The following is a 144,179-nucleotide window of genomic DNA, read 5'->3' as shown; positions in this document are numbered from 1 at the left end:
ATGAACTCAAAGAGGTAGAGAGGGTCAGGACATGTGATGCCTGATAGGCCAAGGAAGGGATTTTGGAATTTCCTCTGAAAGGGTTAGAGGGTTTAACCGAAGGACTGACAAGTTCTGGCTCATGTTTTAGAAGGATCACTCTAGCTGCTGTGTTGACAGCAGCAGGGAAACCAGTCACGAGACTATCAGTACAGTTTAAGGCTAAGGTGGAAGTGGTAAAACTGGTAAGGAGTGACTGGATTTAGGATATATTTTGCAAGTAGAGTTGACATAATTTGCTGAAAAATTGCTATAAGAAATGACTTCATTAGATGTTCATGTGGTAAAATATATATAACTATATATAGTTCTTTAGGTTGAATCATTGAATCATTTCAAATTACCATCTTTATATATCAAAAAGAGGTCAAGTTTCAGAAATTTTATATGGTTCAACCAAAAAAATATATTCAGGAGTAATTACCATACAGCTGCTATTTAAAATGATAGGACTTAATGACATTGTATAGGAAGTAGAGAAAATAGAGAATAATTACAAGAACTGAGCTCCGGGATACTACAACATTTATAAGTCAGGAAGATGAGGAGGAAGCAACAAATGAATGAGTATCTAAGAATGTAGGAGGAAAATAGGAAGAAAATTATCTCTTGGAAATCAATTGAAGACAGCATTCCAAGAAGGAGGGGTTATTCAACTTTGTCAAATTCTTTAGGTAGGTTAAGTGACATGAAGACTCAGAAATGACAACACAAGTGAAACCAGTTATGTCTACAAAAGGCTATTTACCAATATTGTTGTAATATATTTCAAATTGAATGACAAGGAAAGAACTAAATGTCAAAATTTGAGACAAAGGTTAAACTGCACTTAGAAGAATATTTAGAGCTTTCAGTAAATCTATTTAAAATATGAAAGATATAAAAAAAACTGAAGTAATCATCCCACCATAAATTAGAAAGACGGCAACATAATAAACCAGAGGGAAATGAAGGAGAAAAACAAGGATAAGGCCAGAAATTAATTACATATAGCTTATTTATAATAAAGATGGTTAATAAAGCCGAAAAACAACTCCTTGAATAGATTAATAAAACAGAAAAGTCCCTGGAAATACTGCTTTTAAAAATGTAAAAAAAGATAGCCTCATTCGCCAAGGGCAGACAGCAGAAACAAGAAGAACTACAATCCTGCAGCCTGCAGAAAGAAAACCACATTCACAGATAGACAGACAAAATGAAAAGGCAGAGGGCTATGAACCAGATGAAGGAACAAGATAAAACCCTACAAAAACAATTAAATGAGGTGGAGATAGGCAGCCTTCCAGAAAAAGAATTCAGAAAATGATAGTGAAGATAATCCAGGACCTCAGAAAAAGAATGGAGACAAAGATGGAGGAGATGCAAGAAATATTTAACAAACACCTAGAAGAATTAAAGAACAAACACCTAGAAGACTTAAAGAACAAACAGAACAATATGACCCAGGAATCCCACTACTGGGCATATACCCTGAGAAAACCAAAATTCAAAAAGAGTCATGTACCAAAATGTTCATTGCAGCTCTATTTACAATAGCCCAGAGATGGAAACAACCTAAGTGCCCATCATCGGATGAATGGATAAAGAAGATGTGGCACGTATATACAATGGAATATTACTCAGCCATAAAAAGAAACCAAATTGAGCTATTTGTAATGAGGTGGATGGACCTAGAGTCTGTCATACAGAGTGAAGTATGTCAGAAAGAGAAAGACAAATACCATATGCTAACACATATACATGGAATTTAAGGAAAAAAACGTCATGAAGAACCTAGGGGTAACACAGGAATAAAGACACAGACCTACTAGAGAATGGACTTGAGGATATGGGGAGGGGGAAGGGTAAGCTGTGACAAAGCGAGAGAGAGGCACGGACATATATACACTACCAAACGTAAGGTCGATAGCTAGTGGGAAGCAGCCGCATAGCACAGGGAGATCAGCTCCATGCTTTGTGACCGCCTGGAGGGGTGGGATAGGGAGGGTGGGAGGGAGGGAGACGCAAGAGGGAAGAGATATGGGAACATATGTATATGTATAACTGATTTACTTTGTTATAAAGCAGAAACTAACACACCATTGTAAAGCAATTATACTGCAATAAAGATGTTAAAAAAAAAAAAAGAACAAACAGAGATGAACCATACAATAACTAAAATGAAAAATATACCAGAAGGAATCAATAGGAGAGTATCTGACGCAGAAGAACAGATAAGTGACCAGGAAGACAGAATGGTGGAATTCACTGCCACAGAACAGAATAAAGAGAAAACAATGAAAAGAAATGAAGAAAGCCTAAGGCACTTCTGGGACAACATTAAATACACGAACATTCTCATTATAGAGGTCCCAGAAGGAGAAGAGAGAGAAAGGACCCGAGAAAATATTTGAAGTGATTATAGTCGAAAAATTCCCTAACATGGGAAAGGAAATAGCCAACCAAGAGGCAGGATAAACCCGAGGAGAAACACGCCGAGACACATAGTAATCAAATTGACAAAAATCAAAGACAAAGAAAAATTATTAAAAGCAACAAGGAGGGCTTCCTTGGTGGCGCAGTGGTTGAGAGTCCGCCTGCTGATGCAGGGGACACGGGTTCGTGCGCCAGTCCAGGAAGATCCCACATGCCGCGGAGCGGCTGGGCCCGTGAGCCATGGCTGCTGAGCCTGCGCGTCCGGAGGCTGTGCTCCGCAACAGGAGAGGCCACACAACAGTGAGAGGCCCGTGTACCACACACACAAAAAAAAAAGCAACAAGGGAAAAACAAATAACATACAGGGTAACTCCAATAAGGTTGACGGCTGATTTCTCAGCAGAAACTCTACAAGCCAGAAGGGAGTGGCAAGATATATTTAAAGTGATGAAAGGGAAGAACCTACAATCAAGATTACTCTACCTGCAAGGATGTCATTCAGATTCAACGGAGAAATCAAACGCTTTAGAGATAAGCAAAAGCTAAGAGAATTCAGCACCACCAAACAGCTCTAAAACAAATGCTAAAGGAACTTCTCTAAGCAGGAAATACAGGAGAAGAAAGGGACCTACACAAACAAACCTAAAACAATTAAGAAAATGGTCATAGGAACATATATATCGATAATTACCTTAAATGTGAATGGATTAAATGCTCCAACCAAAAGACACAGGCTTGCTGAATGGATACAAAAACAAGACCCATATATATGCTGTCTACAAGAAACTCACTTCAGACCTAGGGACACATACACACTGAAAGTGAGGGGATGGAAAAGCATATTCCATGCAAATGGAAATCAAATGAGCTGGAATAGCAATACTCATATCAGATAAAATCGACTTTAAAATAAAGACTATTATAAGAGACAAGGAAGGTCACTACATAATGATTAAGGGATCAACCCAAGAGGAAGATATAACAATTATAAATATATATGCACCCAACATAGGAGCACCTCAATACATAAGGCAAATTCTAACAGCTATAAAAGACGAAATCAACAGTAACACAATAATTGTGGGGGACTTTAAAACCTTACTTACCCCAATGGACAGATCATCCAGACAGAAAATTAATAAGGAAACACAAGCTTTAAATGACACAATAGACCAGATAGATTTAATTGATATTTATAGGACATTCCATCCAAAAACAGCAGATTACACATTCTTCTCAAGTGCACATGGAACATTCTCCAGCATAGATTACACCTTGGGTCATAAATCAAGCCTCGGTAAATTTAAGAAAATTGAAATCATTCCGAGCATCTTTTCTGACCACATGCTATGAGATTAGAAATAAATTACCGGGGAAAAAACGTAAAACACACAGACATATGGAGGCTAAACAATACGTTACTAGATAACCAAGAGATCACTGAAGAAATCAAAGAGGAAATCAAAAAATACCTAGAGACAAATGACATTGAAACACGACGATCCAAAACCTATGGGACACAGCAAAAGTAGTTCTAAGATGGAAGTTTATAGCAATACAATCCTACCTCAAGAAACAAGAAAAATCTCAAATAAACAATCTAACCTTACACCTAAAGGAACTAGAGAATGAAGAACAAACAAAACCCAAAGTTAGCAGAAGGAAAGAAATCATAAAGATCAGAGTAGAAATAAATGAAATAGAAACAAAGAAAACAATAGCAAAGATCAATAAAACTAAATGCTCGTGCTTTGAGAAGATAAACAAACTTGATAAACCTTTAGTCAGACTCATCAAGAAAAAGAGGGAGAGGACTCAAATCAATAAAATTAGAAATGAAAAAGAAGTTACAATGGACACTACAGAAATACAAAGCATCATAAGAGACTACTACAAGCAACTCTATGCCAATAAAATGGACAATTTGGAGGAAATGGACAAATTCTTAGAAAAGTATAACCTTCCAAGACTGAACCAGGAAGACATAGAAAATATGAACAGACCAATCGCAAGTAATGAAATTGAAACTGTGATTAAAAATTTCCAACAAACTAAAGTCTAGGACCAGATGGCTTCACAGTTGAATTCTATCAAACATTCAGAGAAGAGCTAACATGCATCCTTCTCAAACTCTTCCAAAAAATTTCACAGGAAAGAACACTCCCAAACTCATTCTACAAAGCCACCATCACCCTGATAGCAAAACCAGACGAGATACTACAGAAAAAGAAAATTACAGACCAATATCACTGATGAATATAGATGCAAAAGTCCTCAACAAAATACTAGCAAACAGAATCCAACAACCCATTAAAAGCATCATACACCATGATCAAGTAGGATTTATCTCAAGGATGCAAGGATTCTTCAATATATGCAAATCAATCGATGTGATACACTATATAAACAAACTGAAGAATAAAAACTATATGATGATCTCAGTAGATGCAGAAAATGCTTTTGACAAAATTCAACACCCAATTATGATAAAAATTTTCCAGAAAGTGGGCATAGAGGGAACCTGCCTCAACATAATAAAGGCCATATACAACAAACCCACAGCAAACATCATTCTCACTGGTGAAAAACTGAAAGCATTTCCTCTAAGATCAGGAACAAGACAAGGATGTCCACTCTCGCCACTATTATTCAACATAGTGTGGAAGTCCTAGCCACGGCAATCAGAGAAGAAAAAGAAATAAAAGGAATACAAATTGGAAAAGAAGAAGTAAAACTGTCACTGTTTGCAGATACATGATACTATACATAGATAACCGTAAAGATGCCACCAGAAAACCTCTTGAGCTAATCAATGAATTTGTAAAGTTGCAGGATACAAAATTAATGCACAGAAATCTCTTGTATTCCTATACACTAACAACAAAAGATCAGAAAGAGAAATTAAGGATTCAATCCCATTCACCATTGCAACAAAAAGAATAGAATATTTAGGAATAAATGTACCTAAGGAGACAAAAGACCTGTATGCAGAAAACTATAAGACACTGATGAAAGAAATCAAAGATGACACAAACAGATGGAGAGACATACCATGTTCTTGGATTGGAAGAATCAATATTGTGAAAATGACTATACTACCCAAAACAATCTACAGATTCAATGCAATCCCTATCAAACTACCAATGGCATTTTTTACAGAACTAGAACAAAGAATCTAAAAATTTGTATGGAGACACAAAAGACCCCGAATAGCCAAAGCCATCTTGAGAAAATAAAAAGGAGCTGGAGGCATCAGATTCCCTGACTTCAGACTGTACTACAAAGCTATGGTAATCAAGACAATATGGTACTGGCACAAAAGCAGAAATATAGGTCAGTGGAACAGGAGAGAAAGCCCAGAGATAAACCCACACACCTATGGTCAAATAATCTATCACAAAGGAGGCAAGGATATACAATAGATATACAATACAAGGATGTACAATAGATATACACCACCTTCAATAAGTGGTGCTGGGACAACTGGACAGCTACATGTAAAAGAATGAAATTAGAACACTCCCAACACCATACACAAAAATATGTTCAAAATGGATTAAAGACCTAAATGTAAGACCTGACACTATAAAACTCTTACAGGAAAACATAGGAAGAACACTCTTTGACATAAATCACAGCAAGATCTTTTTTGATCCACCTCCTAGAGTAATGGAAATAAAAACAAAAATAAACAAATGGGACCTAATTAAACTTAAAAACTTTTGCAGAGCACAGGAAACTATAAACAACACAAAAAGACAACACTCAGAATGGGATAAAATATTTGCCAATGAATCAATGGACAAAGGATTAATCTCCAAAATATGTAAACAGCTCATGCAGCTCAATATTAAAAAAACAAACAACCCAATCCAAAAATGGGCAGAAGATCTAAATAGACATTTCTCCAAAGAAGACATACCAATTGCCAACAAACAGATGAAAGGATGCTCAACATCACTAATCATTAGAGAAATGCAGATCAAAACTACAATGAGGTAGCACTTTACACCACTTAGAATGGGTATCATCAGAAAATCTACAGACATCAAATGCTGGAGAGGGTGTGGAGAAAAGGGAACCCTCTTGCACTGTTGGTGGAAATGTAAATTGATACAGCCACTATGGAGAATAGCATGGAGGTTCCTAAAAAAACTGAAAATAGAATTACCATATGACCCAGTAATCCCACTACTGGGCATATACCCTGAGAAAACCATAATTCAAAAAGACATATGCACCCCAATGTTTACTGCAGCACTATTTACAATAGCCAGGTCATGGAAGCAACCTAAATGCCCATCGACAGATGAATGGATAAAGAAGATGTGGTACATATATACAATGGAATATTACTCAACCATAAAAAGGAACGAAATTGGGTCATTTGTAGAGGCGTGGATGGACTTAGAGATTGTCATACAAAGTGAAGTAAGTCAGAAAGAGAGAAACAAATATCGTATTAACACACATATGTGGAATCTAGGAAAATGGAACAGATGAACCACTTTGCAGGGCAGAAATTGAGACACAGATGTAGAGAACAAATGTATGGACAGCAAGGGGGGAAAGCAGGGGTGGTGGTGGTGGTGGTGGTGGTGGGATGAACTGGGAGATTGGGATTGACATATATACAGTAATATGTATAAAATAGATAACTAATAAGCACCTGCTGTATAAAAGTAAATAAATAAAAATAAAATTCAAAATAATCCCCCCCCAAAAAAACTAGTAATAAGCTATAGATGTAACAGAGACTTTTTAAATAATAGACTATTAACAACTATATGCCAAGACATTTGAAAACCTAGCTTAAATGGATACATTTCTGGAAAAATGTAAGATTCCAAGATAAACCCAAGAAGAAATATAATACTTGAACAGATGAATCACCATTGAAGACTGGATATCAGAATCAAGAACACCACCCTCCAAAAATGACCAAACTTTGGTCCTACATGGTTTTTGCAGTTGAGTGCTACCAAGCATTCAAGAACAGATCATCCCTTTCTCAAACAAGTTGTTTCAGAAAAACAGAAGAAAGGAGAAAGCTGCCCAATTCATTTTATGAATCTAATGTAACCTTGAGTTTAAAAATGGATGAACAGGGAATTCCCTGGCAGTCCAGTGGTTATGACTCCACACTTTCACTGCCAAGGGGTCTGGGTTTGATCCCTTGCTGGGGAACTAAAACCCCACAAGCTGTGTTAAAAAAAACACAAAAAAACAAAGATGAACAAAGCATGGAAAAACAGAGACAACAAAAACAAAATGATATTGTTTTCATACCCATGAGAGTAATTGATGGGGGCATCCACCTCTCCCATAGATTTTGGATCTGACCTCTAAGATCAGTTTCAAGTTATGTGACATTACACTCCCAGTGGTTGTGCAAGAGAAGACAGGAATAGAAAAGTACTGAAAGAAATAATGGCTGAAAACTTTTCAAGTTTAGCAGAAGACAAAAACTGACAGATTCAAGAGGCTACGTGAACACCAAACAAAGAAATCCACACCAAGATTCATCATAGTCAAACTATGAAAGTGAAACTTAAAAGCAGAGAGAGGGAGAGAGGAATAATGAATAGGGAAAAAATTCAAATAGCAGACTTCTCATCAGAAAATATGGAGGCCAGAGGAAGTGGAACAATATTTTTCAAGTGCTGAAAGAACTGTCAATCCAGAATCCTACACCCAGTGAAAATATCTTTCAGGAATGAAGGGAAATCAGACATTCTCAGATGAAAGAAATCTAAGACAATTGGTTACTGGAAGGCTTACCCTAAAAGAATAGCTAAAAATAGTACTCTAAACAGAAAGAAAAAGGGTTTGTTTTTTTTTAGTCAAGAAGGAAGAAAGAATATGGTAAGCAAAAATATGGGTAAATACAATAGGTCTTCCTTCTCCTCTTGAGTTTTCTGAATTGTCTTTGAGAGTTGAAGCAAAAATAACACTGTCTGACGTAGTTCTAAATGTATGTAGAGGAAACATTTAAGATAATGGAGGAGAGTAAAGGGACACAAAGGGAAGGAACGTTTTTATACTTCATTCTCACAGGTCAAACGATGACATCAGTAGACTGTTAAGTTAGGTAAATGTAATACCTACAAACCCACTAAGAAATGTTATACAAAGACATATTCAAAAACACAAGAGATGCATCAAATGGAATCCTAAAAAACACTCAATCCTCAAGTACCCACAGAAGGTAGGAAAAGAGAAACACAGAGATAAAAACAGAGACAACAAAAACAAAATGATATTGTTTTCATACCCATGAGAGTAATTGATGGGGGCATCCACCTCTCCCATAGATTTTGGATCTGACCTCTAAGATCAGTTTCAAGTTATGTGACATTACACTCCCAGTGGTTATGCACTATAACATCAGACTGCTACATAAAGGCAGGGATTTGGGCCAGCTTCTGGGCATTAAACACAACTCACTAAGGCCAGCTTCGTTCATCCTGGACTCCCTCCTGCACATTTAGCACGGGAAGACGAAACTGCGCTGAACCAAGGTTCCTCTGCCCTCAAACAATTGATTATCCCTTGGACACATCCTGGAAGGTACTTTGTCCTGGATTTATTTCACAGTCTGGGGAGGGTCTGAAAAGTATCTCTTTTTCTCAAACTGTATAGCTGTGACGGAGTAGACATACACTGATTACAGATAAGATACTAAGTCCATGCTGTGAAATACCTAAAATAATAAGAAATCAGATCAACCATGTAGGAAAACCCAGAGTTTTAAGTATGGTGTTTCTAGAATCCGAATTCTCAAAATGGTTCAATATTTTCATTAAAAAAAATTAAATAAAAATGCTTTTAGAATTTTGATACTGCAAAATTGATCTTGTTGACAGAAAACATGAGTGAAATAACCCCTAGTGACATTCGTGCTGTTCCCTAGGATTTGCAGTGATGACAGGCACAAATGCTTGGTTTTGTTGAGGAAGTTGGTAGATGGGATTTGGCAGGTTTACAGAGCACTTAACTATATAGATAATAGCCCAGGGCCCCTCTAAATTATAAAAACATGTTCAGAATCATAATCTCAGTTTGGGTGGTCTAGTAAGATTATCACATCATTATTTCTTAAGATCCCTTAAAACCAGTGGCTACTTACTCCCTTGGTCACCTATGATTTTGAGTATCTTGATAACTGGTTATTTATATCACTTATAGGTTATTAACATCACTATGATGGAACTTGAATTCTGTTCTTCAAAGATGTCATACTGACTTTAAGCAGATATTTGCAATGTCAGACTGAAATTCACATACTTTGCCTCTACAGTCCAAAGATATTGACAGGAGATTTGAAGTTAGGTTAAGAACACTTTAAACTGACTTTTTATAATCAGGCACACCAATTGTAAAATTTGATCCCAATTTTTTAAAATCTAAAGTTTTCTGTTTTTTTCTACAGTCCTATTGAAACTAATTACAACTAAGCAGTATGGAAATATTAAAAATAAAAACGTGAGGTGAGTGGAGCTTGGGAACAGACATTTCCTTCCATCTAGTTGAGTTCCCAGACTCTTAATTCTCAGTATGATTTTTCAGGTAGGACATAGAGGTCAGAAGCTAGACCTAAGATCTCAAAATGGGCTGTGATGCAGGACTAAATATTTCTAGTGTTTTACAGAAAGAAAACTTTTAAAAAATGAAAGAACCCTGTTTCCCAAATGGCAAGTCAAAAATATTTGGGTTTCTTCTAAGGAATTTTAGGTGTTTCCATGCCCTACTTTTACTCCCTCTTCTTTGCCTCCCTTTTCTTTCACTTTTATCTAGGAAGGGGGTGGCAGAAGTGTTAATTCTTTGGTAGACTGAGGAGAGTAGAATTCATGGACATGCATACGCCCACATAACCAACATATACAGATCCAGAGCTCCCACCCCTTGCACACCTGCTTTGTCTACTTATTTCCTTCTCTCCCTACTCCTCCAATACCATCCAAGGAAAAAGTGATGTGACTGGATTGTTGAGAAAAGCATTCATTATGGAAGAAATGTTCCACTCCTCACGGCTACTGGTCATGACAGAGAAGACATAATCTGTTAGGACATAATCTGCATGACTTCACATTGTCCAGGACAGAATGGCATGGATAACAGCTGTTTGTTACAGATGAAGACAAGGCTCCCAGGATTTGAGGGATAACAGATACTAGAGAGGATACAATGTTTTAATATAACTGTGGTAGTTTATCTTCTTAGACTCCCATAAATTTTTGTGAGAGATGCAAGGAAAGATTGAATTTCCTGTCTATACTCTGTTTATTGAAACTCCAACCTTGCCCTTGGGGTGGAGGGAAAGGTTATATATAAGATACTGAGTGAAAGCCAATGGAGGTAACTGTGAAAGAGATGAGGAAATGCCAAAGCTTCAGAGAGTTTTGTTATGTCAGAGAGACATTTAAAATATATAATTTAATATAATGTAAACAAAATTAAACTTTTTAGATGTTTTTATTCACTGAAACTTTATCCATCTCTATGCTGGAATCTTGAATCCTCATGAGTACCTAGTTTATTCCAATTGATTGAGAGCTAGAGAAGAATTTATGGATTTCTAGGTACTTTTCTTATTCTTAGACTCTGTGTCATTAGAGAGGACCTTATTGCTTCTTTCCAGAATTCATATTCAGGAAGCAACCTGACATTTAGCTAATATGCCTCAAGAGTTTCCATGGAGGTATGGCTCAATACTCTGTGTCAAAATTCCCTTTTTCAGCACTCTTTCTCATCTGCTTCCAATAGTATACAGTGTTTTCAGATGGCAAGCTCTACTCTGATGTGGCATCAGGCAGTCCATCACTTCTTTCTTTACATTCTTCCTGTAATGTAATAGTTAACAATTCTTGGTAAAGCAAATTTGTTTCTCCTATCAGGTACTGAATACAGGAAATGGGAAAACTCAAATTAAAAATGAACATCCTGAATCAGTAAGAGAGTTCAAGAAATTTAGTTTTAGATTCATATTAGGAAGAGAGTCAGCACCCACCTGATACCAGTGACTAGAAATATTAGATTGTACTATAGGTTTCTTTAAAAAAAAAAAGGAAACAATTCATCCAGAGGTTATTTTTTAATGTATGGTTTAAAGTAAGAACTTAATTTTATTTTTCTGCTTCAGAGTCAATGTAGCTGAGACAGCTGTGTAGTATAGTGGCTAAGATCATAGACACTGAATCCAAACTGCCTGGGTTGGAATCTCTGTTTGGGAATTGTCAAGTTATCTAATCTCTCTGTGCTTGTGCCTCAATTTTCTCATCTGTAAAGCAAAACTATTGCCTACTTCATATGGTTATGAGATTGAGTGTGTATGCCAACATTTGAAGCAGGGCTGGAACATAGTATGTGTCTAATAAATATTGATTGTTGTTGTTCTTATTATTATATGTCAATGTTACTTTTTAAATAATCCATTATTTCATAATTGATTTAAGTAGCTAATCTATCCTTATCAGTTTCCCTGTGTACATAGGAATGGTTTTGGAATCTCTATTCTATTATAACAGTTTATTTGTCTGTTCCTGGGCCAGTGCTAGAGTAATTTAATTATTACATATTTGTAATAAACCTTTATAACTTATGGGTAAGTCTCTCATCTTCGCTTTACTTTTCCAAAAACATAATGCTGAATGAAAAGAGTAACAATGTATCAAATAAGACCATTTCTGTAAATTAAAAGCACATACGTAATACTTAATATTGCCTATGGACACATATTTGCAAATATATATATATGATGGCTTGGAAGAACTCACATTAAATACATTAAGAATAGGGACTTCCCTGATGGTCCAGTGGTTAAGACTCTATGCTCCCAATGCAGGGGGACTGGGTTTGATCCCTTGTCAAGGAACTAGATACCTCATGCGGCAACTAAGAGCCCACATGCCACAACTAAAGATCCCACATGTCACAACTAAAGATGCTGCACGTGGCAATGAAGATCCCATGTACTGCAACTAAGACCTGGCACAGCCAAATAAATAAATAAAATAAAATATATATTTTTCTAAAATAAATTTTAAAATACATAAGAATTGGTGTCTACAGGAGGGAAAATGGATTTGGAAATGGGCAATACAGCGAATAATAAAATTAGATGAAGAAATTAAATATAAAAGGGAAGTTGAGCATGGATCAATGATGACACTTGACTATATACTGAGAATCATGACAAAACAATTCTATGAATGTAAGATCAAAAAACTTGAAAGGGAACAAGCGAGAAAGGAAGGAAAAATAAGTGAAAAAAGAAATGAATAGCTATATTGAAGGCTCTGAATAATGCCAAGAAGCCAAAAAAAAAAAAAAAAAAAAAGAAAGAAAGAAAGAAAAGAAAACATGAGCTTCAGCTCTCAACCAGAGAGTGGGTTCTGTTAAGTAAACTTAAAGGATCTAATAGAACTGTCCACAGAAGATCTAAAGAACTGTTGGAAACTTAGGCACATACATCTCCTACTCCCTACTATAGCTAGCTTGCCAACTCTGAAAATATGGAGGTCTTCTGCCTAAGGAAAACTTTTGAGACTCTTTCAACTGTTTTTTTAATGGATAAATAATACATGTAGTACTGTACTTCAGACAATGATTCAAGTTTGCTGAATCACAGTGATTTTCTAATTTCAGTCATCAGTAGCATTGTTTAGTGGAATATGCACTAATGTGACTGATGTTTTCCCAGGAGGATGTTGTCCAACCCTATGGAAGCTCCCCTGAATCCTTCCTACTCTTGAAAAGAAAATCTGGTTGACTAAATTATCTTATTTCCCTACAGTCAGCTTTAGGCTCATAACAGGAAAAATATTTATGCAACTGTGGTTAAGCTTTTGGAAAACACACATATGTGCAGAGAAAAAAAAAAAGGGCTGGGTGAAAGTACCCTTGGCTAGAGAGATAGGAAGAAGTTATGCTGGCTTTGTTAGGAGTCATGAAGAGACAAAATGCAGAGACTGGTAATGGCTTAATTTGATGCAGTCCTGAGAAATTAAAAGTTTTCAAGCCAGTAAGAGTGGCAGTCTCCCAAATGAGGAGCATTCATGTGATCTTGTTTGGCCTTTGTGAGACCTACAATGATTATCTCTAAATGAGCAAGACTGAATAAAAGCCACAAAATGTTCTTGCCTGTCCTGACCCATGTCATGTCCATACAGTAGGAACTCACAAGGATGAAGAACCTGTATCGTCTCTTTTGATACGACACAATGCATAGTAAACCTTTCATTCACCAACATTTACTTCAAGGTCCAGTTCCAAAGCCAGGGCCTTGACTTATAGACTCTGTATCCTCCTCCCCTTCACTCCGCATGCACACAAACACTCAAATGGAAAAAATTAAGGTTATATGAGGCAGTGTGTGCCCTAGATCTCAAGTGTCAGGTGTCCTATGGCTTTTAAAGGAACTGATAAGGACTGGGAAAGAAAGGACCTAAAATTTTTTGAGAGAGCCTCTCAACTTTGCCATTTCCCAAGCTCCACATTATCTCAGTGGATCCTTACAACCACAACAACTCTGTATACTATGTGTCATCATTATCACCCCATCGTAGCATATGAGGAACCAAAGCTCAGAGAGGAAATGCTCACAATCAGAAAGCAAGTAGCCAGGCCCAGCACTTCCACCCTCTTTCTGGTTTCACATGCTGTGCTATTTCTGCTGTAAAATGCAAAAAAAGTTTCAATGGAGCAGCAGACACAAAAGTAAAATCCCTTCTCCAGAAGAAGTAAATTGAAATTATAGATTGCAAGTTAACAATCTCTGGCTATTCCTTTTTTGATGGGTCACCAAATGACACAAGTGTTCCTTGGGCAGTAGTGATCCTGAATTGGTATTTTGTTCACCAATAAAATGAGAAGTTTTTGCAGAAAATGTTTAAAGTTTTTCTAGATCTAACCCAATTTGTTGTGTTTCCTTCCCAAAGGACACCCTCTTTCCCATTCTCAATTAAGACTCATGCATTGTGGCTGCTGAATAATGGCCTTTACAGGGTGGCTTATTAAACAACAGACTTTGCCTTGTTTCAGGACCAAATAAAACAGCTGTCCACTGCCTTTATTCCCCAGGAAATCTTCCCCAAATTGCCTGGTTTAATTTAATTCATAGTTTCTGAAATGTCTCCAACTATTGATTCTTTGGGGGTAATCAGACTCTTCTTAAAATGCCAACATTCTAGAAGTAATAAGAAGTTATCAATTATTCATACTTAAATGTGAATTAGTTCAGCCAGCAGGCTGTTCTCTTAAAATTCACTTGAAATTTCTCTGAGAGGAAAGTAGGGGAGGCATGACTGGAGGGGAAGAGATACTATTTGGGAATAGTAGAAGGCAGAAATCATCATAACTAGGGTTTTAAGTATCTGGAGAGCAATAAGAGGTATTACCCCTCTAGAACTATAGTGGAAAGTATGCCAGTAGGTAGCAAAATAGAATGATAAACAGGTAGATGAAGAGATGAAAAAGACAGAGGGTAGTTTTTGCCTCCATGCCAGCTCTGCCTATTGAAGTGAACAACCCAGATCTTGAGATTTTCCATGAAGGCCATGAAATCCATTCCCTACTTCTCAGGAGCTACTCCTTTGCAGAGGCACAGACTACAAACCAGGACACCATTCCTAGCCTGTTCCTGTCCAGCTGACCAGGGAGGGAATCTTCTGTACTCAAGTTGCAAAGTAATTGTTCCAAAGGACTGTGGCTCCTATTCTTCCTATCTAATGATAAAACAAAAGACACTGGAATCAAACTGCAGCACATCTGAAATTGGTTAATGTAGGAATGAATTATTGATGACTAGACGTTCACCTTTATAGCTCCATATCTCTAGTTTGAGTGGAGAGGTTTCTGCTTTGTGTCTTACAGGAAGCATATTATGGGAGGGGATGTTTTCCATGATTGTGGATTTAGGGTTGAGCTTTTATCACTGTTAATTGCAATAGAGAGAAGAGGAGGGGAGGGGAGGGGAAGGGAGATCAAAATGTTTTTGATATGTCCTCACACAATATTTCTGTTCTAATAAATGAAAATGGGAAAAAGAGGTGAGTGTTCCCCCACCCTATTGAAGTCTTTGCAAATCCTTTCAGAGTCTTAGCAAGTGGGTAACAGCTTAATTCTTTCCTTTTACCCTCCCTTTGGTTACCAAGAATAACAGGCAATGGAAACGTATTAGAGTGTTTGTGGAAACACTGTGCAGGGTGTGTTCATTAGCATTCTCCTATAAGCTTCTAATAAATGTGTGTGGTTACAGAGAGATGATATAATCAGTTTGTGGGGAGTGCTGCTCTGAATGCATCACAGCTGGATCACGCCCAGCAGTGCGTTATGCTACCTCTAAGAAGTATGAGACTCCAAATAGCCTGAGGATTATTAACGATAGTGAGTTTGTTGGCACAAAGGAAAAATGCAGAATTTTGTCTCAGAATAAGATGGTTTTTTGTAATGCTCATTCCCTAGACAGAGATCAAACAAGTGCCTTGAACATAGATGATACTGGTAAAAATGATACTCTACAGGGTCTTATCAGAATTAAATAAATGAGATCATTTTAGAGGGGTAGGAAGTATAGTTGCAATTTTGGGGAAGAAAATCCTACAAAATTCAGACCTTGACTCTTGTCACAGCAAACCCAGCTATAATTTTTCTTTCATATTCAAAGCAGGCTGAACAGTCTGCCTCTTACTTGCCTAGACCAAACAACAGTGGGGATCTTTAGAGAAGATAAGGTCCAAAACAGCTGTTCACATGTATGTGACAGGAGTTTTGGAAATATTCCTACGCCAGGTCCTCTTTAGAATCCGACGCTTCATGGGTTTGTGGAAATGTAAAAGCTTTGTCATTGGTCCTACTTTGCTTTCTTCTTCTGCCTACTTTTTCAGTCATCTACACAGGGCAGTGTTTGTTTGCAGGATCTGGAAATGAGAGAACTAGTAGGGAGCAGATAATCTGTGGGATGGGTGACAGGAACAACCCATGGGATGATATCCAAACAGAATCTTCCAGCCTTTGCTTCCTTCAATGATCCATTTGTGTAGGGGCATTATAGTTTGTGCAGGGCCAAACCCTTAGGAGGGACTCTTCCAGGAAATCTGGGTTTCACGCATAAGAATAAAACCTCAGGACACTCTATCTTCATTGCTAAAGATCTCCTTTTGGGTAAATTTTTCTTTTTTCACCAGCGTGGTCTTCTTGGCCTCATTCATGCCTGTTTCTTATCCCATCTTGAGGAAGCAGTTCTCGTCATCCAATTATTACATTCACTGAATTGTAGATTGTTATGAGATGAAAACTCTTCCAACTTGTACTGAGTTCCAATGAGTTAAACAATAGTTTGTGATTCTTATAAGAGAATACAGAAGAAGGAGGCAGATAATTAAGTAATTATGGAAACAGAGCCCAGAGAACCTCTCAAGGTCCTCCAATTGACACTGAATATCTTTTTAGTAAACACAAACTAAGCCCTCTATGTTTCAGAGTTAATGAAGTAAAGTAGCATTTTTGCTACTCACTCCAAGATGAAAATAATACCATACTAACAGCTGAAGATACACAAACCCCAGATTTCAAATACCAGCTCTGAGTCACAAAAATAATTAACAACTAAGAAAGCATCTGCAGAATCATAGGTTTCACATATTTCAATCACCCAAATATAATGAATAAACAAATAAATACTGAGATCCTATAACATATTCAGCACTGTGGGGACAGGGGAAAGAGAATTAGTTAATACTATGTATGCCTTTGGAGTGACAAGAACTTCTATGAAACCACTACAAAGGATACCTCCAACACTTTGTGTAGAAGAGGTCATGGATACTCTAAAGAAAATAATCAACACTGTGGCAAAATTTTCAAGAAAGGAGACAGGAACTTAGCTGAACCTTGAAGAATAGACAGAAGAAGCGTCTTTTGTTTTTGATGAGAGGAAAAAAGGCAAGTTCAGGCAAAACCAAATTGAATTCAATTATTCAGGAAGTATGCATTGAGCACATTATTACCAAGAATTGTGGAAGTCTAAAACATCAACCTATCTTTCCTTTGTCCTAGGGGTTTGTCAGAAGAAGCCAATGGTCAATCCTTCTTTTTTTTTTTTTTTTTTTTTTTTAGAAATATTTTTTTGTTTTTTTTTTTTTTTTTTTTTTTTTTTTTTAATAGCTATGCTTGTTGCTTATCTATTTTTTTAATTTATTTATTTATTTATTTTTGGCTGTGTTGGGTCTTCGCTGCTGCATGTGGGCTTTCTCTAGTTGTGGCGAGTGGGGGCTACTCTTTGTAGTGGTGTGCAGGCTTCTTCTCATTGCGATGGCTTCTCTTGCTGCGGAGCATGGGCTCTAGGCATGTGGGCTTCAGTAGTTGTGGCACATGGGCTCAGTAGTTGTGGTTCGTGGGCTCTAGAGTGCAGGCTCAGTAGTTGTGGTGCACAGGCTTAGTTGCTCCACGGCATGTGAGATCTTCCCAGAGCATGGCTCAAACCTGTGTCTCCTGCATTGGCAGGCAGATTCTTAACCACGGCACCACCAGGGAAATCCCTCAATCCTTTCTTGATGACTTTCACACTTAAACATGGAACTCTTGCTTAAACTTCTCTTTCTGCCCCACTACCTTGGTGTACATAACAAAAATATAGCTGAAATGCTGATTGCCAGATTCAACAACACAAATAGAAGTCAATTCAAAAGATTCAAACTAAATTCAAAGATATTTTTATTTTAAGTCTTCCATCTGAAGGTATAATAGTCTCAGTGAAGTGAGATAAATGTTCTGATTCTGGAGTAGGCAGTTAAATGGACTGGTACTAAATTTTCTATATGAATCTTTATTAAAGGGACAAAGGGTCAACATAATTCAGTGTTTTCAACCTGAGTTAAGAAACCAGAGAGTCCATGGTCATATTTCCCAGTTTCTGTAAATGTATGAATAGAAATTAATTTTATAAATATAATTTAAATAACTTTTAAAATTATAGTAAAAATCCGTTTATTATACACCAGGTTATGAAACATGAAAGACCAGCAATCCCAAACTTGCTGGACTAAATTGTATATTGAAGAATTCTTTCATAGGACATTTTTCATGGAAAGAGCTTTCACTGAGTTACTTGTTCTATAGAATTGCAATGTCATTGTAATAGCTAACATTTATGGAGCGTTTACTAAATACTTATGCTAATATTATGCTAAGCATTTTATATGAGATGCAAATCATTTTAATGTTCACATCAACCCTATGAAATAGACACTATTAATCCCATTTTGTGATGGGATAAATGAAGCTTAGGAAATAGCAAACAATGGGCCTAAAGTCACAAACTAGAAAACAGTGAAGCCAGGATTGGCCCCTAGAGAGTCTGACAGCAGAGCCCAAACTCTTGGTAGGTATCACAATACTGCCCCTAAAGATAACTCTATGGCAAAATTTAGCAAATTTGGCACAAACTAAATAACTATCATAAATTATTACAGTCAGTGGCAATAGAACAATGTCTCCCACCAGCCCCCACCACACCAACTATGTATCTGTAACTAGATCGGCTACAAGTAGTTTTGTTATTTTTCACATAACAAATTACTTTTTCATCCTCAGAGATGTTCAGAGCACTTTGCCTCTCACATACACTGCTTATCATGCACACTGATTATGAAGAAAGTAGAGGAATTAAGATGCACCTTGCTTATAATTCTCCATTTTTTACCTAAACGTTATTAATTTTCATGTTATTTATGATCAAGTCATTTTTTTTCCACACTGCTGAAAAGATGAGCCATTTTGCGTGTGTACCAAACTTCAAGTTCCCCAATAAGGAAAATTCTTGATATAATAGCAAGGTGGAAGTTATATTTTAAAAGATAAAATAACAGAATGCTGTGTCAATAGCTTCTAGGTTGCCTAGACTAATAAAAATGCCTTGATTTTAGTCCAGCCAGGATGTATCACTGGCAGCTTCAGAATTCGTTTAACTTTTTCCTCAGAAGCTTTGACCTATCTTATCATCTTCCAAAATCTACTGTCTGGAGAGTCAAGAATGCATACTGCATCTCATATCCCTTACACCTCAAGTTTACCTCCTCTGTTTAGATGATGTGATATTCTGCCAAAATTGTAAGACTTGCTAAATGCATTTGGCAGCCCAGGTTCAAGTAGCTAATTTTCTCTAAGAGGTTTTTTTGTTTTTTCTTACATCAGACATCAGTAGGACATCATTGCATAAATATAAACTGTTAAAGAGAGTTTTCAGATTTCAATGACATCATTTTTATGCACCACTTGGAAGGTTTTGTTTATTTTTGAAAATCATTTTATTTTTAGTCTGATAACCAGTCACATGGTTTTAAGTTTCCAGTTCAGAGTAAAAAATTGGACAATATTTATTAAACATTTCACTCTTATAAAACTAGATGTTTAAAGGATTTATATGTCCTTGAATAGGATTCCTTTGTATCCTTACCTTGGAAAGGTGGTAAGAGTATAGCTGAAAGTCCTGGCTTTCATTTATTTTGAGTTCCACAGACCTCCCAGGAACATCAAAATGTAATTTTTGAATTATTAACCTACTATGGGCAGAAATGTGGTTTTGAATAGACATAAGCCTATAAAAGGGAAGCCATTACAGAACTTGCAATTTATAACCTCAAAAGACCTAAGAGAACTCAAAGATACATGAATCTACCTTTTTTTCAGGGATGGTGGTATAGGTTCAACTTCAACATTAGACCAGCATGGCAGAGCCAGTACCTATTAGATGCACTATTCATTTCTTTCTTGTATTCTTCTCTTTGTACTTCCTGTTGTCTTACCCTCATCTTATAGTTAATTTCAGATTTCTTATCCTACAAGGCATTCCCCTAGTACATGGTACTTACCTAAGACTATTGTACCCACAATTTGCTTCCTATGCTTTGTACCAGATAGAGTACAGGCTGTGATTCAAATGAGAAAAGTGTAAGGTTTTAGCAAAATGACTTCTTTAAAATTCATTCATTTAAAAAAAAACATAAAAGTTTGTCATGCTAGAGGGAAAATGTATTTTAGAGTTAAGAAGTAAGGAAAGTCAGACTTGGAGAGGGTGGGACAAAACCCCAATGCTCTTTTCTCTATAGCTCCTATAACCAGTGGGCCCCAGATGCAAGTACAGTCAATGGGAAGTGAGCAGGGCAGCAAAGCAAGTTAAATAAAGTCCCAGATTTCTAGCCAGAAAATCAACAATGGGAACATCAGGAAACTGGAAAATTCTGAGGACAGGAAGGAGCTTGGGAATGTAACACCATAAAATTTTTTTTTAATACCTGAGCTCACACCCTAAGTTGCACGTGAATGGATCATATCTTAAACAGCATAACAAAGACTGTGGGAACTTAACTGAGAGACAAGTCTCAGACTGGACACTGAATGGTGTGTACATGGGACATATATGAGTAATATGGCAAAGGCTTTGAAAATGGAACTGACATTGAAACCACAACCCACAGAAGACTGGACAGAACTTGTGACATACACTAATTGGGTCAGTTCCCTGCTAACACAAAAATATCGACATTCTCCATAGGATTTAAATAAGACAAAGAGTCTCATAACATTCAAAATATCCAGGACAAAATCTAAAATTATTTGGCATATAAAGAACTAGTAAAATCTCAACTTGCATGGAAAAAGACAAGCAATAGGCATGAACACTGAAATGACACAGATATTGGAATTATGTGGCAAGGACTTTGTATCAGCTATTATTAAAATGCTCCAACAAGAAAGGGAGGATATGCTAGAAATGAAGGGATTTAAAATAAAGAAAAGATATTCAAAATCTCAGCAAAAAAAAGAAGGTATAAAGAAGAGCTAAATGGAAATTTTAAAACTGCAAAAACCAATAACCAAAATTAAAAACTTACCGTGAAGGCTCAATAGCAGATTAGAGATGACAAAGAAAACACTAAGTGTACTTGAAGATAGATCCATTGATATTTTCCTAACTCAAAAACAAGTTGGGGAAAAAAAAGTAACAAAGCCTCAAGGATTTATGGTAATGTATCAAAAGATCTAACATTTTTGTCAATTGGAGTCCCAGAAGAAGAGAAAGCCCAGTTACTCAAAAAGCTTTGAAGATGTAATGGCTGAAAACTTCCAAAATATGGTAAAAAACATATACCTACAGATTCAAGTAGCCCAGTGTACCCCAAACAGGAGAAACTCAAAGAAATCCATGCTTAGAAACATCATAATTAAACTGCTGAAAATTAAGACAAAGAAATTTTTTGAAAGTAACCAGAGTAAATAACAAATTATTTATAGGAAAACAACAATTCAAATTCATCAGAAAACATGTAAGCCAGAAGCAAATTGAACATTTTTAAAGAGCTGAAAGAAAAAAATTGTCAATCCAGCACACTGCACACAGTGAAAATACCCTTCAGGAATAAAAAAGTGAAATAAATACTTTCTTAGAAGAAGGGAGACTAAGAGAATACATAATCAGGAGATATGCTCTGAAATAATAAGATAAGGAATTTTTTCACAGAAGGAAAATGATAGCAGAAGGAAATGCAGAACATCAAGAATATAGGAAGAACAATAGAAATGGTAAATATCTGTGCAAATATAATATTCTTCTCTGTAAATATGTTGCCCTTTCCTTTAAATTACTGTTTTAGGCAGCATTCCAACAACTCCAAATGTGATCCCTTCTCCCTGATATTCACAGCCTTGTGGAATTCCCTCCCCTTGAGTGTGAGCTAGACTTAGTAACTTGATTCTAAGAAACAGAATACAGCAAAGTGATGAAATGCCATTTCCATGATTAGATTATCAAAGAGTATGACCCTCCCCCACCTTTTTTCATTCAGCTGTACTATTCTGCATTCCCATCAACGATGTATGTGAGTTCTACTTTCTCCACATCCTTGTCAGCACTTGAAATTGCCAGAATTTAAAATTTTAGTCATTCTAATACTAATATGTAACTAATTTTGGTTTTAAAACCAAGATACAAAATGGTATGGCTAGAAGGTGATTTTCCAGTGTCTCTTAAAGTTAAATACAATTTATAATATGGCCCAGTAATGCTACTCCTGGCTAACTACGTTAGGGAAAGGAAATTTATGTTCACACAAAAACCTGTACACAAACGTTTATAGCAGCATTAGTCATAATTGCCAACAATTATAATCAATTGTTGTCATTGAACAGGTAAATGGATAAGCATATTGTGGTATATTTATATAATGGAATATTACTCAGAAATAAAAGGCATGAATTATTGACATATGGAACAACTTGGATGAATTTCAAAGGCACTATTCTCAGGTAAAATACAGCAGCCTCAAAAAGTTACACACTCCATTTATACAGCAGCCTCAAAAAAAAAAAAACTATAGGGACAGAGAACAGATCAGTAGTTTCCAGGGGCTAGGCAGGAAAAGTGTGCAAGTAGCAAGGAGGAGATTCTTGAAGTGATGAAATGGTTCTGCATCCTGACAGCAGTGGTAGTTACTGAATCTACACACGTGTTAAAATTCATATAACTGCATAGCAAAAGAAAGTCAATATTACTATATGTTAATTTAAAAAATAATTTTTTAATTTAAAAAAATGTATAGTCCTTGTCTCAAAATGCTTATAAGCATACCTATGAATAATTACTTTGAACATCAATAGACTAAATGCTCCAATCAAAAAATATACAGTGGCTGATCGGATTAAAAAAACAAGAACCTGCAGTATGCTGCTTACAAGAGACTCACTTCAGGGTGAAAGACACATACAGACTAAAAGTGAGGGGATGGAAAATATATATTTCATACAAATGGAAATGACAAGAAAGCAGGGGTAGAAATACTGATACCAGAAAAAAATAGACTTTAAAACAAAGGCCATAAAGAAAGACAAAGAAGGGCATTATATTATAAATTTCGGATCAATACAAGAAAAGGATATTATACTCATTAACATATATACACCAATACAGGAGCACCTAAATATATAAATACTAATAGACATAAAGGGAGAAACTGACAATCATACAACAGTAGCAGACTTTAACAGTCCACTGACATCAATTGACAGATCTTCCAGATAGAAAATCAATAAGGCAAGAGAGGTTCTAAATGACACAATAGACTAGTTGCACTTAATTGATATCTACAGGACAGTACATCCAAAGAAAGCAGAATACGCATTGTTTTCAACTGTACATAGAACGTTCTCTAGGACAGACCACCAACTAGGTCACAAAATAAGCCTCAACAAATGTAAGAGCCTAGAAATTCTATTAAGCATCTTTTCTGACGACAATGTTATGAAACTAGAAATCAACTACAGAAAGAAAATCAGGAAAAGAAGGAAAACGTGGAGAATGACCAACATGCTACTAAAAAACCAATGGGTCAATGATGAAATCAAAGAAGAAATCAGAAAATACCTCAATACAAACAGAAATGAAAACACAACTTTACAAAATCTATGAGATGCAGCAAAAACAGTTCTAAGAGGGAAGTTCATAGCCATATAGGCCTTCCTCAAGAAACAAGAAAGATCTCAAATAAATAACTTAACCTACCACCTAAAAGAATTAGAAAAAGAAGAACAAGCAAAGTGCAAAGTCAGGAGAAGGAAGGAAATAATAGAGATTAGAGAGGAAATAAATAAAAGAGATTAAAAAATAGAAAAAAATTAATAAATCAAAAAGCTGGTTTTCTGAAAAGATAAACAAAATTGACAAACCTCTAGCCAGACTCACCAAGAAGAAAAGAGAGAGGACTCAAGATAAGAAAAGAAAGAGGAGACATAACAACCAATACCACAGAAATACAAAAAAAATCATAAAAGAATACTATGAACAGTTATATGTGAACAAATTGGACAACCTTGAAGAAATGGACAAATTTCTAGAAACATACAGCCTGACAAGACTGAGGTAAAAAGAAACAGACAATTTGAACAGACTGATCACTAGACATGAAATAGAATTTTCAATTAAAAAAAAAATAACCAAAAAAACTCCCTACAAACAAAAGTCCAGGACTGGATGGCTTCTCTGTGGAATTCTACCAAACATATAAAGAATTTATACCTATCTTTCACAAATTATTCCAAAAACCTGAGGATAAGGGAACACTCCCAAATTCATTCTAGGAGGCCACCATTACTCTAATACCAAACCTGACAAAGATACTACAAAACAAGAAAATTACAGGCCAATATATTTGATGAATATAGATCCAATAATCCCCAACAAAATGTTAGCAAACTGAATCCAACAATACATTAAAAAGATCATACACCATGATCAGATTGGATTCATTCCAGGGTTGCAAAGATGGTTCAACATACACAAACCAATCAATGTGACACACCACATTAACAAAAGGAAAGATAAAAACCACATGATCATCTCAATAGACACAGAAAAGAATTTGACAATATTCAACATCCATTCATAATAAAAACGCTTATCAGGGCTTCCCTGGTGGCGCAGTGGTTGAGAGTCCACCTGCTGATGCAGGGGACGTGGGTTCGTGCCCCGGTCCGGGAAGATCCCACATGCCGTGGAGCAGCTGGGCCCATGAGCCATGGCCGCTGAGCCTGTGAGTCCGGAGCCTGTGCTCCGCAACGGGAGAGGCCACAACAGTGAGAGGCCCGCGTACCGCAAAAAAACAAAACGCTTATCAAAGTGGGTATAGAGGGAACACATCTCAACATAATAAAGTCCATTTACAATAAACCCACAGCCAACATAATACTCAACAGTGAAAAGCTGAAAGCCTTGCCACTAAATTCAGGAACAAGACAAGGATGCCTACTCTCACTGCTTTTACTTAACATAGTATTGAAAGTCCCAGCCCCAGCAATCAGATAAGAAAAAATAAAATAAAATATATTCACATCAGAAGGGAACAGGTAAAACTTACTATTTTTTTTCACATCTTTATTGGAGTATAATTGCTTTACAATGGTGTGTTAGTTTCTGCTGTACAACAAAGTGAATTGGCTATATGTATACATATATCCCCATATCCCCTCCCTGTAAAACTCACTATTTTTAGATGACTTAATACTTTGTATAGAGAACTCTAACGTCTCCACACAAAACTATTAGAACTGATCAATGATTTCTGCAAGGTAGCAGGATACAAGATTAATATACAGAAGTCTGCTATATCTCTATACACTAATAGTGAAATATCAGAAAGAGAAAGTAAAAAAACAATCCCATTTAAAATCGCATCAAAAAGAATAAAATACCTAGGAATAAACTTAACCAAGGAGGTAAAATACCTATACTATGAAAATTATAAAACATGGATGAAGGAAACAGAAGATTACACAAAGAAGTGGACAGATATCCCATGCTCTTGGATTGGAAGAATTAATATTGTTAAAATGGCCATACTACTCAAAGCAATCTTCAGATTTAATGCACCTATCAAAATACCCATGACATTTTTCACAGAACTAGAACAAATAATCCTAAAATGTACATGGAACCACAAATGACCCAGAATTGCCACAGCAATTCTGAGAAAAAAAGAACAAAGTTGGAGGTAAAACCCTTTCAAACTTCAGACTATACTACAAATCTACAGTAATCAAAACAGCATGGTATTGGTACAAAAATAGACACATAGATCAATGGAACAAAGCCAGAAACAAATCCATACACCTATGGTCAATTAATCTATGACAAAGGAGGTAAGAATATACAATGGAGAAAAGACAGTCTCTTCAACAAGTGGTGTTGGGAAAGGTGGACAGATACATACAAAACAATGACATCAGACCATTCCTTCACACCACATACAAAAAATAACTCAAAATACTTTAAAGACCTAAATGTAAGACTTGACACCATAAAACTCCTAGAAGAGAACATAAGTGAAACATCCTTTGACATAAATCATAGCAATATTTTTAGATCAGTCTTCCAAGGCAAAAGAAATAAAAGCAATAATAAACAAACGGGGCCTATTCAAACTTAAAACCTTCTGCACAGCAAAGGAAACCAGCAACAAAATGAAAAGACAACCTACAGAAAGGGAGAAAATATTTGCAAACAATGTGAAAAGAAGGGGCTAATATTCAAAATATATAAATAGCTCACACAACTCACTATCAAAAAGACAAACAACTCAATCAAAACATGGGCAGAAGACCTAAATAGACATTTCTCCAAAGAGGACATACAGACGGCTAACAGGCACATGAGAAGATGCTCAACATTGCTAATTATTAGAGAAATGTAAATCAAAACTACAATGAGGTATCACCTCAAACCAGTCAAAATGGCTATCACCAAAACGTCTACAAATAATAAATGCTGAAGAGGACGTGGAAAAAGGGAACCTTCCTATACTGTTGGTGGGAATGTAAATTGGTGCAGCCACTGTGGAAAAGAGTACGGACGTTCCTCAGAAAACTAAAACTAGAACTACCATATGATCCAGCAATCCCACTCCTGGGTATCTACTTGGAAAAAACAAAAACTCTAATTTGAAAAGATATATGCACCCTAATGTTCATAGCAGCACCATTTACAATAGCCAAGACATGGAAGCAACCCAAGTGCCCATCAAGAGATGATTGGCTTAAGAACATGTGAGATAGAGAGATATATATACATATAATGAAATATTGTCATTTGTAGCAACATGGATGGACCTAGATAGTATAATGCTTAGTGAAATAAGTCAGACAAATACCACATAATATCACTTACATGAAGAATCTAAAAAATAATACAAACGAATCTATATACAAAATAGAAACAGACTCACAGATACAGAAAACAAATTTGGGTTACCAAAGGGTAAAGGGAAGGAGGGAGGGATAAATTAGAAATATGGGGTTAACAGATATAAGCTACTATACATAAAATAGGCAAGCAACAAGGATTTACTGTAGAGTACAGGGAATTATATCCAATATCTTTTAACAACCTATAATGGAATATAATCTGCAAAAAAATTGAATTACTATGCTCTATACCTGAAACTAATACAATAGTATAAATCAACTATACTTCAATAAAAAAATAAAATACTTAAGAAAAAAACCAAGCACTTATAGGCAGATAGATTTTGAAGAGTACCCTAAACACCGATAGAATGCTTTCTACCAAGTTGGTGCTGAAAAACTAATCAAGTGGAATTACACATGCCTTTAACTTAAAATCATTTACTCCTACTTTGATATGACAGAGAAGTTTTATGCTGTCAGGGATCTTCCTCCCCTTAACTTCACTTCCTCTACATTCTTAAAACTAGACATTGGTCTCTACTGCCCCCAAAGAAAAGTGAAATCTCATCAGAAATACAAAGAGAAACAAAATAATATTGACTTGGGAACATCAAGAACTCAAGCTCATCAATGAGGATATTTCTGGGATAATTTAGCTTAACTGCATTTCTGCTTTACCCAACTACAGTACCCACCCCCATCATAGCTACACTCCTGCCCCTTCCCTATCCGTCCCCAAATAAGAAGATTCCTCTGTATTGGCCTGGAATGGTCTCTATGTTCCACATTCCAGCTCCCCATCTCTAGGTGGAAGAATTAGACTACCTCTAACATATTTATGAAGATTTCCCTTTGGCTTTAATTTGGTTCTCTTTCTTTTCTTTTATCTTCTTTTGTTTTTTTTTTTCTTTTTGGTTGGGGTATAAGAAAAAAATTACCATAAAAATGGCAACATTTTGCTTTTCTTAAATAGGCAGAAAAAAGAAAAGAGAAAGCCTAACTGATTTTCACAGCTTCTAAAAACCTAACCAAACTCAGGCTTTATTTTTCCTCTATACTATATCAATTTCACACCTCAGTTCACTCTTCAACCTCTGCAATTCGGTTCCTAAAAGAGATCTTAAGGTCACTAATTCATTCCATGTTACAAAATCTATGAATATGTTTCAGTCCTCATCTATGATCATATGTGTTAGTCTCTCCTTTTGAAATCCTTTCTTACAACAGTCACTTCTGTTTTACTCTTTGAGCTCTGGTCATTCCTGTATATCCTTTTGCAGGCTCATCTTCATCCACCCACCCAACAGATGGGGGACTTCCAAAAGCCTGGGTAGTAGACAACTTTTCAGTCTCACCCTCTGTATTTTTCTGAGAAAAATCACATCCACTGCTTTAATCATCATATATACTATGATCATCCCCTCCCCCATATTTATATCTCTCATCCAGGACTATTCTCTGAGATTTATTTCTTTATTTTCAACTTCTTATCCTACATTTCCATTTGGAAGTCTCAAACTCAGCATATTCAAGTCCAGCATATACAAAAAGCAAGGTTTTGATCTTTCCCCTAAAATATGATTCTACTTCTGTTTCCCTATTTTAGTGACCCTTACAGAACTAAGAGCTCTACTTGAACCTTTCTCACTTAACCACTCACATCCAGTCCATCACAAAGTCCCATTGATTTAAATTCTAACTCAAAGCCATTGACTATTCACCCTCTAGATTATTACTAATCTACTGTAAGAATCACCATCTTTCACCTGGATTACTGCAGTAGCCTCCTAACTGATCTCCCTACATTCATCTAGCTTTTCTCTAACCTGTTCTCCATACTGCAGCCAGTGTGATATTTTCAAAATGCAAATGTAGTTATTTCCCACCTACCATTCCCAACCACCCTCATAGCATCTGAGTCCAAGATTGTCAATAGACACAAACTAATCCAGGCAAGTGTGAATGCATGTATGTGTAGGTGGAAATAAAAAAGAAAGATCTACAGAAGCAAGTCTGAGAATATGTCTGATTGTGTATGCCTAATTATGTTTCAAAGCCTCCCCCAAAATTTCTAGGCTTGTCCACCATTTGAATTCATGTATGCCTTTTCACAGGAAATGTCAAGTTTTCTGTATGGTAAAAATTTTCATCACTTTCCATTTTTATTTTTCTCTCTTCATGGCACACAGAAGTCATATAACATGGCTGAATTTCAGGAGCTTTGCTTTTTTGAGAGGCAGCATGGTGAAGCAGTAAGAGCTTGGATTAGAAAGTCGAACAGATGTGGATTTAAATCACAGCTCTGCAACTTATTATAATTTGAGCTTAGTTCCTTATTTATTTTTATTTTTTAGTTCCTTATTTTGAAATGAGAATCTCTCATAGGTTTTTTTGTTGTTGTTGTTTTCTGGGGGTGGGTAAGAATTTGATGAGTTCCTCTATGCAAATATTCTAACATATTATCTGATGTGCAATAGGTGGCCAGTGAATGTTTGTTCCTTCCTACCAGGATGGGTGGTGCCAAAATATTCTCATTCAAAGAAAATCCCCAGATCATTTGCAAATTTCTCCACAGCCTAAGTTTGCTTCAGAGACACTTGGAAGTGAGTGTTGAGTTGAAATTTTATTTTTGTTGATTCATTTTAGCTAACATATTAAGCATTACCTACATGCTAAGCTTCATGCTATGCAATTTACATTCATTATTTAATATCCACAAATTCTCTGTGATGTATCATACTATCCAACTTTATGGCTAAAAAGTGCCAGAGCTCAAATTTGAACTCAGGTCAACTGACTCCAGAGCTTCTGATTTTATCTATAGGATTCTGACATCTCTCACAGAGAGAACAAATCCAGAAAACTCAGAGGAGAAATAATGCCTTTATCTAAGTTTCAGCAAGGACCTATAGAACCCTTCATTTTGCTAAAATCCAGAGCCAGAAACTCAAACATATGAACTTCTTTACATGAAGCAATTTTACTTCATTACATTACATGGCAATTCTAAGATTACAGACCTAAAATGTACTTAATCTTTCCATGCTCGATATTACACAAATAATCTTTCTGGAGTTATCACATTTAATACCTCTTTCTGGCTGTATTAAATATAGATACCTTAAAGGATTATTCATGCAGCATTAAAGATAGGAATTTGGCAAGGAGAGAGAATTTTAACTGTGATCTTTATAGAATCAAGAATAGATTAGGAGCCTGATTTTGACAGCACTGTGTATGAAAGAATGTAAGCCTCTATCTTTAAAAAAACTGGTATGTTTTCAAACAAACTTTCTCTGAAAGGAAAGTTCAAACCCTAGAAAGTATTCCAAATATACAGGGCTGTGCACCCAAAATAGTTATGCAACATGATATGTAATAAGTTCATATATAAGGAAATATTTTTTTCCCCAAGGCTGACTAAGGGTTGAAATCTATCCCATAAGGGAGTTCTATGGCAGTACCCAAAGAAAAACACATGTCTGTCCGATAGTCCACAAAGAAATCCATAGGAAAATATGAGAGATGTGTCTGGAATATTAGTTCACAAATCTGACTGCATTCGTAGTATTTGTGGAAGTTTGGATTCAAAAACCAACGTGAAAACCACAGAGTACCTATAGCTAATAGAGTCATTGCTTTACTTTGTTGGTTCCTGCTAACCCTGAACTGCTGTTCTGTAAAATCTAATAAATATGACGGAATCTACTAATGTTTTGTGTAAGTATATACTACATAGAGGAATCTAAGGGCAAAGACTTTGCTGGCTGACAAGTCTCAGCTTGCCTTTGTCCATGTCATTTTATCATTTGAAATAGTGAAGATGTACTAAGGTATACTTAACAATCTTGTACAATGCTCTGAGTATATGATAGAGTTGCAATGGTATATTAATCAACTGAACAATATCTCTAAGAGCACTAATGATTTTTGTTTTGTTTACTCATTTCGCTATCTCTTAGGAGTCACAAAGGGACTTTTTTTTAACATCTTTATTGGAGTATAATTGATTTAAAAGGTGTGTTAGTTTCTGCTGTATCACAAAGTGAATTAGCTATACATATACATATGTCTCCATATCTCCTCCCTCTTTCTTCTCCCTCCCACACTCCCTACTCCAACCCTCTAGGTCGTCACAAAGCACAGAGCTGATCTCCCTGTGCTATGTGGTGGCTTCCCACTAGCTATCTATTTCACATTTGGTAGTGTATATATGTCCATGCCACTCTCTCACTTCGTCCCAGCTTACCATTCCCCCTCCCATTTCCTCAAGCCCATTCTCTACGTCTGCTTCTTTACTCCTGTCCTGCTCCTAGATTCTTCAGAACCATTTTGTTGTTGTTGTTGTTTTTTAGATTCCTTATATATGTGTTAGCATACGGTATTTGTTTATCTCTTTTAGACTTACTTCACTCTATGAAAGTCTCTAGGTCCATCCACCTCACTAAAAGTAACTCAATTTCGTTTCTTTTTATGGCTGAGTAATATTCCATTGTATATATGTGCCACAACTTCTTTATCCATTCATCTGTCAATGGACATTTAGTTGCTTCCATGTCCTGGCTATGTAAATAGTGCTGCAATGAACGTTGTGGTACATGACTCTTTTTGAATTATGATTTTCTCAGGGTATATGCCCAGTAGTGGGATTGCTGGGTCATATGGTAGTTCGGTATTTAGTTTTTTAAGGAAACTCCATACTGTTCTCCATAGTGGCTGTATCAATTTACATTCCCACCAACAGTGCAAGAGGGGTCCCTTTTTTCCACATCCTCTTCAGCATTTATTGTTTGTAGATTTTTTGATGATGGCCATTCTGACTGGTGTGAGGGGATACCTCATTGTAGTTTTGATCTGCATTTCTCTAATAATTAGTGATGGTGAGCATCCTTTCATGTGTTTGTTCGCAATCTGTATATATTCTTCGGAGAAATTTCTATTTAGGTCTTCTGCCATTTTTGGATTGAGTTGTTTGTTGTTCTGATATCGAGCTGCATGAACTGCTTGTATATTCTGGAGATTAATCCTTTGTCAGGTACTTCATTTGCAAATATTTTTTCCCATTCTGAGGGTTGTCTTTTCATCTTGTTTATGATTTCCTTTTCTGTGCAAAAGCTTTGAAGTTTCATTAGGTTCCATTTATTTATTTGTGTTTTTATATCCATTTCTCTAGGAGGTGGGCCAAAAAGGATCTTGCTGTGATTTATGTCATAGAGTGTTCTGCCTACATTTTCCTCTAAGTTTTATATTGTCTGACCTTACATTTATGTCTTTAATCCATTTTGAGCTTATTTTTGTGTAGGGAGTTAGGGAGTGTTCTAATTTCATTCTTTTACATGTAGCTGTCCAGTTTTGCCAGCAGCACTTACTGAAGTGGATATCTTTTCTCCATTGTATACTCTTGCCTCCTTTATCAAAGATAAGGTGACCATATGTGCATAGGTTTATCTCTGGGCTTGCTATCCTGTTCCATTGATCTATATTCTGTTTTTGTGCCAGTACCATACTGTCTTGATTACTGTAACTTTGTAGTATAGTCTGAAGTCAGGGAGCCTGGTTCCTCCAACTCTGTTTTTCTTTCTTAAGATTGCTTTGCTATTCGGAGTCTTTTGTTTTTCCATACAAATTGTGAAATTTTTTGTTCTGCTTCTGTGGAAAATGTCATTGGTAGTTCGATAGGGATTGCATTGAATCTGTAGATTGCTTTCAGTAGTACAGTCATTTTCACAATGTTGATTATTCCAATCCATGAATATGTTATATCTCTCCATCTGTTTGTATCTTCTTTGATTTCTTTCATCAGTGTCTTATAGTTTTCTGCATACAGGGGTATTTTGCCTCCTTAGCTAGGTTTATACCTAGGTTATTTTATTCTTTTTGTTGAAATGGTATACGGGAGTGTTTCCTTTATTTCCCTTTCAGATTTTTATTCATTAATGTATAGGAATGCAAGAGATTTCTGTGCATTAATTTTGTATCCTCCTACTTTACCAAATTCATTTATTAGCTCTAGTAGTTTTCTGGTGGCATCTTTAGGATTTTCTATATATAATAACAAGTCATCTGCAAACAGTGACAGTTTTACATCTTTTCCAATTTGGATTCCTTTTATTTCTATTTCTTCTCTGACTGCTGTGGCTAAAACTTCCAAAACTATGTTGAATAATAGTGGTGAGAGTGGGCAACCTTATCCTACTGGAAATGGTTTCAGTTTTTCACCACTGAGGACGATGCTGGCCTTGGGTTTGTCATATATGGCCTTTATCATATTGAGGTAAGTTCCCTTTATGCCTACTTTCTGGAGGGTGTTTATCATAAATGCGTGTTGAATTTTGTCAAAAGCTTTTTCTGCATCTATTGAGATGATCATATGTTTTTTCTCCTTCAATTTGTTAATATGGTTTATCACATTGATTGATTTGCATATATTGAAGAATCCTTGCATTCCTGGGATGAATCCCACTTGATCACGGTGTATGATCCTTGTAATGAGCTGTTGGATTCTGTTTGCTAGTATTTTTTTGAGGATATTTGCATCTATGTTCATCAGTGATACTGGCCTGTAGTTTTCTTTTTTTGTGACATCTTTTTCTGCTTTTGGTATCGGGGTGATGGTGGCCTCGTTCAGGAGAGTTCTTCCCTCTGCTATATTTTGGAAGGATAGGTGTTAGCTCTTCTCTAAATGTTTGACAGAATTCGACTGTGAAGCCATCTGGCCCTGGGCTTTTGATTGTTGGAAGATTTTTAATCACAGCTTCAATTTCAGTGCTTGAGATTCGTCTGTTCATATTTTCTATTTCTTCCTGGTTCATTCTTGGAAGGTTGTACTTTTCTAAGAATTTGTCCATTTCTTCCAGGTTGTCCGTTTTATTGGCATATAGCTGCTTGTAGTACTCTCTCATGATCCCTTGAATTTCTGCAGTGTCAGTTGTTACATCTTTTTCTTTTCTAATTCTGTTGATTTGAGTCTTCTCGCATTTTTTCCTGATGATTCTGGCTAATGGTTTATCAATATTGTTCATCTTCTCAAAGAACGAGCTTTTAGTTTTATTGATCTTTGCTATTCTTTCCTTCATTTCTTTTTCATTTACTTCTGAACTGATCTTTATGATATCTTTCCTTCTGCTAACTTTGGGGTCTTTTTGTTGTTCTTTCTCTAATTGCTTTAGGTGTAAGGTTAGGATGTTTATTTGAGATGTTTCTTGTTTCTTGAGGTAGGATTGTATTGCTATAAACTTTCCTTTTAGAACTGCTTTTGTGGCACCCCATAGGTTTTGGGTCATCATGTTTTCATTGTCATTTGTTTCTAGGTATTTTTTGATTTCCTCTTTGATTTCTTCAGTGATCTCTTGGTTATTTAGTAGTGTATTGTTTAGCTTCCATGTGTTTGTATTTTTTACAGACTTTTTCCTGTAATTGATACCTAGTCTCACAGCGTTATGGTCAGAAAAGATACTTGATATGATTTCAATTTTCTTAAATTTACCAAGGCTTGATTTGTGACCCAAGATATGATCTATCCTGGAGAATGTTCCATGAACACTTGAAAAGAAAGTGTATTCTGTTGTTTTTGCATGGAATGTCCTATAAATATCAATTAAGTCCATCTTGTTAAAGTATCATTAAAAACTTGTGTTTCCTTACTTATTTTCATTTTGGATGATCTGTCCATTGGTGAAAGTGGGGTGTTAAGGTTCCCCACTCTTATTGTGTTACTGTCAATTTCCCCTTTTATGGCTATTAGCATTTGCCTTATGTATTGAGGTGCTTCTATGTTGGGTGCATAAATATTTACAATTGTTAAATCTTCTTCTTGGATTGATCCCTTGATCATTATATAGTGTCCTTCTTTGTCTCCTTTAATAGTCTTTATTTTAAAGTCTATTTTGTCTGACATGAGAATTGCTCCTTCACCTTTCTTTTGATTTCCATTTGCATGGAATATCTTTTTCCATCCCCTCACTTTCAGTCTGTATGTGTCCCTAGGTCTGAAATGGGTCTCTTGTAGACAGCATATATAGGGGTCTTGTTTTTGTATCCATTCAGCCAGTCTATGTCTTTTGGTTGGATCATTTAATTCATTTACATTTGAGGTAATTACCAATATGTATGTTCCTATTAGCATTTTCTTAATTGTTTTGGGTTTGTTTCTGTAGGTCTTTTCCTTGTCTTGTGTTTCCTGCCTAGAGAAGTTCCTTTTGTTGTAAAGCTGGTTTAGTAGTGCTGAATTCTCTTAGCTTTTCCTTGTCTGTAAAGGTTTTAATTTCTCCATCAAATCTGAATGAGATCCTTTCTGGGTAATCTTGGTTGTAGGTTTTTCCCTTTCATCACTTTAAATATGTACTGCCACACCCTTCTGGCTTGCCGAGTTTTTGCTGAGAAATCAGCTGTTAACCTTATAGGGATTCCCTTGTATGTTATTTGTTGCTTTTCCCTTGCTGCTTTTAATATTTTTTCTTTGTATTTAATTTTTGATAGTTTGATTAGTATGTGTCTTGGCATGTTTCTCCTTGGATTTATATTGTATGGGACTCTCTGCACTTCCTGAAGTTGATTGACTACTTCCTTTCCCATATTAGGGAAGTTCAACTGTAATCTATTCAAATATTTTCTCAGTCCCTTTCTTTTTCTCTTCTTCTTCTGAGACCCCTATATTTCAAATGTTGGTGCATTTAATGTTGTCCCAGAGGTGTCTAAGACTGTCCTCAATTCTTTTCATTCTTCTTTCTTTATTCTGCTCTGTGGTAGTTATTTCCCCTATTTTATCTTCCAGGTCACTTATCCGTTCTTCTGCCTCAGTTATTCTGCTACTGACTCCTTCTAGAGAATTTTAAATTTCATTTACTGTTCATTATTGTTTGTGTGTGCTTTAGTTCTTCTAGATCCTTGTTAAACGTTTCTTGTATTTTCTCCATTCTATTCCCAAGATTCTGGAGCATCTTTACTATCATTATTGTGAATGATACTTTAAATCATTACTGTGAATTTCTTTTCAGGTAGACTGCTTATTTCCTCTTCATTTGTTTGGTCTGGTGGGTTTTTACCTTGATCTTTTATCTACTGCATATTTCTCTGTCTTCTCTTTTTGCTTAACTTACTGCACTTGGGGTCTCCTTTTTGTAGGCTGCAGGTTCATAGTTCCCATTGTTTTTGGTGTCTGCCCCCAGTGACTAAGTTTGGTTTAGTGGGTTGTGTAGGCTTCCTGGTAGAGGGGACTGGTGCCTGTGTTCTGGTGGATGAGGCTCTATCTTGTCTTTCTGGTGTGCAGGACCGTGTCTGGTGGTGTGTTTTGGGGTGTCTGTCAAGTTATTATGATTTTAGGCAGCCTCTCTGCTAATGGGTGTGGTTGTGTTCCTGTCTTGCTAGTTGTTTGGTATGGGGTGTCCAGCACTGTAGCTTGCTGGTCATTGAGTGGAGCTGGGTCTTAGTGTTGAGATGGAGATTTCTGTGAGAGCTTTCACTGTTTGACATTATGTGGGGCTGGGAGGTCTCTGGTGGACCAATGTTGTGAACTCAGCTCTTGTACCTAACAGGCTCAGGCCTGACACCCAGCTGGAGTACCAAGACACTGTCAGCCACATGGCTCAGAAGAAAAGGGAGGGGAAAAAAGAAAGAAAGAAAGAAAGAAAATTAAATTACAATAAAGTTATTAAAATAAAATTTAAAATTATTAAAAAATAAAAAAAGAAAGAGAGAAACCAAAGCAATAAACAAATCCACCAATGATAACATGCACTAAAACCTATACTAAAAACAAACAAACAAAAGACAGACAGAACCCTAGGATAGATGGCTAAAGCAAAGCTCTACAGACAAAAATCACACAAAGAAGTGTACACATACACACAAAAAGAGAAAAAGGAAAAAATATATATACATATTTAAAAAAAAGAAAGAGAGCAACCAAATCAATGACAAGAAGCTCTAAATTCTAAACTAAGATAAACATAAAACCAGAAACAAATTAGATACAGAAAGCAAACCCCAAGTCTACAGTTTCTCCCAAAGTCCACTGCCTCAATTTTGGGATGATCTGTTTTCTCTTCAGGTATTCCAGAGATGCAGGGTACATCAAGTTGATTGTGGAGATTTAATCTGCTGCTCCTGAGGCTGCTGGGAGAAATTTCCCTTTCTCTTCTTTGTTCGCACAGCTCCTGGGGTTCAGCTTTGGATTTGGCCCCGCCTCTGCATGTAGGTCACCTGAGGACGTCTGTTCCACACCCATACAGGATGGGGTTAAAGTAGCAGCTGATTAGGGGGCTCTGTCTCACTCACGCCGTGGGGAAGGAGCCTGCAGCAGGCGGAGGCTGGTGTGACATTGTAACAGCCTGAGGCATGCCGTGTGTTCTCCCAGGGATGTTGTCCTTGGATCATGGGGCCCTGGCAGTGGCAGGCTGCACAGGCTCCCTGGAGGGGAGGTGTGGATAGTGACCTGTGCTTGCACACAGGTTTCTTGGTGGCCGCAGCAGCAGCCTTAGTGTTTCATGCCTGTCTCTGGTGTCCGCGCTGATAGCCACGGCTTGACCCATCTCTGGAGCTTGTGTAGGCGATGCTCTGAATCCCCTCTCCTCATGCACCCCGAAACAATGGTCTCTTGCCTCTTAGGCAGGTCCAACCTTTTTCCCGGACTCCCTCCAGGCTAGCTGTGGTGCGCTAGCCCACTTCAGGCTGCGTTCACACAGCCAACCCCAGTCCTCTCCCTGGGATCTGAACTCCAAAGCCCGAGCCTCAGCTCCCAGCCCCACCCCACCCCAGTGGTTGAGCAGACAAGCCTCTCAGGCTGGTGAGTGCTGGTCGGAACAGATCGTCTGTGCAGGAATCTCTCCGCTTTGCCCTCTGCACCCCTGCTGCTGCACTCTCCTCTGTGGCTCTGAAGCTTCCCCCCTGTGCACCCCCTGTCTCCACCAGTGAAGGGGCTTCCGAGTGTGTGGAAACTTTTCCTCCTTCACAGCTCCCTCCCAGAGGTGCAGATCCCATCCCTATTCTTTTGTCACTGTTCTTCTTTTTTCTTTTGCCCTACCCAGGTACATGGGGAGTTTCTTGTCTTTTGGGAAGTGTGAGGTCTTCTGCCAGCATTCAGTAGGTGTTCTGTAGGAGTTGTTCCACATGTAGATGTATTTTTGAGGTATTTTGGGGGAGGAAGGTGATCTCCATGTCTTACTCCTCTGCCATCTTGAAGGTCCTCCCCATTAATGATGTTTTTAAGAGGGCAGTGTTTAGCTAATAAATGTCTCTGTTTCTCTTTTTTATACTTTCAAAGGATTGACTAACTTTCATCTTCAGAACAACTTGTAGCCAAAGTATCAACAAATCCATTTAAAAAAAACAATTAAGAGCATAGAAAATATTGAGTGGTAGACTTTAAAGAGCCATCATTAAAAAAATATTAGGCACAATGAATCTTTTTATTAAAATATCTTTTCAGATAATTTTAAAATAATTAGAAATGGTAAAGAAAGTTAGATAGGGCTGCTTAATTCAACTCCTACATAATAGAAGGGTCCATTCTCACAAAATAAGATAAACTTGCATTGATGTGGCAGGTACATCCTAAGGTGATCCCAGTGAGTTACCTTGTATAATCCTTTCCCCTTCAGTGTAGGAGGAATTTGTGACTCGCTTCCAACCAACAGAAACAGCAAAGATGATAGAATGTCAGTCACTTCCTTGATTTGGTTATGTTATATAGAAATGGTAATGTGATATTGTTATTCTTGTGATTATATAATGTTATTGTATTAGTTTTCTAGGGCTGCCATAATAAAGTCCCACAAATTTGGTGGCTCAGCAAATAGCAGAAATGTATTTTCTCACAGTTTTGGAGGCTAAAAGTCTGCAATCAAGGTGTCTGTAGGCTGAAGGCTCTAGGGGAGGACTCTTTTCTTGCCTCTTCTAGCTTCAGTGGTTACCAGAAATCCTTAGGGTTCCTTGGCTTATAGCAGCCAAACCCCAATCTTTGGCTCTGCTGCCATATGACTGTCTTCCCTCTGTTTGTCTGTATGCCTCTATTTTCTTGCAAGGACAAGTTATTAGCTTAGGACCTACTCTACTCCAGTATGACCTCATGTTAACTTGACTAATTATATCTGCAAAGACCCATTTCTAAATATGGTCACTTTGTAAGGTTTCAGGTAGACATGAATTTGAGGGGACACTATTCAACATAGTATGGTTATATAAGACTTAGTCTTAGCAGACAGGAGGGACAAACTCCTTCCCATTGGCTTGAAGAAGTAAGCTTCCAGGTTTTGAAAGGGCTTATGAGGGAGCCACAGAGCAAGAAACTGCCAGCAACCTCTAGAAGCTGAGAGCTGCCCCTGGCTGACAGCCAAAAAGAAAATGGGGACCTCCATTCTACAACCATAAGAAAAGGAATTCTGCCAACAACCAGAGCTTAGAAAAAGACCAAGCCCCAGAAATGAATTAGCCTTGACTGCAGCCTTGTGAAACCCTGAGCAGAAGACCCAGCTAAACCATGCTGAGACTCCTAACCCATGGAAACTGTGAGATAACAAATACGTATTATTCTAAGCCACAAAATCTGTTGTACTTCATTATACAGCAATAGAAAACTAATACAATTGGCATAGTGCTTTAAAGGTTTCATTCACTGTACCTCACTTATACTTCCCAAAGACAAATCCAAAGGCATTTCTTTCAGACATCACATGGATCATTGTGAATGACCTACAATACTTGAGGATGTTTAGAATATCAGTACTCAGAAGAACCTCAGAGATCAGACATTTCATTCCTCTCATTATGCAAATGAAAAAAACAGAGCCAGGACATAGAAATTGACTCTTGACCACCAGAGTACCAAGTACAAAAACAAACACGAATTCACAGTTCTCTTGGGATCAAGTCCAACATTTTTTCACCAACTCACTGGGATCCCTTGAGATCCCTAATGTCAAACAACAGAAGAGTTAAAAATAAATCAGACTTTTAGAAGATGCAAATAAGTTATACAACTTAATAAATGTCAATATTCACAATTAGCACAATTAACTCCTAGAAAAGTGCCAGTCATATTACAGCACTCAATAAATATTTGATAAATTAAAAAATTAATATATGTTTTTATATTCTGAATCATAAAAGACACAAGTCCATCCCCACATATCTTGATCTAGAGGCAGAACACCTTTGTGGGCAAAAGTCATGTTGCAATGTTGATGTCAGACCCACCTGAGTTTGAATGTGAGCTCTAAGTAATATTCATTTGTAAACTTAGGAGATTTCCTCAAAGTCTCAGCTTCCAGTTTCCTCATCTGCAAAATGAAGGTAATAACAATGACCTCCCACTGTTGTGCTCAGGTTCAAACAAAATAATAAATGAGAATGCTTGGCATTTACAGAGTACTCGATAAACGTCACTCTCTTTCCATGCACTGAGGAATTTTGTTTTAAATGAAGAACAATTTTTCCACTTACCTTCAGATAATTCTCTGAACCATAATCTGTGTCAGAGGCATTTAATACAAATGTACTTTTAATTCTATATTAGGAGACATTTGCTTTGAAAACAATTTTCTGTTGTATGGATTTATTACTCTTTTTGGTTCTAACCACCTATCTTTTGTCTCCTCAACAAACTCAGTAGAAAATAAAGGTCTAAAAGTCTAGGGAAGAAAAAAATTTTATTTGACTAGGCCTGAATTTATTGACACTTAGGAACCACATAAAAAAAGCAAAAAGGCAGCAGCCTGAAGATTCTTAAATTAATCATTGATTAGTAGTTTACATAACTTAGAGGTAGTAATCCAAAACCTGTTTCAAATTAGATGACAGCAAAAAAGTGATGTGGAAGTAGTTACTGTTAAACTGGAATTCTTCTGATTGCACTATTTATCAGGTAGTATTTCAGATAATTAAATAGAACTATGAGTAACATGAAAGATTATAGTTATGGTTCATTTTTGCACAGGTCTGTTGAGACTTAGAAATTATGTGCAGGCAGAGTTGGAAAAATTCCAAAATGGACCATATTAAATTAGGCAACAGCTGGTGAAGAAGGTTTAGTTTAGGGACTGTCCTGACAGCTGGAAAAAAAGTGATATGTGGTCCATACTGAATGTCATATTAAAAATTAGCAGTAAATAATTACAAGTTAACTAGAAATATACTGTCTTGATTTCAAAGCTTAAACAATCTTCCTTGGGCTATATTAAGACCATTTTAAAGTTCTTTAATCTCTGCTCAAGAGAATTTATTTTCTAGCAGGTGTGCCTTAAAACTAAAAATGTAGACATGACTTAAAATCATTTCCATGAGCTTCAAGCACTTCCACATGTTTAAAAAAATAGTCATTTCAATGTTGCTTGAAACTCAGGGAAGGTCATGGGGAGAGGAAGCTGTGAAAACCTTAATCCTGCAAATCCCATGACACACGGCATGATGCAATGGGGTATGCAGCCAGAAGGGTTGGGTTCAAGCCTCTGCTCTGCTAATTACTAAGTAGGAGGTTTGGGGTAAATTCATGCCCTTTTCAGATCTTAGTTTTCTCGTTCAACTTGGCAATAATAACATCTACCTTCCAAACTATTGTGAGGAGTAAGTGATCTATATATAGTACCTAGGACAATAGGCCCATGGTTCCCAAACTGTGCACTGAGGCACCCCTGGGGACTGCAGCACATTTATAGAGGCAGTATGGGATATTTTAAATTTTCAAGGAAACTACAGCAATATTTGAAATCTGTCAGCCACTGTGTGAACTACTAGCTCCAGGTAGTTCACAGTTTCAACATTAGATCATACTACATTCCTTTCAGTGACATCATATTTTTGTGAAGCTGAGTTTTGTTGGTTGTTGGACAAAAAGCAAATAAGCATGAAAATCAATGTAGAACAGGAAATGAAGGTAGTGGTATCCAATCTGATTTCAATGTCTGAGAGGTACGCAGTGCCCAAGAGGCCCACACATGTTGCTGGTAAGTGACCTGGTTAAAACTAAAAATTTTTTTCCTTCAACTATGTGTATTATTTTTTTCTCAAAAAACTACTAAGTTGTTAGTATATAAATACATTTTAAGTTGTTTGGACCTAACCACTCAAATCGACAGTACAGTTACTTACTTTGGTCTAGGAATTCTGAGGATGTCAGAAATCAAAAAAATTGGGGGACTTCTGCAGTAGGTACCTAGTTAATATTCATTTCCTCTCAAACTTGATGTACTTTCACATGATTGAACCCTTTCTCTCAAAATTTAGATAAATTTACTTCTGTTCTCATTAGTAATGATTACCAGTATTCTCTGCCTTTGTAGTTTGATGGGGCCCTGTGATTACCTCTGGCCAGTGGGATTTGAAGAAGTTATGAACTCTCCATTCACTCATCCCCTGTTGATACATTCTACTAAGATGAGGAGAAAAGAGAGCCTCAAGATCTAAGTAGGTTCAAATGTCAAGTTACTGTATGGAAGATAAGTTTTCCTGGAGAGTCACCTGGACCCACTGAGTCAAGCCAGTGATATTTGGTGGTTTGTGTGCTATGAAGCATAGGCTTGTACTATCATGACTAATACTCAAACTTGTTTCTTTCTATTGCCCTGTCCACCATTCTCCTACATATGGTTTTCTGACTCTTTTTATGGCAAATTCTAAAAGATAATTAGGTAAAAACCGGTACTGTAGAAAATGTTGCCTGAATAATAGAAGACTAGATGGGGGAAAACTCAGAATAGTTACTAACAGTTTCAACTAAACAGCCTGATGACAATGTGATGCCCCAGATCACGAATAAGAGTCAAGAAGACATTCAGTTAATGTCAAGCTGTGGTTTATAACATCTTAAGGGTTAAAAAGAAAAATGTAAACATTTTAACAAAAGAGTACCAATTAGGTACAAGGAAATATACAGTAAGATAAAGCCACTTTTATATAAAGTATTGGAACCAAGGATGTTCAATAAGAAGTTATTTTCTCTATTCTTGGGAAATTGGCCTTATATCACAACTGGAGAAGCAATTCAAACAAGCACACATTTCTAGAGCGGGGAAATTTCTAATTGGGCTAGAGGGTATAGAAGTCATCTTTTCCAGTGGTTACATAATGAAAGTAGGAGGATGCTGCTTTGAAAGGAAAATTTAAATAAGTTCCCCAATACCTCAGATATTAGAAAGAAGATGAGAATGGCTAGGATGAAATCAGGAAAAGAAAGAAAATTATATCCATTGATTCATCAGTATTTACTGAATATATTAATATGCATTCCATAGATGCAGGTAACTGGGACTTAGTACCTGATTCTAAAGGGCTATTAATCTAGCAAGGAGACAGACTTGGAAAGCATAGTCACAACATGGTGTGTCAATTACTCTAAAGGGCAATGATCTGGAAAATCACAGATCTGCAAAAATGTTTTCCTGGAAGAATCAGCACAGTTTTCATCAAAGAGGAAATATTTAAGCTGGATCTTGAAAGAAAAACAGTGTCAAGAACTGTGAAGTGTTGAGATTTTATCCTATTAGCAAACTAACAAATTATCTTGCAACAGTTTCATAGAAGCTGGCAAAAAACATGAAATTCTTTAATCAAACAGAAAGATCTTTACTACTCACAGCTATCATAGCCAGACTATTAGCACTTTCTTATACCAATGCCTGGGTCCCAGTTCCCACGAGTGACCCAACAAGGGCCAGGTAACACTTGCACATACAGTGGGCTGCATTACAGGGGAGAAACCCCAAGCTTATGGAGCCCAACTTTTTTTTACAACAGGCAATAAACATGCCGGCCCTTTGCTCCAGAGGAAGACACTATCCAGTCTTCCAAGACTGCTTGCTATACAAACATCCTGGAAAAGATAATCCAAAACAAAGGCAGTGAGTGCCTCTGCTCAGAAGCAATGCAAAAATGTAAGTGATCCATGGAGAATTGTCCCTCAACAAGCAGAAGTCACCAGGATAATAAAGCATGATATCTTAGCAGGATGTATAATATATCTGAATAGCTGGAGTACAGAATACCTTTTAAAGAATGAACCAGTGGGAGATATAGACATGGGGGAGGGTGTGTTGGGAAGAAAAAAGTTAATCCATAGAATTACATTAGAATTAGATTATTAAGTAGAGGAAAAACATAGAGAATATTACACTTCATTAACCAATATTTATTCAGTGTCAGCCTCATGGTAGGTATTCACTATATTAATTGAATGAATGAATGAAAAACCTGCTTTGTCTCATAAGCATAGGAAGCCATCATAACTTTAAATGAAGAAGCAAATGATCACATCTGGCAGCACTGTGACAAAAGCATCATTGTTGAAAGAGAACAACTGAGGCACTTTGCCTATATTTAGTAGGTTTTTGCAATAAGATAGATTAGGGGAGGTGAAGGTTTAAACTAAAAGATAACGTGTGGAAACAGTGGGGAAATGGGAGGGTGGGATGAATTGGGAGATTAGGTTTGACAAAAGTACACTACCATGTGTAAAAGAGATAGCTAGTGGGAACCTGCTGTATAGCACACGGAGCTCAGTGCAGTGCTCTGTGTTGGCCTAGTTGGGTGGGATGGGAGGGAGGTCCAAGAGGGAGGGGATGTGTGTATGCATATGGCTGATTCACTTCGCTGTGTGGCAGAAATTAACACAACATTGTAAAGCAATTATACTCCAATAAAAAATAAATAAATAAATAAATAAATGTGGCCCTTGGTGGGGGGAAGAAATGAGGATTGAGAGAAGTTGTTGAATTAATTTTAGGAGAACCAGCAACATCCAGTCAACTGGATGTGGAAGTGAGAGTTCAAGGATAAATGAGTTATCAGGCAGGTTTAGGAGTGGAAGGTTGTTGAATAAATGGTGATGTCACTAACTGAGATAGAAAATGCAAGAGAAGATTCAAGTAGGAGATAATGAGGGAGTGGTAGGCATTGAGATAATAGCTAAAGACAAAAGAGTGGAGGAAATAAAAAGGAGAAACTCCATAACTAATACAAAAGAGGCTTGCTTATATATGAGAAGTATCAACATTACTGTGTGAGAAGAAGAGAAAAAGCTCGAGAAAATGGAAAAAAAAAAGTATTGGGAGATGGGGAAAGGGAATCAAGAGAAGAACACGTTGAAACCAAGGAAAGGCAGTTTCATAAGGGAAAGATTAGCAAGGAGGTGTCAAATTGTATGGGTGCTAACAAGTACCCATTGGAATCAGCTTTTGGATCATCACAGATTTTAAGAAAATAGTAGGCAGAGGCAGATTATACGAAGAAGCCTTAATTCAGAGAGGGGAGAGATCGGTTCAATTAAGTTGGCATCAACTTATCTGCTGTGATAAGCTGTGAAAAGAAAGTATTTTTCCAAATATACACCTTAAAAAGAACTTTCCAAACAGCACTTATAGGTCATCACCTAAAATCCCCTCCATTATACATTGCTACTTTGAGTTATAAAGATTTATTCCTTTTCAAACATCCCCCTAATAAAATGCAATTACTCCTGAAAATATTAATGCCTTAAACTCTTGCTTTGAAGTGTTAGTTGACAAGGCTTTAACAGAGAAAATGTTCTTCGCTAATGACACATCAGAGTGGTCTTAGTATTCTAGAAGCAGAATGACAGAGGAAAGGGCCTATTAAAAGGGGAACTGTGAGATTGGTTAAAGATGGTGGAGAAGAAGGACGTGCTCTCACTCGCTCCTGTGAGAACACAGGAATCACAGCTACCTGCTGAACAATCATCAACAGGAAGACACTGGAACTCACCAAGAAAGATACCACACATCCAAAGACAAAGGAGAAGGCACAATTACATGGTAGGAGGGGCTCAGTCACAATAAAATCAATACTGATAACTGCTGGGTGGGTGACTCACAAACTGGAGAACACTTATAGCACAGAAGTCCACCCACTGGAGTGAAGGTTCTGAGCCCCATGTCAGGCTTCTCAACCTGGGGGGCCGGCAACAGGAGGAAGAATTCCAAGAGAATAAGACTTTGAAGGCTAGTGGGATTAGATTGTAGGACTTCGACAGGATTAGGGGAAACAGAATCTCCACACTTGGAGGGCACACACAAAGTAGTGTGCATCAGGACCTAGGGGAAGGAGCAGTGACCCCACAGGAGACTGAATCAGACCTACTTGCTAGTGTTGGAGGGTCTCCTGCAGAGGCGGGGGGTGCCTCTGTCTCACTGTGAGGACAAGGACACTGGCAGCAGAAGTTCTGGGAAGTACTCCTTGGTGTGAGCCCTCCCAGAGTCAGCCATTAGCCCCACCGAAGAGCCAGGGTAGGCTCCAGTGTTGGGTCGCCTCAGGCCAAACAACCAACAGGGAGGGTACCCAGACCCAACCATCACCAGTCAAGTGGATTAAAGTTTTACTGAGCTCTGCCCACCAGAGCAACAGCCAGCTCTACCCACCACCAGTCCCTCCCATCATGAAACCTGCACAAGCCTCATAGATAGCCTCATCTATAAGAGAGCAGACAGCAGAAGCAAGAACTACAATCCTGCAGCCTGCGGAAAAAAACTCACATTCACAGAAAGATAGACAAGATGAAACGGCACAGGGCTATGTACCACATGAAGGAACAAGATGAAACCCCAGAAAAACAACTAAATGACGTGGAGATAGGCAATCTTCCAGAAAAAGAATTCAGAATAAAGATAGTGAAGATGATCCAGGACCTCGGAAAAAGAATGGAGGCAAAGAATGAGAAGATCCAAGAAATGTTTAACAAAGACCTAGAAGAATTAAAGAACAAACTAAAAGAGATAACAATACAATAACTGAAATGAAAAATACACTAGAAGGAATCAATAGCAGAGTAACTGAGGCAGAAGACCAGATAAGTGACCTGGAAGACAGAATGGTGGAATTCACTGCTGTGGAACAGAACAAAGAAAAAAAATGAAAAGAAATGAAGATAGCCTAAGGGACCTCTGGGACAACATTAAATTCACCAACATTCGCATTATAGGGGTCCCACAAGGAGAAAAGAGAGAGAAAGGACCTGAGAAAATATTTGAAGAGATTGTAGTCGAAAACTTCCCTAACATGGGAAAGGAAATAGCCACCCAAGTCCAGGAAGCACAGAGAGTCCTTTACAGGATAAACCCAAGGAGAAATACGCCGAGACACATAGTAATCAAATTGGCAAAAATTAAAGACAAAGAAAAATTATTGAAAGCAGCAAGGGAAAAACGACAAATAACATACAAGGGAACTCCCATGAGGCTAACAGCTGATTTCTCAGCAGAAACTCCACAAGCCAGAAGGGAGTGGCATGATATACTTAAAGTGATGAAAGGGAAGAACCTACAACCAAGATTACTCTACCCTGCAAGGATCTCATTCAGATCTGATAGAGAAATCAAAAGCTTTACAGACAAGCAAAATCTAAGAGAATTCAGCACCACCAAACCAGCTCTACAACAAATGCTAAAGGAACTTCTCTAAGTGGGAAACACAAGAGAAGAAAAGGACCTACAAAAACAAGCCCAAAACAGTTAAGAAAATAGTAATAGGAACATACATATCAATAATTACCTTAAACGTGAATGGGTTAAATGCCCCAACCAAGAGACACAGGCTTGCTGAATGGATACAAAAACAAGACCCATATATATGCTGTCTACAAGAGACCCACTTCAGACCTAGGGACACATACAGACTGAAAGTGAAGGAATGGAAAAAGATATTCCATGCAAATGGAAATCAAAAGAAAGCTAGAGTAGCAATACTCATTTCAGATAAAATAGGCTTTAAAATAAAGAAGGTTACAAGAGACAAGGAAGGACACTACATAATGATCAAGTGACCAATCCAAGAGTAAGATACAACAATTATAAATATATATGCACCCAACATAGGAGCACTTCAATATATAAGGCAACTGCTAACAGCTATAAAAGAGGAAATTGATAGTAACACAGTAATAGTGGGGGACTTTAACACCTCATGCACACCAATTGACAGATGATCCAAACAGAAAATTAACACGGAAACACAAGTTTTAAATGACACAATAGACCAGATAGATTTAATTGATATTTATAAGACATTCCATCCTAAAACAGCAGATTACACTTTCTTCTCAAGTGCACATGGAACATTCTTCAGGATAGATCATATCTTGGGTCACAAATCAAGCCTCAGTAAATTTAAGAAAATTGAAATCATATCAAGCATCTTTTCTGACCACAACACTATGAGATTAGAAATCAATTACAGGGAAAAAAACATAAAAACACAAACACATGGAGGCTAAACAATACGTTACTAAATAACCAAGAGGTCACTGAAGAAATCAAAGAGAAAATCAAAAAATCCCTAGAGACAAATGACAATGAAAACACGATGATCCAAAACTTCTGGGATGCAGCAAAAGAAGTTCTAAGAGAGAAGTTTATAGCAATACAATCCTACCTCAAGAAACAACAAACATCTCAAATAAACAACCTAACATTACACATAAAGGAACTAGAGAAAGAAGAACAAACAAAACCCAAAGTTAGCAGAAGGAAAGAAATCATAAAGATCAGAGTAGAAATAAATAAAACAGAAACAGAGAAAATAAAAACAAAGATCAGTAAAACTAAAAGCTGGTTCTTTGACAAGATAAACAAAATTGATAAACCATTAGCCAGACTCATCAACAAAAAGAGGGAGAGGGCTCAAATCAATAAAATTAGAAATGAAAAAGGAGAAATTACAACAAGCACTGCAGAAATACAAAGCATCCTAAGAGACTACTATAAGCAACTCTATGCCAATAAAATGGACAATCTGGAAGAAATGGACAAATTCTTAGAAAGGTATAACCTTCCAAGAGTGAACCAGGAAGACATAGAAAATATGAACAGACCAATCACAAGTAATGAAATTGAAACCGTGATTAAAAATCTTCCCGCGAACAAAAGACCAGGACCAGATGGCTTCACAGTTGAATTCTATCAAACATTCAGAGAATAGCTAACATCCATCCTTCTCAAAACTCTTCCAAAAAATTGCAGAGGAAGAAACATTCCCAATCTCATTCTATGAGCCGACTATCACCCTGAGAGCAAAACCAGACAAAGATACTACAAAAAAGGAAATTACAGACCAATATAACTGATGAATATAGATGCAAAACTCCTCAACAAAATACTAGCAAACAGAATCCAACAACATATTAAAAGGATCATACACCATGTTCAAGTGGGATATACCCCAGGGATGCAAGGATTCTTCAATATACGCAAAACAATCAATGTGATACACCATATTAACAAACTGAAGAAGAAAAACCATATGATCATCTCAGTAGATGCAGAAAAAGCTTTTGACAAAATTCAACACCCATTTATGATAAAAACTTTCCAGAGTGTGGGCATAGAGGGAACCTACCTCAACATAATAAAGGCCATATACGACAAACCCACAGCAAACATCATTCTCAATGGTGAAAAACTGAAAGCATTTCCTCTAAGATCAGGAACAAGACAAGGATGTCCACTCTCACCACTACTATTCAACATAGTTTTGGAAGTCCTAGCCACAGCAATCAGAGAAGAAAAAGAAATAAAAGGAATATAAATTGGAAAAGTAGAAGTAAAATTTTCAGTCTCTGCAGAGGACATGATAATATACATAGAAAATCCTAAAGATGCCACCAGAAAACTACTAGAGCTAATCAATGAATTTGGTAAAGTTGCAGGATACAAAATTAATGCACAGAAATCTTTGCATTCCTCCATACTAATGATGAAAAATCTGAAAGAGGAATTAAGGAAACAATCCCATTTACCATTGCAAGAAAAAGAATAAAATGCCTAGGAATAAACCTACCTAGGGACACAAAAGACCTGTATGCAGAAAATTCAAAGATACTGATGAAAGAAATTAAAGATGATACCAACAGATGGAGAGATATACCATGTTCTTGGATTGGAGGAATCAATATTGTGAAAATGACTAACCTACCCAAAGCAATCTACAGATTCAATGCAGTCCCTATCAAATTACGAAAGGCACTTTTAACGGAACTAGAACAAAAAATCTTAAAATTTGTATGGAGACACAAAAGACCCCAAATAGCCAAAGCAGTCTTGAGGGAAAAAAGCAGATCTGGAGGAATCAGACTCCCTGACTTCAGACTATACTACAAAGCTACAATCAACAAGACAATATGGTACTGGCACAAAAAGAAAAATATAGATCAATGGAAGAAGATAGAAAGCCCAGAGATAAATCCACACAACTATGGTCAACCAGTCTATGACAAAGGAGGCAAGGATATACAATGGAGAAAAGACAGTCTCTTCAATAAGTGGTGCTGGGAAAACTGGACAGCTACATGTAAAAGAATGAAATTAGAACACTCCCTAACACCATACACAAAAATAAACTCAAAATGGATTAGAGACCTAAATGTAAGACCAGACACTATAAAACTCTTAGAGGAAAACATAGGAAGAACACTCTTTGACATAAATTATAGCAAGATCTTTTTTGATCCACCTCCTAGAGTAATGGAAATAAAAACAAAAGTAAACAAGTGGGACCTAATGAAACTTCAAAGCTTTTGCACAGCAAAGGAAACCATAAACAACACGAAAAGACAACCCTCAGAACGGGAGAAAATATTTGCCAATGAATCAATGGACAAAGGATTACTCTCCAAAATATATAAACAGCACATGCAGCTCAATATTAAAGAAACAAACAACCCAATCCAAAAATGGGCAGAAGAGCTAAATAGACGTTTCTCCAAAGAAGACATACAGATGGCCAAGAAGCTCATGAAAAGCTGCTCAACATCACTGATTATTAGAGAAATGCAAATCAAAACTACAATGAGGTATCACCTCACACCAGTTAGAATGGGCATCATCAGAAAATCTGCAAACAACAAATGTTGGAGAGGGTGTGGAGAAAAGGGAACCCTCTTGCACTGTTGGTGGGAATGTAAATTGATACAGCCACTATGGAGAACAGTATGGAGGTTCCTTAAAAAACTAAAAATAGAACTACCACATGACCGAGCAACCCCACTACTGGATGCGCATATACTCAGAGAAAACCCTAATCCAAAAAGACACATGCACCCCAATGTTCATTGCAGCACTATTTACAACAGCCAGGTCATGGAAGCAACCTAAATGACCATCGACAGTCGAATGGATAGAGAAGATGTGGTATATATATACAATGGAATACTACTCAGCCATAAAAAGGAACGAAATTTGGACATTTGTAGAGACCTGGATGGATCTAGAGACTGTCATACAGAGTGAAGTTAGTCAGAAAGTGAAAAACAAATATCGTATATTAATGAATATATGTGGAACCCAGAAAAATGGTACAGATGACTGGTTTCCAGGGCAGAAGTTGAGACACAGATGTAGAGAACAAATGTATGGACACCAAGGGGGGAAAGTGGCAGGGAGTGGGGGTGGTGGTGTGATGAATTGGGTGATTGGGATTGACATGTATACACTGATGTGTATAAAGTGGATGACTAATAAGAACCTGCTGCATAAAAAATTAAATTAAATTTTAAAATTTAAAAAATAAAGGGCGGGGGGCACCTTTGAGGTCCTAAACAAACACAGCTTCTATTTGATGATTTGGTTAGAATCTGGCTAGGCTATTCTTTTTGCTGGCATGCTCTGCCAAACATTTTTTTTTTCTTTTTTTTTAAACTATTTGAGAACACAGAGCAGTTGAGAAAATGTAAGTACAAGTAGATTTCTGAAAGCACATAGTCAACTGGTGAAAAGTTACTGAGGTGTTAATAGTTGCTGTTGGGACCCAGAATATCAGTTAAGATTTTAAGCTATTGCACTCCCTTTGATTACATTAAATATGCTTTTCTGGTACCAACAAAGAGAATTTTGCTACTAATCTTCACAGCAAGGAAGATCCCATAATAAGAATCTTCAAATTATTAACAGCTACTTTCCAGATTAATGAATTAATCAAGCATTTACTAAGCATCTACTATGTACCTAGCATTTATCAAGATAGTGTTTGAAGTAAGTAAAAAAAGAAGTGGAGTTGGGAATTATTTTAATTGAAAGGTAAGTTTGTGGCATGTAAACCTGTAACAATGAATTGTATTAAACAAAAATGAGAGTTCCAAGTTGGCCATAATGCTCATCTCATTAGAAATGTAAATGCCACTGTGGGAATAAGAACTCTCTGGTAGCCAGTATGTTCAAGATCTCTTCCACTAAGCAAATTCTCATGAATATTTAATTCTCATGAAAGAAGAGACGGGGAGAAGAGAATAGAGGAGAGGGGAGGGAAGGGGAGGAAAGCACGAAATAACAGAATAAATACATCACCTTTTCTACTTTGTCGCCTAGTTTCGTTTAGCTTCACCATGATTTAAGTTTCAAAAGCTAATGAGAATATGCTTATGTTTTAGGCTACTATGAAATGATAGATCCTTGATGTAAGCAGTCCCAAATGTTAACCAATTATAATATTACCTTCTAATAGATTAAAAGGAAAAAAATAATAATTCTCTTTCACTTCAAAAATATACATCTATTTATGTCCCGATTTTCCTTTTTCTTTTCTTGTTTCCTTTTTGTTGTAATTATAAAATGCTTAAAGTTTTCTGTAAACCTAAAACTACCCAAAAAAATGAAGTCTATTAAAATTTTTTTAAATGCTTGAGGGCCAGGTATTATGCTTTTCATGTCTAATATGGATAAAATTTTGTCTGTTCTTTCACTTTATGAATTGAAAAATCGATAAATTTGGATCTACCAGTGATTTTAAAAATGGATTCTTAACACAAATTTCACAAGACCTTTCCAATTCCAAATTTTAACTCTAGTGTCTAGAATAAGAGAGGTAACTGGTACATTGATTATTTACAAGGTACTTTTACATCATAAGGAAGAATCACAACTAACAAATTTGGGAAGAGGAGCACACCCAGTGTGGAGATCTTGCATACAACTCACATGCAGCTTCCTGAGTATCACCTGTATTGCAAAAGGAACTTGAATTGTGGCCATGTACAATTTAGCAACACCCTACAAAATTTAAGGCTTTTGAATACTCTATGTACCAAAGAGTTTCTAGGAAGTTATCCAAATGAAATAGTCATGGATGTGAGCAAAGATGTATTTACAAAGATAGTCATAACAGTCATGGCTATTGAAAAACTGAAAACTCAAATATCCATCAATAGGGGATGATTCAGTAAACTACTATACTATTCCCCCATGAAGGAATATTATGTGGCCATTAAAATTTAAATGAATGGTAAAAAATGTTCACAACAGATTGTGAAGTTAAAAAATCAGAGTTTAAACGGTATATATGGTATAATCAATTTTATAAATATACACATTTACATACAGCTATAGTTATAGGTAGATACAGATATAAATAGAACAAAGACCTGAAGAACCATGCTAGTCAAAGTTATCATTCACCTGGTCTACTACAATAACCTCCTAACTGGTTTTCATCTACTCCTGTCTTCTAATAATCCTACTTCTTCTTCTAGACTGCAGCCATATTGTTTCAAAATGCAAATACTATCATATCATTCCCAGTTAGAAATACTTAAAAGTGTTCCTTCTACTTTTAGGATAAAGAACAATCTCCTTCTTGCAATTTGCAATGATTGTTCCCTGCCTGGTTCTCTGTCTCTGTCTCTCTCTTTCACCTCTTGCCACTCTCCTCCAGGTCCCTCTTAACTACACTGTCTACATGGACAACTGTACCCCAAAATTCAGTTCAAGCAGACACACGTGAGGTATTCTTATCCTCCTGGAACTAAGCATTGTTTTCATCCTCCCTAATTTGTACAGTACAAGAAACTTCAAATACCCATTCCTAAAGAGGAATTCATATTTCCTATCATACCGAAAAATAGGCAGAAGGGTTTTCAATCAGCCCTGAAGCAAGGTCTTGGCTAGAGAATAAACAAAAATGCACAAAGGCTGTTGGCCTCTCTCTGAAGGGTTTCTCTGGCAAGCCATTCAGTTTACCAGAACAAGAGCAGGGCTGCCATCATTTGGGTAGAGAAAGTGGAGGATCTACCTTTTTGTCTTTGTCTCTGAATCATGGTCATAGAAGAATATTGATACATTAGCAACACACACATCCTTCCTCATCACATCTACCTCTCACACCAGCTGTGTGTCTTTAGGAAAGTCCTTTAACTTCTCAGCACCTCAGTGTCCTACACCACAAAATGGGAGCTGAACTCAGTCATAAGTCTATTGCTACAATTTTGTCCTGATAGCTGTAACTGTAAGATTTGCTGGCCTTGGTGTTCACCTTGTATACAAAATTAGACATGAAGAACATATATAGCTTTTCCTGGCTCTATAAAGCCCTGGGAATCGATTTGGCCAATAGATGCCACAAAGAAAAGATTGCTGGAGATAGCACGTGGCATTGGAAGACAAGCCAAAGCTTTTAGCCACATACATTCAAATCCATAGATCAAACCTGGGCAGCCCAAATGCTTCATGAATTTCAGCAGCTGGATGAACCTCTGAACTTGTACTGTGTGTGTGTGTGTGTGTGTGTGTGTGTGTGTGTGTGAGAGAGAGAGAGAGAGAGAGAGAGAGACTTTCTTGCAAAGGAAACCCCCCAAAACTGCAAACAATCCTCCTTGTGTGCCTGAGGTCTAGATTGTTCATGGCTACACTGAGATAAATTCAACAACAGGTTGTGTAGTGGGGCACCTCAGGAGGCTGATAGGCTTATAGACCCTAATCGTCACAGTACTCCACATTAAAATTCCTTTGAAAACGGCATTCATGAAAGGGAAATAGCATGTCCTGCAAGAAGAAACCAAGGTAGACAGTGAACTCTTTCCCCCATAATTTTTCTTACTAGTCTTTCTGATTTTACAGCATGATATGTTCTGAACCTTTTAGTAAAATGGAGGTTTCTCATTTCAGCCTAACTGCTGTTAATCTGTTCCAAATGTTAAAGTTGCAAGTAAGGTCTGGTAACCATCGCTGCATTGAATTGATAATAGGAATAGAGCTGATCACCATCTGGTTTGGTTCAGAGTACAACTTGCTGCCTAATATTGCAGAATTTGAGCTGGAAGTCCCTTGTATTTCATGAATGCCACAAAAAAAGAATTTAAACAAATAGCACTCCCCAATAGTCATATGTCCTTATTTATTGCTCTATAGGTTTGCTAAATATGGAATATCACATTACTAATTTTGGCAAATTCCAGGGTACATAAACAGGCCAAACCCTCTTAACATAAATTATGCCAGAGCTGCCTAATGATAATTTGAAAAATTCATGGTGTTGGTTTTCCAGAGTTATGACAGAAAACAATTTCAGAAATAGGAAACAAAATTTGAAATTGGTTTCTTATTGCATGCCTCCCTTACCAATCCTGCTGTTGCAGATCTATGAAAATATACTTGATTCTACCACTTTATGAATAAATTGGAAAATCTGATTTATATAGAACTACCAATGATTTCTAAAATGGATTGTTGACTCAAAAGGAAACATTTTACAAGTCCTTTCCAATTTTAAAATTCTCTGTTGTAAATATTGCAATAATTCTGGCAAAAATCTGGCTTTATAAAAAGGAAACTTTCTTCTAATTACATAAAGTTATTACTGGGTATGATATTCTCTGAAGAGTTTGAGTGTCCAGACAATGAATATTTAATGACAAGGACTACATCAAGCTACTCCCATTGTATTCCCAATGTTTTGAATTACACCTGGCACAAAGGAGTCTACTTAATGAATGGAGCCCAAGAGACCAATATGGGAGGGAACAAGTCTTTGAATAAGAACTTCCTATTCGCTTCAAATTTCTACACTTTAATGAGGAGATTTTGCAAAATATAATCAGAATGTAACGTCTCCATAAACAATGCAATAGCACGCAATGCCCCTTTCAGGTATAACATCTATACTGGCAGGAGACCCCGATTTCCTAAAGGCTCATTGCTCATTTATTTAGGAATGCATGCCCCAAAATACAAAAGCAAGGCAGAGACACAGGAAGGGACATAGCCCTCCTTGACAGACTTTTTTCTTTATATGGTTGTTATAAATACAGAATATCTCAAGGCACTCCCTCTACTGCAAGGAAACAAGATTTATTTAGACATGACTTTCTCAATTAACAAAGGCTTTAGGAATTCCTTCTGAAACTTCTGCCCAATTTTTAAACTGTATTAATAATTGTGTCATTTCATTTTGATAAGATAGACCTTCTAATATGTCCCAGTTAAATACTTACAAGTATCTAATGGCCAATGGTTAAATGACTTGAATGTAATCAAAGATTTGCAAGGCAGGAGTAGAGGTCATCTAGTCCAGCTGTGTACATCCATTTGTAGGCAGAATCATATGAAAAAGTATCAAAGAAGATATGAATGTGCCACTCCTGTTTTTAGAGACCTTCCAAGTAGATTTTAACATCCATTGAATGACCTTCCAAGAATCCTCCTAGAATCAGGCAGTTCTTTAAACTTCACTTTCCTTCGACACCTTCTGGCTTACCTGTGTGCTAAAAGAATAGCTCTCATCTACTTGCCAAAAGCTAATGTCTATGAACTATGGACTGTTTTGTTTTTTTAACAGTATGATTTCCATAATAAGAGCAAGGTTGAGGTAAAAGAGCAAATTTATCTTCCTGTTCTTTTCTCCTTCCTTTCCAATCTCGAAACTCCTTTCTTTTCAGGTTCTGCACATCATACCTCTGAAGCGTACTGTGTATTTGCTTTGTCACCCATCAGACATAACTCTACAGAGAGAAAAAGTGCCTCTGTGGCACATTATAACTTGTGCTAATAAATCCCCACAATATCAAGAAAATTCCTTTGTACCGTGATAAAGATGTCTTCTAACAGCCAAGAAAGGAAACAGCAGTCCACATGTGCACCTTAAAAGAAACTTCATGTACTTTGTTTATCCTGTCCATCTGACAGCCCTGCAATCTGGGAAGCTAAGCAGAATTGGGTCTGCTTAGTACTTGGAAAGGAGACAGTTTGAGAATACCCAGTACTAGAGGCTTTCTCTCTTCCCACCCCCATTACCCATACCCTATTTGCCCAGAGCAGTGTGGTGGTACAGAAAGCAAACTGAATCCCAGATAAGCAATAAAGTGATTCAATAACTTTCTATGAATTACAAATCTTCACTGTGCCCAAATTCTCAGGACAAGTTTTTAAAATTTCTTTCAGCTCTAAAAGTCTAAAACCAATTTTCCTAGTAAAAGTCTATTTAGTTAGGAATGGGGTATGCTGATGGGGTACTAAACTTGAAGAAGAAATATAAAGTTAAATGTGTGCAACACTGAAAATATTCTGAACTTACACTCTGCTTTTCCCCCTGCATTAGTTTGCTCTGACTTTTCCTCCATGACTGAATTGCATTTTCCCTCCACTCTGCCCATGCAAGTTCCATCTCATCCTCAAGACCTAGTTCAAGTCTAACATTCTGCTTGAAGCCTAATTGCTAAAATCCTCGTTAAACTCTATCCTCTGAATATTATACCCACAGTCTTGACCATATGGTTCTGGGTTTAATTATTCTCTATTTTTAAAAATATTTCTATTTTTTCTTATCTGCCCATCCAGATTGCCAACTCCTTGAGGAAAGTTAAACTACTGTGAGCTTTGGTACTACTTCTCCTTTCAACACTTTCTAAGCAAAACCTCGAGCAGGATCTTGAAACTGTGCCTGAGTTTCCTCATCTCTAAGACAGAGCTAGCCATACTAAGCATACTTGGTTGTTGAGACATAGTAATAAATAAATACTTGCTGATAATCAATAAATACTTGATCATTAAGGAAATCAATGTTTCCTTAATGATTTGGAAAATGTTTTTTTTTAATGTATTTCAGGATCATCATTATAAAAATCAGTTTCCATTGGACAGCATTTTAGACCTCATGATAGGATGGTCAGGTGACTCAGTACTGACATTGCTTTAGATGTTGATGTTTGAAACAACATCCCTCTTAATAGTTATACTTGCTTTGTCTCTTCCACTATCAAAAAATAAAAATAGTGGGCCAAAGAGAAATCTGAGCTTTGGTGAATGTTTCTATTCAAAATAAAGATCCTCCGCTTATTCACTGGATATGTCTGCTGAAACTCCGTAAGAGGCAAGAAAAGCATGTTGAGAAAATCTGTTATAGGCAAGGGTTTAGATACACCAAGCTTTTGATACACCACTCAAAGGAGGGGTGAGTGTAAACATCGCCAAATGAACATGATTAGGCCAGGCCAAAAAAATCACTCATCTCAGCTATCCTTTCCCCTGGTATAGTACAGAATAGCCTCTTGGGGATAACGGATTTAGCTCACTAGAAAATATATTATATTATATATATAAGAAGGAAGTTGGGCTTCCCTGGTGGCGCAGTGGTTGTTATATATATAAGAAGGAAGTTGGGCTTCCCTGGTGGCGCAGTGGTTGAGGGTCCGCCTCCCGATGCAGGAGACACGGGTTCGTGCCCCGGTCCGGGAAGATCCCACGTGCCGCGGAGCGGCTGGGCACGTGAGCCATGGCCGCTGGGCCTGCGCGTCCGGAGCCTGAGCTCCGCAACGGGAGAGGCCACAACAGTGAGAGGCCCTTGAACCGCAAAAAAATAAATTAATTAATTAAAAAATAAATCATTTTGAAATAATGAAAATTCACTGTTAACGTTCTTTTCTTTTCTTTTCTTTTTTGCGGTACGCGGGCCTTTCACTGTTGTGGCCTCTCCCGTTGCGGAGCTCAGGCTCCGGACGCGCAGGCCCAGCGGCCATGGCTCACGTGCCCAGCCGCTCCGCGGCACGTGGGATCTTCCCGGACCGGGGCACGAACCCGTGTCTCCTGCATCGGGAGGCGGACCCTCAACCACTGCGCCACCAGGGAAGCCCAGTGTTATTTTCTTAATAAGCAAAACTAAAAAAATTTCCACGTTTAAAGCAATTATTTCAAATTTTAAAATACGCCCAATGTTTGATAACTTAAAAATAATCTCATATTTTCCCAGCTATACCTGAAGTTTAAACAAGCAAACAAAACAGCTCAACTAGCAAAGGGAGAGATTTAGTTTAGTTCTTTGTGCAATGATGGTCATTTTTTTACTTGAGATTTCCAAAAAGTCTAATGTAATAGAGACATCTTTAATTGGACAACTTCAAATGCCTTCTGTGTATGTCAAGGAAATGAAAATGCCAAATGATCCATCAGAAATCCCTATATGTCAGGCACAATTAGGAATAAGAATAGCCTTATTAGGAATAAGAACAGCCTTGTTAGGAATTGTTGACTGTGGACCCCTCTACTATTGAAGATTTTTCTTTGCTGACTGAAGGGCTCTTTTGTGGCAGCCCTGAGTCAACCTGCTTTAATACATTATTTCAAAAGCCAACATAAAGCAGAATTTCTAAAAAGTCTTCTTGGAGAAAAATCTTGAGGAGGAATGAAGGAATAATTGAAAAATAGTACAATCAGCTATGGAGCATTTAAGAATCAAGTCTATATGCTCCCAGAAATTTTGCACACCACTAGGAGACTTTCTTCCTTCTCTTTCTTACTTGCCTGAAACTTAGACCAATTAATATAATATCATTTAAGCATCTATAATTCATGAAGCCAAATATAAAAAATGCAGAGAAAAAGTACAAAATACAGAAAGCAGTTATTTCACATGGCATTTTAAAAGCCTATGAAATAAAGAGATGAGGATAATAAATATGAAATAGTTAAATAAAGCTAAGTATGTAATAAATTATTAAGTCTGGTAGTTATATGCTTTGATACAGAGTATTACCAAAACTGAGACAGGACTTAAGTTGTCCCTGAGGCAAAGTATTTAGAGAATAGGAAAGGCATCCCAAACCCCTCAAATAGTAGGCCAAGAAAAACAGTCAAAGGAATTCTCATGAAAGATTTTGAAATAGTGAAAACTTTTCTCCAACTCTTTCTTTTGATGAGAAATCACTTGAAATCCCTAAGGAAATTTATAATAAGGACCCATGTTTCATCATTAGTAGTAGAATAGTAGTAGTAGTATAAAACCATTATTTTAACTCAGTACCTGCCACCCATTCTGTGCTTCATAAGTGCCAATTACTGTTTATAATTATTATATGATTAATCCTGACAACAACCTTAGAAGTAGAAATTCTTATTCCCACTTTGTAGATTAGGAAATTGAAGCTTCTCCAAATCATGCAAAATCTGAAATGACCCACATTTTAGTTCTTCTCAGAAGAAATAAACTAGAAATATATTTATGTTGCTCAGTTTGTAACACTTCAGTTAATTCACCAATAAATGTTTATTGATAACCTAACATATGAAAGTACAATGCTAGGAATTTACATTCTATGAAAGACTTCTTCAGGATGATGGAACTGATCGAATGCATGATGTATCGAAATGTCTTGAGATAAGAACTGGGCAACTGGGAAGAGTTTGGATTTGAATTAATAATAATGGCAAGAAAATAAAAGAGCAAGATAGAGAACACAAAATTTTTCCAGGAAAGTAAAATCAATTTAATTTAATATTTGGACCAGCTGTAACAGTATTTTCATAGTCAAAATTATGTAAAATACTAAATGTTAATATGATCAAAATTACAATGTTAACTGTAGTAGGAAGAGAGGGATGTGGGAAGGGTGTTCATATGTGGTAGGGATGGAGAAAGAGAGCTAAATCCTCATCTTCCATAAAGGAAAATCAATGATTAAAATTGAAAAATCAAGAAGAAACAACACAAACCTGTTAAGTAAAGACATCAATATACTGACAAAAGTTAAATGGACGTAAGTTAAAAGGATGAAGAAGTGACCTTATAGAACTACTTGACTCCTTAAGCTATGTGTATGTATAATTTGATAAAAATGAAAATGAACATCCATGATTTATAGAGCATGGTGAATTTTTGAGTGGAAGAATAACAAAACTTGCTCTAAATGTATTAAGCAATACAATGTATTAAGGGAGAGAGGGAAATCAGTTGGAAATCTATTCCCCTAGGTTAAAGGGAATGTAATAAAGACTTGAACCAAGTTATTGTCAGTGAAGCCAGAAGGAAAGGGGACTATTTAGAAGACAGTTCAGATAGAATCACAAGGACTTGGGAGATATTGGATATAGATACACAGGGGGGATGTTTAGGATAATTCAGAGGCATGTTTAAGATAATTTGGAAGTTTATAACCTGAATTACTAGATGGAGCTGCTCTCTGTGTAGTTTTCTGATTAATTCACAATAACATGTATTATTCTCTACTATATAAACATATTATAATTTTTATTTTTATTATACATACTAGTATATACAATACATGTTATATATGTATTCTGGAGAGATACTAATCCCTTGTTGGTTATATGGATTGCAAGTATTGGCTCCCAGTAACTTATCTTTCGATTTCTTTATGGTGATTTTTGATAAAGAGAAATTCTTAATTTAATCTTGGTATTTATTTGGTTTTCTTGATTTGAGTGAGGATTACTGTCTTTCAATAATTCTGAGGAATTCTTTTTGAATACTCTTTCCCATTGACTCTATAATCTCCTTCTAGAACTCTGATAAAAAGTATATTCTTCCTTAATTCTCCACAGCTATTAACTTCTCTATCATGTTTTTCACTTCTCTCTGGACTGTAGTTTAGATAAGTTCTTCAGAAATTACTTCACCAATTCTCTTTTCTGCTGCGTCTAATCTGATGGTTAATCTTTTCACTGTTTTTAATTATTATGTTAATAATTTCTAGAATTTCTATTTAGTTATTTTTCAAATCTACTTGTTACCTATTTATGTTTTCAAGCTTCTATCTCTTTAATCATATTAACCATGATTGTACATTCTGTCTCATAATTCCAGTGTTTATAGTTTTGGGAGGTCTATTGTTTTGATTGTTTTGGTAGATTCTCATTTATGATGTCTTGTCTCCTTGGGTGCTTTATGATTTTTTTACCATGAAAGTTCATTTTCCTTGGTGGTTGAGGCCTAAACTGAAGTTGGAATTCCTCCAAATAATTTTCATTTGTTTCCGCCAGTCATCTGGGGGTATTACCAGCTGGAAACATTCTAAGCTAAGCTCTCCACTAAACTCCTTGAGGCTTTTCAGACCCATTGAGGGGCCAGTTTATACTTATATATTCTCAAGGAAATGTTTAGTTATTCTTCACTTACCTAGCATTACTGGAGAATTTCCTTGGTGTTTCCATCTTTATTTCACTCCTACACATCTCAGCTTTGTGTAGGGGTATCCTATTAGGTAGGTTTCCTTCCATAGGTGGATCTTCAGTTTTAACTAGTATCCCCCATGGCCCAAGAAGCTGTCAAATGGAAACCCAGTATTTCAGGATTCAGCAGAAATCCTCAGAACAAAACTAGGTTTGGCACTTATCTTTTATGGTTCCTGGTTTACTCTGTTTTGGGATTTGGCTGCTTTGCCAGGTCATCAATGCAAAAAAAAAGTATATACATAATACATGTAATATATATAAAAAATATACATAAGATTTTATTTTATCCAATTTTTAAAAATCTGTTCAAAGGGTGGTTTAGAGTAACTAATCTCCAGAAATATACATCCAGGTCTCCATCTTCCTTTAATGGTAAACTCAACTTTCTTGCTTTCCACGTTGTAGAATACATCCTGTTTTAACCCTGTTCCACTGCTTATAGATCTGTGATGTTGAGTCTGCAGTTCTCTACTGTGTATGACTATGCTCCTTTGCTACAGTGAAAGGCTAAACTGATTTAGTCAGTACATGTAGCTAAACCAGGCCTACACTGCTTATCTGGCAGTACATTGGTACAGGTACACTGTCTCAAGCTTCTGAAAACCAACAAACGAACAAACAAAACCAGTAAATGGCCTCTAATAAACCAAGGGTTGCTATACCTAGTGTAGAACAAAAGGACTGTCAGGGAATCACTGAAGTACACAATGCTTTTATTTATCTCCTCTGTCAGTGTTTTTTTAGATGTTGTTAGAAGGCTGATTTTTTGAGAGGTAAAGCTGTATTGTACATAAGAAGCAATTTCAATAACTAGGGTTCTGCTTAGTTATTGTAACAAGTCTTATCTATTTGAAATCAAATGTATTGATTTAATAATAACTGATTTTTATAAGTAAACACACATGTGAATGTCCAAAGGTGACTGTTTCTGATGACTGTTATTTCACTAAAGGAACAAAGTTCTGACAAAAAGCACATTGCTGATTCCTATAATTAAGGAAAGGTTAACAATTAGAAGAGATAAGCAGCTGGGAGAGAATTAAAATCAGAAAAAGGAAAAGTGAGGAGAGACCTGCCACTTGAGAGGAAAAATAGATTGTGGTTTTTCATGCTACCAAAAGCAACAGTAATTCATCATGAGTGTGATAATAGATCTAGCATCATGGGCATGGAGAAGCTTTATTTTTTGTGCAGAGTAAAGCTGGATGATTTTCCCAGCTATAGGGTATTACAGTAAAGAATTACTTTAAACGTCACTAAGTAGAGGCCCCATATTGAGATAGAATCATTGGCAAATTGAGAAAATCAAAATCAAATCAATAATTTGCATGCCTAACGTAAAATTTTATGTCACAAAAATGTGCCACTGAGGTCTATCCTTAGCACAGACTTTGGGTTGAGCCATAGCTTTTTTCCCCCTGAATCAATCTTTCTCCCTTAATCATAAGAAAAAAAGAAACTATAAGAGCTAGCCAGAGCTTCAATCCTGAAGGAAATTGTTTTAGTGTAATCCAAAAAGAGGAAAAAAAGCCAGGAAATTTGGAAAGCTCAGGCCATTTTATACCACACCCAGTCTGTTGCACGTAGGCTGTGTGACTTGTTTGGCAACTTCCAAAACAGCTATATGTACCATAAAGGTTCAGCATTTAAGTCTTAAATACAGTATGTGTGGCCTGAATTGGCTTCCACCAGCTGACTATCTTATTTCATGCAATACAAATCAACCACAATGCTAAATATCCTTTTAACTAAATCATACTGTGCATAAAACTGTCAGGCAAGCAAATGACAGGAGAACAGAACTCTTAGATTTGAAGATGCAAGAACCAGTTACTGACTCATCAAAGAAGAAGCTGTATTTGTAGTTAAGTCCTCAACTGATTAAAGTGAAACTAAATAATCCTAAAAATTCAGCTAACACCATAGCAAATCAGAGATGTGTTTAGAGATTTAGCAAGAGAAAAATAATCAGTGACACTTAAAACACCTGATAAGCTAAGGAGGCCATCTTCACCATAGGTACAATCAGATTCTACCTCTTACCTCAGGTTCAAAGGATTTTAGTACTGTTGAGTTCCTTTCCTACTAATATCTTTGTTCATTGGGAATTTAAACTATTAAAAAGATAGAGCTTTGTGGTGCAGAATGTTTTCTATAAGCAATACAATTTGTTACAAAACAAAATTTTATTTTTACCATATTGGGAAGTAAGGTTGTCCCTGAATGAGTTTTTTACTTTGTTCACTTTGTAGCCTTAACCTACAAAACTTTCTGCTCTGCTATTTCGAAACAATAATATGCAGTTTTTGGTGTATGTAAAAGTGGAAGATTACTACATTTGAAATATAATATGATAACGCAGGTCCTAAATGACATTAGTCTGTTCCAGATTTCCCTTTGATGTAATTTGTTAGTTTAGGCTGGCCTACCCGAACTTTAAACGCAAAATGAAACAATCCTAGATTATTGAGAGAAGACTTTCCAAACTTAAAATGGAAAGGGAGTAGTAGCTCCTATTCCCACTCTATAAAAATCCAGATCCTATTTTTGTCATTTGTTCTTTAGAAATGAAGGTCTAATAAGTATAACACTTAAATGGCAATATATTTACTTCTTTTATTCATTTTCAAAACCAAGACTCTGATGGAACATTTGTGTTTCTAATTTTTTTCCCTCCCTGGCATATCGCCAGCTTGCTATTTTCCAAATGACATTTTGTTTCAGGGCTTTGTTACAATGCTAATAATTTTCTTTATTTCCTTGCTACCCAGATTCAATAACTTACTTTGAGCCATAGCAATGTTTTAAGTGTTGTACCAAAATCTAAAATTAAATGAAGCTGTTTGTTAATCTTGTAATATAATGTCATCATTTATATTTGTGCCACAAATTGGTGTTCTTTTTCTTCTTTTATTCAGTCTCCTCTATTTTATAATATTCTAAATCAAGTCAAATTTGAATGTGCACAAATAGAATTTCTATGAATTACCTTTCTATCAGATCTGGGTAAGTGGCAATGCCTAAGTAGAAGACACTGATCATAATTCAGTATATATTTTCATGTTTAATGAATTTTTCAAAATGTTTTACAGACTGAAAGCATTTCCATGTACCATAAAAACTGAATTTTAAAATTTTTTACATAGAAAATTCTATATTAATCTGCAATGAGCTTCTTTATCTTCTATGGTTAACATGAACTTCTACACTGAGGAAAGATACTATGTTACAATAAAGAACCTCTAACTCAAAAATTGCATTACCTGATACAAAAGGGAAATATTAAATGACACCTGACCCCTTCTAACCTTTTTATGTGAAATTAATAAAAGTATTTTTTTATTTTAAACATCAACCAGAACTAAATCTAATGGCCAGAATCTTAACAACAACTGTATTTTCAATCACACTTCAGGGAAATATCTTTCCATATCTATTTCTGATATGACTATAGTATTAATAAACATGCAGTCTTACAAGCAATTTTAAAATTTTTATCCAAGTTTTATCTTATTTGTGATTCTAGTTTGGAGAATGGATGGCATTACACATACAACTAATTGACTAACATAAAAATTCATAACTCCATATACCTCCAAATTAAAAAAATAAAACATTCTGGAAAAGGAAAAACAATGGAGACAAAAAATCAGTGGTTGCCAGAGGTCAGAGGAAGGGGGTGATAAATAGGCAGAGCACAGAGGATTTTCAGGGCAGAGAAAATATTCTATATGATATTACAATGATGGATATATGTCATAATATTTTTGTCTAAACCCATAGAATCTACAACATCAAGACTGAACCCTAAGGTAAACTATGGACTTTGGGTGATTATGATGTCAATGTAGGTTCATTCTTGGTAATGAGTGTACCATTCTGGTGAGAGATGAGGGATGGCTATGCATATGTAGGGGCAACGGGCATATGGGAAATCTCTATACCTTCCTCTCAATTTTGTTGTAAACCTAAAAGTGCTCTAAAAAACTTTTTTAAAGTCCTTAATAAAAAATACATTTAAAATTATATTTAAAAGAAGCTTTTCAATTTCAAAAATTTATAATAAACACGTTATACCCTGTTTACTTCCTATCAAGCATTTTATCATCAAGCTAGTCACACAAGTTATTGAGAAAAATAGAATTTTTCCTAGACTTCCTGTTATCCCTTACCTTCTACCATATTCATTTCATCAGGTCTTACTATGTTTAAAACAAACAAACAAACTCAGAAAAAAGAGATCAAATTTGTGGTTACCAGAAGCGGTAGGAAGGGGGAATTGGATGAAGGTGGTCAAAAGGTACAAACGTCTAGTGGTAAGATAAATAAGTACTAGGGATATTATTTGCAACATGATAAATATAATGAACACAGCTGTATCTTATATATGAAAGTTGCTAAGAGAGTAAATCCTAAGAGCTCTCATCACAAAGAAAAAACATTTTTTCTATTTCTTTAATTTTGTATCTATATAAGATGATGGATATTCACTAAACTTATTGTGGTAACCATTTCATGATGCTTGTTAAGTCAAATCATTATGCAGTACACTTTAAACTTACACAGTGCTATATGTCAATTATAGCTCAATAAAATTGGAAGAAAAAAAGTTTATTTAGAAAACAAGTTTTAATATTTCTTAAATCTGTCCATTTTCTCTCATTCCTTTTATCCTTACCATAGTTTCATTTTTTTTTCTCACTTGAGCTACTCTGCCTATCTCCTTTCTCCACTAGCTCAAGTCTGTTTCGAGTACATTAACTACAGTGCTAATAAAATAGTTACTTCAATGTGGACACACTTTAGTAGACTCAAACCATCTACAGGATAAATTCCATGCTCCAAAGTATGACATACAAAGCTCTTGGTAATCAAGCTACTTGTTTTTTCTCCTTCTTATGGTATAAATCTAATTCTACCATAGCCTACTTTTTATTCAATAAATATTTATTGAACTGTATTTTGCTAAGTACCTCCTTCTTTAAATGACGTGTTCATGTACTTTGCCCAATTTTCATTGATTTTTTAAATTCATAAATGTGTACGTTATTATACTAAATGTTTTTTCTTCACCTATTGAAAAAACGTTTATCATCGTTAGTACATTTTTATATAACAAGTTCTTTAAAATTTTAAGTTGTCATCAATTTAAAATAGACCAAAATTTCTGTGACATGCCCCCCCAACTTCATCCAAACTTGTGGGTTTTGGTGGTATTACTGATTCACAGTGGCTAGGAAGAGACAGAGTAAGGGAGAGGCACAACCTTCTTGGTCCCCAGAAGCAGGTCCCAATGATTCGTATACCACCCATCTTTGTTTTTCACCATTTAACATCATATTATGTTCATTTACCACCATCTTCAAATCATCAGTCCTTCTGTGGATTGCCCTTCAGAGTGCCATCACCCTTTGGATCTTCAACATCCACCAGACTGTTTCAAGACCTTTTAGACCTATAATCTACATCAGTCATACATTTGCAAGATCTTAGCCTGGTGCCTACTGTAGGCAAAATGCTATGCTAAGCCGTAGGGGTACCAGGAAAAAATGAGCAAGATACCACACTAGTAGCATAAAGCACAAGTCTTGTGTTAACAGAGAAAGTCCTCTTAACTCCATAGAATATGGCTTTGCCTTTTCTGGATGTTAGACCTGGCCCTTCAAGGCCTCTGCCAGTTCCAGTGATCTTTTCTGAGATCTCGTTTTGCCTGACACCCCTGCCACATCTAATGCAGAATACTTTCTTGTTAAAATTCTTCCTTTAATTTTTATTGTATCATCCCTCTTCCGATTCTCTTCTGACATATCTGAATGAGAGAGATGGAATGCTGAGGAGGATAAAGCATGAACTTTATCACAGATCTTGCTTTGAATCATCATTGCTCTACCATTTATTGGGTGACTGGGGGCAAATTATTCATCTTTCTTAGTTGTAACTTTCTCATTTAAACTGAGTATGAAATGAGATAAAGTATGTAATGTCATTCATTCAATGGTTATTCCTCTGTAATTGTATTTCCTTAGTTCTCTATCCTCTACTGTTTTTTCTTCTTCCACTCCCCAAATTTTAGTAAGTCTTAAACTTTAATCCCTAACTTTCTACTCTCCTTTCTAAATTCTCTCTTTTCCTTAAGAATTACATGGAAGCCTATGCCTATAGCAGTTTCTGTATGGCCATTTCCCAAATAGTAATCATCATGGGTTCACAAAGGTCTTATAAGGAATCATGATGTTAAATTAACAATGTTATCTGTTTCAGTATCTACTTAATACGTTAATAACTTTTTAAAAATATCCATCTAAAATGAAATCTGGAGAGCCTAGGAGTGCAAGTGCTGTAAGAATGTACCGTGATTATTGGAAATCAGAGGAAGGGCCTCCATACATAGACACTGTCAGTTTATAACTCAGCAAAGCATTACCAGTCATCACGAAGGTATTAATCATTGCTTAGTTTTAAATCATCTGTTTTTGGTCCCTTATTACCTAGTTTATACCCATAATCAGTCATTGGTTGAAGAAAGATAACACAAGAAAATAATAAAATACACATTAATGAGTAAAAACATGATAAATGTGCAAATTTGCATCAAAATGATCTTCAGACCCGTTAGTTCAATCTGTCTGATCAAAATTCTTTAAAAGTGCACCAGTATTTCTTATACCTCAAAAAGCACTGCTAATAAAATAAATGACTGTGATGATTATATCCAATCTGGCCTTATTTTAACTGGTAATGAAAACCACTATCATCATGACTTCCCTGGTGGCGCAGTGGTTGAGAGTCCGCCTGCCGATGCAGGGGTCACAGGTTCGTGCCCCGGTCTGGGAAGATCCCACATGCCGTGGAGCGGCTGGGCCGGTGGGCCATGGCCGCTGGGACTGCACGTCCGGAGCCTGTGCCCCACAGCGGGAGAGGCCACAACAGTGAGAGACCCGCATACCGCAAAAAAAAAAAACCACTATCATCAATGCTATATTTGTGAAGACATACTAATAGGTAGCAACATTTTCTCTTATGTCATCATGAGAATAAAATAAAATAATTATGAAAACTTTTTGCTAAATTACTTTGTTACATGCCATAGGAAAATCAGAAAATAATTTTTTAAATTCCTGAGTTGGCAAAATCATATATTATTGTGAAAGAGATCATTCATCCAAAAAGGTTAGGAAATAATTATCTACATCAGTGATTCCCAAAGTATATTCCTCAGAACAGCACTTGTATGGAATTTTTAAATTTTAAGAATAAAGCCTTTAATGTTTTAGAAAAAAAAAATGATGCATATTTGGTTCAGAAAGTACACTGAAAAGTGCCAGGAAGAGACTAAAAAATCTACTACTATGCCATCATCCCAAAATAATCATTGCCAACTTTTATTGAACATTCTTACGCACATGCACAGCTTGCAAAGGAGTCCTTCAGAAGGGCAAATATAAATAACTTCAGGAAAAAATGGTGGAATCTTGATTATTTTTAAATTTAAATTTTTTTAAATAAATAGAAGGCAATACTGAAATTCATAAAAATTTAATCTTCACAGAAGATATGGTTACTAAGTAAAAGATCTCTCTAAAGGTAAGAAAAAAAATTATAAAAATCTTTGATGTCACTTTTGAAACTATATGTTTTACCTTTAAACCATCTCCTTACAATGAAAGATTAAACAGATTAACAATTTTTTCCACTCTAACCTAATTTTTGTTATACTTTCTCTTTAGACTATCAAAGCTTACATTTATATTTTGTTCATTTTTATTTTGTAACAATAATTCCCAGTTGCCTTAGTTCTAGATTTATTTTAAAAATAGAAGTAATAAAAATACTGCATCACAGGTATTTAAGATTAAATGAGAATTACATAGAAATCCCTTATAAATTGTAAAGTGCTAGAGAAATATTTGTTCTAATAATTAATACTTCCCCCCATTCTTTCTCTATACTTACTTCTCTAAACTCTCATCCTAGCAAAAAAGGCCTAGCCACTGTGCCTCTAGAAGGTGGTTTTCTCCTCTCTAATACTGATGCATAAATTGTTACCCCAACCTAGAATGCCAACACTTGATCTAAAACTACCCATCTTTCAGTATCAAGGCCAAGTCTCTCCCCTTCCCTCAAGTTTTTACAGAACCTTCTAAACTGCAGTGACATCTTCATCTGAAGCTGTACGGCACTAACATATTAAGTCACTAGGCAATAAGAATTACTCACATATTATTCTACTGGACAGTTATTTCCTGTGTACACTAATAGAATTTTCATTCTTATTCACTGTCTTTCAAACTAAATTGTAAGCATCTTGAGGGCAAGATCTAAATATTATATTTTTGTCGCCATATTCACTTCTGTTTTATGCATAATGGTACCACCAGTGTATCCATTTCATAAGCTTCCAGAGAACAGGGAATATAATTGTGCAACACAGTTGGGGTAAACACAAAGTTAAAAGTTAACTTAGTAGATATTTAACTAAACTATGCCTCAGAGACTGCCAGTGTTTAAAAAATAAAATGAATTACATAAATTAAAATGAACACAATTCACAAATCTAGAAATTATAATGAATATAATTTCATATGTCAACATTAAGGAGTTAATTCTCGGTTGTGTATATTAAGAATCAATGCTAAGAAGATGTTTCTAGGTTCTTAATATTAAAAAGGTACTTCTTGGGATATCTTTTGGGATAACCTTTACGAACATCAAATATTACAGGTTAATGTGGTAGATGTATATGGGTTTGGGATATTGGCTTGAGATAAATGTACACTAACTCTAAAATATACTAGTTGTTTTTAAAAAGAAATTCTACATATTAATAAGTTCACTTTTATTTTCTGTTCTGTTTCTCTCATAAAAGTTGAGGAAAATCTTTTTTAATTAGTTCATTTAGATTTTCACTTAGTTTAAGTAAATGAAAGCTTACAAAATGATATTGATGATAATGACAATTTTTCTTTGACCAGGAAAAAATAAGCATCATTCTAATAGCTAATTTCCCATATTAAAATTCTGCTTGAAAAGTGCATGTCAACTGACAAGACATAATATTTTAGTTTTTAACGTTTTGGTTTTAATATTATTATACAAGTTTATTACAATGCAAATATAGTCAATTATAGGTAGAGTAACTATGGCACACAACTGCAGTTACATTTGGTGTTCTTGGAATATATGGGTCCAAGTAATAAGAAGCTACTACTTCATTGCCAAGAAGTCAGGTTTAATTTACTTTCTTTTTCCCTCCCTCTTCAACTGGCTGAAATACAAGTTCCACTGCAAATGCAACAACCAGCAAACACAGATGCCATCATAAATACATAATGCTGCCAAGTAGGAAACCCTACATTGACGAATAACAGAACTCCCTATAGCAACTGGAAGATATTCTGGGCAGCATATTTAAAGTCTTGAAGCTATATTATAAATAAAATGCATGTGTCCCTTGTAACTAAAAAATAAGTTAGTTTTTTTTTTAAACACTGACATTTACTATTACTCAATGGGTAATTTTTCTGTCTGGTTTATATTTTTAGTGGGTTGAGAAATTTTATAAATCTTTCATTCTGAACTTCTGTAATACATAACTGCTATCAGGGAGGCTTTGCTATGCCTTAAATAAAATTTGCCATACTAAATTTAAAAAAAAAAAAAACCATGAAGAGTTTTCAAACTTTGCTAATTAAATTCATAGTCTGATAACCTAATTTGACTGTTAAAGTTTAGCAACTGAATGACTCTCCTCACTGACTTCAGTTAGCTTGGAGACAAAATATGATATCAACAAATATTTATAAGCATTCCCTGTGGCAAAAGTATGTGTTAGATAATGTAAGGAAATGAAACTGAAGACAAGACCTCTACTCTGCAGGAATTTTTCCTCTGGATAAGTGTAGAAATCACCTATACAAGGACACAAATAAATCAAAGCGATATTTCATTAGAAAATCTGATCCCTTGTGGGATGTTACAAGAAGCATCGTTTGCCCACAACTGTTTCAAATTTTGAACTCCCAAAGCAAAAATTCCAAGCATTACCTATCAACAGACACAAAAACTAGAAGAGAAAATGATCTTTTAAAGCAGAGATAAGATAGAGTCTCAGAGATAAGATAGAACTCTCCAAATAGCTTTGGTTTCAAATCTAAAATATTTTGTACTCAATTTCATGATATCTTCCCCCATCACATTCACTATGAAATGTCAATTCTGAGGAGTGACATCACCACGATGGCAAAGTAGGAGACCTCAGACTCCATCTCCCCGCAAGGATCAACAATTAGACCGCTATCCATGAACAAAGCCAGCTCTGGGAGAACTCAGGAGTCCACTTAAGAAACTTTAGCAACACAGTGGAACAAAAACCCTGAGAATAAACACACAAAAAGGATAGGAAGAACAGCTTCATTTTGCCTCCCTCATCTCCCTAGGCCAGGAAGGAACTCCCCAGCTAGAAAGAGTTCCCCTCACTGGGAAAGAGAGAGCAGGGTGAGTCATCAGCTTCCCCAGCCTTTCAGTTCACTATAAGAAGAATCCACTTCAGTTTCAGCCCACCAAGAGACTGGCGAAGCTGAGACATATAGATACAGCTAGGAATAAGGAAGAAGGGCAAGGGCTACCAGTATCAGCCACACAGTGGAAGTGACCATGATCCCCAGCAAACTCCTCTACAGAAGACCCGAGCAGATTTTGCTACTGAAGAAACCAGCACAACCACAACAGAACCCCTACAGATTTATCTGGCTCGTGCCCCACAGGTTTTCATGTTTACAGATGCCAAATGCCTGAGTATCTCTCCTCACTCCCCACTTCCCTCCCTATCAGAGCCTGGGATCTGCACTAGCATCCCGGCTCTGTGGCTGCATGAGTGCAAAACACAGCCTTAGACCCCCATGGCTGACCCCAATGCCATGTGCATGCTTGGGGCTAGCTCCTCCAGCTGTGCACTTGTACACCTCCAGTTTGATTCCTGTCACCAACCTTTGCTGCATTGAATGCACCCATGGCAAACCCTGCAGTCACAGGAGTGTATGCTGACAGCCAGGGCCCCACAACTGCCAGTATGCCCAGTTGACCTTGGCATGCGCTGCTTGCCCTGGCCGCTATCACTATGTGTGTACCTGCAACCAGCCCCTATCATTACACAGGAACCTGCAGCTGGCCCCCAGATCCACATACCCCTGACTCCAGCCACCACCACTGGCTTGGTTCCTAGCCACTGGACCTGGAAGCACAGCTGAAGAACCAATAACCCTCGCAGCCACTGAAGATCCCCCACAGTGCTCACCAAGGACCACATAATTTCTGATATTATGTACTCCAGTTGGCCAAGCAATTGAGGTGGTACACCCCTCCACAGGACCCAGAGCCACCACATGCACGCACACTTGGTGCCCTCAACCACTAGACCCAGGGTCACATCATGTTCCAGCAGGCCCCACACAAGTGAAGGTCTTTTCTTACTGAAGTCAGTCCATAAAGTCTGGCAGAGGTGACTGCTTCTTCAAAAGTGCAGACACCTATGCAAGACTAGTGGCATCATAAAGAATCAGGTAAATGTGATACCACCAAAGGAACACAGTAAATTTTCAGTAAATGATGCCAAAGAAATGGAGATCCAGGAATTGCCCAATAAAGAATTCAAAATAATTGTTATAAAGATTCTCAGAGAGTTGTAAGAGAACACAAATAATTATTGAAGTCAGGAAAATAATATAAGAACAAAATAAGAAGTTCAACGAACAGAAAACATGAAAAAGAGCCAAAGAAAAATTTTGGAACTGGAGAACACAATGACTACACTGAAAAAGTCAATAAGAACTTTAAGAGCAGATGGCACAAACAAAGCAGAAGAAAGAAATAGTGAGTCCAAACACAGATCATTTGAAATTATCCAGTGAGAAGCAAAAAAAAAAAAAAAAAAAAAAAAAGAGAGAACCTACAGGACTAATGGTAAAAGATTAAGAGAAACAACCTAGGCATAATTGAAGTCCCAGAGGGAGAAAGGGGTAGAAAGCTTATTTAAAGAAATAATGTCTGAGAATTTCTTAAACCTGGGGACAGATCTGGACATCCAAATTCATTAAGTTAACAGGTCACCCCCAAATTTCAATCCAAAACAATCTTCTCCAAGATACACTATAATAAAACTGTCTAAAATCAAAGAGGGAATTGTAAAAGCAGCCAGAAGGAAAAAATATTTTTCTCTCATAAAAGGGAACCCCCATAAGGTTATCAGTGGACTTCTCAAACCTTGCAGGGTGGGAGAGAGTGAGATGATACATTCAAAGTGCTGAAAGAAAAAAACTGCCAACCACAAATACTTTACCTGGCAAAGTTGTCCATCAGAAATGAAGGTGAGAGAAACACTTTCCTAACAAACAACAGCTGAGGGAGTTAATCACCACTAGACGTGCCTTATAAGAAATGCTGAAAGGAGTTCTTCAACCTGAAATGAAAGGATGCTAATTAGTAACATGAAAACATATTAAAATATACAACATACTGGTAACGTTTAGTATATAGTCAGATTCAAAGTACTCTAATACTATGGTATGGTTGTGTGCTAACCACTTAACTCTACAATAAAGGTTAAAGGAAAAAGTCGTAAATATAGTTATAGTTACTATAATTTGTTAATAGATACACAATATAAAGATATAAATTGTGACATCAAAAACATAAAATGTGGGGAGAGGAGTAAAAGGGTAGAGTTTTGTATACAATCAAAGTTAAGTTGTTATCAGCTTAAAACAGACTGCTATATCCATTAAGATGCTCTATGTAAGCCTCAGGATAAATGCAAAACAAAAAACTATACTAGATACACACAACATAAAAAGAAAGGAATCAAAGTATACCACTATGGAAAATAATCAACTTACAAAGGAAGACAGTTAGAAAGGAAGAAATGAACAAAAAAACTACAAAAGAGCCAGAAAACAATTAAAAAGATGACAGTAGTAAGTCCCTACTATCAATAATTTCTTTAAATGTAAATGGATTAAATCTCCAATCAAAAGGCATAGAGTGACTAAATGAATTTTTAAAAACCCAGACCCAACTATATGATACCTAAATGAGACACATTTCAACTTCAAGGACACACATAGTCTCAAAGAGAAGGAATGAAAAAATATATATCATGTAAATGAAACCCAAGCGAGAGCAGGGTAGCTATATTTATATCAGACAAAATAGACTTTAAGTCAAAAACTGTAACAGGAAACTAAGGTTATTATATAATGATAAAGGGGTCAATTCATCAAGAGGCTATAACAATTATAAATATATATGAACCCAACACAGAGTACCTAAATATATTAAGCAGATGCTAACATATGTGAAAGAAATAATAGCCAGCAATACAATAATAGGAGGAGACTTCAATACCTCACTTTCAACAATGGATATATCATGGAGACAGAATATCTATAAGGAAATGTGGAACTTAAACTGTACTCTAAACCAAAAGGACCTAAAAACATATATGGAACATTCCATTCAACAGCAGCAAAATATACATTCTCAAGTGCATGTGGAACATTTTCCAGAATAGATCATATGTTAGGTCACAAAAGTTTCAGCAAATTTAAAACAATGAAACCACACTGAGTATCTTTTTTGATCACAATGATACGAAACTAGAAATCAATAACATGAGGAAAGCTGGAAATTTTACAAACACGTGGAAATTAAACAATACACTCCTGAAAAACTAATGAGTCAAAGATGAAATCAAAGATAAGTTAGAAAATGTATCAAAACATATGATATTGGAAACACCACATTCCAAAATGTATGGGATGCAGTAAAAGCTATGCAAAAGAAAAGTTCGTAACAATAAATGCTTACATTACAAAAAGAAAGATTTTAAATAAATATCCTAACTTTACACCTCAAGGAACTAGAAAAAGAAAAATAATTAAGCCCAAATTTAGCAGAAGTAAGTAGATAATAAAGATCTGTGCAGAAAACAATGAAATAGAGAATAGGGAAACAATAGAAAAATAAATCAGTGAAACTAAGAGTTGGCTTTGTAAAAAGATAAAATTCACAAACTTTTAGCTAGGTTTTCCAAGAAAAAAGAAGAGTGGACTTAAATAAATAAAATTATAAATGAAAGAGGAGACATTACTACTGATACCAAAGAAATACAAAGGGTCCTAAGAAACTACTATGAACAATCATACACCAACAATTGGACAACCTAAAAGAAATGGACAAATTCCTAGAAACATACAACCTACCAAAACTAAATTGGGAAGAAACAGAAAATCTGAACAGACCAAATAGTAGTCAGGAGATTAAATCAGTAATCAAAAATCTCCTAAAAGCTCAGGAACTAATGACTTTACTGGTGAATTCTACCAAACATTTAAAGAATAATTAATGCCAACTTTTCTCAAACTCTTCCCAAAAACGGAAGAGGAGAAAACACTCCCAAACTTATTTTAGAAGGCCAGCATTATCCTGATACCAAGTCAGATAAGAACAAATAAATTCAGTAAAATCTGCATATAAAAATCAGTTGTTTCTATACACTATCAATGAACTATCTTAATAAGAAATAAAGATAACAATCCCATTTACAATGGCATCAAAAATAATAAAATACTTAGGAATAAATTTAACCAAGAAAGTGAAAGATTTGTACACTGAAAATTATAAGACATTGATGAAAAAAATTAAAGATACAAATAAATGGGAGATATTCCATGTTTATGGATCAGAAGACTTAATATTGTTAAAATGTCTATACTACCCAAAGCCATCTATAGATTCAGTGTAATCCCTATGAAAATTCCAATGAAAACTTTTACAGAAACAAAAAACAATCCTAAAATTCCTATCGAACCACAAAAGACCCTGATTAATCAAATCAATCTTGAGAAAGAACAAAGTTGGAAGCATAACACGTCCTGATTCCAAACTATATCACAAAGCTGTAGTAATGAAAACAGTATGGCACTGGCATAAAAACAGACACATAGACCAATAAATCAGAATAGAGAGCTCTCAGAAATAAATCCACGCACAAAAGCTCAACAAATATTTGACAAGGAACCAAGAATACTCAATGGGGAAAGAATAGTTTCTTCAATAAATGATGCTGGGGAAACTGGATATCCACATGCAAAGAATGAAACTGGACACCTATCTTACACTTCTCACAAAAATTACCTTGAAATGGACTAAGGCCTTAAACACAGAAAATACCTAGAAGAAAACACTGAGAAAGCTCCTTGGCAATAATTTTTTGGATATGACACCAAAAACACAAGCAACTAAAGCAAAAATCAACAAGTAAGACTATATCAAACTAAAAAACTTCTGCACAGCAAAAGAAACAATCAACAAAATGAAAAGGCAACCTAAGAAATATAAGGAACTCACACACCTCAATAGCAAAAAAAGAAAGAAAGAAAACCCAATTTAAAAATGGGCAAAAACTCTTTTTCCAAAGAAGACATACATACAGTGGCCACCAAGTTTAAGAGTGCTCAATATCAATAGTCAACAGGGAAATGCAAATCAAAACCACAATAAGATACCACCTCACACCTGTTAGAATGTCTATCATTAGAAAGACCAGAGATAACACATGCTGGAGAGGATGTGGAGAAATAGGAACCCTGGTACACTGTTGGTAGGAAATGTAAATTGAAACAGTCAATGGAAAACAGTGTGGAGATTCCTTTAAAAAATTAAAAACAGAACTACCATATGACCCAGCAATCCCACTTCTGAATATATATCTAAAGGAAATGAAATTACTACCTTGAAAAGATATCTGCACTCCCATGTTCAGTGCAGCATTATTCATAATAGCCAGGACATGGAAACAATCCAAGTGTCCATCAATGGATGAATAAAGAAAATGTATATATATATATATATATATATATATATATGCAATGGAATATATATATATATGTAATGGAATACAATTCAGCCATAAAAAAGAAGGAAATCCTGCCATTTGTGACAAGATGGATGGCTTTTGAGGGCATTAAGCTAAGTGAAATAAGTCAGAGAAAGACAAATACCATATGATCTCACTATATGTGGAATCTAAAAACGTCAAACTCATAGAAACAGAGAATAGATTGATAGCTACCAGAGGCTGGGGATCAGAAGAAACGGTGAGATGCTGGACAAAGGGCACAAACTTTTAATTCTAAAATGAATAATTTCTGGGGATCTAATGTATAGTGTGAATTATAGTTAACAATACCGTATTGCATACTTGAAGGTTGTTGTGAGAGTAAACCTTAAGTGTTCTCACTGTAACAACAACAAAATAGTAATTATATGAGGTTAAGGATGTGTTACTTAACTTATTGTGGTAAATAATTTGCAATACATACGTGTATCTGATCATTACTTTGTACATCTTAAACTTACACAATGTTATATGTCATTTATATTTCAATAAAGTTGGGGGAAAAAAGAAAATAAAGTCAATGATTTTTAACATTGCCTAGTGTACTGTGTGTGTACTTATGTATATATCCAAAACTCATTATTTATATTCTCTCTCAAATATTTCCATAGTTATTTTAGTTGGTAATAGCATGTTAAGATTACCTAATGTCACTGAATCAGGTTTCAAAAATGATAACTCCTGAACTTGATTTGTTAACCATCTCGAGAGGGCACATTGTGTAAATTGCTTAATCTGGAACTATTGAAAAACAGTCTATTTTATATACAGTAATATTAAGAAAGTCCTATCAAAACAGAAAATATATGAAAAATTCCACATTATAATATTTAGCTTGATTTTGATTAAAATGTGCCTACTTTTTGTAGTTTAGAATAAAACCAGCCCAGCAGTTTTTATACTTTAAAAATTACAAAATTTACTCTAGGTGGCGTACTTCTATAAGATTGTAGAAGGAAAAGAATACAATTGAAAATCATTTTTTGTTACTTCTAATCAATGACTGTTAATTCAAAAACTAGTCTAATGATATTTGAGATTTGTTAATAGAAAATTAAGTTTAAAGTTGCTAAGCTAAATTGGGATATAATTAACAGAAAATACTGTATTATGATTCTCTTTAGACTAGTAAATAGTGTCTTGTGGGAAAAACTTTAGAGAAATCACATGCAGAAAAATGAAATATTTAGCAGTAACTCCCACCCCATGGAAAAAAAATATTGTATTTAACTATTTTTACATCTTTAAAACTTGTTTTTTAGAACTCCCTCTCATTCTAATATTAAGATTGCATTTGTGCAAGCATCAGAGTTCTGACTCTTGGGTGCCATTTGTGATGCAACAATTTGTGATGCAAACTTTTGCACCGTGTCTATTTCCCAAAAGCCATTAGTTTTTTTAAAATCAGCATATATATCATGTTACTTGAAGCTCTTTTTAGCAAGACAATTTTCTTCAATTGTTTTTATCTGGAACCACACAACTTTGATTCCCCTCACAAGAACTGTAGTCATATTTATTCCCGTATTTTTTAAAGTCAGACTAGGGGGGACATTGGGGAATTATCAACCAGTGGAGCTGTGTTGTGTCCAGTTCTCTCTGTCATACTGAGTATGACACGTAGACCAGTATAGTGAAACTGGATCCAAAATCAGTTGTCATTTGAGGCCAAGTCTTGAAACCACTCTACAGTTACCACTCTGGAGAGCTTCAAATTGATTTTAAATTGATGTGATATTTTGGTACACATTGTTACCTAGAGTTTTTAAAGAACATGCTTTTTGATAAACTTCAACTTTTTGGGTCATTCATCTGATACAATCACATTTTCACGTAATTCGTATCCATGTTTTCATGTAATATTTAAGTTGCCTAAAAAGGAACTGAATTTGCAATTAGGGATTCTTTAGTAGTGTACCTCTCAAGTTTGTTAGGCATAAACTCAGGTTTCCTCGAAGTTACTGTCCATTCACTGTTTGGAAATGTTCATGATTACTTGGACATCTGCAAGTACATATTTCCTTATTAGTGACTTATTTGTCAAATTAATGTCTCTAAGTTTGTTTTGCTGGCAGCAGTTTGTTGAGATAGAGGAATTTTTCCAGGACTTAGACTTGAAAATGAGCTGTGCATTCTTATGTTTGTGTTTTTATGTTAAATAGTAGAGATGCAATTGACCTTATTGGAATTCGGTCATTTGTGGATTAAATGGTCTGTTGCAATGTTTCTAATTTAACTTTGGGCATCAAGATCTTTCTAATTATTAATTATATTTTTATGCTAAGAAACAATAAGTATAGAAGACTTGATTTATTGCTTTCTACTATGTCTACTGTAATGCAAAGTTCATACCTTCTACACCTCATTATGATTATTACAATTGGGTGCAAAAATAAATACAAATATATAAATGGAGAGAGATGAGTATATGAACGTGTGTGTGTCTGTGTGTGTGTGTGTGTGTGTGTGTGTGTGTGTGTGTGTGTGTGTAGCTTCCATGCTAAAAACTGGAATGACAATAGTGGGCAAAAACAGATATGGTCTCTGACCTCACGTAATTAAAGAATCTACAGCAGGGGGCTGAGGTGGGGGTGGGGTGGGAATCACCTGAAAATGATTAAAATGATAAGTGCTTCAAATGAAAGGTATGTGATAATATAAAAGTATATGAAAAACCAGAGAAGCTAAACATTTGACATTTCCAAGTTGTTTTGCATAATCATCAGCACAGAGTTGTTTTATTTTAGCCATTCTAATAGGTTTTCAGTGGTATCTCATTATAGCTGCAACTTGCACTTCCCTAATAATAGCTAATTATGTTGAACATCTTTTCATGTGCCACCACTACAGCCTCTTTGTTGAAATGTCTGTTCAAGTCTTCTGCCTATTTTCTAATTGGATTGTTTTCTATTAAATCTTAAAAGTTCTTTATATATTCTGGACACAAGTCCTTTATTGAATATGTTTGCAAGTATTTTCTGTCCATGGCTTGTCTTTCCACTTCTTTAACAGGGTCTTTCTCAGAACAAAAAAATTTTTTTACAGAGTTCAATTTATTCATATTTTTAAATAAAGATTACATCTTGTTACCTGAAGAATTTTGGCCTAACCCTAGGTCAAAGGGGTTTCTTCATGTTTTTTTTCCTAAAAATTTTAGTTTTACACAATGCATTAAGATCCATGACCCATTATGAATATTTTTTTAAGGTGTGAGGTCTAGGTTTAGGGGTTTTTTTGCTATAGATTCCGAACTGTTCCAACACCATTTGTTGAATATTCAATCGTCCCACCACAATTCCTCCACTGAATAAATTAGTTTGCCAAACTGGTGTGAGTCTATTCTGGACTCTATATTCTGTTCCATGTTCTATGTGTCTATCACTCTGGCAAAACCACACAATCAATAACAATACCATACTTTCCTGACTGCTGTAGTAGCTATATAGTAAATCTTGGTATCTTGCACTCTAATTCCTTCAACTTTATCTTCATTCTCAAAATTGTGTACGCTATTCTTGTTCCTCTACCTTTTCATATAAATTTTAGAAAGTCTATCTACAAAGAATCCTTCAGGATAGAAATTGTATTAAACCCACAGATCATTTGGAGTACAATTGATGTCTTTACTATGTTGCCTCCCAATCCATGAATATGGTATGTCTCTCCATGTATTGAGCTCTTCTTTCATTAGCATTTGTCGTTTTCAGCAAACATATCCCACAGATTTTCTTAAATTTATACTTAATACTGTATTTTTTAGCAACTTGTAAGTGAAAATGTCTTCATTCCTAGCATATAAAATTTTTGTTGACCTTGTATTATTCTGTGATCTTGCTAAACTCACTTATTAGTTCCAAGATGTTCTTGGAGACTTCCTGGGATTTTACATGTTGACCATCAGGTTATCTGTAAACAGAGAGTTTTACTTCTTCCTTTCCAATCTGTATGCTTTTTATTCCTTTATCTTACTGCACCAGCGAAGTCATCAAGTACTGTAACAAACAGATGTGGTAAGTGCATATCCTTGTCTTCTTCCCATCTTAATGTATTTAGTCTTTCATTGAGTAGCATGCTAGGTGTAAGTTTTGTAGATGCTTTTTATCAAATTGAGGTAGTTTCCTTCTATTGCTGAGTTGTTTTTTTCATCATAAATGGGTATTGAATTTTTTCAAATGCTTTTTTCAGATCAGTTGACATGATCATGTACTTTTTCTTATTTTCTTCTTAATATGATAAATTACATTGACCAATTTTCAGATATTAAAGCAAGAGTCTTGCATATCTGGAATAAAGCCCACTTCATTGTGTAAACAACTCAAATGTCTTTCCATGGTGAATGCATTACCAGACTGTGATAACTCTATACAATGGAATATTATTTAGCAATACAAAGGAACAAATTATTGACACATACAACAACACTCATAGAGCTAAAGGGCAACATGTTGAGTTAAAGAAGTCAGTCTCAAAAGGTTACAAATTGTATGACTCCACTGATATAACATTTTTACAGTGAGAAAATTATAGCAAGAGAGAAACAAATCAGTGGACAGCAGGCATTAGAGTTAGATGAGGATGTAACATGTAACCTAATAAGGAGCAGCAAGAAGAAGTTCCTTTGTGATATACATTCTATATCCTGATTGTGGTGATGGTAAAATGAATCTACATTATGTAACACTTCATAAACAGAAAAGAAAAAAAAGGCATGTAAAAACTGTGAAATCTAAATACAGTCTGTACCTGAGTTAATAATACTGCTGCAATGTCAATTTCCTGGTTTAACAATGTACTAAGGTTACATAAGATAAAAGGGAGAAGTTTACCAGTACATGGGAATTCTCTGTATTGCTTTTGCAACTTCTTGTGAGTCTTAAAGTATTTTAAAATAAGACATTGTCTTTAAAATACAGTAGGAAAAAAAAAAAGAGGGGTGTGACCTCTGAAAGATGAGTTAAGGAAGGCTTTGTTTTATAGAGAGGGAACAACAAGTACCAAGTTTGTAGAAGGAAGCATAACAAGGCCATTGAATTTAAGTGTAGCTAAATTCAGAAACAAAGGGGAAGAGTAGAGGACGACAGTTTACAGTTAAGAAAATCTGAATCTTCCTTCCTGGTTCTGACAGCATATAGAACCTCAAAGGTCATATTTAAGGCAACAAATGGGAAACAACTGAAGAGTTTTAAAGAGGGGGAGGGTAAAAAGGCATTATTAGTGATGTTTTGTCACATTCTAATTGTAGTGAAGAATGGAGCAGGGGAAGTGAAGATGCTCTCTAGCCACTGTTGTAGTCTAGGAGTCGGTAATGGTAGCTTGGTGTAGGGTAGTGGTGGCAATAGAAATGGAGAAGAGTGGATAGATTTGAGGTGTATCATAGAGCATAAAATTGATGGAACATGGCATGACTTAAAAGACTGAACATGTCCATTAGATTGGTGACATGGAACTAAACTATTTCAAAGGAACAATGCAGGGGGTGAAGGGAATGCCAGACTGGAGCAATTTAAAGAATGGGAAAACAGACATGAGTTTAGACAAGTGAGGAAATTTGGCTGTAAAAAGAGAAAAATGGGTAGTGGCTGGAGTGGGACTGTGGAAATGAAGGAAGATGTTTTAAAAAGTGGTAGCAAACTGAGCATATTTTAGTGTTAACAGGAAGAATCTAGTTGAAATAAAAAAGAGAAGAGGTAATGAAGAAAAAAATAGTTTAAGGACAAATGTGAAGAAAAGACGAAGTTTTGAGAAGTCAGGAAGGGAGTGTGGCAAATTCATGAAGCTAAAGTATGGCTAAAGCATAAAAAATGAGGAAAACAGTGGTGGGAAATAGCTCAGAAAAGGGTAGGGCCAATTTCTTTTACTCTAAGAGGAAAAGAGGTGAATTTGGGCACAAGAATGTCATACTGGGTATGTTTTTATCTCATAACTTCTCTTTTTCTCTGTGAAACAGTAAGAGAGCCTTGTTAGTTAACTAGGGCTGCCTTAATAAAGTACACAGAGGACTGGGTGTCTTAAAACAACAGAAATTTATTTCATCACAGTTCTAAAGGCCAGAAGTCCAAGATCAAGGTGTCAGCAGGGTTGGTTTCTTCTGAGGAAACTCTCCTTATCTTGTAGATGGACATCTTCTCTTCGTCTTCTCACGGTCCTTCCGCTGTATGTCTGTGTCCTAATCTCTCCTTATAAAGATATCAATCATATTGAATTAGGGCTCACCAATATGACCTAATTTTACTTAATGACCACTTTAAAGACTCAATCTCCAAATAAAGTCACATTCAGAGGCACCAGGGCTTAGAACTTCAAATATGAAATTTTGGGGAAGACACAATTCAGCCTATAAAAGAGGTTACTTGCCAAGAATGAGAAGAGAGATAGGATAAATTACAGGTTCAAAGTGAAAGAGGTTTGAAATAGTTCTAAATAGTTTGAAATACTTCTCACATTAACTATAAATGAAGTAACATCTTTAATGGGTAATTTTGTTTAAATTCAATTTAATTAAAACTGAAATTCTGACTTCATTATTCCATTAAAAAATTCTTTTACAAGCCAGAAAATCAGAATTCTAGTCCTTGCTCTGCTAACAAGCAATGTCCCTTAGATATATCTGGCTCTCATTTTTGTCAAGGAACAACCTATCAGAGACTAGACATATGCCTTAGAATATGCTAGAAGGAGCACTGACTTGGGAATGCCTGACATCCTGGTGCAATTACCTGCTCTGTCACAGAAGAGCTTAATTTCTCAGAACCTCACTTCCTCATCCTAAAATGCAGAACAACTAAATCTCTCTAAAGCCCCTCCTACACTCCTACTATAGTTCTTTGAATTTAAATGTTACTTTGAGAATAAAGGGATTATAACATTAAAGAAAAAAAATTCTTCTAAATATTTGATAATAAAAATTGTATGCTTCCAACATATTGAAACATTGATTTTCCATTTCAACTTTTTCTACGTCCTCCCTCCTCTGTTCCCAAGTCAATATTATCCTCACGATTAAAGACACTCTAAATATGCCTTTTTCTCACCTCTGTTGGCTTAAATACTAGGTGCTGAGTTGGAACAAGATACTACTTCTTTTGTTACATGTAATTATCTACTTAATTTTAAATCACTAAATTCTAAAATAGCATCCCTATCATGTCTAAGATAAGAGTTTTGCATCTTAAAAAAAAAAGCTGTATGATGGATATATTAGTCAGAAACATATATGGCTAAAGTAACAAAAAATAAAAACAATGGCTTAACAATCAAGAGTTTATTTTTCTCATTTAGTTAGTGCAGAAGCTAGCAATTGCTCTTGTTGGTTCAAGTGTTCAGCCAATCAGGGACCCAGGCTCCCAATAATCTTTCTATGGAACCATCTCTGAAATACAGCTTTAATTCTCATATTTGCTATTTCATGCTTGTAAGATGGCTATTATACCTCCAGGCTTGTTGTTGGCATTCATGGCCAGAAGAAGCAAAAAGCCTCAGCTTACAAAACTTTGACTTTTTAATTTGAAAGAAAGGCCCTTCCCCACAGCTTCTGTTCATTTCATTAGCCCTAATTAGGCCACATGCCCAGATTTTGGATATCTGCACTTTCAAATATGGTGGCCATGAGTCACATGCAGCTATTAAAATTAAAATTAAATAAAAAATTCCATTTCTCGGTTGTCCTGGCTACATTTCAAGTGCTTAATAACCACATACAGCTAGTGGCTACCACATTAGGTAGCACAAATATGGAATATTTCCTTCAATGCAAAAAGTTCTGCCTTGGCATATCACGGACCATATGGAATGAAACCACTTCTCTTTCAGATCAATCATGATACTTCCCTTGGGGCTGAGGGTAAGGTCCAAACCTCGTGGAATAACAGGGATCTGTGCTCCTATCTGAACAGTATAGGATACTGTTAACAAGGAAGAAGGTAAAAGCAGCTGGGTGGGCAATTGTCTGCCACAATGAGATTATCATTATATATAATTGAATTTTATAAATTATTACACATTAACAATGTACTTAATAAATAAAAGATTCCTGGCAAGGAGGTATTAAAATTAGAAAAAATAAAGTGAAACTAAAGGCTGACAGTTATAAGGGACACTAAATTACTTATTACAAAAATACTGCCAAAGTAAACACTACGCTAGTGACTCATGGGAGGAGATTAAAGGGAAGAAAGGTAGTGGAATAATATGTGGGCACTATTTTCTTTATAGCAAACAAATCTGAAATGTCTGATTGTGTTGAAAATGGTCACTAAATTCATGGGCAAAAACAGTGTATCTTGTGATAACAATTATTAATTTATAAGAATTATCTTCATATGGGAAGAGTTATTTCACATCTGCCCATTACTCAGGGCAAAATAAAATGAAAAAAACTGCAAAATGAAAGAATTAGACTAGATGTGGAGAATAATTTACTAACAGAATAACTCAAAAGGTTAAAAAGCTGATACTGACAATAGTTTTATTCCTTAAGACTTCCAGGTTGTCAATTCTTCCATGATCTCCAATTTGTGCAAATAAAGCAATAACAAGCATGCTGGAGTCTCTGTATTATGTTGGTAATTAATTAATTAAAATTTATATATGTATTTCTATATGTAATATATAAGTTATGTATATAAATTACAAACTAATATTAACAATATTTGCCCTGAATGAACAACTGCCTATTTTAAAAACTGATTTGTGTCTGAATAAAGTGGTTAACTCTCAAAGTTCTTTCTATTCTATTGCGAAACATGCAAAATACTGCTAAAGGTAGTGTAATGGTTGTTCACTATGAAAAGAGAAAAAAAGGAAGAAGAAATTCTAATTATTATTACTGAGGAGTAATGAGATATGAGAATTGTAAAAAATTTGCTTCTAAAGATAGTTTAGATATTCTTATTTTTCCCTAAAGTAAAAATAACTAAGCCACTGAAACCCCTTCATTCCTATTATCTATGCTCTCTAAAAATTATGCCTTTTACATAGAGTTGAAAGTTGGATAAATATTACTTTCATAAGGGTTAAATTTGAATATCATAACATACATGAACCTTAAACCATTTTATAGGTAAAAAAAAATCTCAGTTATGTCCCATAGCAAAACAAAATTTTATAAAAAGATAGTGCTGAACTTTGGAGAATGATATATATTTTAATCAAGATTATCAGAATAACATTACAGCATATAAAATAATAGCCCACTGGAATACAGAGCGAAACCCAACCTGACGCTATAAAAAGAATGAAAATAATTTGCCAGCATGTTGCTTCTGTCACCTATATATGCTATGTATTTCCTATCACAAATAAAAAGGAGTTAACTAGAAATCAAGTTCTAAAACAATATAGTCACTCACTATTTGACTATAACAAAAAGAATCTAGAATTTTCATATGCAAGTTTAATAAATCATCAGTTTATTTAACAAGGTTATTTCTATATCAGATTGTGGTTTAAAAGCAGTTATATATGTATGATATGGAAAGAATGATGTACAATCAGTAAGAATCTTGTCAAATCTCTCTTCCATCGGCTTTCCCCATCTTCCTGCTTAGCAGTAAATGGCATTTTTAGGTTTATATAAACACATTCTTTACAACTGCCTTCTTAGCAGAAAATCAGTATATAAATAGCACTGGGCATCTAGTAAATAGGTCACAAACCAGTGAGCTCAATTTTACAGTTGTGAAATGTAATGTGAAAGAGTTTTTGAAACCTTAAGACTGGGTGATCTGCAGTGTTTCCAGCATGTCTTCGACTGCCTTGAGAGAGTATTTGGTTTCCTTCTTACTTCGACCTGCAAACTAATTTTTAGAAAATGCAATTAGGCTCAATTTCAGTGGCAGGTTCAAAATCACAGTCTTACTTTCAAATTGTTAGAGAGTTAACATTATCTATTTTATCACTAGCATGAAATCAGATATGTTCTTTTTCTTCAATAAAAAACAAAATTTGGGTTTTAAGGACATTTTCATTAAGGTTTCATCTTCAACTGACGTATATAAAAATTTCCGTGTGAAATTGGCCAGTTTAAATGTTTAAGTAGTATGATAACTTATAAAAACATTAACATGATTTTCAAACTGTACTCCCTCTTCAGACCAGAAAAGCTTTATGAAATAAAAAGCATAATTTAGAAATGAAATTTAGCTTATATTTATGTAGGAATGTGGACTACTTGTGTGGCCTCTAATCAACTTTTTACAATTTCAAACAAAGGTAAAATACAAATGTAAAGAAGTGTTATCAAACATTTTAGAGTTGCAAGAATTCTCCAAAACTACTTAGAGTGGGCTGCAATTTTTAAAAATTTCCCAGATTTATTAGTTGACTAGATAATATCATGTTTCTGCAGCAAAAACCTATCAAATAAAACTCTATGCTACATATTAAAGTAAATGTTTTAAAATACGCATTTTTAGTTTATTAAGTCATAATTTATTTTATAATACCAAATTGGGATTGGATTTTACAATAAAAACAAAATATAGTACATTAAATACTATCTTTGTACATTTAAAAGCAAATTCATGTGTATTAAATTCAATATAGTGCATGATAAGTGGGGAAAACACTGTTGAATACCCCATGCTGGTTTCAAAATGAGTTTTTTAACTAGACTGCCAATTCCCATCATTTATCAGTTTGACTTAACACTACAGATTTACTAGATAACTATATATTCCTTGTTAAGGAAGGGGACGGTTTATTATAACTATATTACCTGTTTTTCCCCTGGTTAAAGTATTAACATTTTCTATTAGCAACATACAGTATTTTCAAGTTAACATCTAAGCACTCAGTATACTTTCAAGTGACTGATCTTTCCTTCAAATATCAATGCTGTCTTAGGTACTTAGTACTTGATTTATGATGTGTTCCTTCTCTTTTGTAATTAACTTAATTTGGCAAACTTCTTGTGACCTGTTGAGAAAGATTAAGTGATCAAGCACAGGTAACATCGTAGAAGCAATAGGCTTCAGGAATTGGTAACCTGCCTCTGACCTCTCTGGCTGCAGCTTAACATTATGATTCTCCTATTTCCTAAACCATTAGCTTCTGTGGTTGAATCTTGATTTGATAGAGTAACTAAAGGGGATTTCTAGAGGAAATGCCAGGGAAAGAGAAAAAGCTTCTTGTAAGAATCAAGATCACTTTGCCTTTCATAAAACATTATTAACTTAAGGAATTCAAATGCTGAATATACAGGCCATAATTTAAAAATATGGCAATAGCAACACCACATTTAAAACTCTGCCCTTTCATAATTTCCCTTGGTGAGTAAAGGATGTGGAGTGTGCTTATTACTCCTATTACCCAGTTGATAGAGTCACTTTCACAAGGACTTACCAAGAACAGAAAGCCTTTTCTTTTACTACTGCCTACCCAAAGTAAACAGGAATTGTCCTAATCAGATACTTAAAGGTCTAATTCTAAGAAAAAGCTTTTGATGGGATGGGGGAAGGGGTACAAAATAGGACACCTAATTTTTTAAATGGAAAATAAAAATGAAAAATTTGTGTAGCGCTGAAATCATAGTATTTTAAAATATAGCATTTTTCTTGATTTGTATTTAAATGTAATAGAATAATAAATACAAATTTGTGATTTTTAAAATTAGCTAATTTTAGAAAACCACCTAAGATTGTATATCAACACTACTGACAACCAGTGCAATTTAGAATAAACCAAACGAACTTGTGTCAGAACAAATAAAAAGAAAGTTGGAAATATAAATCTATCACTTCAAATTTTACCTGACATGCAATTATTTTGTCTATTCTAGAATTATATGGCAATTTAACTGATTAAGCCGGAATCCTATTTTTCCCTCAAATCATGATTTAATTTTCTATTTCCCAAAAGGATAGTAACAGAATCACCTCTGCAATCACAAATAACATATGGATCACTAGCACAGACGAATTTAACAGAGTACCAAAGAAGCATTTATCTGGAAAATTACTGTGAGTAGGTTCACATTAAAGTTTTTCATGAGCATTAATCAAACTTGCCTGCCTCTACTGAACATGCTAAACCAATTACCTAATTGAAAAGCAAGTAGTAGCCATATTTTGTTTCATTAAGTAGAAACAAAGACAGAAAGCAGTTCTTAAAATCTCATTTTCTCTAATTTTTAAATGCCTAGAAAAACATTACAATAAGGAATACTTACTATACACTTTATACTTGTTTATATGCCTAGATATATAAAGTTCTCAATTAGATCCCAGAGATTTATTACTAAAATGTCAGTCTCTGAAAATTATACTTTTCCACATTAATCACAAATTCTGCATTTTTATTTTTCACACAGATTTTGCTTAAGTAAACTTTTTTCATAATTTCCTGATGGATCTTAAAGAAAACTAACCAGAAAACCACTCAAATAATAAAAAATTGCTTATCAAATTCAAAGGTCAATGATTTACCCATTGTGATAACTGGAGTAAGTTGGGTTAAAATTCACAAATTTACAGTTTGTGGAAAATAATATGGGTGGACAAAGTAATAAGATAAATAAAATGGAGAAGTGGATTGATGAATCTCAGAAACATGCTGAGTGAAAGAAGCAATGCACAAAAGGGTACATAATCTATGATCTCATTTATATATAAAGTTCTAGTACAGGCAAAACTAATTTATAGTGATGAAAATCAAATCAGTGCTAGTCTGCAGTGTGGAATGGGGCTGACTACAAAGTGGCAGAGGGGACCTTCCTGGGCTGATGGAAACTGTATGTCTTGAATGGGATAGTGGTGAGAGAGGAGTATACATTTGTCAAAACTCAACTATACACTTAAAATGTGTGCATGTTATTGTATGTAAACTATACCTCAATAAAGTGGATAAAAAGAAAAATAAACAGAAACAGAAGGATGGAACTATGGAGTTATACAAAAGTGTAATAAACTGCCAAATGACCACATATTTCTCTTCCGATTGAGAGGTGAAATATTATATCCCCTGTATCTGGGTTCACCATGTGACTTGTTTTGCTCAATGGAATATTAGCCATATGTGACACAACCAGAGGCTCTGGAGTTTGCCTGTTTGCTGCTCCTGGAACCCTGAAACCATCATGTGAATAAGTCCAAGTTAGCTTGCCAAATGGGAAATACAAGGCCCAGCACCCCCAGCTGACAGAGAGCCAACCATCAGACATTTAAGTGAGGCCATCAACCACTAGCACAGAGGAGAAAAGAAAATAAGTCCACTATAGACCTGTAGAATTACTCAACTGAGCACAAGCCTACATGATACCTACAGATTCATAAGCAAATAAGTCGTTATTTTAAACCACTATGTTAGCAAAAGGCAATAGATACAAATATTTATGAAATCTGATTCACATGAAGAAAATCACCAACTTCTGTAGAAAAAGAATAGAGATGAAAATTTCAAAAGCAACAAAAGATTTTATTTAAAACCCGTTACGGGGACTTCCCTGGTGGTCCAGTGGTTAAGACTCTGCGCTTCTACTGCAGGCGGCACAGGTTCGATCCCTGGTTAGGGAACTAAGATCCTGCATGCCGCGCAGCGCAGCCAAACAAAAACAAAAATAAACAAAAAAAATGTTACTAGTGTCTAGAAGCAAAAATAAATTTTGCATGATGGGTGATTCCTAATTGAGAGGTATTTTAGGCCGCTATACAGAAACCTGACATTATCAACTGAGAGATGTTATCTTTTTGGAGTGGTATCCAAGATGACAGAAACTTACAAAAATTCCTTATACTATCCTTTCCCTTAGAGTCAAGAAAAGGCAAATCATACCTTCAGGAAAGATGTGTAAAACATCACTAGATACTATGGAGTTTATGGTGCCAAAGTCAAAGACTGAAGAGCACAGATGATATTCTCAGAGCTCTTTCCAAAAACACTGAGACTTTACAAAATAAGTCTATGAAAAGAGAATGGATCTAATAAGACAATTTAAAAAAATTTGTTTAAGAGAATGGCAGGGAGGGAAAATATTACTAACGAATAGGGTTTGGATATATGAACAATGACTTAAAATATCGAAATGATGGATTCATGTCTAATGGTAAAGTGCATCTCATATGGCAGGGAAGGGCATGCTTGCCTGGTCTTGCATTACTGAAGAGACAGTGAAAACGAGGAAAAACAAACAAACAAACAAAATGAAACTCTAAATTTAGTTACTACGGAGAGCTTTGGGTCTGAAATGAAAAAGGAAACAAGTGAGGGTAGGATATCACTTGTTCACATGAGAAAATAACTAAGAAGGGAGTTGGAAACTATAATTACAGTTTTAGAAACATTTATACCTGACATCTCTTTATAAAGGCAGTATATTGTGGCCATTAAGAGCATCAAACTTGGAGTCAGGCTGCCTAGGTTTGAAAATCGCTCCTGTTCATATCCAGTTATATCACCTTGGAGAAAGTTATTTAATCTTTCATGCCTTAATTTCCTCATTTGTGAAACAGGAAAAGTACCTACCTTATAATAAATTTTGTTTGCTATTATAACTGTTATTGTTGTTACTGCTATTGTAATTGCAATAAAAATAGCAGACATAATAAAGTGAACTTACAGCATGCAATTAGTAAACACAATATAAGGTGTATTACTGTGATATGGTAAAAAGTATGTATCAACTCCTTTAATACTCAGAAAACTTTTATTATGTCCATCTTGCAAATGAAAAGCCAGGCCCAGAGATGGTATGTAATTTGTCCATGGCCACATGTCAGAGCCAAACTTGGAAGCCAGACGATACAGGCTCGCGCATCTGTGTTCTCTCTCAACTATTATAAGGTAGCAGCTTTCATAGAATGGGACTCACGACAGAATACAGAGATAGAAACACTGGAAAGCTATGCAGGGGGGAACAGACCTCTATTTTCACATAATACATAAAAATCAGTTCCAAATGGATTGTGGATCTAAATGTGAAAAGTAGAAGAAAAAAAACTCCAAAGACACACAAGATTATCTTTATGACCATCAGTAGCAAATGATTTCTTAAGCAGAACATAAAAGACAAACCATAAAGGAAATGAACGATTAGGGTGAAGATAATCTTCAAAACTTTCTTCATCAAAATCATTTGAGAGTGATTGCAACTAAGGAGTTAAAAAGATCTGCTACACATATAATGAACAAAGGGCCCATAATCAAAAAACTAAAAAACAAAATAAAAAGTCATAAACCAATGAAAAACATAGACTTCATGAAAGAAGATATCCAAACAGCCAATAAACATATGAAAAAGTGTTCAACCTCACTGGTCATCAGGGAGATACAAAACAAAACCATGAAGACACCACTACACATACACCAGAATGACTATAATTACAAAAACTGACAGAAGGATGTGTTGGTGAAAATGTGGAACTATGAGAACGCTCAAAGACTGCTGGTGGGACTATAAACAAGTAATCTGGAAAACCAGCTTTATCTACTTCAGTTAGATATATATACATCCTATGACACAGTATTTCCACTCAAAGGTATACACCCCTAAGAAGTACATGTACATATACACCAAGAGACTTGTACAGCAATATCAGTGTAGTATTATTCATAATAGCCCCAAACAGGAAATAATCCAAACGCCTATCAACAACTGAATAAAGGGGCTTCCCTGGTGGCACAGTGGCTGAGAATCCGCCTGCCAATGCAGGGGACACAGGTTCGAGCCCCAGTCCAGGAAGATCCCACATGCTGTGGAGCAACTAAGCCCATGCACCACAACTACTGAGCCTGTGCTCTAAAGCCCGCGAGCCACAACTACTGAGCCTGTGTGCTGCAACTACTGAAGCCCGTGTGCCTGGAGCCTGTGCTCCGCAACAAGAAAAGCCACCACAATGAGAAGCCCGCACACTGCAAAGAAGAGTAGCCCCCGCTTGCCACAATTAGAGAAAGCCCGTGAGCAGCGACGAAGATGCAACACAGCCAAATATAAATAAGTAAATAAAATAAATTTTAAAAAACTGAATAAATAAATTATAGTATGTTCATGTAATAGACTACAGTACAATGAAAATGAATGAACTACAAACTTAAAGATAAAACTCATAAATCATGCAACAGGCCAGACAAAAATAAATACATACTGTATGATTCTATAAATTTCAAAAAAAAAGCCAAAACTATGGGATTATAAATTTGTACTTTTGAGGAGAATACAAGGAGTAGAATTTGAAAGAAGGTACCAGGAAGGTTTTGGGGTGCTGTAATGTTTCTATTTATTGACCTGGATACATTTACTTGTATAATTCATTGGAATGTATCTTTGTGACTTGGGTTCATTTTTCCATGTATGTTATAATTTAATAAAAATTGATTTTAGAAATATAGTCATGCCAGGTCAAAAAAAGCACTCTCTGAGCAGCTAGTTGTTTCTCAAAAATATCTTAAAAACAATGATGTAGTTTGCACACTATTATTTTCATATTATCCAAGTCTTATTTATTTATTTATTTATTTTGCGGTACGTGGGCTTCTCACTGTTGTGGCCTCTCCCGTTGCGGAGCACAGGCTCCGGACGCGCAGGCTCAGCGGCCATGGCTCACGGGCCCAGCTGCTCCGCAGCATGTGGGATCTTCCCGGACCGGGGCACAAACCCATGTCCCCTGCATCGGCAGGTGGACTCTCAACCACTGCATAACCAGGGAAGCCCCCAAGTCTTATTTTTAAACCACAAACTTTCCCTCCCTCCCTCGCAACCCCCAACCCCCAAGCTTACTCTGTGTGGAACCCCTCGAGCCATCTCAAACTCCATTTGAAGAAGCATAGCTTAGCTAATATTTATAGATATTCTGACTTGCAATATGCCAACAGAACCAACATTCTCTATTATATATAATAAAACTACACAAAAGTGACTAAATGGTGTGATCACAGGGCACTGAATTGTTTTAATCTCCCCAACCAGGAGTACAAAAACAAAGAAATAAACAGCGCCAAAACCAAGACCAAAATAAGAGGAAACAAACCCAACAAAGACATCTTTCAAAAAAAACTATATTGCAGGCAATCCTTCAAAACCCTAGAAGGTTGTTATACCACCAACAGTAGCAGGACCTACAAAAGCTCAACAGCTATGTGGTAGGCACTACAGGATGTAAAAGAGGACAACCTACTACTCTATAAGCCACCGAAGTAAAAAAAAGTATGAACTGATGCAATGGCTTGCAAAACTAGGACAGTCTCATAGGCTCCAAATCAAAGTATAAAAAACTGCATGCAGGGCTTCCCTGGTGGCGCAGTGGTTGAGAATCTGCCTGCTAATGCAGGGGACACGGGTTCGAGCCCTGGTCTGGGAGGATCCCACATGCCGCGGAGCAACTAAGCCCGTGAGCCACAACTACTGAGCCTGCGCATCTGGAGCCTGTGCTCCACAACAGGAGAGGCCGCGATAGTGAGAGGCCCCGCGCACCGCAATGAAGGGTGACCCTCGCTTGCCACAACTAGAGAAAGCCCACGGACAGAAACAAAGACACAACACAGCAAAAATAAATAAATAAAATAAATTAATAAACTCCTACCCCCAACATCTTCAAAAAAAAAAAAAAAAAACACTGCATGCAAACGTGACCTTAAACAAATCTAATAGTCTAAGACCTCAAAATCTCTGAATTACCCAGCAAACACCCTCTTCCAAAAGGAAAAAAACCTCAAACTGAAAGAAAACTACAGAAACTGAAACCAAATTTAACAGGGCAGAAACACTGAGGTTAAGAGGGAGAGATGGTTCAGATAAGGGGAGAAGTAGAGGGTGGGAGGTAGTGATGCCCAGAGGCAGAAAATCCCAGAAGAAAAAACAACAACAACAAAATGTAACATTTAAAACTGAGAACACCACCTCAAAATTCAAGATCTGTAGACCGGTAGGGGTAGAACACAGGGAGGCCTGCAGCCAGAAAAATCATTCTGAACCTGACCTAGTTCTAAGAAAGACTAGATATATAGAGAGGTCATATTTGAGTTCTCTGTAACAGAGAAGAGGAAACATATAAATTACCAGAAAAAAAAGAAGAGAATAAAATACAGAAAATGACAGACAGATTTGAAAAAAAAATGAATCATAAAAGGAAGTGTGAGAGGAGATCCAATAAACTTATAGTTAGAGACCTGAAAAAGAAAACTTAAGGAATCAAGCAAAAAAAATTCAAAATCATAATTCTAAAAGCAACTTTCCTCAAATTAAAAGAGGACTGAATCCAAATATTAAAAAGGTCTATAGTGTATTTGGGAAGACCGACCCAAGAATATCAACAAAACATTATCATAGTGAAACTATTGGATTTTAAAGATAAAGAAAAAAATTCCTTTGGGCAACCTGACAAAAAGTGCAAGTCACTTATTAGAGAAAGAAAATCAGGATGGCATGAAACTTGTTGACAGCAATATTTTATCCTAAAAAAAAAGGAACAATATGCTTAATACTTAGGTAAATGTATTTAATAGCAAAGGATGTATAAAAAGTCAAATTGTCCTTCAGATATAAAGACTATAGACGGATAAGTTACAAACATGAAAGATGTAAGAAGATGAGTTTTTCCATGAGTCTTTCCTGAAGAATCTCCTAGGGATGAGCTTCAGTAAACTAAAATATGAGGGGAGATGTTTCAGATAAGATCTGACTGTAAACAGAGTACATAAACTTTGTTATATAGTCTTGTTAGTTTACTTTTAGGATTTTCTTCCTCTTTTTTTATTATTTGAGATATCTCTGATTAATAATACACTCACAGACCCAATCTGCCTGTGAAATACATCATTTATCCTTTCTGGATTTTTACAATTACTTTTTTTTATTTGCCAAATGTAGAACTACTGAGATGATAATGCTCATTATGGGATCATAATAGTAACAGACTCCTGTTACTATTTTACTAAAGTAAAAAACATTTGATAAAGACCCAAAAGCACAAAAGTTCAATGATAGACATCTAGCTTTGTAGTTTGTAGAAACATAAACAACTACTAAGAAATACATTAACTGATCTTTGTCATAATATAAAATTATCGATACTAACCTGATAAGCTCTGTTTATTTGACTAGCTGCCCAACTAGCATATTTCATGTTGTCCTTTTTTGTTTTTGCACTTGCTTTTGGATTAGAAGCAATATGACTTGCAGACTAAGAACAAAAAAGAAACATCAAAAACAATACTCCTTTGATGTAGCCAAGACAATCAAAAACATGTAAGGGTCATAATTGCAATGGGCTGATAATAAAGTTTTTCAAAACTGTATCAACACAATTTTTAAAATAAAATAAAGCTGAATGAAATTAGTGAAATGAAATGAAAATATATTTTAAAATGGAGAATAATCCAAGATAGTAGGAAGAGAAAGGATACCTTAAATAATATCTAAAATTATTTTATTACCTGTCTACCACAGCCCTTGAAGGTAAAATTCCATCATCACTTAAATACTGTAGGATATTACTGGTGCTATTTCTTATTACTGAATTACTTCAACTTTTCTATGTCAGAATTACAGAATTACTGAATATTAATATAAGGAACCTCAAAAATAATTTAGTCTAACTTCCTACATTAACAGGTGAAAAAAAAATTAAGTCCAATAGGAGTGAACTGACTTAACCAAAGTAAGTTAACGAAAGTCTTACAAGTAGAAAGAGATCATCACTTCCAACCTATTTCTCTTTTCACTACACTGAGAGTTTCCAAACTATGTTCCAAAGAACCAATTAGAGCCATCATCTCCTTTTTAAAGATGTATTTAAACAAGGGATTGTTAAACTGGGATCCATGCAAGAATCTGTAGACCCTCAAAATCATATTCTTATTTTTAATTGTATGTATTTCTGGGGAGAGAAAGATACAAATTTTATCTTATGCTTAAATATATCTTAAGAAGCTCTGTCCATGTGGTTTCTTTAATGCCTAGCCTGTGTTATATGCTTTTTCCTTCTGTCTTCTTCTCTGCCACTAAGGAATTTATATGCCAAAATCTGATTGCAGTAGTTAAGAGAATGATTCTGGAGTCAACTGCCTGAGCATCATTTAGCAGCTCTGTGTCCATCCTTGGGCAAATTAATCAGGACTCTCTGTGCCTTGGTTTCATTTTCTGTGAAATGGTAGTAGTAATAGTACCTTCTCAAATAGTTGATATAAAGATGTAATGATTTAAAATAAAAAAGAGAGCTCATAACAACACCTGACACATAAAGTGCTATGTATTTTTACTATTATTAATAATTTATTTATTTTAAAAAATAGTATTTATTTGGTAAAAGAGACACTGCTACCATACTGTACCTACAAGCTGTTACAATTGGCACTAGTAGAATCCAGAAAAAATTTTTTGAAATCCCTTTAATCTGTTTTCTAATTATATTTTGCCATTTCTTTGCTAAAAATGATTTCATTTACGTTTCTTCCTGCCTCCATTTCTGCAATCAATCCTTTTCACTGAGCTCCAACAAAATATTCATCCGAAAGTCCATGAAAAGACTAGGATAAATTAAAATTTCAAAGGACTGGCCTATTAAAGAAGTTTATTTTTCTAGTCATTCTGACTGTAGAAAGGAGCTCATTTTATATAAATTTGAAGTTCATTAAATTCTTCCTCTATTTCCCATAGCTCTTGTTAACTGACTTTTTCTAAGCTCATCATTTAGCATACATAAACAAAAGAAATATTTAATTACATGCGTACCACACTGTTTTTCTATACCATAAAAAAAGTTTTAGTTTGGCATCAGAGATTTTATTTCTAATATGTCTTTTATAAACATAGTTCAAAAATATTTCATACAATTATAATTTAAGGTAAGAAATAAAATGTTGGGCATGAACCCAAGAATAACAAAACAATTAAGAAAAACAACGGGCTTCCCTGGTGGCGCAGTGGTTGAATGTCCGCCTGCCGATGCAGGGGACACCAGTTCATGTCCCGGTCCAGGAAGATCCCACGTGCCGCGGAGTGGCTGGGCCCGTGAGCCATGGCCACTAAGCCTGCGCGTCCGGAGCCTGTGCTCCGCAACGGGAGAGGCCACAACAGTGAGAGGCCCGCGTACCGCAAAAAAAAACAAAAAAGAATAAAACAAAAAAGAAGGAAATCACTTTGGGCTTCCCTGGTGGCGCAGTGGTTGAGAGTCCGCCTGCCGATGCAGGGGACACGGATTCGTGCCCCAGTCCGGGAAGATCCCACATGCTGCGGAGCGGCTGGGCCCGTGAGCCATGGCCACTGAGCCTGCGCATCCGGAGCCTGTGCTCCACAACGGGAGAGGCCACAACAGTGAGAGGCCCACGTACCGCAAAAAAAAAAAAAAAAAAAAAAGAAATACATAATATAGCTTTGTATCTGTTACTATTTAATTTCATAAAGGCAGATTTAAATTCTGATATAGTAAAAGATAATTGACAATAAAATGTCAAATAGCTGGGATATATTAACATTTAAAAATATAACTGCCTTACAACCTATTGCTCATAATTAACTAGAGGATAGAGGAAAATAATCATATGCTTATCAATGAAATACAAAAAAAAAAAAGAGGGAAGTGATTAACTGGGACGGTTAACGGACTTTAAATGACATTTCATAAAATAACATTAAACATGCACCTCAACTCACCATGTAAAGTCCAAACAAAGCTCTCATATTTCTGTTGTTCAGTTTCAATGCCTGTGCAAAATACTTTCTTGAAAGTTCAAGATTTTCAAGTCCACCTTGGGTATATTTAACCTGTTAAAAATTACGGAGTGCTGAAACCTGTTTATTTTACTACTTTGAAATATAGCATGTTTCATCATACCATAGGCATTAGTAATTGAAACAGATATTCTGTAAACAGATGCAAGATGTTAAAAGAATTCATCTTAAAGTTGTTAAAGCTAATCTAAACTTTAAAGCATAACCTACCCTCCAGAATCATTATATTCTATGAACATTAAGATCACTGAGCTTTTAAAATAAAAAAATGCTGCCAATATAAAAAAGGCAGTATAATTTCTATTTCAACTGCCTTCGAAATGCTTCACAACTTTATTTTCTATTACTAGTATTATAAAACTAGACTTCATAGTGAATTGTCCTTTCCTAGTTGCACTGACTTTCCTTAATGATGAAGTCCTTTTAACCTTATAGAATTCAATTGTATTGCTATTCTTAACAGTTAATCAAATAAGATAAATACTTCCTACTTTCCAAAATACTGACCTTAATATGAATTTCCTAGAATATGGATGTAAAAACTGTAATCACTGTAAATGCCTTAAAGTCCATTAAATGGTGATAACTGTGACATAATTCATAATTAGGAAAGAATACAGTATGCAATTAGAAAAATACAAAGAATTTCACTATTTTAAATAAGTGCATTTAACTGAAAAGTCAGTATTTCCATTATAGTATTAAAAATTTTACTCCCATAAATCAATTTTCATCACATCTTACATATTTATATACTTGCCTAACGTTAACGACATATTCTTAGTTCCATAATAATACCCACACCAACAAAAATAAAATCACATACAATTGTTTTTGAAAATACTTACTTCAGCATACTGCTGACAGTATAAGTGGTTGTGTGGATTAGTCATCATAAGCTCCTCTAAACAAAACGCCGCTTTAGCATAGCTGAAAAACATCAAGGAGTTAATTTTAAAAGTCATAAATTTTATGTCAGTTACACCTTAAAATAATTTAAAAACAATTTTAGTGACATTACACATTTTATTCCCAAAATACTTTAAATACCTTTATTAATAAAGTACCTATCTTGAATTCATAAATACGAATATCATATTTTTTAATGAAATGAATACACAGAAGCTTAAATCCTAAAGCAGCCTGTGAACTATCAAGAGATATTACATTTTTCTTTTTTTCTTATTTTTTTATGTATGTATGTATGTATGTATGTATGGCTGCGTTGGGTCTTCATTGCAGTGTGCGGGGCTTTCTCTATTTGCACCAAGCAAGGGTTACACAGTGCACGGGCTTCTCATTGCCGTGGCTTCTCTTGTTGCGGAGCATGGGCTCTAGGCGCGCAGCCTTCAGCAGCTGTGCCACATGGCCTCAGTAGTTGTGGCTTGCGGGCTCTAGAGCACAGGCTCAGTAGTTGTGGCGCACAGGCTTAGCTGCTCCACGGCATGTGGGATCTTCCCGGTCCAGGGCTCGAACCTGTGTCCCCTGCATTGGCAGGCAGATTCTTAACCACTGTGCCACCAGGGAAGTCCCGAGATATTAAATTTTTAAAACTGGGTCACTAGGATGACATCCAAACATAATTAACAACACAGGCTTCAAGATCTTGGATCAGGTTACATATAAAATAGGTTCTACAAGTCCACTGATCATTTAATAAAATATTCAAATAGTTAAAGTGTAATGAGGAAATAAACACTAAATATTCTCTATTCACTAAAAATCCTTTACAGACATATCCCACATATTCTATTACAAAGACTTTTCATTATTTAAGGTTACTGTCAAATACAAAGTTATTAAGTTATGAATTTCTAAACCCATGAAAAACAGATCAAGTTAGTGGTTTTGATATGCACTCTACTACTATTTAATCATGTGGTAGAGAAACAAAATCTTTACTGAAAACCTAAGGAGAAAACTGCTGCAAAGGGTTCTGGAAAAATAGTTTTATACCACATGACTATAATTCTCCTTAATGTATTTTATATGTTTAAGCCCTGTGAATATCCTTCCGATTTACAGGAAATCCTAAAGAACACAGGTCTTGTAAGATTCAGTCCCAGTGAGGAGGTTATGACATTACAACAGAAAAAGGCTACCTACAGTTATTTTTGACATCTGTCACCAATATACAAAGGTATCTATTTTACACTAATGTCTGATATACTTAGTTTTCAAAATATATACGTTGCAGTTTCAAACATGTGAAATACTGACTAATAATAGCTAACTTTTATTAGGTACTCATTATGTATCATGCACTTCTCTAGGTGTGTTACAAATATTAATTCATTTAATCCCACCAAAACCCTAGGAAGTAGGCAGACAGCCTACACTCTTAACCACAATGCATACTACCTATATACACTACACATCAGGATGAAAAATCGAGGTGGTGATGGTAGTGATGAATATGTCAACGGTAACATAAAAACAGGTACAGCAATCAAACCCAAAGGGTCAAAGGAACCAAAAACACCCTGCAGATTAGCCCCAAATCACAGCATTTTAAACTTATGAAGGACCTTATATATAATTCTCATCAAAGATCATGCTGCTATTTAGCCCTTTTCATATTTATGCCCAAAACCTAGTATTGGTTCTTGACATATGATAGCTATATAATGAATGACTGAACAAATGACAATAAATGTGTAGAACAAAAGTATTGTGACTACCTATCTGATATCTATTCATCATTGTGTAGAAGGGGAAGTCGTCTCTACCTTAAACACCAGCTTCATCAGAAAGATAGTTCCCTTCTAAATGTGTTCCTTTACGGTAACGCCAAAAATTCATATTAATGCTAAGAATAAATGTTCTTAGAGATTTAAATGGGTTGAGCAGAACAGTGACTCTGATTCTTATATAACATAATGTAAGATAAAATGGGCAGAGAGGAGTTTCTAATGAAAAATGAATGCCAAGATACTTTTCTCAAAAATTATTTAGTATCACATACGAGGGGATACCTTCCCCCAATTTTACAAAATATAAAATCAAATTAATTTTGTGGATAAAGTATAGAATCAAATAAACTTAGAGCTGGAAGGAGTGAGAAATGGTCTAATCCAGTTTTTCTCAGCCAGGGGTACACAAGAGTATTAAGCCATACAAAAGTGATTTGAGTGATGACTATTTTCTCAGTTCTCCCAAGATGGTACATAGCCAATACCAATGCAGATATATAAAGAAATTAATTCATTACATACAACTCATGAGACTAAGATTTAGAGAAGTCAAAATAATTGGAATCCATTTAAAATAGAATAACCACTATTATTACTACATTAGAGTCAGTAACTAAAGCTTTTGAAGTTCTTCTGTTCCTCACAAAAGCATATGTATAGGTTATAATATTTGTTCCTTGACTGCTTTATCAACATTGTGATTTTTCCTTACAGGATTCTGATAATTCCCTTTGTTATAGAATTTTATAGTAAGGCTGTACCTACAATAATCACAATCATAATCAATCTTTACTAAACTGCTCCCTGCTGATATAACATCTATTTTTAACTACAGATCAAGTACAAAAAAATTCAGTATCTTTGTTTAAAATACATATTTTTGTTTATAATATGTACTGTGGGTTAAGGCATAAATCATGACAAATTTTTTATACTTAGAGCAAGTGTCTCAATGTGATCAACTGGTGTGACATATACCACTAGAGTAACTGTATCTAGAATTTATAAATCAGAAGCAAATTTAAATTAAAATAACTTAAAGACATAAAAAAAGTATGTGGCAGAATTCTATATCCCCTTTTCTCTCTATAAAATCACTGAATAGACTTATATGAACAGTCTACTGTGGAAATTTATTTGGAGTAAAAAAGTCTACATCTAGATTCGCAATGCTGCCTGTGACTTACTATAACTATTAATATGAAGAAAAGAATGTCAAAATATTAAATATATCAAGCAATTCCTAAATTGGTTCATTTTTGCCACCAGGTCCACAAAACTGTGGTAAACTGACATTCCACAGTAACTTACTACTTGTACCAACAATACCCTACCGAAGACAATGACTTGCTCAAACAAGTTAAATGAATTAAGTGAACATTCTAATTTTCATACAGTTTCAAAAAATCTGAAGACATTTATTTCCACTCACTGTAAATCTGAATATCCCTTCTAAGTGTTCAATTAGAAAAAATAAACAGACATTGTGTAAGTAACTAGCTTCAAGACCAAAAAGAGTTTTGTAATACAAGATAAAAGGGTAGGCAGAATGTAAGTATCATTTCCCATGAAAAGAAACTATTTTTCAGGTGCTTTTCTGTCTTTGTATCTCTTGATTTCTTGTGATTCTTCAGTTCATTTCTCTTAAATGTACATCCAACTCTATCTCAATAAACTCTTTAGAGATGCAAAACAAAGCAAAACTGAATGTGGCTATTACAAGGTGAGGCAAATAATAAATTTAATGATAGGTTAAAAATAAAGTATAACCTATTTGAGAACTAAATATAGAAATATTACAAATACATGTAAAAAGGTAAAATTGATAAAGAAGTAGAAGAAAAAAACAGATATATATTTATATAGTTCTTAGAGGACAGAAAACCTGAAAGCAATATAAATTGATATATCTGACCATCTAAAAATATAAAGTTTCTATAAGTTAAAAAAATCAATATTAAAAAGACATAATAAACAAGGATATATTCTTGACAGGACAAAGGCTCATATCATTTACATAAAGAGCTCTTAAAAAACGTGTAACCAATTTTCACTTACCAAAATTTGCAAAGATTAGAAAGAATAGTAGCACCTGGTGTTGTTAAGTGGACATTCTAATAATTGCTAATGTGAGAGTAAACTGACACTACCTTTCTAGTGCACATCTAGGAATGATTTATCAAAACCACTGAAAATGTGCATATCATTTAATCAAGTAATTCTACTTCTAAGAATTTAGCCCAAGGAAAAATTTAAATAAAGATAATCATTATATGTATGTGTAACTGAATCACTTTGCTGTATACCTGAAACTAACACAACATTGTAAATCAACTATACTTCAATAAAAACAAAAACAAAAACAAAACCCTAAAAAACAAACAAAACAATACTGAGCCTCCAATCTATGAATTTGGTATTTAGGTGTTCTTTAATTTCATTAATTAATATTTTATAGTTTCCAGCATACAAATAATTTACATTTTAATAAAATACTTTATAAATGTTGACTTTAAAACAATGAAAAATAGAAACATTACCACTTAACCAAATACACTACCACTCTTACATACGTAAGAGAAAGGTAAGTATATTTACAAATATGATCATACAAGCATCCAAACATGGTTCAGGAAATAACTTCCAAACAAAAAACAAAGAGAATCTGATAGCCAGCATATATAATAGAGAAATGAAAAATGGTTCCCAGAATACAGTACACATTCATTAAGTGACATTTTATTTTCGCCGCCACTTTTATTAGAATTACACAGATAATACATTAACTCTATTTCACATACATATATACCCCTGAGAAAAGGCAAGAGACAAGTATCTTCATTCGATATTATTTCCTATGTCAGCTATTTGTACTATGAGGATGAGGTTAAGTATTCTAAGTATTCGTGCACAGTAAGAATATGTGCATGAGAATCTGATTCTGTTCTCTGAAAAGGAAGGAAAGAAACAATGTGATATACTTCAGACTCCTCACTAAGAAAAAAGGGGAAAAAAAGCCTGCCTCTAGATAGAGGTTAGCGTTAATGCTGTGATATTAGAAAACTTGCGCTAAGACTGGGCTAATCCTCTCACACTGGGATTTCCTCCTGTCACTGCAATAAAAAAAAGCTAACAAAAACATTAAATATCCAATAAGCAAGTTCCTACAGCATTCAACATTCTTGATTATTCTTGGTTTTTTACCCAGGCAACAGAATGCTTCTACTTTGGAAGAGTTGATTCTCTTAGCACTAAGGCTAATAAATGCATACAATTGACAGAATTTTTAAACAGCAGGGAGTATAATACTCTTTGTATGTAAGAACAATTTAAATTCTAAAAATTCACAATTTTGATTCACTAAAAATAACCTTAGCTCAGCACATACATGCCTTTCTAACTCCAAAGAATGCCATCTGTATTTGAAAGAAAACTCATTTCCCAAACAAAAATAATTTAGCAAAACACAAATGACCTACTTAAAGCAATTCACATATTATAACCAACAAACTGTCGATTTGTTTTTCTTCATTTATTTATTTTGCTAATTTAAAATGACGTGATTCATACCTCTCACCAATCCTTTAGAAACTACTATGCCTTCTGAACTTATATAGTGATGAAAATTGCACTCCTTAACGAAATTTTATGTGTTAACGACTTACTCATGTTCATTGATATAAAGTTCTGCAAGTTCATGCCAGGCTTCTTGGTCTCCAACAAATCTGGTGAGAGGAAAGGGAAAAAAAGTAAGTGTGTAGATATTCTATAAATGAACAGCATGGAGGCAAAAAGGAAAATCAAATGCAAATTCCATTTTAATTAAAAAAGATTTATCAGAATAACAAAACACAATCCTCTTGTAAGACACTCACTGTTCCAGATACTCATTCAGTTCCCGAATGGCCTCCACATTTTTCCCCTGGGCTTTTCGAATGGCAATCTTACGCTTTCTTGCAGCCTGTGGGTTGACATTAATAAAGGATTAGACCCTCATGATTCCCTGGGTTTTTGTAAAGAGGTAATTTGACTGTGCAAATTATTATCTCAATGCCAGTGAAATTCCATTGTAAAACTACTGCTTAGTGGGAGTTTATAAACATACCCCATGACATCCCACTGGGGAGTTCAAACATTCCTCTAACAATCACATGTGCTTTACTTTTGATGTACACAATGTATGCATCATTTCATTCAAATAAATAACCATCCAGATTCTGATAATTACAAGCCAGCAGGGAATCCTAATCTTTATCCAGCCTAAAGTCCTTTACTCTGTCTCATTCATAAGATCTGTATCTTAAGAGATAGAGGGATAGTGGAGATTAGAAAATAATCTTACTGTGGCCACTTGAATGTCATTATACAAATATGGCTTCAAATAACTTTTTTCACAATTTCAAGAGAAAAATCTACCTAAGAGTCTTTCAAAACAATAATATAGGTGCTGAAAGAAATATTTTATAATAGACAAAACATTTAAAACCTGAAACTTAAAGCTTTTTAAATATATAAAAATCAATGCCATTTATTTATACATTCATCAAATATGTAACAAACATCTGTTGTTTGCCAGGTACTGTGCTGGACAATGAAAATATAAGGATAAAAAAAAGGAAAAGATAATTCCTTGCAGGAGCTCAGTCTGATAAGAGAAAGAGACATCAAATAAAAAGACAATAATAGAGATATCTAAGATGTTGTGGCAACACAGAGGTGATCCTAACAAGGCTGTGGCAGATGGGAGGAAGTGGAAGCACAGGAAGCAAAGAGCGTCCCAGATGTGATACCTGGGCTGAAAGAGAAAGTGCAAGTAGACATTAAGAAAGCAGAAAAGAAAGTTGTGTGGAGGGACGATACTGCACAGTAGGAGAACACAGGAGCAAAGGCATAGGAGACAGCAGCATTGTGTATAATCAAGACTGTATGTTTGGGGCTGAAGTGACTGGAGGGCTCTGTGTGAATTATTAAATTTATATCCCCTCCATCTCTGTTTAATTCAATGCAGAAGACTAAACAATAAAACACTATAATTAGGGCTAGGTTAGGCTTATTAATTATGAACATGATTGTCATTGTTTTATGTAAAACACACTCCACAAGATACAGACAAGGGAAGTACTGTAAAATGAATGGGGCCTCTTTAGACCAAAGGAGCTATCTGTCCTGGGGTGGAAAAGGTGGGTTTTTGCTCTGAAAAACTGAAAGTCAAAATATCAGAGTGAATCAAGAGACTCCCAATAAATATGACCAAAAGCAATATTTATAATAATAGTGATAACAATATTTCAGTAATGAAAGAATGACACATTTGTTAAAAATGTATACCCCTGATTATATGGTTCATGCTGAATGCCTACCAGAACACCTGCCACACAGCAGGAACTCAAATATTTTTGGAATAATTTCACTATGCACAACAATGAAAGTGCCATAATAAATGTAAAGTTTAAGTCTCAAGAATTCAGAAGGAAAGGAAAAGTAAAGCTCTAAAAGTAACTCAATCCTAAAGCCTTTAGGAAGAATATTAGACTTCAAATGTACGCCTTATTCCAAAGTCCTTCTGAAAATAGGTGAGGATTAAATTAACACAATTAAGAAACTAATTTCTTTGGGGCATATATTATCTAATTTCACCAGTTCAACAGAATTTGAAACATTTTTGTTTATTCATTTCATTTTTGATGACACTACTTCTTCCACAGGCAATATGTTAGAGCGGAGAGTCTAGGTTTTGAAATAAAAAAAAACAAGGAACTGAATCCCAACTCTTGTCACTTACGAGTTTTCTAACCAAGACCAAAACATCCGACCTGCCCAAACTTCAATAATACCACCAATCTCCAAGTATCAAAGTGAAGTATCTAACACAGTACACAGCATATAACAGTACTGAATAAATGTTATCTTCCTTCTTTTTTTACCTTTGGTCTATGCTTAATATATATGTGTTAAACCTTGCCAAAAGCTCTGCCTATGAGATCTTTAAAGAACTGGCACAGGCTTGCTTAGTTTAATATTGATATATTGCCCCAATCCTTACAGGATTTGTATCAGCTGAAATGAGATATTGTATAGATGCAGTGAAACTTGTTGAAAATACTGCATTCAAATGCCACAAATAAGAGACAAAAAGTCAAAGTATAAACATGAATAGCAACTAATACCTCTACAGTAAGAGATGTGGTATGAACACTGTAATGGACACCATTATTCACAAAATGAGTTTCGTTTTTTTAAAAACACCTGTCTAATATTAACTCATTTTCTCATTGATTTGACAAGAGAATCATGTCTCTACTGTTGAACAAACACCAAAATTTTTAGGTCAGCAGCATTTTGCAGAATACAGTTTATAAAGCACTGCTAGTGTTTCAAAGATAATTAATCTTTAAAAATGCCTTTTTAAAACACAATCCTTTTGTAAATAATGAAAAACAGAGGTTTAAACAACCTAAATGCATCAAAAGAGGTAGGATGAGAAGTAGGATCTCAAATTTCTCATTCCCATTCTAGATTTATTGATAAGAGTTCCTGAAACTGAAATATTACAGATTAATTTGTTACTATTATTTTGAATTATGTATATTTATAGTAGGTGGAATGCCATAATTTTATAACGTAAAACAGAAATTCAGTATTAACTTTGTAATAGCCTATTTTAAAAACTAAGAGTTTTCCACCTAACAAACACTTCAGTGAAGTATAAGCAAAGATTTTAAACATAAGGTTTTACTAATCAATTTGTGAAACATGCCCCAAAATCTCTACTATAATAAGCAATACACTGCTTAACCATGTAAGGCCTAAGATAATAGTAACTTATCTCCTAATATTATAAGGTTTAAAACACACTTTTAAGAGGTAACTATTCAACTATGCAAAGCCAGTCTTCCTAATGAAACTATACATGACAGCTTAAAGAAAAACCTATATGGCAATCACTATCATACAGGCAACAATGGATCATTAAGTCACATACAACAGCCCTCTACAGAAAAATACTACCACATTCTGGCACAAAAACCATGATCATTTAAAATAAGCATTAAGCAGGGATTTCATTTCCGGCCAAGATGGAGTAACAGGGAGCGGTTGTACCCTCTTGCCTGAGACCATGAAAGAACTGTACTATATATATAAAACAACCACTTTTAAGGCATAGGACGACAGGCAAAAAAGGAGAGTTGATCCCTGACAGGCAGAAACAACTGAGGTGGGCCCTGACTGACTGCTTTGAGAGAGTTTCAAGGGTGCTGGGCAAGAAAAGAAAATCAGGTTGAGCTGTGAGTTCATAAGGAGCTCAGAGTCCAAGAAGATCAAAGAGGCTACAGTTCACGGGACAGAGTACAGGAGAAGAGAGAAAAATACAGAATGGAGACTCTAAAGAGATTTGCCTTGAATCTCAAGGGTTTCCCTCGAGTACTCAGGTTCGCACTGATCAGTGCATGTGTATGTGGAAACCACTACAGCCAAGGAAAGATCTACCAGAAAAGTTTACGAGAAAATGTGCCCAGAGCTCACACAGGGCTGGGAATAGTGCCCCTTCCTACCAGCCAGACTGGAAAATGCCATGATTCCTGGGGCAGTGAACAGACTACCCAGAAGAACATAATGGGGAATTAATTAGTCCCAGTATAAACACTGTTCTGGTCCTGTCTAACAAAGACCCAAAAGGATGAAATTGTTTGCAAGTAACTTAATGATCTCTCACAAGAAAGCTCAAACAATATATATAAGAATACAAAAATCAAAAGGAGCAAAGAGAACTTTAGAGTATGATGGTTTTGTTCATTATGATTGTGGTGATGGTTTCACAAGTGTATACAAATGTCCAAACTTATCAAATTATACACCTTAAATATGTGCAGTCTACTCTACATCAATTATATGCCAAAACAGTTTTTAAAATAGCACTAATTAGACATTAAGTAGAGTCTTGACTATCAATTTCCATTTATATTTCTTTCTTATACTTTTTATCTTATAAAATATGCCAATATTCTGAATTTTTCTGTATTTCTTGTTTAGATCAACCTTTGTAAAAGTCAGTTTAAGTCAAAAATGAAAACTGTTCCACATTTTACAAGATTTTAATAATGGAGTCAGAATTTCTATTATAAACTATGCAACTTCAAAACATTCTTATGACCATAAATTTCTTACATACCTCTGTATATGTACAAGGAGCTAGCTAGCAATTTTTCCTGAAAGACATATCACATCTTAAAAAAAAATGAGGCCACGTAGGGAGAGAACCTAGAAAATGATTAAAGGGTTAAGGTCTACCAGCAAAATACAACCTAGAAAGCCCCCTACCCCAGATGTTGGGACACAGAAACAGACCACGCCAACAAAGGGAAAGCAGAGTTCCAAGTTCTTCTGCCTCCGAGGCTTATGCCGTGACCCTGGGAAATATGGCATTCTAAAAGCATTTTCAGGGCCTTCCCTGGTGGTGCAGTGGTTGGGAATCTGCCTGCCAATGTGGGGGACACGGGTTCGAGCATGGGAAGATCCCACATGCCGCAGAGCAACTGGGCCCACGCATCACAGCTACTGAGCCTGTGCTCTGGAGCCCGCGGGTCACAACTACTGAGCCCACGTGCCACGGCTGCTGAAGCCTGCGCACCTAGAGCCTGTGCTCTGCACACAACAAAAGAAGCCACTGCAATGAGAGGTCCACGCACCTCAACGAAGAGTGGCCCTCGCTTGCCGCAACCGGAGAAAGCCCGCACACAGCAACGAAGACCCAACACAGCCAAAAATAAATAAATAAAATTTATTAAAAAAAAAATAAACCATCTTCACTCTTGGCACAGAGGCAATTACATCTAATTCCAAAATAAGACTTCAAATATTTGATATATCATAACAGGCAGTTCACGATTGGAGGCAAAATCTGATCTTTCTGAAATATGAAATATAACTAAAAAGATAAGAATTATTGTACTTTCTTTCTGAAAGGCATTCATTCATTCAACAAGTATTTACTGAAGGCATATATGCTAGGCATTGTTGCATGCAATGGACATAATTTTTCCCTCAAAGAGCTTTCAAAGGATGAAAAGCCTACTTTTACTTTAAAAGCAGGCAAACAAAAAACTGACCGGTGTTGGGGTAATCTAAAGGATAAAAAGCTCACAGTGAGCCTAATTCAATACTTGATTTTGATGAGCTGGTGACGAAAATTTTCATACTTCAGAGTTATCCTTCTAAAATAACATTCATATCTAAGTTTGCATCATTTGTATATTTTTATTGCAAAATATACTTTCATCCAACCCCCATCCTCTTCAATTCTACTTATCCTAGGTTTAGATCCCCATAATCTCTAGCCTAAGACAGAACAGCCTCCAAATTACTATTTCATCTCTTTTCACCTCTTTCAAACCAACTCCCGTATTACTGACAAAGTTATCTCTAAAAAAAAATCTGGTGGAATTTCACTAATCAAAATTTGACTTCATTCTCCATTTTCTAAGAATAAAAATTAAAATTCTGGGGCTTCCCTGGTGGCGCAGTGGTTGAGGGTCCGCCTGGAGATGCAGGGGACGCGGGTTCGTGCCCCGGTCCGGGAAGATCCCACGTGCCGCGGAGTGGCTGGGCCCGTGAGCCATGGCCGCTGAGCCTGCGCGTCCGGAGCCTGTGCTCCGCAGCGGGAGAGGCCACGGCAGTGAGAGGCCCGCGTACCGCAAAAAAAAAAAAAAAAAATTAAAATTCTGTTACACCCAATATCTTGTAATAACTTATAATGGAATCTAATCTGCAAAAAGGCCCAAATCACTATGCTGTATACCTGAAACTAACAGAATATTGTAAATCAACTATACTTCAATTAAAAACAAAAAAAGAAATAAAAATGTATTGATAATGCAGAAAAAAATTAAAATTCTAAAGTGTAACATACCAGGAGGTTCACAAATGTAGACTTTCTTGTATCGCTAGTCACTCTGAACAATGAACCAACTAAAAGGTATAAAATATTGTTCCTTAGAGCCCTAGTTTTCCTCAGCAGTAAATCAGTCAGGAAGAAGGGGGAGGTTAAAACTTACAAAGAGCACCAGAACCATGCCCTCTCTTCAACAAGAATAGAAATGAAATTTCATGCGAAAATCGTGTTAAAGGAGGCAGTTCAAAAAGAGAAATACACCTGGCCCTTTAAGCCCTTTAGAAGATATTAAACATCACTCATAATGCAAATTAAAACAAAGTAACATTTTTAACTAATTAGACTGGCAAAGGTTAAACACAAAAAAAGCTGATAATATGCCACCTGGGAGGATACAGGGCAAGAAGCACTCTCATATACCAAATAAATGAGTATAGACAGCTAAAAAGCTTCTGTGGAGGGAAATCTGGTAACAACTATCAAATTTTAAAATACATGGACCTCCAGACTAGGAGACTTCACTTCTAGGAATCTATCCTACAAATGACATGTACTGCAACACTGTTTCTGGGAAGAATATATCAGATACCAAGGGGACTTAATTAAAAGAAAGTTTTCCATCAAGACAGGGATTATATATCCATGCATTACAATGCTATGCAGGTACCTAAAGGATGAGGTAAAGGATGTGCTGACAGCACACGAACTTTAAAAGATATTGCTAGGTAGAGTATGCTACCATTTGCATTTCCAACCACTCTCCCTGTCAAAAGTGACACACATGCACACACACCTATTTGTGTGTGCATGAGAAAAAATTTCTGGAAGAGTTCTTAAGAAATTGTTAACAACGTTTGCCTAAGTGAAGGAGGACTTGAGATCAGGGGTGGGAGGACTTATTTTTCACCATATACTCTGTACTGTTTGTAATTTTTTAACATGGGTACATGTTACTTTTTTCAAAAGAATATTTTACAGCTTTTTAAAAATAGATGAGATGTCCCATTTAAGCAATCTCCCAAAATCTGAAAACTTCCATTTTAATCACTTTATTCTTTTTTCCCTAGGTAGGCCATGTACTTTAATAATGCTAAGGCTTACTCATGTCATTCATGGGATACAATGTCTTTCCCCAGCCTACCACCTTTGTCTTATTTAAGCCATACTCATCCTTCAAGGCCTACAAGGCTCAAAAGTAATGCAGCAAATCACCAGAGTCAGGATTCAATAAGTCTATTTCAAAGTCCATAATGTGTTCATTATATCATGCTATCTCTCTAAAAACAAAGTCAAGGATGGTGTCTAATTCATCCTGATAGTCTCCACAACAAGCATGTTGCAAGCACTCAACAAACATTTTTTGAAAAAATAATGAATGAATGTGAGAGGGAAAGAGAGCTCCTTAAAGCTTTAATGAACAGCCTCATTTCTATACTGGATATATAGGAACACATAAGCAGATTAAAGAGTCACATGATCAGCTTTAGACTATGCAAAGCTCTACAGTATAAAAGCTTGAATTATAACTATCGTGTCTTCTACATAGTAACTTTACTGTTTAATATAAGTAAAGTCTTCCCCTACTAGACTTTATTAGTTCTAGGTCTTATATGCCTTTGTTTTTCTCCCTTAATGTCTAACACAGTGCTTTCTATGGATACAGTAACAGAAATAGTGTCTTTATTCTTAGTAACACCAACATTTTCGTGGCTCTTCACAGGTACTCAATAAACATTTACAGAAGGACAGAAGGGACTGAGAGGAGACTAGATAAAAATAATATTTGACGAAAGAATAGTACATCTAGCAAAGCTGAATTTAGTTACCTTGTTCTAAAATGTTTACCTAACAACCAAATAATTTAGTTATTACCCCCTCATACATAGTCTATGAGGGGAGCCAAACCATAAAACATGGAAAGTACTACAAAGATAGAATAATATTTAGTTACATATTATCTGAGAATCTGAAGTAGTGAAATACTTTATTTAAAATATGCCCAACTTAAACTGAGAGAAGTAAAATATGACTCCTAATTCAAAAAAATAAATTACAAACTATTAATCTTTTAAACTAGTATGAGAAAACTACATGAAACAACTTTTATGTCATATTTCATATTACACAGAAATATCGCTGTGTAAAAAATGAATACCTTTGAAACTGTGGTAAAGTCTTAGAGCTGAAATAAGTACATGAGAAAATCTCTAGGAAAAGAAAAATGGGGCTTTTTATAAGGGACTGTTTTATTAAGACAGATGGTAAGCTATTAGGATAAATAAGATTTAAGGATTATTCAGAACTTCTCAATTTTAACTCTCTTTTTATTTGGGATATCTAAATTAACTGGGTTTTTTTAATAACAGGTAGGCTTGCAGCTCTGTCAAAATTTTCCCTGAACTTTCTATATTTTGAGAATCCTCACAAAATGATGAATCCTTACCACTCAAATATCTACAAAACACAACACCTAGAAAGTTTCCAGAGAAAATATCCCTGGGGTGAGACTGTATTAAAAGCAATAATCTAAACCATTCCACAATATATATATACACATATCAAATCACCAAGTTGTGTAACTTACACAATGTTAATTATATCTCAATAAAGCTGGGAAAAAATATTATTCAAGCAAAAAAAAATACATATTCCTACAGGTAACAAAAGGGGCAAGGAGAGGTCAGGGATTTATGACCAATAAATGCCTGGTATAAATGCTATCTAAAAATTGCATACTTCAATATTAACTTCCAAACTTAGCATAAATAATTTAAAATGAATCAAGTTACCAATGTTCAATCAGTATTTCTGCATCTTTTAATCCACAATCATACATTATATGACTTTTTAAAATGTATATTTTTAATAAACTACTTGGCAAATAAGAGAAAACCTTCACGTAGTTGTATTATGTGTTAACATAACAATCTGTCTCTATAAAGGGAAAAAACAAACTCAAACTGATTATTATTTAAAAACTCTAAAAATATTTACTTTACTTTAGCAGGCATATGTGTGTATGGATAGAATAATATGAAACACTGAAACGCCTGATACGTTATCTAGCATCTCTGACTTTTCATTTAGTAAAAGGTAAGTCTGAGGGAAGCCATTATGCCAATATAGTAAACTAAAATGTTCTCAATATTAAAAAAAAATTTTTCACCAGGGTGTTTTTAAAACAGATAAACTACGTAAGTATATTTGAAACAAATTTTCTGCCCAATAAACTGAGATAAATATTTGTTCAAAATCAGAATTAAAGATGTTATATTAAGGAAAACATATACATATATATATCCCTATTCAGGTATAAGGAAGAAAGCAAAACTGAAAAAAAAAAGCCTTCATTAATCAATTCCATATACTAATTACTGAGGTGACGTCTTTCATTTTTGATGAAGACAACTAAAATATAACTACCCAAACCAGAGAAGTTAGTATTCCATAAACTTCAAAGTATTACAAAAACAATAAGCTCTGCTAGGTGTTTTTTTTTGCAAGCACATAAAATTCATTCTTTCTAAATTTCAACTAGCTTCTTTCTAATAAGAGATATTGTAAATCAAATTTTACTGAAGAATTTTAAACCTATTTTTTTAAATGGCCCATCATGAAATATTTAAAATAACAAAATAGAACATGGTTCCATGTGTTTTTTTCCATTATTTCCAAAATAAATTAATTTCACTTCTTAAAACGAATTGATCTTCAGCACAACCAGCTAACTTACAGTGTTAGTTGGATCTTCTTGTAAAATTCGATCATATAGCTGTATAGCATCATCATATCTATTTAAAAAGAAAAACAAATATCAAGAATCATTACCTTAAAATTTAGTGACAAATAGTAAATACAGAAAATGATTAAACTGGCAGGACTTTATATGCATTTACAATTGCTACTAAGCCTCTTCTGATCTTCACATGACAGCAAGTTTGCTACAATGTCATTTTCTAAGCAAAAAAAAAAAAAAATGTATAAAGTATTTATAGAAAAACTTACTTCAAAAACATACTGATTCAATTTGGCCTAAATACAAAGGTAAAAACTAGCAGCTCAAAGAGACACCTTTGTGGTCCTAGTTATACATAGAATTACAGCTAATAAACCATGAAAAAAAGTTTAATTTTAACAAATATATTCACAAGGAAATGATCTAAGTATTAGTTCTCCTTTAATAAATATTTATGACAGCTTTTCTTAGTTGAGCTGGTGAAGTTCAATTCATTAAGTACCTATTAAGTATGCACACATAATACACTTTGCTGGGTTAGTCTCATATGGGAAATAGTTAACAAGTTTATCAAATGAAAAAATAATCAAATATGGCAGGATATAACTAAGAAGCCAAAATTAACATTATATGATACTCAATCAAAGGGAGGAATACATCAGAAATCACATAAAGAACTTTACCTAACAATATACTCCTATACACCGTGATCTTATTTGGAATACAAGGACATAGTCGAGTGATTCTGAAATTCCCTCCTAACCATACCCACAACCCCCAACTCCCTTCCAATCAATTTCTCCACTTCCGGATATAGATCTTTAGAGAAAGCAAAAAACGATGTTTAAACACTTTTACAGCAATATTTATAAAACTAGGGACGGCAGATATACTCTTGTGATCTATTCTTAAGTTCCCTATGATAATTTTTTTATTTTTCTCTTAATGTTATTCAACACATGAATATTCTATATCATCATGGTGACACATCTTTTAATCAAACACCAGCCCACAATTTTAGTGACCAAGCCTGTATCTGTGGTTGTGGTCATGCCAGTAGCTAAGAATATTTGACTACTGTAGCAGACTACTGAGAAAAATAAAATCAGACTTAATTTGTAAATATGTCCATACCATGCAAAGTCCAAATAACATCACTGTACACTAAGTTAATCAGACTTAGCAATAGCTCAAAAAAAGAAAATTAGTTTGGACACCAAACACATGATTATATAGTAGGTATGCTAGCCTCATAAGAACCTGCAACTATATGGAGAAAGAGAAAATAGTATCATTAAACAAGTATAAAATAAAGTATATAAACAGTATATAAACAAGGGCAAAATTAATGCCATAGAGCACGGGTTCTCACAAGACACAGTACATGAGAATCACTTGGGGATCTTTTCCCAACTATATAACTTCTAGGAAATATATTGGAAATGACAGAGGAAACTATTCATTCACTTCATTAATAGAATGATAATTTGAATTTTAGTACTTTCTAGTTTTTTTGGTATTTTATTAGAAACCATACATTGTTTTCACAGTTATATGAAAATATACATGTAAGGCACTAATACTGGTTTTATATTTGAACATATTTAAGTTATATTATAATAAAAAAAGTAATTTATGTAAAAACTGGGTGTGATGATTAGTTTTATGTGTCAACCACAGGGTGCCGAGATCAAATATTATTTCCGGGTATGTCTCAGGGTGTTTCAGATGAGATTAGCATTTGAATCCATGGACTCAGTAAAACAGATTACCTTCCCTAATATGGGTGGACACCATCCAATCCCTCAAGGGCCTGAATAGAACAAAGGCAGAAGGAAGAATTTACCTCTTTTTACTGCCTTACACTGTTGGAGCTGGGACATCTCATCTCACTTTCTCTTGCCTTCAGACCTGGTCTCAGACTGAATTACAGCACCAGCTTTCCTGGGTCTCCAGGTCACAGAGAGCAGATCCTGGGACTTCTTAGCCTCCATAACTGCCTCATAATAAATCTCCATTATATATATATGTATATGTATACACACACATATACACACATAAATATACATACATCCCACTGGTTCTGTTTCTCTAGAGAGTCTTGCCTAATACACTGAAGGTCCATAAAAATTTACCTTTAGTCAGCAACGTTCTCAAATCTGCCTGTCTATTCTCCTGCATTACACCCCTAACAGACTGATTTCAGTAGTGAGGACTAGGCAACTACATATTTTTTAAATGCCACAGATAATTCTAATTCACACAATCATGTATGAGAATCAATGGTTAAAGGTCCTGTGTAACAAAAACATATAACAGCCACTCTTTCAGAAAAAAACAGTAAAACCTTACTAGGTAAAATGATGATATGAGTTTCAATTAAAGAATAAAAGCTTAAAGAAATTAAAGTTCACTAGGTTTCTTAGAAACCTGAGTTAATACTTAAAAATAAATTATTGTTACCATATCAATTTTTTGTATGGCTGGAAAGAGGGTAGAATGATAACTATTAAAATGTGTTAAAAAGATAATTTGAAAAATCATTCATCTTGGACTCTGGGATGTGCTTTGCTATTCACATATTTTAAGAACGGGCTAGGAACTCATACTACTTGAAGTAAAACAAAAAGTGGTATTAGAGTAGAATACTGATTCAGGAGCAATCCTTTGCAGATTTCTTCCATTCTGTCCTCTGATTCAAAACTATTTTCTGCTAACCTATAATAATACTATTTTATTTATTTTTATTTATCCATGCCCTTTGCTAACTGAGAAGATCCAAAGATATTAAAATATACATATACATAAACACATAAGCCAAAAGCCAAGAAATAGAAGGGTTAAGAAAAACTATATCTATAGATCCTATGTGAAAAAAGCTGCTACAATTGAGGTACAAGTTAACCCTGTCTCACCTAAAACACCAAGTTAAAAAGGTAAGAAACAACAAGCTGACTCTAAAATGAATATAAAAATTTAAGAGACTCAGACAAAATAATCTTGAAAAAAAAACCCCACAAAGTTGAAGGACTCACACTTCCCAATTTTAGAACTTACTACAAAGCTACAATATCAATACTGGGATCGATACAGTATGGTATATAATAAACATATACATCGATGGAACAGAATTGAAAGCCCAGAAATAAAACATTGCATTTACATTCAATTGATTTAATTGCCCAAGACAGTTAAATGGGGAAAGCAGTCTTTTCAACAAATGGTGCTGGAACAACAGGATATCCACAAAAGAAAGAATAAAGTTGGACACCTTCTTCATACTATATTAACTCAAAAGTGTCAACGACCTAAATGCAAAAACTGAAACTATAAAACTATTAGAAGAAAAGAGGTGTAATCTTTGTGACCTTGAATTAGGCAATGGTTTCTAGAAATAACACCACAATGACAAGCAACAAAAGAAAAAATGAACTGAACTTCATAAAAAAATCAAAATCCTTTGTAATCAAAGACACCATTAAGCAAGTGAAAGACAACTCACATAATGTAAAAAAATTTTTGCAAATCATATATATGATAAAAAACTTGTATCTAGACTATATATAAAGAACTCTTACAACTAAATAATAAAAAGATGTAAATAAATAAAGTAACCCAATTTAAAAACAGACAATGTGAACAAACATTTCTCCAAAGAACATACATAAATGGCCAATTATTGCATGAAAAGATACTCAAGATTTCTGGTTCCTGGTCTGGCACATAAAGACCTTGGAAGTCATCACTACCATCCTCGCAAGAAAAAAGCTGACCCAACAACTCTTCTTAGATCCATCAGACAATTAAAGTTACAGGGCAAACCACTGCATCCAAAATTGCGAGACAGGTGAATACAATCACAGCTTACTTGTGCAAAGGACTCCATCAAAAACTGTTACAACTAATAAATTCAATAAAGTTGCAGATATAAAATTAATATACAAAAATCTGTTGTGTTTCAATACACTAATAAGAATCTATCAGAAAGAGAAATTAAGAAAACAATCCCATTTATAACTGCATCAAGAAGAATAAAATACCTAGAAATAAATTTAATCAAAGAGCTGAAAGCCCTATATACTACAAACTGTAAGATACTAATGAAAGAAACTGAAGACACAAATAAATGAGATGATTATCTCATGCTCAAGGACTGGAAAAATTAAGATTAGTCAAATGTCCATAGTACCCAAAGCAATCTACAGATTCAGTGCAATTCTTAAAATTCCAATGCCATTTCCCACAGAAATAGAATAATCTTAAAATCTGTATGGAATCACAGAAGATCTTGAGTAGCCAAAGCAATCTTGAGCAAGAAAAACAAAGCTGGAGGGATCAGGCTCCCTGATTTCAGACTATATTACAAACCTATAGTAATCAAAACAGTAAGGTACTGGCATAAAAACAGACACATAGATCAATGGGACAGAACAGACAGCCCAGACATAAACCCACACATATATGGTCAATTAATTTATGACAAAGGAGCTAAGAATATATCATGGGGGAGAAACAGTCTCTTCAATAAACAGTGTTGGGAAAACTAGACAGCCTGAATGAAACTGGACCTCTATCTATATACCATACAGAAAAACAACTCAAATGGATTAAAGACCTGAACATAAGACCTGAAACCATAAAACCCCTAGAAGAAAATGTAGGTGGTAAGCTCCTTGACATCAATCTTGGTGATGATTTTTTGGATTCAACACAAAAAGCAAAGTCAACCAAAGCAAAAATAAACAGGTGGGACTACATCAAACTAAAAAAGCTTCTGCACAGCAAAGAAAAACATCAACAGAATGAAAAGGCAACTTATGGAATTAGAGAAAATATTTGCAAATCATACCTGATAAGGGGCTAATAACCAAAATATTATAAGAAATTATATAATTTAATAACAAAAAAACAAACAATCCAAGTAAAAGGGGTCAGAGCAACTGAATATACATTTTTCTAAAGAAGACACACAAATAGCCAACAAGTCCATGAAAAGGTGCTCAACATCACTAATCATCAGGGAAATGAAAATTAAAACCACAATGTGATATCACCTCATACTTATTAGAATGGCTATTATCAAAGAGACAAAACATACCAAGTGTTGGAAGGATGTGGAGAAAAGGGAACCCTTGTGCACTGTCGATGGGAATGTAAATTGGCACAGTCACTATGGAAAACAGTATAAAAGTTCCTCAAAAAATTAAACACAGAACTACCATTTGATCTAGTCAATTCTACTTCTGGGTATTTATCCAAAGGAAATAAAATTACTAACTTGAAAAGATATTTGAACGCCCATGTTCATTGCAGCATTATTTATAACAGCCAAGACATGGAAACAACCTAAGTGTCCATCGACAGATAAATGGCTAAAACAGTTTGGTGTAAGTACAGCTGACCCTTGAACAACGTGTGGGTTAGGAGCACCAAACCTACGGCACAGTGGAAAATCCATACATAGGGGACTTCCCTAGTGGTCCAGTGGTTAAGAATCCGCCTTCCAATGCAGGGGATGAAGGTTCAATTCCTAGTTGGGGAACTAAGATCCCACATGCCACAGGGCAACCAAGCCCACGTGCCACAACTACTGAGCCCACATGCCCTAGAGCCCGCATGCCACAACTAGAGAGCCCACACATCACAACTACTGAGCCCGTGCACCACAACTAGAGAAGCCCGCGTGCTGCAACGAGAAGCCCATGTGCCACAATGAAGAGCCTGCGTGCCACGACAAACACCCAGCACAGCCAAAAGTAAAAATTTAAATTAAAAAAAGGAAAATCCATATTTAACTTAAAATCGGCCCTTCCATATCCAAGGTTCTACATCCACAGATTCAACCAACTACAGACTGTGTAGCACTGTAGTATTTACTATTGAAAAAAATCCACGTACTAAGTGGACCCACACAATTCAAACCCATGTTACTCAAGGGTCAACTGTATATACAATGGAATATTACTGAGCCATAAAAAAGGAAAGAAATTCTGCCATTTATGACAACCTGGATGGACCTTAAGGGCATTATGCTAAGTGTAATAAGTCAGACAGAGAAAGATAAATACTGTATGATCTCACTTACATGTGGAATCAAAGAGAACCTGAGCTCACAGATACATAGAACAGATTAGTGGTTGCCAGACAAGGGAATGGGGAGTGGAAGAAGTGGGTGAAGGTGGTCAAAAGGTACAAACATCCAGTTATAAGATAAATTAAGTCCTGGGGATATAAATACAGCATGGTTTACTATAGTTAACAATACTGTGTTGTACATTTTAAAGTTGCTAACAGAGTAAACCTTAAATATTCTTATCATAAGAAAAAAGAAATTTATAACTATGATGATGGATGTTAACTAAACTTATTGCAGTAATCATTTCACAAAGTACACATTTAACAAATCATTATGTTATACACCTGAAACTAATACAATGTTATATATCAATTATATCTCAATTAAAAAAATAATAATAGGGCTTCCCTGGTGGCACAGTGGTTGACAGTCCACCTGCCAATGCAGGGGACACGGGTGCATGCCCTGGTCTGGGAAGATCCCACATGCCGCAGAGCAGCTGGGCCCGTGAGCCATGGCCGCTGAGCCTGCACGTCCGGAGCCTGTGCTCCGTAACAGGAGAGGCCACAACAGTGAGAGGCCCGCGTACCACAAAAAATAAATAAATAAATAAAATAATAATAATAATAGCTTCTGTACCTTGAGTGCCTGTGAGGGCACTACACATATATCATTATTAATTCCCAAAACAACCCTGACAAGTTGGTAATATTCTTGTTTTACAGAGGAGTAAGGCTGAAAATCTTAAATAATTTGCCAGGTCAATAGCTAATAAATCCTTAGAAACAGGATAGGAAGCCTATTTTACTCCAAAGCATGATCCCAATTCCACTAGGCCAAAGATGGTAAATGGATTACACTCTTATGTCAAATTCTATTTAAGGAGAGTAACTTGGCAGGATTTAGGCTGAGAAGCACTCTGACACTATTCTGAAGCTCACTAGCAAAAGATCTTGCACAATTAATGATGTTGCCACGGGTATAGAAGGACCTAAATGTAAGAACCCATGTTTGCCATTTTAAAACAGGATCACACTATTTACAAGATTCAGTTACCTCTCCATGGCTTCAAATCTCATGCCAGTTAGTCTCTTGACTCTGTGACTGCCAGGGAACTGTCTTCTCAACTCCTGAAGACAAAACTAAAAAAAAATACTGGTAAAAAAGACTTGAAGAGTAGTAATTACACTACATATACTAAATGGGTTACAAGGAATGGCTTACATAGTCTTCAATGTTTTTCTTAAATAATTTCATTACTGAGATCTAATGACATAAGTGAAATTAATCAGTAATGAATAATGCGGTAAAAGAACTCTGAACTTACAGTGAGGACAACAATCAGTTCTCAGAAACTGATCAAGCTCTTAACTAAGAAAATGAGCAGATTATGAGGTCCACTAATAACTCTTCAAATACTACTACCATATCACTTAAAAACTGCTTCCATAATGTGTCAGGCACCACTTAAATAACTACAACTGCTTCCTGGCCTTTTCTTCCTAAGTATTGCACAAACATTCTCTTGATAAAAATTAAGTTTTTTGGTAGTAACCTCAAGTTCCTAGCAAATACTGTTAACACTTTGTTTAATTTTGCCCTGTTGAAGTCATATTCTAATCAATCACCTTGTCAGTACACATGTGATTTGGGGTCATAAAATACAGACACCATATCAATGGAGTACCAATCTCCTTTTGGCAGATATCCATAATTTACCCATCAACTCAACTATACAAATAATCAAATATTTATTGAGCACCTACTATGTTCTCAGCAACCTATAAGGGATTATAAGAGTCTTGGAAGTGCTAGAAATATTAAGCATGATAAAAATGGTCCACTCTAGTTCCTCCAACCATAACTGATTAAAAATGCCTTTAACTAATGAAGACACTATTAACCAATAATAAAGTAAATTTTAATATGATCTGGAAATATAGCTTCAAAGTCTGTGGCTCTAAGTTCTATAATAAGAAAAATATTCAAGTTAGTCAAAACTGAAAATGATGGTCATTTATTTCTCTGACATCATGCAAAACTCATAGTACTTGTTCAATCAAGCTAGCTGTGCTGAACTTCTGAACCATTAAAAAGAAAAATACTGTGTTACAAAAGAAGTTATTACCTATTCACTTAATCTCCTACTTTACCAAATGGCATTTTGCTATACAAAAAAAAAACTTCAAAATTTCCCTCAAGATATAAGCTGCCACCTCTGTTGGTATTCAAAAGACTATGTCTCATAGGTTCTAAATGTAATACAACGGTTTCATGGAATATTTTTTATCACTGGTAGCTCCACTGGAGTTATGTGTATAGTCAACATGACATAATTACCTTGAAAAGGACAAAGCTAATTAGACATGCATATGTTCTTGGGTATTTCTACTTTCTGTTTTTTTTGTATTTCTTTTGGGCTTAAATGAGGAAGCAGTGTGAAGGAGCACTTAAGAGCTCAGAAACACAGAACAAAAGAACAGAAACCACTGCTTCCTGATTTATATAATGAATATAGTGATAGTATCAACACAAATCAAATTAAGAAATAATTATAAAGATTAAATAAACCATGATGTAAGGCTTCTAGCATAGCACCTAGCACATGAGTGTTTAAAAATATAGCTATCATTCTTTTATTTTAAAATTAAATTAAAATTAAAAATTACTTCCATAATGTGTCAGGCCCCACTTAAATACCTAATATTAATATTTTAAGTCATGTTCTGTACATGTCAGGATTTTCTACTAATTTAACATATACATTTAAAACACTGTAAAACAGTACTTAACATTATATATTAAGTAAGTCATTTAACAACCCCCAAAACAAATGTTTTAAACTATATGCTTCTTATTTTTAACTCTATAATATGGCATAATTCACCTATTAAGTGGATAACCTTCACCAACTAATTTAACCTCTTCAGTGAAACTGGGATACTAAACATCTACTTCTCAGGATTGTTAAAAAGATATAAAAAAACATACTGTGTCCCAAAGTACCTAGCTAGTCCCAGCTACTCAAGAGTAGCACTGAGGGCTTCCCTGGTGGCGCAGTGGTTGAGAGTCTGCCTGCCGATGCAGGGGACACGGGTTCGTGCCCCGGTCTGGGAGGATCCCACATGCCGCGGAGCGCCTGGGCCCATGAGCCATGGCCGCTGGGCCTGCGCGTCCGGAGCCTGTACTCCGCGATGGGAGAGGCCACGACAGTGAGAGGCCCGCGTACCGCAAAAAAAAAAAAAAAAAAAAAGAGTAGCACTGAAAACCACCTACAGAAAGCATTCAATACAGCCATATACTAACTGCTTACACATAATTTATGAAGCAAATTAAATATAAAATAAAACAAGTTTAAATACCTACCAATGACAAGTCATCCCGACCATAGTCAAGGGCCGCAATCATCACCTGTTCATATATGATCCAAACTAGATACACAGAGGAAAAAACTGAATTTAATATAAAAATCTCAGAACAGAAATTAGATAATAAATTCTTCCTGTTTCTGATATTTTAAAGAACATTACTCATAACTGAAAATTGATTTATTGTATTACATCTGGAATTAAGGAAAGAAAGCAACCTTATGTTTTCAGCAATGCAAAATATTTTAATATAAGGTAAAAAAAAATCTCTAATTATTTAATACTTTTACTGTTTCAAAAGATCATTATAAAATACATTTTGACCTGACCAGGACTACAGCCTTGTGAGCTTTAAAACAAAAATGCCTATTTGATAGCTTCACTACTACCAACAATTATAAGTCCTTCTCAAATTAAAATTGTCATTAAGACTTCCTAAGAAGTTTTTTAAAAACTAACAGATCATAGAGAGATTAATATGAACAGCAGAAAAACATAATAATAATTTTTTTTAAAAAAAACTAAGAACTGTAAATGAAACATGTGCTGAGCATGAACACAATAAATTTAAAAACTTACTATCATCTCCAAGCTTAGAAGCATATTCATTAATTAATTCCTCTCCAACTTCCACAATTTGCTCACTGTTTCGTGAGTTTTCTTCTCTCCATTTTCTCATTTTATCTCGCATTTCTGAAAAAAAAAAATGCTTGCGATTACATATATATATACATTTGATTAATGTCAAACAGTTGACAAGATGAAATCAACTTTTTAAGAAAATACACTCACACTAATGTAAAAGTCTATGGTATCTCAAATTTCATAAAGCAGAAAATCATTTTAGCAAGAGCAACAGATCCTTTAGAACAGCGCTCCCCAACCTCTTTGGCATCAGGGAGTGGTTTCGTGGAAGACAACTTTTCCACAGACGGGGGAGGGGCATGTTTCAGGCAGTAGTGCGAGCAATGGTTCAGGCGGTAATATGAGTGATGGGGAGCAGCAGATGAAGCTTTGCTCACTCACCCACCGTTCACCTCCTGCTGTGTGGCCTGGTTCCTAACAGGCTGAGGACAGGGGATTGGGGACCCCTGCTTTAGAAGACTGAAAATGCATTACAACTGATATTACAACTATCTTTAAAAGTAGTGTACGGCATGGGTCTGCTACAAATATCCTCTATCCCTTTAAGCAACTATGGATCATAGCTTTTTTGGGTTACAATGTTCAGAATTTGATAAAAGCTAAGGATTATTTTCTCAGAAAAACAAATAAAATTATACATTGAAATCTCAAAAATTCAAGGTGCTCCTGAAGTTTACCCATTGACTCAAGAATATAAAATTTTCATAATCAGGGTATCATATTAGGCTATCAGCACTGAAGAAACATTCATCACAAAACTCTCTTAATAACAACATTACTACAACAGTCCATATAAAGATACACAATTACACAGGGAAATAAACAGAAGAAAAAATTAGGACAAAGGAAATTTTTTGATTATATATAAAGATAAAAATGAATAATGTAAAGTAAGGTCAAAGGCACTAGCAAACAACAAAAGTTGAGAGAACAACTTTGCATATTAATACAATAGGGAACTGGAGTTTCAAAGAACAGCATTTTGACAATAGCAGAAATAATAACTGGGGTGGGGGAGTACCTAACCCAGAAAAAAGATCCCTTTTTTATATGGCTAAGGTAGAATTAACTGTCCAGTTCACCAATTACATACATGCTTTCTTACTCTTACCTCTTGAAAATCTTACATATTCATCTGAAGTACTACCTTCTTCCTTCTATTGACATACATGTTGTACAAATTTAAATAGTTGAATTAAGTTGTTGTTGAACACATGAGTTAAATAAACAATATGCTATGCTTCTATAGAATATATCTAAGAGAAGCATATAGGATTTTCACTACCTTTATATGCATTACCTGAGTCCCTACAGTTCGAAGTCTACAAAAGAAAACAAAAATCATCATAAGATTAAAATGGACCCTAAGTGAATTTACAAAAACGGTCTTAGAAAATCATTACAAATTAACATAGTTAATTTCTTCTACTGAAACCTAGAAATCACCTTGACTCTCACTCTAAACAGGAAGTAACTTGAACTCAATCTTAAAGGTTGAAGAGGAATTGAGCAGGCAAACAAAAAAGTAGGTTACACATACCCCACAGGTTAAGGACTCAGTCTCACAAGACTGCCCCCACTTCAGAAACCAAAACAAGTCAGGGATACCCATACTTCTGAGCAACTCGTTACAAAATCAGGGGTTCCTTTCTACAACTCCCTCATCCAGTTTGATACTTGCTAGAGTGGCTGAAAGAACTCAGGAAAGTGCTTCACTTACTATTACTGGTTTTTTATAAAGGATACAACTCAGGAAACAACCAAATGGAAGAGATACACAGAGCAAAGAGCTGGGGGTGGGAGGGGGTTTTCGGGGGCATAGGAGTACCCTCTCTGAGTGAGTCACCATCCCAGCACCTTGATGTATCCACCAACCTAGAAGTTCTACAAACCCTGAAGTTTAGGGGCTTTTATGAAGGTTTCAGTCTGTAGGCATGACTGATTAGATCCTTAGACACTGGTTATTAAGTCAATCTCCAGATCCTCTCCCCTCCCAGCAGGTTGAGGGGTAGGGTTGAAAGTTCCAACCCTTCACTCAAGTCTTGGTCTTACCAGTGACCAGCCCCCATCCCGAAGCTATCCAGCCACCAGTTATTCAATGGTATATAAAAAGACATGTATCACTATAAATCTTAGAAGATGTTGTATGTGGAACCCAGGACTAAGACCAAATATTATAACAGAAGATGTTCCTATCAACCCTACCACTAAGGAAATTACAAGGGTTTAGGAGCTCTGTGCCAGAAATTGGGGATGAAGACCAAATATACATTATACCTTATTACATCACAATATAACATATATCCACAAGATAACATGCATATAACATATATCCACAAGGTCCACGACCTGGGTTCTCAGAACTCATTCAAACCACATCCCCTACACCATAGTTATACTGTCTGAAGTTGACATTCTCTGTCAACCTGGCAGACTATTTTAAAATAGGAAGAGCCTCGGGAATATAAATCTATTTAGTGTTTTACAGATCTGTTCCACAAAACTGTACCCCTTGCCTGTACCCTGACACCCAAATTAAGAAATGCTAGCCCAGGTGAATTAATAAAATATGCAGTTTGAATTTAAGAAATATCTTTTAATCTATTAGATTATTTCTTAACTTGCTTTAGAATGCCCTTTAAGAAACTGTAGAATTCCTTCCCATAAACTAGAGACTAAAAGAGAAAACCTGGTCCCATCTCCTTTTTTGTCAAATTTCTCATTTACCAACAGTACTCAATTTTCCATCAGTCTCCTCCTACTTATTCATAATCAAAGTATATTACTGGAAAATCTCTGACTTTTAAAACATTCCCTTTCACCCACTGTCATGTCCCCCATGACTTCTAATTAGTCATTCAAAAATATATTAATACATACTTTTTATAACATGCTATAAACATAATGATGAAAAAGAATCATCCAGTGTGCCTAAGAAATTGACAAGTTAACAGAAAAACTGTAAACAGCAGCAAAATAATGTGATAAAAGGTAAGATAGTGGTTATGTTCAGAGCACTAAGAAAGCAAGGTGAGGGAAAGATTAATTTCACCTGGCAGGGAGAAAGGGTTAAAGAAGACATCTGTGATATATGAATTAAGCCCTAAGGATCAAAGGGAGTTTGTTAGATGAATTCTACAACAAAGAGCATAAACTATGGTAGAGGAATAAAAGTATCTCATTTGGTAAGGTAAGGGTCTCCAACCTCCAGGCCATGGACCAGTACCGGTCCGTGGCCTGTCAGGAACCAGGCCGCATAGCAGGAGCTGAGTGCAGCGGGCAAGTGAACAAACCTTCATCTGTATTTACAGCCACTCCTCCTCATTCTCATTACTGCCTGAGCTCCACCTCCTGTCAGCATTATGGTGAGTTTTATAATTATTTCACTACATATTACAATGTAATAACAATAGAAATAAAGTGCACAACAAATGTAATGTGCTGGAATCATCCCAAAACCATCCACCCCACCCTGGTCTGTGGAAAAATTGTCTTCCGTGAAACCAGTCCCTGGTACCAAAAAGGTTGGGGACCAACCTTTTCCCAGGGACTGGGAAAGTGCCCAACCCACCTATTGGGGGAGAGAGAGAAGGCAGGCAAAGCAGTTCCTTCAGGCCATTGCAAAATGGAGCTCAGGTTAATTCTTAGTTTATGTAACCCACAGCAGGGGTGGGGAACATGTTTCTCTGTCAAAGACTACTCCCAGAGACCCTTAAAAAAAAAAAACCTGAAGGATCACTCACCAGAAGAAGGAAAATTAGGAGAGCAAAGTATAATAGGAAAGAACAAATCTGACTCCATATTGTATCTTTTTCTTTTACTTTAACCTTTGTATTCTATTGCTTTTGCTACAAGTTAAGAATGTTGCCTAATGGCCTGAAATATACAGGCCAGCCCTTTCTCAAGACTCCAACCTTTAAAGGTATAACACTTTTCTACTTATACAGAGATAAGAAGTTGCAAACAAAGTATAAAGTTTGTCTTGTCGGAGGTTTTCAGGAACATCATGACCTGACCTACATGAACAGATGCAAGAACAAAGGATTTTGACACCAAGAAGTTTGCAGCAATCAACCATACCCCCTCCCCTCTTTTAGTTATAAAAGAGCCTGAATTCTAACTGGGGTAAGATGGTTCTTTGGGACACCAGTCCACCATCTTCTCAGCTGGCTGGCTTTCTGAATAAAGTCACTATTCCTTGTCCCAACAACTCACCTCTTGATTTATTAGCCTGTTGCTCGTTGAGCAGAATGATCTTGGACTTGGTAACAAAAGCACTTTTTCTAAAGATCAACTAGGAAAAACAATGAGCCCGTTCACACAAATATTTCCCTATTTACCCAAGTTCTAAATTTTAAAAGAAAACCAAATTGAGTATAACATGTACTTCAAGATATTTTTAAAGCAAGGTAAAAAGTATTATCTATGCACTGTTATGACTCCCTCAAAGATATATTTAAAGTGTTACATACACTTCAATTTTGCCTCACAATTCTTTTCACTATCCAAAGGTCTTTCCTGTGTTTCAAAACTCCCATAAGCTTTAAATTTTTATCTTCTTTCTTCAGATATCTCTTCTACTATCTAAAGGCACTAGTGTGTAGTGTGGTTAAAAGTGAAGATGCAAAATTCAAACTGCTGGAGTTCAAATGCCAGTTCTACCACTTTCTATCTGTGTGATATTGGATAGTTAACACTTTTCACTTTAATGTTCTCATCTAAAAAGTGGAGATGAAAAATAATAATACCTGTATCATATAGTTGTTGTGGTAAGCACTGTGAGATAATTTATGTGTTTAGAACACAGTATGGTACAAAATGTGCTCAAAAAAATTTAAGCTATTAATGTTCTACCCTGTTTCCTTACGTGTTCTCATACCCACTTTTAATTCTCTTTTGTTTCTGAACCAAAAGGCTTTGAAACTTCTCTGCAAGCCAACAGTACATTCTCTAAAACCAAATGCTATTTATCTTTTCCTAATCCTTCCATCTTTGGCTTTGGTCTTCATATTTCATTTAAAGCAGGAGACTGAAAGCAGGGGTCAATAAAGTCCCAGGACCAAATTTTGCAGCCACTTGTTTTATGGATAAAGTTTTACCAGCACACAGGGACCCCTCACCCCCAAAAAAAAACCCAAAACAAAAAAACCCACAGGTACCCTTATTCATTTCGGTACTGTCTGACTGTTTCTGTGCTACAATGGTAGAGCTGAATAGTTGAGACAGACCATATGTCACACAAAGCTGAAAATATTTACTACCTGGCCCTTTACAGAAAATAATGCCAATTCCAGATTTAGAGCATGAAGTGGCATAAAGACATAGGAGCTACAGTCAGAGGACTTTGGTTTAAATCCCAATGCTGCTACTTAGCACAGTCATCTTGGACCTGTTATGTAACATTTCTAACCTCAGCTATAAAATACAGAAGATCACAAGCCTATCTGCAATGAACATTACATAAAGCAAAACCTAGACCCCTCAAATGTCTTAGCCAGTACAATGTTGGGGGTTGGGGTGGGGGGTAATCTGTTTTTAATCTGATTCTGATTACCTTTAGATAAGGCACGCACTCACCAGTTCTTCATAGGCACCACTATCATCTTTCACGTAATTTCACACTCTATCCTCATCTTCTTGGCATCTGAGTTTAGAACTCCTAATATCAGATAATTTATGTAAAGCACTTCATAAAATATAAAGTGCTACAAAAATTTTAATTAGCATTTACTGAGAGCTATTTTTTGACTCTCACCACTATGCTGGTCATTGGAAGCACTGAGAAGATTTGTGTGTGTACAGAATGTAAACAAGTAATTAAAATATGAGGGGTGTTTGTAAATTAACTATACTTCAATGAAAAACATATGATGGGTGACATTAATAAGGTTCATTAAAAACTCTAACTATCCTCCAGTTATAATCAAAGAATTTCTTCCTGCAAAAAATACTAATGATGCCCCTAGCATTTGAGAAGCTCTTAGCCAACAGGCTCTTGGTTGTTTCCATTATTTGTTACATTTTAAAAAGTCAGTTGCATGCAAACCAGTTCATGGCAGTTAAACTTAATGTAATTATATACTGTAATTAAATATTACAAAAGCTAAAAAAAACTTGAGTGCAAAAGACAGACTTTTTCTACAAAACAAAGCTGGATGCTTTAAAAAGACTCCACAAAGGTAAAGAGCTTTCAAAAACTGCTGTTATGTTAAGGTGACTCAATTAAAAATAAGAGGAAAATAATAAAAATCTACAGGACTTGTGCACTGAAGCTGCTATACAAGGGTCTTTATGTTCTTGTTCCATGTTACAGAAAGCAAAGTTGAAAATGGTTTATTAAAGATGACAAGGAATTTCAATCAGGAGATCCCTATCAAAGAAAAAGCCCTGCCCTATATCAAAAGTCCATTTAAAATTTTAAGTTTACCAAAAGGAGTCACTGATCTTTTTTTTTTTTTTTTAAATAGGAAAGTGGCTCCCAACTATCTACAAAATAAAGTCCAAACTCCTTAGGCTAGTATTCAAGGCACCAACCTACCTCTCCAGCTCTTACCTTGCAAAAATGACCTTCACTAAATATTTACATATCCATAAATATGAACTTTTAGTGCAGAAGTGAAATCTCAGGGTACGTGCCATGAGACCTGGGACCCTGCCTGTCTTTTTCAGCACTGTATCCTCAAGAACTGGAACAGCAGCTGGCACAAAGTACTCAAATATATGTTTAACTAACATGTCATTTAGCATATAGGCTAATAATTAAAGCTAGGTGTGGATGATTACCCACAGAAGACATTCAACCTTTTTAGAGCTCTTTGAAGCTGATGGGACCTTTGAACCAACTTTCCCCCAGAAATATGTACATGTTTAAAAACACACTCAATTTTGCATATAATTTCAGGAAAGTCACAGACCACATAACACCTATGCCTGCATCAGTTAGAAGTCTGTTGAACTCAGGATTAATCACCACCATAACAGATTAAGAAGAGGGCTAAGGAAAGAACCACTGGGGACATCAAAAATTAAGGAGCAAATGGATGTAGAGAACACAGCAAAGTTCTGAAAAGTAAAAAGAGAGCCTTAATGCTATTAAGAAACCAACGAAAGAATTTTTCATAGAGGGAATGACCTGCAATGACAAATGTAGTATAGATGTACAAAACAGATACATTAGACCCAGCATTAGATCTCCCTAGAAATCTTACTGGACTAATAGAGCATGGAAACCAAATTGTGGTTGTTTAAAGGACTGAATAAAAAGAGAAGTAGAGACAGTGAGCATACACAACTAAAATCCCCTCAAACATTTTTAATAAATATTTTTTCAACAAATATTCATTTAATGCCTATTATAGGCCAGGCACTGTGTGAGGCATCCTATCCATATTCTGCCCAAATACCCTATTCTCAACAAACTTGATTATACCCTCCTTCAACTCTTTCCCACCTCCAAATTCCTCTATATAATAAACATCAATAACCTTCAACTGGCTGATAAATAAACCATATACCTACTTTTTTATAGAGCCCAAGAGAAACTAAGAGAGCGTTAAACTTAGTATATACGTCTTTTATAAATATGTGAAAAACTTTCCTATCACAAGAAATCACACTACTCTTTGAACTAACCATTTCCAGTACTTTAATTCATGATGCTATTCAATGGAATTCTTTTTTTTTTTTGGCAGTACGCAGGCCTCTCACTGCTGTGGCCTCTCCCGTTGCGGAGCACAGGCTCTGGACGCGCAGGCTCAGCGGCCATGGCCCACGGTCCCAGCCGCTCCGCGGCACATGGGATCCTCCCGGACCAGGGCACGAACCCGTGTCCCCTGCACCGGCAGGCGGACTCCCAACCACTGCGCCACCAGGGAAGCCCTATTCAATGGAATTCTTAAAGGACACAGGTCAACTGACACTCCCGCCCCCCCAAATCTAAACAAAAAAACTACCCCGAGGGTCCTCCCATTACCCTCTTGTTACCAAAAGTCTCTGAAAGAAAAATCTACAATACTCTTTTCCTAAAAGTCTCCTAAAATAGAATTTTAATTCTACTTATTAATTACATTAATTAAAATGAGCAAACTATATTCTATTTGCTAAGTGAGTTGCCTAAGTCTAAGATACTAAAAAAATCACTCCAATACTAAGAAAATTACTTATAGTATTTTTTGTGATGATCTTTTAATCCTACTAACAATTCATTTAGTCAACAGATCACTAAGTTCCTCCAATATGTCATGCACTAGAACAAGATAGGCCTGGTCCCTCTTCATTCGAGGAGAGACATTTTTAAACTTAACACAATTGGGTAAGTACTTCAGTACTATGAGGACACATAGTTAAAGGACCAGGGGTAAGTTTTGTTGCTTGTTTTTGTTGTCTTTTCTCTTTTAAATTTTGGTGGCGGGATGGAGAATGGGCGGGGGTAGGGTGGTCAAGGAAGGCTCTCTGAGTATGTGACCTTTGAGGGGAATGCCGAGAAATGATAAAAGTATAGTCAGTAGAGCCGAGTATAAAAGTAGAACCAGGAGGGAAGAACACTCCTATCAGAAGGAATAGCCTGTATCCAGTCTTAAGACTAGAGGAGCATCGCACATTTAGGGAATTCAACAAAAGCCAGCGTGGCCAGCTCACAGAGCAAGGGTAAGAGTAGCTTAAGATAAAGCTGGAGACACAGACAGGAGCCAGATCATCTTTTTTATATGTATTTAATAGTTTAAAAGCACTTTAACATATGTTTTCCCTTTTGTTCCTCAACAAACTTGTGAAGTAGTTATTATTGATTAATCTAAATCTAATTATGTCACTCATCTTTAGAATGTCCACAGGGTAAGGTCCAAGTTACTTAAATTACCTTGTCTGCTGGTAGTTAACACACCCACTCATTCCCTACCATTCTACACAACACTATCATCTAAGAAACTTATATTGAACATACCTTCAAAATAGCACCTTCAAAAAACCATGAAATATTTGAAAATTTCTTAAAAGCATTAAAAATAACAGCCACGTATCTACTGAAGGAATATACCCTGACACAAGCCTTTTAAAACCATGTTACAAGTCTGTCTTTCTCCTTTTGACTATGAACTCCCTGAAGGTAGGGACTGTGTCACTTAATTTGCTGTCTCCAAGTACTGAGAACTTAATACTTTTAATATAATGGATTCCCCAGTACACGTAGAAACACTGCGGTTCAGTGTGCTAGAAGCCACAAAAGCAATAATAAATCACTGAATTCACTTCCAGTATAAAAGAATTTTACCTTTTCTCATTATTGTTTTCAACTTTGTAATACTGGAAAGATTTACTCACCACTGAACAATCAATATAGTTTTCAGTCCACGTGTTATCAGGCCATTATTTAAATATCCGAACAAATAAGCTACTGAAGTCTACTGTGAAATGTTGGGAATATAAATTTCGATTACACAAATTCCATGCCTTAGAGAAACTCAAGGCACTTCTCTTAAGCATGCATGCCTCCCACGAAAGTTTTTAAGAAAGGAAAATCTCTTACAGAACTCGTCCAAAGTTTGGCTGCTTCCAAATTTAAACACAAACTCCACCTCAGATTAAACCAGAGGTACTTCCCCTTCAGAAAAGGAATTACTTACTGGTAGGGAATAATAAGGAAGTTGTGTGTGTAAATGTGTTTTGAGGGGAAATGGGACAGGGAATAATTAACAAGGGGAGAAATCAGAAACCCAGTTTTGAAGAGAGAATGAAAAGTAAACTGGCATGTAAAAGAATCAGATATGTTCACGGGTTTTCCACACACCTTTACTACACAGAATTGTAACCCTTACAGAGCACTTCAAAGGCCCGTACAGGCCGTGTATTTCTCGGCTGCAAAGACGCTTCTGCAGGCAACTATCCCGCCTCCTCCGCGCCGCCCGGCAGCCACAGGAAACGTATGACAACCCTAGCCCCAGGTCCCGGTCGCCTTTCAATGGAAGCTACCCTGGGCCGTTGGACTGGCGCGGAGGTAGGACGGTCGGTCAGCCTACTGGCGCAAGAGGTGGGAAACACCGCAGACTCCAGTCGGTGGCCGGGCCAAGGAAGGGGTCAGCCTCAACCTCCACCTCAGCCACCACCACAGCTCTGCCGGTCCAATGCCGAAGAGAGACCGGAAAATCCAGCTCTCCGAGGGCAGCAGGTACTCCCGAACGGCTTCCCACGGCTTCTGGTCTTTCCGCGCCCGCCCCGGCAGCAGTTACCTTCCCAGGTGACATCGTAAAGCTCTGAGACCTTCGCCATCTTCTCAGAACCTGGAGGCAACCGGGCGAGAGGGCGGGGAGATGTGGTCACACGACCCGAGACTAGGCGGTGGCGAATTACGACACCATTTCTCATTGGCCAAGAGCGCGGAGGGGGCGGGATCCGCCTCACACGTGCACGCGGCTCTGCCGAGGGGCAGTCGGGAAAGGGGGCGGGACGAGCTGGGCGGTGCGCCGCGCGTTAAGGTCTGTGAGGGCGCGGGGGCGGAGCCGCTGGAGCCGGAGCCGCTGGAGCGGGAGCCGCCGAAGCCGGTTTGGGGTGAGATGTCTACTTTACCGTGGATTCTTAACAAATTCTGGGTCTTTAATGTGTGTCACTCCCGGCTTTTCACTTTTTTCTGCATAGGTGTATTCATTGTCTTCCCACTTCCTAATCGGTACCTTGTTCTCTTCATGACCTGCTGCAATGCAAAGTTCTGCGCGAACCCGTTATCTGTCCCCAACTTTCCTCCTTCCATGATGGGATTCGCCTTCGATTTCCTTTTTAATGTTCGGCTGAACTGATACACTTCAAAAATTTCTGGTTAAATCTCTTTGAGGAACTAAGCAGAATTCTGCTTTGCAAGTTATGTTCCTGTGGCCGAGGACTTATGTTCACATGAATGGCTTCGTGCCAATCCAAACCCTTAGTTAACGCTCCCCGTGGATCACTGTCTGCTTGCCAGTCTATTTTTTAAACTCCATAAAGGCAGCCGATATGTAAATGATTATAAGTAGATGAATTAATCACAGCCCCTACACTTCGCTTCTCTTTATTCGCACGGGGGAGCCTCCAGGCTAATTGCTTTCAGAAACCTTTGGACCTGGTTGGGTAGAGCTAGGGAAAAAATGTCTGGAGTGGAAGCAAAAAATTTGAGGGTCATAAGGGTATATTTAGTATTTGAAGCAATGAGAACATAAAAATGTAAAGGGGGAATATGTAAAGTTAAGAAAGAAGGCTAAAAATTCCTGCATAACACGTATACTTAAGGGTCAGTGAAGAAAAGAAAATCAACATATGAGGAGAAAGGAAAACAGACAGTCATATTCCACATGCCAAAGGAGTAGAGTTAAAAAGAAAAAAAAGGAACTATCAGTGGCACCTGTCCAAAGGAAGTTGCATAAGGATAAAAAAGACTACTGAATTTATAAACTTGGATTAGATTCTGAATGAAGTTCATTCTCTCTAGACTAGACAGACCTTTTTTTAAAAAAAAAAAACCTTCATTCAAAAAAATTTAAAATCCTCCACTCAGAAATTCACATATTCTAATACTTCAGTAAAACAACCTGGTGTAATGGAAAGAACAAGAACTCTGTCAGACAAATCTGAATCCAGGCTCCACCATTTAGTAGCTGCTTGACAGTTAGCCTATGTATCTCTGAGCATAGGAGTCGATCAGATATAGAAAGAAGCTAATCATATCGATATAAAAAGAAAATATCTCCCTTGAATTGTTATCAAGACTAAAAGAGACACTGCATGACACTCTTATGGAAGTAGCAGTCCTGTGGCTATAAATACAGTTTATATGTTGATGATGCCCAAATGCATAAAATCCAGCAGTCCTTACTTCTCCCATGAAACCCAGTTCTACTTTCTTGACATGTTCATTTAGATGCCTAAAATGTATCTCAAAGTTAACATCTCCCAAACAGAAATCTGGATTCCTGCCACCATGCCCCCCAACTTGCTCTTCCCCATCACAACTAAAATTCTAGGAACTATCATTGATTCCCTTCTTTGCCAAGCCCCCTATATCCAGTCTATTAGCAAATTCTGTATTGTATGCTTCCAAAACTTTCCCCAAATCCATCTATTTTTTTTCATCTCCACTGCTACTACCTTAATAGAAGCCACACCATCTCTCACCTGAATGACTGTCATAGTCTTTTAACCTTCTTAGTTTCATTCTTGCTGTGTAAAAATCTATTTTCTATACAGCGATCCTACTGGTCTTAAAAAGGCCACAGAAGTCCTCTGCTTACAGCTTTCAAATGGCTCCTCTGGCAGTAAAAATATACTCTAAACACTTTACCATGATTTACTTCATCTCCTACCATTGTCTCTTTTCACTAGATACCTACCATTCTCACCTATTTCTATTTCTCAAACATGGCAAACTCCTATCTGCCTTAGGTCTGGCATTTACCCAGAGTGTGTGAAAGCCCAAGAAGTTGTCTTTTAATGACTTACAGTGGCTATAACGAGTACAACTAATTGAGGGAGTAAATATTTTTCACTCACTTTAACTAAATGCCCTTGTATTGGGTTGGCCAAAAGGTTCGTTCATTTTTTTCCATAAGATGGCTCTAGTAGCACTTAGTTGTCTTTAACTTCATTGAAAGAATTTTGTTAGATTGCACATGACAGCTGTCACATCAGCATGCATTTTAAAAAAGACTTATCAAAATAGGTGAATTTTTTGTAGCCATTTTAACATTGAAGATGGAAGGAAAAAAGCAACATTTTCGGCATATTATTTCTAAAAGGTAAAAACGCAACTGAAATGCAAAAAAAGATTCGTGCAGTGTACGGAGAAGGTACTGTGAGTGATTGAACATGTCAAAAGTGTTCGCGAAGTTTCATGCTGGAGATTTCTCACTGGATGATGTTCCATGGGCAGGTAGACCCGTTGTAGTTGATAGCGATCAAATTGAGACATTAATTGAGAACCATCAGTGTTACACCACGGCGGAGATAGCCAACATACTCAAAATATCCAAATCAAGTGTTGAAAATCATTTGCACCTGCCTAGTTATGTTCATCGCTTTGATGGTTGGGTTCCACGTAAGTTAAGCGAAAAAAAGCTTCTTGACCATATTTCTGCATGTGATTCTCTACTTAAATGTAATGAAAATGTTCCGTTTTAAGACAAATTGTGACAGGTGATGAAAAGTGGATACTGTACAAGAGCGTGGAACAGAAGAGATTGTGAGGCAAGCGAAATGAACCACCACCAACTACACCAAAGGCCGGTCTTCATCCAATGAAGGTGATGTTGTGTATATAGTGGGATTGGAAGGGAGTCCTCTATTATGAGCTCCTTCCTGAAAACCAAATGATTAATTCCAAAAAGTACTGCTCTCAGTTAGACCAACTGAAATCAGCACTAGAAAAAAGCATTCGGAATTAGTCAACAGAAAACGCATAACCTTCCATCAGGATAACACAAGACTGCATGTTTCTTTGATCACCAGGCAAAAACTTAGCTTGGCTGGGAAGTTCTCATTCATCTGCCATATTCACCAGACATAGTACCTTCAGATTTCCATTTATTTTGGTCTTTACAAAATTCTCTTAAAGGAAAAAATTTCAATTCCCTGGAAGACTGTAAAAGGTACCTGGAACAGTTCTTTGCTCAAAAAGATAAAAAAGTATTGGGAAGATGAAATTATGAAGTTGCCTGAAAAATGGCAGAAGGTAGTGGAACAAAAGGGTGAATACTTTTTTCAATAAAAGTCTTGGTGAAAATGAAAAATGTGTTTTTTATTTTTACTTAAAAATCGAAGGCACTTTTTGGCCAACCCAATAGCTGGCTACTGTTGTCTGTCAGGCAATAAACCATATGACATAAGGTTAAAAGAGGTCAATATCAGAGTTTTTGAGCTGGAAACTAGAATAATTTCATTTTAGACTTAGAAGGAACTTATGATTCTTTAGAACAGTATTTGTCAAACTTTTTTGCCTACATCTTATATTAAGGAATACACTTTATATCACACTGTGCATACAGATATTTAAAACTAAAACAAAATTTGCAAACAAGCCTTTTACTGTGTCTTGTTCTTTATATTTTCTATTCAAATTGAGTCAATTCCATTTTATTTTATAAAAATATTAGTTGTGACCCACAAATGGGGTAATGACCCATGTTTTGAAAAACACTAATGAACATTGTATGCATTTCCTAATGAGGCCCTAAAATGAAATTATTTGCTCAAGTTCTTACTACTAGTAGGTAAAAAAGATGGGAAATTCATAGGGTGGAGATGAGATGTTTAGTTCATAGGTGAAAGATGAAATATTTACAGGAAAAATGTTTTGTCACCAATAGTACTCTCTGAAGCGAGGACAGTGACTGTTCATATTTTATAACATTTCAATTGTCCAGTAAAACTTGCTTTCCTCAGACACACTCAGGAAAAAACTGGCATGTCAGTGACAAAACTTCTGTATTCTTCTTTAACATTTTATAATGTAATTATAAAGTAAATTTAAAAATACCTTCTATAGATAAAACCATAACCTTGGCAACATAAACATCAAGCATACTTTCAGTAAATCCACCTTTACAGATGTTCTCAAAGTTTTACCTCTCACCTTCTCATTCCTTTGAAAAAGAGTTTTCATTCGTACACATCAAAAATATTTAATCCACTTTATCTGATTGAACAACTGCCCAATATTGGTGACAAATATCAGGAAACTATCCCAGCAGCCAAATAGTAGATTATGCCATGTCCAACACCATGGGAATTACTATTTCATTAATGATCTCAACAGCAGAATGAAAAAGGCACATGAATGTGATCTATTATATGCTTTTTTTTAATGTGAAGCTATCTTATGATTTCCATTTTTTGTCCTACAAAATCATGTTTGAGAAGTTAGAATAATAATACATCAGAATGAATTATGGTCAAAAATGAATAACTTTGAATAATTCCACATTTTCTTTGAGATGGGATAAGCTTTGATTATTTATCAAGCCAGATTGGCCCACAAAGCGCTTTAGAATGCTTCTTTTTTATGCTCGTGGTTTACTTAATGTCTTCAGACATTATGAAAGACTAAAGCAACTTCTTAAATTTAATAAGCCTTATGGCTTTTATAAAATGGACATTATTTAACAGGACAAAGCATAATACCATGTTAATTGATTTTTGCAATATTCAACAGTCATCAAATCATTTATTTAGAATCTACTGGCTGCTTTGTTCTGTCATAATCATAGTGAATTCAAATATCCTACATTATGTAGCACAGTTTATAACCTCAATTTACTACTCTGACAATTATCCATCAAAATAAATTGGTCTACTACAACTCTCATATAAAATTCATCATAGCTTTTAAATCATGTTATTGTTTCTAATTAGTGAATCATAACTATAATCCCTTTGTGTTTAAGGGAAAATATTACTTATTTCATCTTCATTCCTTCCATGTCAATATATTTTTACTGTGACACGTTCACATTTGGAAGGAAGTTTTCCTTAGAGTTTTATTTACCAAAAGCCAGATTAATATAGAGTTGTTTTAGGAACCTTATGAACATTGTTTTTTATTACATTTTTAAAAGGTTCTGTAATTTAATACATTCCCACAAAACCCAAGAGCCTATGCCTCCGTTACTGGCACAACCATAGCATTTAGGCACTTCTAGTTCTTTCAAGTCTGCCGTCATTTGCAATATATATGTTATAAAATGTGCCAGCCATTCATTTCACATCCAATTATATTATTTTAAAAAGCAAAGGAAAGTCTCTGGGAAAGATTTCCAGTGAAATCACTTAGGTCCTTTCACAGTAGAATTCACAAACTGATAATTACTCCCCTGTGCCATAGTTGTAAGAATGAAGAGGAAAGTACATCCAGAAAGAGTACACCCAGAATTTCTCCTAGATGGGCAATAAATTAGAGCTATTACTTTTTGAGATTTATAACCATACTTAAAAGTCCACTTTTTCAAACAATAGTTATTTAATTTCCCCAAAGTGCATTTTCTGTTCTGATACACACATACATCTGTGCAAATGTGACAGTCCTTTTGCAAAAATGTGTTTTTGTAAACATCCCTTTTGGGTACCAAACATCTGGGAGTCTCTATGTACTATTACTGTGACTTGATGGTCTCTAGAGCTCATCTAGACTCCATTTTCTACAATAAAACTATAACTGAATTCTTTACTTGAAAAACGTTAAGAGTATTTATTTACAATAAACAAAACTCACACAAAAATATACTGAATGTTAACTTATGCATTTATTATTACATATTATTCTGTTGCAGATGTAATTTTCATTCTTCAACTATCCCTCTCTTTGGTGGTTTGATTTACTCAGGTCTGTAGTTCTGAGGTATATTACCCTTGCCACCAGGCCACGAGGTCATCTTTACTGGTCATCTTTTTCTTTGTAAGGTGATGCTGACCACTCTTGGCTAAAGTTGGCTTAAAGGCCAATAATATGGCCACATGAGGCATAATGTAGCCATATTACCCTTCAGATGGTAAATCATGTGCTTTTTTACATATAGGAGGGCTTATTTAATCAACCTCATGGATTTTTTTGGGAAAGAGACTGATTTCCTGGCAGCATGTCTCTAAGAAAACTGCCCACCCCCTAAATCCATTCCACCAACGACATCCAGCACCACCTCATTCCTGAGGAAACAGCATAATACCAACTTTTTGAAAACGTTATGTACCATAATTTTTAAAATTATACTTGGAATTTTTTATCTTAAAACTATGAAGTAAGGAATAATATAGGTATGCTGCAAAAGCTGCCATTTGGTTCAGATTGCTGCCACCTTACTAGAAATTCTTTCGGCATTATAATGTTTTACCTTCATCTGCTCATGATGTTTCTATTATTATTTCTTTTGCATCTTTTGATAATGGGCTTGAACATTGGTCATGTGGATGGGGTGGGAGAAGGGACAGGCAGAGGGGGAGTGATTTCAATTGATGTAATTTTTCTAGCAATAGTAAGATTATGGAATATTAAACATAACCTCAATCTAATCATGAAAAAACATCAATCAAACCCAAATTGGGAGCCATTTTACAAAAATAACTGATTAGAGTTCAGGCTTTTTGAGCACTAGCTCTCCTGAATTCCTCGCTTGGCTCCCTATAATAAACACTGCACTTACCTTCACCACAACTCACTGTCATTAGACTGGCTTTACTGCACATGGCTGAGCAGACTCAAGTTTGGTTCAGTAACAAGAGGACTTAGTGATGCAATCAGTCAGCTTCCCAGTGTTGGGAGGAAAAGCGTTGGCATCAGCAGTTGATAGTGATTCATTCAAGATGGCAGAGTAGAAAGATGTGCGCTCACTCCCTCTTGCGAGAGCACCGGAATCACAACTAACTGCTGAACAATCGTCAACAGGAAGACACTGGAACTCACCAAAAAAGGTACCCCACATCCAAAGACAATGGAGAAGCGCAATGAGATGGTACAAGGGGGCGCAATCACAATAAAATCAAACCCTATAACTGCTCTGTGGGTGACTCACAAACTGGAGAACAATTATACCACAGAAATCCACCCACTGGTGTGAAGGTTCTGAGCCCCATGTCAGGCTTCCCAACCTGTGGGTCCGGCAATGGGAGGAGGAATTCCCAGAGAATCAGACTTTGAAGGATAGCGGGAATTGACTGCAGCACTTCGACAGGACTGGGGGAAACAGAGACTCCACTCTTGGAGGGCACACACAAAGTAGTGTGCACAACAGGACCAAGAGGGAAGGAGCAGGGACCCCATAGGAGATTGAACCAGACCTACCTGCTAGTGTTGGAGGGTTTCCTGCAGAGGCC

General features: G+C 35.7%; 1 protein-coding gene across 2 annotated transcripts; it reads right to left on the bottom strand.

The window, feature by feature from the left end:
- Positions 1-84,301: 84,301 nt before the first annotated feature.
- EMC2 (ER membrane protein complex subunit 2) lies at positions 84,302-136,695 on the bottom strand. Of its 2 annotated transcripts, XM_027131606.1 has the most exons (12): positions 136,586-136,695; positions 126,297-126,410; positions 125,716-125,780; positions 123,406-123,491; positions 116,271-116,328; positions 106,524-106,609; positions 106,314-106,373; positions 100,804-100,885; positions 99,878-99,988; positions 97,302-97,406; positions 88,004-88,091; positions 84,302-84,473 (listed from the first exon to the last, which is right to left on the bottom strand). In XM_027131606.1, the coding sequence occupies exons 1-11, from the start codon at positions 136,623-136,625 to the stop codon at positions 88,005-88,007; spliced, it is 894 nt and encodes a 297-aa protein (XP_026987407.1). In that variant the 5' UTR covers positions 136,626-136,695; the 3' UTR covers positions 84,302-84,473; position 88,004. The 2 variants fall into 2 exon arrangements, with proteins under 2 accessions (XP_026987407.1, XP_026987408.1); XM_027131607.1 differs by lacking the exon at positions 97,302-97,406.
- Between the last annotated feature and the right edge of the window lie 7,484 nt (positions 136,696-144,179).

This window comes from Aethalodelphis obliquidens, unplaced genomic scaffold (assembly GCF_003676395.1).
Source record: "Aethalodelphis obliquidens isolate GAN/ISIS:26980383/991018 unplaced genomic scaffold, ASM367639v1 scaffold39, whole genome shotgun sequence".
Classification (NCBI taxonomy): Eukaryota; Metazoa; Chordata; class Mammalia; order Artiodactyla; family Delphinidae; genus Aethalodelphis; species Aethalodelphis obliquidens.
Note: the sequence above shows the minus strand (reverse complement) of the source record. Positions and strands in the feature narration are given on the sequence as shown.

Excerpts from the sequence above, each read along its gene's own strand:
- EMC2 (XM_027131606.1), bottom strand. The coding sequence starts at position 136,625 with ATGGCGAAGGTCTCAGAGCTTTACGATGTCACCTGGGAAG. Across the intron at positions 106,610-116,270 it reads AAGAAGATCCAACTAACACT|GCTGCAAGAAAGCGTAAGAT; the intron begins GTAAGTTAGCTG and ends GTCAACCCACAG. Across the intron at positions 99,989-100,803 it reads ACTGTCAGCAGTATGCTGAA|GTTAAATATACCCAAGGTGG; the intron begins GTAAGTATTTTC and ends AATTTTTAACAG.